The sequence below is a fragment of the Gastrolobium bilobum genome, unplaced genomic scaffold, assembly GCF_033153095.1.
Source record: "Gastrolobium bilobum isolate Gb01-03AN ecotype WA unplaced genomic scaffold, APGP_CSIRO_Gbil_v1 utg44656, whole genome shotgun sequence".
NCBI classification, from domain to species: domain Eukaryota; kingdom Viridiplantae; phylum Streptophyta; class Magnoliopsida; order Fabales; family Fabaceae; genus Gastrolobium; species Gastrolobium bilobum.
Window position 1 is genome coordinate 16,315 of NW_026895603.1, and position 144,179 is coordinate 160,493.

A 144,179-nucleotide genomic window follows, 5' to 3' on the forward strand; every position below is an offset into this window, starting at 1 on the left:
GGGATAGGGGATCGCCTTGATGGATTCCTCTTGCGGGGAAAAAATATTTTGTTTTCCCACTTTTCCAGAGCACATTCATCTGCGTAGAGATAATAGATTGCATCACAATCTCCTATAGCTTTGAAGGGAGATCGATCTCCTCTATGACTAGGTTGATAAAAATCCAATTTACTCTATTATAAGCCTCGTCACGATCAACTTTTAGTGCGATGTAGACTTTCTTTCCTTTCATTCTTCTCTTCGAGTGGACTATCTATTGGGCAATGATAATGTTATCCTGGATTTTCCTTCCCGGGACAAAACTTACTTGAAAAGGAGAAACTAGTTTGTTCATATTAAGCTTTAATATGTTAACAATAATTTTGTTAATACCCTTATACAAAACATTGCATAGCAAATTCAGTCTAAACTGAGAAAATGTTTCTGGTTTCTACACTTTTGGGATTAGCATTAGAAGGGTTTGATTAATCTGTCGAATATGCTGAAGGTGCTGCATGATCTGTCGGATGTCATCACACACTTGCTGGCCTATTATACTATAGTTTCTTTGGGAAAAAAGCAATCGTAAAGCCATCTTAACCCGGAGCTTTATTGGGATTCATCATGAAGAATGCACGACATATATCCCTATTATCAAGGAGGGGAGTCTAACATCTACCTATCATCATCCTCCAATTGCGGCCAAGAAGTGTGTGTTTTAACCAGGTTTGACAGCACAATCCTCATGGAAGAGACCATGGTAGAACAATTTAGCTCCACCCTCAATGTGTCATCGTCTTTCATCCAATGCCCTCTATTGTCCTTTAATGCCCGGATCTTGTTGCGATGCCTACGGGTTAATGTTTGGGTTTGATAGTATCTCGTGTTCCTATCTCTTTTTTGCGAACCACTTGGTTCTTGATTTTTGGAACCAAAGTTGCTCCTCCTGCTCCAAAACCTCCTCAAGCTCCAAAACCTCCTCAAGCTCCACTCGCAACTTTTTTTCAAGTTTTTCTAGCTTGTTGTTGCTTCTCCCTTTTATCTTTTCTTGCACACCACTGATATATATAACACCTCATAGATTTGAAAATATATTTAAAACTAAAATGAAGATTAAGGGGTAGGATTAGTGAAAATCCAAAGTTCTACATCAAAATACGTAAAAAGGATAAAACAGTAATTTAAAAAATACATAACCCTAAACAGTAAAATGATAGTATAAGGTCTCAAATGAGAAAAATAGCCCTGAAAATGGATTCATAACGAAACATTGAGTGGTTAGGCAAGTTTTTAGAAAATTGATGAATAGTATTTTTAACAGATAAAAATACTGTGGTATAGTTGCATCGAAAAACGTGCCAAGTGAAATTTGTGCTCTAGGTTTGAATATATGTTGAAAAAGGTACTTAGGACCAAGAAATATAATCGTTAATGAAATTTGATGAATTTTAGGATTTTTGGAAAAACTTGCCAACGATGCACATATCATACTAAAACAATGATTTCACCGAATAACCGGAAAATGCCATATTCATCTGTTCAAGTGTAATTAAAGGACTTTGGTGAATGTTAAATTTTGAATTTAATGGATAGTTTATGAATTAATAGGAGATTAGTGAGTTAAATGAGAGATTTGAAATAATTTGAAATGAGTGAGGTGGCAAGTGGGTCCCACCCCACTTAAAATATCACAAGACATATGTAAAATCACTATTCACTCTCTTCTTCCTCCCTTCTTCCCTCTCAAACCCAAGCTCACACCATAGGAAAGAGGGAGATTTTTGTTTCATCATTTCTCCACCAAAACCACACTTGTCTCCTACATGAAAATTTAAGTAAAACACTCAATGAACCTAACCCACATCTTCATTCCTCTTGAAAACCCCTAGATTTTGAGATATTCTCCACTCAAGCTTGCAAAAATTTGAAGGATTTGGCGCCATTGGAGCTTGATGTTTGTGTTGTTGCTTGAGAAACATTCTTAGGGGTCTTGGACCTTAATTATAGTTAAGTTTCACTACCTATTCATGGTTATTCTTTGAGATCAAATTTTGAAAACTATAACAGTCTGTTGTACACCGGTATTGTTAACATTGATTAAGATATTAAGCGCAATTACAATCACAGCAGTTCATTTAAAAATACGAGTAAACTTTTTCCTTTTCATTGTGTAAGCGTTTAAAAACAATAATAACATGTAATGACATAAGCTGTGATAATAACTGAATTCTAAACGCGAAATAAATAAAATAAAAGCCTAACTATCATACATTGCTTATTTTAAGTCACTAAGGGGTTCCCACAAACCTACTTAGCATAAATCTCGCTTTTACGGTTTTTCTATAACTGAACATGCTTCAGTATTTTGGACACTGTGCGAAATATCCATGCTACGAATCTCTCATATTTTAATATGTTATTCTAGACTCAATTAAATTTCCAACAAGGTATCACAAGCCTCATAAAGTTCTCATTTGCTCCGGTTATCACCGATTGAAGTTGGACGAGCAAAACTGTCAGCCAACCCCAAACAGGGCACCAAACATACCTCACCATTTCTGCGTTTCTGAACAAACCACTTAACAAATTGCTCTCAAATTTTTATACAGCATACTAGACACCATAAGATTTAATTTTACATATTATGAGCCTAATTTGAGTAATAATAAAGGGAGAAACAATTTATGCAAAACTGGAATCCGAACAGCCTCTTGTGCAGGGCCCTTTGGACAGTCTCCACTAAAACTCGTCTACAGGTCGCTACACAAGTTAAATTGGTGCCAAATTATGATACAACATAGCTGACATCTCAAGATTCAAAGTGATATATGGCACGTCCCTATTGGACCTCTGTGGAGGGAGATATGCTCTCCCAAAGTCAGCCTAAAAACTGCCATTTTAGTATAAATTTTGACGGCACCTCCTTTGTTTATTCAACCTATTCCACTTTATCAAAAGTGTGTTTTAAAACCTCAAGGGTACCTAATAGACAAGGGTGGCATACAAGGACCAACAATGTCTTGGTTCTCTTACAACCCATAACAATTTACGATATTCTCATCAATTTACAATCCATTACTTAACTTTATCAAAACTTAAACTCATTACAATCACATTATCTAATTGCATGCATTCTTAATAATAGACATATAAATCACAACCTAAAATAGGCCTATTGCCCTTTCATCACATACATGCTTTACAATATTACACAAGGTCCATAAGCATTATATTACAATTCTCCAAATGATAAATATAACTACAATGAAATCCTCCAAATACAACAAGATATATAATCAACTAGACTTAGCCAAAATGAAGCATGAACAAATATGACATGATACATATCCCTAATGCAATATACAATGTTCATACTCTAAGTCTAGCATATGCCAAATGTGGCCCCAAAATTCTAAATGCTCTCAAACTCCATATCTCAACCAATGGGCCTCTTGCCCGTAGCTCCTACCCCACTACAACAACCTGAAACAATGCCCCATAACGCGGGGTGCGATATACGAATATATCTCAGTAACCCAGAGGTTCTGGAGGATCACTCTGCTCAATGGCTCACTCAGATGTAAATGTACAACAATGAATCATAACAACGAAAAATGGATAAAATAAGGGATTTAGAGAAGTAGGGAGGTATACAAAAAAACATACGATGAAGCTGGAATGGTCATAGCCAAAACCACATAACATCCCACCTATTGGTCTCGGCATATAGCCTACGGTCTCTCATCAAAGAATATGTTCCCGGAACATCATTCAAGGCACCCTCTATCCGATACACCTGAGACATTCCTAAAGTGCTCCTCAACGGATAACAGCTCTATGACCCCAGGCCAACTGGAACTCCCTCACAGAGACTTATCAGTGGAAGTCCGTAACGCCATAAGGCAATCTATCTACTGGCCAGAGATACGGTACATCCTATGTAACCAATATACATATACATATGCATGAACATGTTATAAACACATCATTGACATACACCTCCAACTACTACCCCAATGGGCATGTTGGAGCACACACGAGGATTAACCCCAGTACCAAGAAATTATTTTACTGAAGCTCCCAAGCTAGGTAGCTTCAATGCAAGTTTTATCGTAACTTCGTCCACTCATAAATGCCTACACAAGGTCATTCTCACGTTCATTAGCATCACATAAAGACCACTCACTTGGTCATTTAAGCATTCATGCAATCGTGGCATAAATACTTACCACAATCATTTTGGTCAAGGACCAAAGACAATCCACCAAGCTCAATTCTCAAGGATCACATCTGTGCGAGGCAACCTACAACGATCACACATAGGATCATCAATTCAATTGTGCATCAAATTGAAATACAACACAATGAACTCCTACATACCCAATACCCCCATTTCGGCCATTAGGCCTAAAATACCAAATCATGTTGTTAATTTTATTTCAACGTTCCTATGGCTTCCTAAGTCCATGACAACACCATTTCAAGTCCTCAATTACATTCACTCCTTACTCAGGCTCATTTTTCTTAATTTCCTCTTTTAGGCCTAAATCCACACCTAGACACATCCAATGATTTTTCTTCCAATTCACATGCATTATACAATTACACAACCTATTTAAACTTGATTCAAACCATCACAACACCAATTACATGAATTTTACATCATCCTTTCTCATTTTCCCCCTTTATGGCCGAATCGTGCATGTCCAAATGCCAATGGACTTTCAACTCAATTCCACACTTCAAACTCACCATACAACATATAATTAACCAAAACAACTACTCCACAACTCAATTTTCCAATCACACAACAATCTCAATTCACAGAGTTTTACTCGTGAACCACAAAATTGCCCAAGTTAAATTATTTTTTCTCATTAAATTTTTTGAGCTCAATCATCATAAAACATCATTCTAAGATACATTTATCTAATATACAAATTCAATTTGAGGTCTCTAACCACATCAATTCACACACATATAACTTAGGGTTCTCATTTGTGAAGAGTGTATAGAGTGATAAGGGTTTTATAGATTTTTTTGCACCAATCACGTCCTTGGTAGGCATCATGTATGCATGTGTCACGCCCAATTTAGGCAGCATATGTCACGCCCTATATAGGCGTGACCCACGTGGGGGTGACACCTACATGAGGCGTGACATTATGCAATAAATGCGTAATTAATTTCAAAATAGTCATACATTCGTAATTTTTTATTTAAAATACAATAAATTAATTTTTTCGCCAAATATAAAACAAACAATTTTAAGAATCAATAATTGATTTAATCAAACACTATAAAACAAGCCTTGAAAGAAAATACACTTATTACAGTAAAAAAAATAGAAGCAAGTATCAACAAAAAATGTCCTAAAATTAGAGCAGAAATGAATTAGAATATACATTTATTCTTCAATGTTGTTGGCAGTTTTATATCATTCTTGAATTGTGCAACTGATAACTCTCTAAAAGAGAGTTATTTTTGGGCTTAATTGTGATGCATTATTTTTGGGCTTAATTGTGATGGATCCAAGCAGAAATGAATTAGAATATCCTTATTTCATACATTGAGCATTATCCAAGCCCAAATTGATGGAAGAAACTTCTGAACGTGTAATCAAAGACCTGATTTGGATACGCGCTCAAGGACATTCAAGAAATCACAATCAAATCTTCATCAGATCAACGATTACAAATCCAATTCAGATTTGAATCACAAATTTGGAAAGATTCATGGAAGATACGCAGCAGCATGCTCTATCAGCATTACAACAAAACAGAGTCATATTCTCTATTAATCACAAGGCAGATTTGAATGAGATTTGCATGGATATGAAGAGCTGACTGAAGCCCAGAATATCAAGATATAAAAAGAGAAGAAATCTACACACTGGAGATGCTTTTAGACACCCATTTTGAAGTCATATTTTAGAGAGAAAGTGAGGGGAAACACTTGGAAGGAGTTTGAGGTTTCGTTGAGAGACTTCCAGCGAATCAAAGGAAGTATCTAAGGTTCAACAGAGAGATCATTGACCCTAGCAACTTGTTGCATTACTCCGGCGGCTGAGGCAAGGTTGATGGTGGTGGAGCTCACGGTTGCTGCGAGAGCAGTGCTACAACAACGTCCCTGTTTTCTTTATTTTAGCTTTATGGAGTCTTATTCTTTCTTTGTTGTTTCTTTCCACCCAATTATGAGCTAAATTGTTAGGATTGGGTGATAGAGTACCCTTATTGTGATGTAATCAATATTGCCTAAACTTTGTTGCATGATTTCCCTTTCATTTCCTTAATAAAGTATTATATTGTCTCTAATCTTGTTGATTCATCGAGAGAGGGTTGCAAGGTACTTAGAATTTTTGCTATAGAGATATAGGTGAATCTTGAATTTTATTAAGCATTGTGGTTTAACTAAGTAAAATTAATTAATTGTGGTAGAGAGATCATTCACACCATAAAATCATATGGAACTTGATCTTAATAATTTATAACTTTGTTGGCCATAGAGATGTGGGACTTAGTATATATGTATTGTTGGTGAGAGCCCTTGCATGCATTAATGTTCTGATTACTGAGTGGATGATTGTTGTAGCATGGTTACCGTATTCTGGTGAAATTGCAATAATGGGGAAATTGATCCCAATCTATTCTTGAATACTTGGAAAACTTATTTGGTTGCTGCATTCATTTTAGTTAATCATTAGTCTTAGTTTATTGTATTTCTTCATTGTTAAATTAGTCACTAGCTACTTACAAATCATCTTTGTTACCTTGATTGCTTCACTTGGAGCTATAACTTTACTTAATCTCTGTGGGAACGATATCTGGACTCACACATCCACTTTATTACTTGTCGATGCGTGCACTTGCGTACTTGTGTGATTTATAATTGATTGCGAAATTGCAGAACAAGTTTTTGGCGTCGTTGCCGGGGATTATTATAAAGCTATTTTCTTTTTGTGAAGTAATATTTAATCTTTTCTTCTTTCTGACATATCAGGTATTCTAGCTAGTTTATGAACATCCTCCCTAACCTGCTAGAAGTTGCATTTGTTCCAGAGATTGAAAGAACTTTTCTAGCAAGGAGAAGGAGGCAGAGACAGAACGGAGCTGTAGCAATACCCACAACTGCAAACATGGAAGTAGAAGAATCTGTGAATGGGAATGAACGAGCTGAGATGCCTATTAGATCACATGGAGTCCCCACTCTGAACAATCTCCACTCGGGGATTGTACAACCTGATGTTGCAGCAGCAGACTTTAAGCTGAAACCAGTGATGTTCAGCATGCTGCAAACAATTAGCCAGTTCAATGGAATGCCAAGTGAAGATCCACATCTGCACTTAAAGAACTTCATGGACGTAGCAGATAGCTTCAAAATACAAGGAGTCACAACTGATGCATTAAAGTTGAAGCTATTTTCTTATTCACTAGCCAACAGAGCTAAGACCTGGTTGAGCACTTTAGCCCCTAATTCAATCAGAAGATGGGATGATTTGGCTGAGAAATTCTTAGTCAAGTTCTTCCCTCCAGTCAAGGCAGCTCAACTAAGAAATAGGATCACATCTTTCCAGTAGAGAGAAGGAGAATCATTATATGAAAGCTGGGATAGATTCAAAGAATTGCTTCGAAAATGCCCCAACCATGGCATACCTGAATGGCTTCAGATGGAAACCTTCTACAATGGGCTGAATGAGCAAATTCGTGGCATAGTAGATGCATAATCTGGAGGATCCCTCTTGGACAAAATATTTACATAAGCTTACCAGATTCTGGGGAGGATGGCAAATAACAATTATCAATAGCCATCCGAGAGGACAATTGCACAGCAGAAGGCTGCAGGAGTGCTGGAGCTGGATGCTATATCTTCACTATCAACACATATATCCTCTTTGACTTATATCTTCTTTGACTAACACTATTAAAACACTAAATCTGAACACTGATGCTAAAGCACAACCACATCAAGCATATGCAATTTCTAATACTTCTAATGTTGTAACATGTGTTTTGATTGCCCTCAAAACCCTCAATCTGTGTTTTTTGTAGGAAATTATAATAAGAGCAATCAATATTCAAATTCCTACAATCAAGGATGGAGGAATGATAATAACCTGTCTTATTCTCAAGGGCAATAACAAGGTTAAGGTATGCTCCAGCGCAACAGATGCAAAGGCCACCATTCCAGCAGCAGGAACAGCAATTCCAACAACCTAGACAGCAAGCTGACAACTCTAGCTCGTTGGAGAAAATGCTGAAGGACTTCATGGCAAGGAATGATGCCATTGTTCAGAGTCAATCAGCATCAATAAAGAACTTGGATAATCAAGTAGGGACGTTAGCTAATGCCAAGAGAAGTAGACTCATAGGCACACTGCCTAGCAACACTGAAAATCCAGGAAGAGAAGGGAGTGAGCAGATCAAGGCCGTAACATTAAGGAGTGGTAAAGCAGTAGATGAACCAGACCATATAAAAGACTACCACAAGATGAAGGAGCAAGAAGGACAAAATGCAGGAGAGAAGGTTACTGTTGAAGAAGACATTGAGCAATAGGTTGACACTCAGAATGCTGCAACAAAGAAGCTGAAAGTAAAATGGCCTTGAAGGCCGTAGCATGTGAGAGGGAAAAACAAAATTTTTTATATGCGAAATTACACATGCAATCAAGAATCATGCTTTATGGCATGTGATGTTACCTTTGTTTGTGAGTTCAAAACTCCAAGACGATCAATGTTAGGTTTGAAGGGTTCAAACCCTCTAACGTTGATCCACACCACCCACGTCAAGATGCAAGAACGCTTTCTTGAAAGCCACCAATTGACCACCACAGAGAGGCTTGCTATGCGCTCAATAGGTGAAGAAGGAGGCTAGGCATATGTGTTTAGAAGAGTAAAGTCTCCAGCATGAAAACTTCATAAGAGTGGGAATAGTATATAGAAGAATTGGCTAGGTTCTTTTGAAAAACCTTAAGGAGGAACTCACCAACTAGGCGCACAAGAGAGGGGGAGAATTAGTGTATCAAATCAGAATTTTTACTTTACTTATAATGAAAGTGGCGCACAAGTGAGTGAGACAAATGTGGAGTTGTTGCAATTCAAAAATCCCAACAACCTCTCCTTTGAATCCTCATAAGACCAGGTCTTTATCTAGTCAAAATTCTGAACCAATGGTCATCATATGACCACCAATTCATGCGCCCCTATTCAGCCCAAAAAGGGTCCAGATACATTTGAGCTGTTGCATTCAAGTTTGAACCAACTAGCTCACTGATTCTCTCAACAACCAAATCTGATTGGAGCTTGTTGGTTTGACAAGATGACAATCATCTCCCACCAAAATGGTGCCCCAAATCAGCCCTTGGAGATCTCCATAGATCTTCTCTTGATACAAGGGATTTGTTCCAACAAGATCTCATCTTATCCTTTTGTTATGAAACAACTTTTCATAGCCAATTCAAATTCGAATTCAAACATTTAAATTCAAACGTTCAAACATTTAAATTCTAAATTCAAATTTAAATTTCAAATTCAAAATTCAAAATTCAAAATTCAAATTCAAAATTCAAATTTCAAAATTCAAATTTCAAATTCAAAATTCAAATTCAAAATTCAAAATTCAAAATTCAAAATTCAAAATATAAATATTTGATAATTAATTTAACTAATTAAATTAATTAGTAATGTCTTGGACCATCCAAGCCCATTAACAATACCATGCGCCCTCTCCCTCTTAAGTGGGCTTCCAAACTTCATCTTGGGCTAACAACCATTATTAGGCCCAATACCTTTAATGCTATATCATCATGACATTAAGGTGTTAGTGTGTGACCCATTAGGTCCAACATAGCCACTGACATAAATGGGCTCGGGCCCAACAAGCTCACAACCAATTTAATGACAACACAGAGCACTAGCAATACTTTGTTGCCCCAGAGCTAGTTAGATTAATGACTTGATCATCCTATTACACATATTTGGTTGCCGTATGTATTTCTTTTCGTCTCGGTTACCTTCCCATAAAACCTAGGGTAAGGAAGCGTATCAACCCTTGCGGTTTAGGGTAAGCTTTATTCGAAATAGGAAATCTTCAATTTACTGACTCTAAAGACAGATCATCTCATGATCTCTTTTACTATGCTTAGATTTTCGAGTCCCTGTAAATGTCATCCCGATTTCTCTGATTTACAGATAACCTAATCTCTCACAGAGATTTGACAAATTCCTTCAGTTTATCACCCTAGCCCTGTGCTCTTTCAGGATAAGCCCAACAGTATACCTATGAGTCTCCATGTTTCAGGCAGACGAGGTATACAGTCAAAGCATGCCTTCTATAACACAGTCTAGGTAATAACTTCTGGTCCAAGGAAAGACATACCCAAATATAAAGAGACTACTCTAATGATACTCTCTGTGAGATTTCCTCATAGAGTCTCTTTTGTGGGTCTGTTCAGTGCGAGTTATACCCTTATAGATCCACCCACGACTTTAGCTAAGACATCTCTATATCTGTAGCTCATGAGGTCTTTACCTTGCATCCGAATACAAGTAGATAAGTCGTGCTAGTCTTACCCGAGATCACTGATCCCCATTCTCAGTGTCTCTAGACTAGGAACATAAAATTAGGAATAAATTTCCAGTATCCTTGAATCCTCATGATCGTGATCTCATCACAGATACTCAAGAGGTACCTATTTTATTCCAAGGGGTTTATCCAGTTACTTATATAAAATAGTAACAGTAATATTGAGACAAAATATGAAACAGGATAAATAGTGCTTTTATTTATTTGCGACAATACAAAGGTCCACATATGTCCTAATCTAATTAAAAGATTGTCTCTAGGACATCCATATACTAACAAGCAGCATAGTCAGCCTGCTGACAAAGCAAGTAGACCACCACCTCCTTTTCCTCAGCATAACCAGCAAGATGACAAGCAATTCAAAAGGTTCATGGATATGCTAAAACAATTGCATATCAATGTTCCATTGGTAGAGGCTCTTGAGCAAATGCCTAGCTATGCAAAGTTCATGAAAGACATCTTGTCAAGAAAAAGGGGAGTCAAAAAGTATGAGACAGTAGCCCTCACCCAAGAAAGTAACAGGTTCTTGAACAAGTTGCCACCTAATTTGAAAGATCTAGGGATTTTCACAATCCTTTGTTCTATTGGCAACACTTACGTTGGTCAAGCATTATGTGATCTTGGTGCATCCATCAATTTGATGCATAAGAGTATTTTCACCAAATTGGGAATCGGAGAAGCACGTCCAACCACTGTCACCCTACAACTTGCTAACAAATCTATCACTTACCCTGAAGGAAAGATTGAGAATGTATTGGTAAGGGTGGATAAGTTTATATTTCTTGCTGACTTTATTGTTCTTGACTTTGAAGCAGATAAGGAGGTACCCCTCCTCTTAGGTAGACCATTCCTAGCTACTAGAAGAACTCTTATTGATGTTAAAAAAGGAGATTTGATTATGAGAGTCAATGATAAGCAAATAACCTTTAATGTGTTAAATGCTATGAAGTATCCAAGTCAAATGGAAGAATGCTCTGCCATAGAAGATGCTGATGAACCACTGCTACAGCAACAGGAACCAGAAACTGAGAAATAGCCACTGGAGATTGCCATAGCAGAAGAAGGTGCAATTGACAAAGAAGAGGTGGAAGCATGTTTAGCTTGGATAGATGCTCAACCAATAATGCCATTCAAAGAGAGACACTTTGAGTCGCTAAATTTGCAAGAAAGAAAAGTACAATCACCAAAGCCTTCAATTGAAGAACCACCAGTGTTGGAGCTTAAGCCACTGCCTGATCACTTGATATATGCATATTTGGGGGAGAATGGTACTATGCCCGTGATAATTTCATCTCATTTGACCAAGTTGCAGGAGGAGCAGTTACTAAAAGTCTTGAAGAAACACAAGACAACATTGGGGTGGATCATTGCTGATATAAAAGGAATAAGTCCCTCACTGTGTATGCATAAAATTTTGTTGGAGGAAGGCTACAACAGCACTGTACAGCATCAGAGGAGGCTGAATCCTATGATGAAGGAGGTTGTGAAGAAAGAAGTTATAAAATGGCTAGATTGAGGAGTAATATACCCTATTTCAGATAGCCAATGGGTGAGTCCAGTCCAATGTGTTCCTAAAAAGGGAGGAATTACAGTGGTAGAGAATGAAAATAATGAGTTAATCTCTACAAGAACTGTAACAGGATGGAGAATCTGCATGGCCTATAGGAAGTTGAATGATGCAACAAGGAAAGATCACTTCCCCTTACCATTTATTGATCAAATGTTGGATAGACTTGCAGGCAAGGAGTTTTATTGCTTCTTAGATGGGTACTCGGGCTATAATCAGATTGCTATAGCACCTGAAGACCAAGACAAGACTACATTCATATGTCCTTATGGCACCTTTGAATTTTAGAAGGATACCATTTGGACTGTGCAATGCTCCAGCAACCTTCCAGCGTTGTATGATGGCTATATTCACAGATATGGTGGAAGACTTTGTGGAAATTTTCATGGATGATTTCTCAGTTTTTGGGGGATATTTGCTTCATGTCTTTTCAACCTATCAGATGTACTTCAAAGGTGTGAAGACACTAATCTCATACTCAATTGGGAGAAATGTCATTTCATGGTCAGAGAAGGCATAGTCTTGGGTCATAAGATATCAAAGGAAGGACTTGAAATGGATAAAGCCAAGGTTTCAGTGATTGAGAAGTTGCTCATGCCTATCAATGTGAAAGGAATAAGAAGCTTCTTGGGGCATGCTGGATTGTACAGAAGATTTATTAAGGAATTCTCAAAAATTTCAAGGCCACTTTGCAGATTGCTGGAGCAAAATACATCCTTCATTGTGGATGAGGATTGCAAAGCAACCTTTGAAGAATTGAAAAAGAGACTCGTCACAGCACCTATCATAGTTGCTCCTGACTGGAGTCTACCATTTGAAATGATGTGTGATGCTAGTAAACATGCTATTAGAGCAGTGCTAGGAGAAAGACACAACAAAGTGTTTCATCACATTTATTATGCTAGCAAAACACTCACTGAAACTCAATTTAATTATACAGTCACTGAAAAAGAATTATTAGCTGTTGTTTATGCTTTTGAAAAGTTTAGATGCTATTTATTTGGTGCTAAAAGGGAATTATTTTTGGGCTTAATTGTGATGTTTTGGTGCCATGATCTTGATTTTATATGATTAATGCATGAATTCTATGTTTTCATGATTTAATTGAGAATTATGTTAAATATGGATATTTGGATATAAATTGAGCATTGGAAACATTTAATGCATTTGATATAATACTGCAGGTCAATGCTGTAGCATCAGAAAGTAATGTTGTAGCAGTGTAGATGAGGTCAACAGTGTATATTGGTGACATCATCACCAGCAAGCTATGGATCCAAGCCCAAATTGATGGAAGAAGCTTCTGAACGTGTAATCAAAGACCTGATTTGGATACGCGCTCAAGAACATCCAAGAAATCACAATCAAATCTTCATCAGATCAACGATTACAAATCTAATTCAGATTTGAATCACAAATTTGGAAAGATTCATGGAAGATATGCAGCAGCATGCTCTATCAGCATTACAACAAAACAGAGTCATATTCTCTATTAATCACAAGGCAGATTTGAATGAGATTTGCATGGATATGAAGAGCTGATTGAAGCCCAGAATATCAAGATATAAAAAGAGAAGAAATCTACACACTGGAGATGCTTTTAGACACCCATTTTGAAGTCAGATTTTAGAGAGAAAGTGGGGGAAACTGTAACACCTTGTATATATATATCCGGCAATGTTATCATAATATCGTATTAAGCTGCGCTTAATTAAAAATGCGGAATTACTTTTTCTTTTCAATTATGATGCCATTAACATTACCAACTTGCTTAATAATCAATTAATAAAATATCGCCTGTATGTAATTGCACTAAAACAGCGAACTGAAAAACCTCATAACATAGGTAATAAAAGTGTGGCTCTAGTCGTAGAACTACAACAATGTAGACCAGACCATCTAACAGTTTATACAACTCCAATCTAAAAAGTACTAACAGAAAGTGTCATGGACAATCCCCATGCTCACTCAAATAAGGCAACATGCCCAACATCAGTCTCAACAACAACCTATCATAAATAGCAGAAAACATAAACAACATCCAAATCCAGTCATGCTAACATAAAGCAGTAAAACATAATCAGCTAAGCTCCGGCCTCCTGCCGCCTGAGGCATCAATACCCATACTACCTGATCCTGAAATAAGCATTCCCCAAACGTGGGGTAAGATCTCTAATCTAGAAATCTCAGTAAGTCAGTGAGTCCTCAAGGATCTTCCACCCCAAGCTCACTTACATATGCAATATAAGTTCAAAGGCAGTTTATCATTTATGATTTCTAAAACAATGCAATGCAGCAGATAATCATGCCATGTGTGTCAATACTAATCTACTGGCCAGAGACAGTGCAGGTATACGTCTATCACCTACACACCGTGCAAGTACCACTTGCATTCACCCCGGTACACCGTCTTGTATGGCGCTACATACTCAGGCTTCCCGTCAAGATGAAACAACACATGCATATTAAAAGCCATTACATGTAAAGTTCAATCAACATATCAAATATCCAAAAGCATGTACACAGCATGCATAAACCATACCCCCATGGGACATGGTGGAACCACAACATGGCTAAACCGAGGACACGAAAGCTTACCTTGCAAGCTAACTCCAAAAGCCAAGAGTCCACAGCTCAAAGTCCAAACACAGCAGATTCACAATCTGTTATGGACCAACAATACATCAACAACATGCACCACAAGCATACAATATTAAGACAACGCCTTTCCATACGTTTAACGTCTTAAGGCTCCATACCAAGCCATAAGTCCTTAATCACAACGATTCTGACTTAACTTAATTAAAACAGAAGTTCAACTTCATCAATCTAGGGTCCACAAACCCCCAATAGCCTACTGTCCTCACAGCACAGCTACTGTTCTTCGAAATCCCAGAATATCCGGATATTCCTCGGGACCATATCCGGATATTCAATATCCGGATATCCAGAATCCCATATCCGGATATCTAATATCCGGATACTCAAAACTCATATCCGGATATCACATATCTGGATATTCATCGGGCACATATCCGGATATTTCACGACAGAATGCAGAAAATGCATTTTGTGAAGATATCCTTCCAAGGTTGGATTTTTAACGATTTAAAGCACCTAAACATGCATTTCTAGGTGTGTTCAACATTACCCAACAACAAGTTATCATCTTTAAGCCTTAACATGCATCAAGCTTTCATTTTTAAACTTAAAGACTCAAGATCAAAGGTGATGAAGCTTACCAAAGCTCAACTCAGAAAAAGGGTGCTCTTGGAGCACACACAACAGCTCCAAGGTTCTGTCTCTCACTGTACACGAAAATAGTGCACAAAGGTGGTTCTTTTACACAACAAGGAAGCTCCTTGAAGCTTCAAATCACCTAAGGAAAGCTCCCTCCTTCCCAAAACGTGAAAACAGCAAGCTCACTCTCTCAAGACAGAAGCCAAACTCAGAAATGAAGTCTCTTTCTCACTCACAAGGATTGTTCACACTCACCCAATGTGTTTACAAGAGAAAAAGTGAAGAATCAAGGAAGAAAAGGCCTTGAACCTCAAGAAAAGGAAGGAGAAAACCCAAAGGTTGTGTTTCTATTCATCCACCAACACAACTCACGTAGCAAAATCTGGTATCTAGGGCAATGTGCCCTTAATAAGGGTATTTATAGCCCAAACGCACTTAAACACACAGTATTAACTTTAATTGCTACGCTTAGAATTTTAATCCCAAACTTTGGATTATGAAACTACATAATTTTCTAAGATTTATCATATTTTTCTTATACTTTTCCGAGCACCTTTCCGGTACGCGTTTTTCCACGCCAGTACCGGTTTCTAGCACCAGTTCTCATTATCTGGACTTGAAACTCGTTTTACAAGTCCTACATATCATTCTAGTAATTATCATGCACTTATTATAATTTTCCGGGATACTTTTTCGGCACACATTTATACTGACTAGCAGAACCGGTATCTGCACTTTTCTTCCGAAAAGCGACTTTCAACATTATTACTCACTTACTATAATTATTAAAGCCTCATAATAATTATTAGGGTCAATTATGGAAGCATTTCCCATTTTCTCATAATTTATTAATTAAATTCCTTAATTAACAGTGTTGGTTCTTACATTCTCCCCACCTTTTTAGGATTTTGACCTCAAAATCAGAAACATACCTGGTCGAAACTCGGGGTACTGCCGGAGAAGTTCTTCCTCACGCTCCCAAGTACACTCCTCAGGAGTCCTTCCGGTCCACTGCACCTTGACCATCGGAATGATCTTGCTCCTTAGCTGCTTCTCGCCACGATCGAGAATCTTTAGTGATCCGACGGGAGTCTTTAGGTTCTCCTGAACCTCCACATCATCCGTTTGCACCACATGCGACAGATCTGCTATGTACCTCCGAAGCTGAGACACGTGAAACACGTCGTGGATGTTGGCCAGGTTCGGAGGCAAGGCAAGCCGGTAGGCAACAGGTCCTACTCTACCAAGAATCTGGTATGGCCCAATAAACCGCGGGCTCAGCTTCCTCACTCCGAGTGCTCGTCCAACACCGGTGACAGGTGAAAGTCTCACAAACACGTGCTCACCCTCACTGAACTCCAGTGGTCGATGCTTGACATCGTAGTAGCTCTTCTGACGATTTTGCGTCTGCTTCAGCTTTTCCCTGATCATCTGGATCTGCAGGGTGGTATCTTGGACAAAGTCCAAGCCAAACAACTCACGATCCCCAACCTCCGACCAGCAGGTAGGTGTACGACACCTCCTACCGTAGAGCGCCTCGTAGGGTGCCATGCCCAGGCTAGCATGAAAACTGTTGTTATAAGAAAACTCTACCAATGGAAGGTACCTATCCCATGCCGAGCCCTGCTCCAACGTGCAAGCCCGCAACATGTCCTCCAAGGTCTGGATAGTCCGCTCAGTCTGTCCATCAGTCTGAGGGTGATAGGCTGTACTCAGTCTCAACTGCGTACCAAAAGCTCCCTGCAGCGCCTCCCAGAACCGAGATGTGAACTTTGGGTCCCTATCACTGATGATACTCACGGGCACCCCGTGAAGCCTCACAATCTCGCAAACATACAGTTTGGCCAACTGCTCTGTAGTGAAGCTCACCTTCACTGGAAGAAAATGGGCAGACTTCGTCAGTCTGTCCATAATGACCCATATCGAGTCACAGCCAACCTGAGTCTTCGGCAGACCCACAACGAAGTCCATGGAAATGCTCTCCCACTTCCACTCCAGAATCTCAAGAGGTTGAAGTTCACCAGACGGCTTCTGGTGTTCAATCTTTACTTTCTGGCAAACCAAACACTTGGACACAAAGATAGCAACATCTTTCTTCATGCCCGGCCACCAGAAGTTCTTCTTCAAGTCTTGATACATCTTAGTAGCACCAGGGTGGATAGAAAACTGACCCTTATGGCCTTCTGTCATAACCTCTTCTGTCAACGGACCTCGAGGAACCACAATCCTCCGCTGGAACAAAAGCAATCCATCATCATTCCAAGACACACCATCTTGGTTCTTCACATAATCCAGACACTCTCTCTGAACTTGTGCCTCTTTAATCTTTTCTAGCAGCTCGTTCACAACATCTGATGCTTCCAACCCGAGAAGTACGCTCGCACACGGAGCGGTCACTGCAAAGTGGCGGAACTTCTCAACCACATCGAAGTTACCAAGTAGCAAACTGGATGAACTACTGGATTTCCGACTCAAAGCATCAGCTACCACATTTGCCTTGCCAGGATGATACCTTAGCTCAAAGTCGTAGTCCTTTATGAACTCCATCCATCTCATCTGCCTCATGTTCAACTTATTCTAGTCGAAGAGATACTTCAAACTCTTGTGGTCACTGAACACCACAAACCTCAAACCAAAAAGATAATGCCTCCAAATCTTGAAAGCAAACACAATCGCAGCCAACTCCAAATCATGAGTTAGGTAGTTCTCCTCATTAGGCTTCAACTGCCTCGAAGCAAAAGCAACAGCTCTACCAGACTGCATCAGCACACAACCCAGCCCCTTTCCGGAAGCATCACAGTAAAGCTCAAACTGCTCTTCAGGATCAGCAAGGATCAACACAGGTGAAGAAGTCAATCACTCCTTCAATTCCTGAAAGCACGCCTCACACTCGTGAGTCCACACAAATGGAGTCTCCTTTCGGGTAAGGCGGGTCAAAGGGAGAACCATCGTGGAAAAACCCTTGATGAACCTCCGGTAGTAACCTGCCAAACCTAAGAAGCTCCTCACCTCCATAGTTGTCTTGGGTCTCTCCCAATCCAACACGGCCTCAATCTTGTTGGGATCCACTGCAACTCCATCTGCTGAAATCACATGCCCCAGAAACTTGACTGATTTGAGCCAAAACTCACACTTAGAAGGTTTAGCATAAAGCTTTTTCTCCTTCAACACTTGCAGAACTATCCTCAGATGCTCCGCATGCTCCTCCTCAGTCTTGGAGTAGATTAAAATATCATCAATGAAGACAATCACAAACTGATCCAGATACGGCTGGAAAATCCTGTTCATGTAATCCATGAACACTGCCGGTGCATTTGTGAGTCCAAACGGAATCACCAAATACTCAAAATGACCGTATCTCGAACGAAACGCGGTCTTCGGGACATCCTCCGGCTTCACCCGAATCTGATGGTATCCAGACCGGAGATCAATCTTGGAATACACACAAGCACCCCTGAGCTGATCTAACAGATCATCAATCCGAGGAAGGGGATACTTGTTCTTGATTGTCACCTTGTTCAACTGCCTGTAATCGGTGCACAATCGCATTGTCCCGTCCTTCTTCTTCACAAAGATAACCGGTGCTCGCCAAGGAGACACACTCGGTCTAATGAAATCTTTCGCCGAAAGATCCTCAATATGCTTCTTAAGCTCAGCCAACTCCGGTGGCGACAACCGGTAAGGAGCTAAAGAAATCGGCCCCACACCGAGCAACAACTCAATGGAGAAGTCTATCTCCCGCTGTGACGGAAACTCAGGAATCTCCTCAAGAAACACCTCAAGGAACTCCGCCACCACAGGAATGCCAGTGATATCCTCCTATGTCCCACTCACCAAACCACCCAACATAACATAACCCAATGCCCCTGCTCGCAACGCTCTCCTGGCCTGCAGTAGTGAAATGTATGGCGAGGAACTAGCTGTGGAATCACACGGAGACATCACCACGCGCTTTGCACAACAATCAATCAATGCACAGTTTCTAGACAACCAATCCATGCCCAGAATAATCTCAAGGTTGGCCATCGGCAATCCTATCAGATCTACCGAGAACTCACGGCCATCCCACTGAAACGCTACATCGCGATGTACAGTGGTAGAATCACAAATCTCTCCGGTGGCGGTGGTCACCCGCAACGGTGGAGAAAGCACAGCACTGGGCAACTCAAGCCTCAAAGCAATCGGGGTAGCAACAAACGAATGAATAGCCCCAGAATCAAAGATAGCATCAACAAAAGAATCACCAATAGACACAATACCTCTGACAAGGTTCGGAGCACGGTCCGACTGCTGCCTATCCAGTGTATACACTCTCCCAACAGAAGGTGGCACTGCAGGTGCCGAAGAAGATGCCATCGGAACCATCTGCAAAGGAACTGCCTGAACAGCTGCAGCCCTCGCCGTCGACGACGGACAATCTCTAGAGAAGTGGCCCTCCTTGCCACACTTGAAGCACAGCAACTGCCCCGTAGCACAGCGTCCCACATGCTCCTTCCCACATCCCGAACATCTCGGAGTGGTAGGAGGCCTAGCAGAACTCCCCTGATGTGAAAGAGCTCTCTTGAACTGACCAGGCGCCTGCCTAGTCGCTAACTGCTTTCCCTTTCCCTTATCAGCAAACCTCATGTCCTTCCAAGAAGTAGGAGCAGGAGTGGCACCACCTGTTCCCTTGCTCTCCTCAACCTTGGCCCTCTTGGCCTTGCTTGCCACGCAAACATCCTCAATGTCCTTACACTGCTGAACCAGTGTACCAAAGTCCCTCGAAGCAGCACCAACAAGACGATCAGCAATCACCTCACTAAGTCCCCTACGGAACTTAGCTGCCAGAAACAACGGAGTAGGAGGAACCATCCGGAAGTATGCAAACTTCACTAGCTCATTAAACTTAGCCAGGTACTCATCAATAGACATCGAGCCCTGTACCAAACGATCAAACACTCCATGTTTCCTCTCCTGCGCATCATAGGGAAAGTATCGGCCTAGAAAGCACTCCTCTAAGAATGGCCACGTCATGACACGGCCCTGCCTCTCAAAAGCACGAGAGGTGTGCGTCCACCACTCATGGGCATCGCCCTCCAGCATGTAGGTCGAGAACATCAGCTTCTGTGGGTCTGTACACTGCATGACCCGAAAAATCTTGTCCAGCGACTCTAACCATCTCGCAGCAGCAATAGGGTCCAAAGACCCCTCAAACACAGGTGGCTTATGCTTCCTGAAAGCATTCACCCGGCGATCGATCACATCACGATCCTCAGCAATCCCCACAAGGGGCTCCCCCATCTCAGCGGCATGAGTAGCACTGCCGATGTGACTATGGCTCTGCTCCTGAACACTAGGTGGAGGCGGTGGTGGCGGTGGTGGTGGAGCCTGGCCAATAGCAGGACCAGCTCTCATCTCCTCCAACATGACTCTCATCATCGTCATGTTCGCCATCCTGTTCGCCTCGAGGACTTCCTCAGTGGTCCTCCGGTTCGCTTCACGAACCTCAGCTGCGGCTATCCGGTTCGCCTCGCGAAAAGCTTCCATCATTGCCGTGTTGGCCAATCTAGTGGCCTCCTGATCGGCTAACCTAGCCGCCTGCATCTCAGCCAATGCAGTCAGGATAGGATCGGGTTGATCCTCAGAAGTCTCTCGTGTTCTCCCGGACCTTACCATGACTTTGCACAAGTTACACAAATTATGAGTTGACCAGGCCCACGCAATGTGATCACATATACAGCATCATAATAAAATTCGACGGAGTAAACACAAGGACAGACACAACCAAACAACCTAGCAATTGCAATACATACAGGCTTTTCCCTCGAACCATTGCTCTGATACTATAAATGTAACGCCCCGTATATATATATCCGGCAATGTTATCATAATATCGTATTAAGCTGCGCTTAATTAAAAATGCGGAATTACTTTTTCTTTTCAATTATGATGCCATTAACATTACCAACTTGCTTAATAATCAATTAATAAAACATCGCCTGTATGTAATTGCAATAAAACAGCTAACTGAAATACATCATAACATAGATAATAAAAGTGTGGCTCTAGTCGCGGAACTACAACAATGTAGATCGGACCATCTAACAGTTTATACAACTCCAATCTAAAAAGTACTAACAGAAAGTGTCATGGACAATCCCCATGCTCACTCAAATAAGGCAACATGCCCAACATCAGTCTCAACAACAACCTATCATAAATAGCGGAAAACATAAACAACATCCAAATCCAGTCATGCTAACATAAAGCAGTAAAACATAATCAGCTAAGCTCCGGCCTCCTGCCGCCTGAGGAATCAATACCCATACTACCTGATCCTGAAATAAGCATTCCCCAAACGTGGGGTAAGATCTCTAATCTAGAAATCTCAGTAAGTCAGTGAGTCCTCAAGGATCTTCCACCCCAAGCTCACTTACATATGCAATATAAGTTCAAAGGCAGTTTATCATTTATGATTTCTAAAACAATGCAATGCAGCAGATAATCATGCCATGTGTGTCAATACTAATCTACTGGCCAGAGACAGTGCAGGTATACGTCTATCACCTACACACCGTGCAAGTACCACTTGCATTCACCCCGGTACACCGTCTTGTATGGCGCTACATACTCAGGCTTCCCGTCAAGATGAAACAACACATGCATATTAAAAGCCATTACATGTAAAGTTCAATCAACATATCAAATATCCAAAAGCATGTACACAGCATGCATAAACCATACCCCCATGGGACATGGTGGAACCACAACATGGCTAAACCGAGGACACGAAAGCTTACCTTGCAAGCTAACTCCAAAAGCCAAGAGTCCACAGCTCAAAGTCCAAACACAGCAGATTCACAATCTGTTATGGACCAACAATACATCAACAACATGCACCACAAGCATACAATGTTAAGACAACGCCTTTCCATACGTTTAACGTCTTAAGGCTCCATACCAAGCCATAAGTCCTTAATCACAACGATTCTGACTTAACTTAATTAAAACAGAAGTTCAACTTCATCAATCTAGGGTCCACAAACCCCCAATAGCCTACTGTCATCACAGCACAGCTACTGTTCTTCGAAATCCCAGAATATCCGGATATTCCTCGGGACCATATCCGGATATTCAATATCTGGATATCCGGATATCTAATATCCAGATACTCAAAACCCATATCCGGATATCACATATCTGGATATACATCGGGCACATATCCGGATATTTCACGACAGAATGCAAAAAATGCATTTCGTGAAGATATCCTTCCAAGGTTGGGTTTTTAACGATTTAAAGCACCTAAACATGCATTTCTAGATGTGTTTAACATTACCCAACAACAAGTTATCATCTTTAAGCCTTAACATGCATCAAGCTTTCATTTTTAAACTTAAAGACTCAAGATCAAAGGTGATGAAGCTTACCAAAGCTCAAACTCAGAAAAAGGGTGCTCTTGGAGCTCACACAACAGCTCCAAGGTTTTGTCTCTCACTGTACACGAAAATAGTGCACAAAGGTGGTTCTTTTACACAACAAGGAAGCTCCTTGAAGCTTCAAAACACCTAAGGAAAGCTCCCTCCTTCCCAAAACTTGAAAACAACAAGCTCACTCTCTCAAGACAGAAGCCAAACTCAGAAATGAAGTCTCTTTCTCACTCACAAGGATTGTTCACACTCACCCAATGTGTTTACAAGAGAAAAAGTGAATGATCAAGGAAGAAAAGGCCTTGAACCTCAAGAAAAGGAAGGAGAAAACCCAAAGGATGTGTTTCTAGTCATCCACCAACACAACTCACGTAGCAAAATCTGGTATCTAGGGCAATGTGCCCTTAATAAGGGTATTTATAGCCCAAACGCACTTAAACACACAGTATTAACTTTAATTGCTACGCTTAGAATTTTAATCCCAAACTTTGGATTATGAAACTACATAATTTTCTAAGATTTATCATACTTTTCTGAGCACCTTTCCAGTACGCGTTTTTCCACGCCAGTACCGGTTTCTAGCATCAGTTCTCATTATCTGGACTTGAAACTCGTTTTACAAGTCCTACATATCATTCTAGTAATTATCATGCACTTATTATAATTTTCCGGGATACTTTTTCGGCACGCATTTATACTGACTAGCAGAACCGGTATCTGCACTTTTCTTCTGAAAAGCTACTTTCAACATTATTACTCACTTACTATAATTATTAAAGCCTCATAATAATTATTAGGGTCAATTATGGAATCATTTCCTATTTTCTCATAATTTATTAACTAAATTCCTTAATTAACGGTGCGGGTTCTTACAGAAAAACTTGGAAGGAGTTTAAGGGTTCGTTGAGAGACATCCAGCGAATCAAAGGAAGTATCTAAGGTTCAATAGAGAGATCATTGACCCTAGCAACTTGTTGCATTAATCCGACGGCTGAGGCAAGGTTGATGGTGGTGGAGCTCACAGTTGCTGCGAGAGCAGTGCTACAACAACGTCCCTGTTTTCTTTATTTTAGCTTTATGGAGTCTTATTCTTTCTTTGTTGTTTCTTTCCACCCAATTATGAGCTAAATTGTTAGGATTGTGTGATAGAGTATCCTTATTGTGATGTAATCAATATTGCCTAAACTTTGTTGCATGATTTTCCTTTCATTTGCTTAATAAAGTATTATATTGTCTCTAATCTTGTTGATTCATCGAGAGAGGGTTGCAAGGTACTTAGGATTTATGCTATAGAGATATAGGTGAATCTTGAATGTTATTAAGCATTGTGGTTTAACTAAGTAAAATTAGTTAATTGTGGTAGAGAGATCATTCACACCATAAAATCATATGGAACTTGATCTTAATAATTTATAACTTTGTTGGCCATAGAGATGTGGGACTTAGTATATATGTATTGTTGGTGAAAGCCCTTGCATGCATTAGTGTTCTGATTACTGAGTGGATGATTGCTGTAGCATAGTTACCGTATTCTGGTGAAATTGCAATAATGGGGAAATTGATCCCAATCTATTCTTGAATACTTGGAAAACTTATTTGGTTGCTGCATTCATTTTAGTTAATCATTAGTCTTAGTTTATTGTATTTCTTAATTGTTAAATTAGTCATTAGCTACTTACAAATCATCTTTGTTACGTTGATTGCTTCACTTGGAGCTATAACTTTACTTAATTTTCGTGGCAACGATATTTGGACACACACATCCACTTTATTACTTGTTGACACGTGCACTTGCGTACTTGTGTGATTTATAATTGATTGTGAAATTGCACAACAGCAACACTTCAAAAAGTAAAACAACACACAGACAGAGGCATATCCTTCTATATATTCAATCACACACAATAATATGAGTTACCAATGCAAGATTGAAGAGTTAACTAAGCAGTCACACAATTATTGCTAACACAAACAAGATAAATCTACCACCTCAACAACAAATAACTCAATCAACAACAGTCACACTATTAAGATAACACTTATTGCTAACACGGATTGAAGATATAACAAAGTTATAACAATAGCACTAAAATGACAATGATTCAACATACAAATTAAATTTCTTACAAGCTTCAAAGTCTCTAGCATGCCTCATCTTTCCACTATTATCACAATCTGTAGCATGCCATTTCATTATTGGATGGGAGGAAAAATGGTGCACCAAATGCAAAACAAAATGTCCTTATTTTGTTATTCAGTTAATTTAATAAAGTTCTTCTAAAATGGCAAAACGAGCAACGTCGGATCAGTGGTTAATTCATGACTTTAGTTACATTATGAACCTAGGTTCGACTTCTGTTGTCGAATATTTTGCAACTAGAAGCATATTTTTAATACAAACTTTAAGTAATGTAAATTCATCTTAATAATTTTGTTATTGCTTAATGTTAAATTCTCAATCAATTTTATAAATAATTGTTAGTTGGAGACAGTGGGTGATATTATATCACTAAGGTTTGAATCCATGTAAAGAACAAATGATCAGAATTATCAAACACATTGAAAAAGAAAATTAGAACAGACTTTCTTGATATCAGACAAAGGAACAGACAGATGAATGTATGCAGAATAGTGGAAAAAATCTGAGCCCACTGAATGTATCTCCTTAAGATAATTTGTCCTCTCACTAATGCCAAAGGTTGATGGACAAGTGTCTCCCAGGATAGAACAGATTTCGTTTAAGGAGTGGCGGCACTACTAGTCGACAACTCAAACGAACACAACAATATGCCAGAGAAAGGAGAATACAAACCGGAAGGAGGAAAAATTCCGGCAGGGTAACAGTACAGAAAATTGGATGATATTTCAGGGGGTCTATTTATAGATACTTACCGATCACGATGAACCGCCGCCGGCAGCGAACCGCGTGAATGACGCCCGCGAACGGGCACGACCGGTGACCTGTTCGGTGAACAGGTACAACCAGTTCGCGAAAGGTAAGAACCGGTTCGGTTCAAAACATTCAAAAAACCGGCGGGTAGAAACGTTTGGGTTTGGGCAAATTGGAGGGAAGCAACGGATAGTCACAGATGTATTTTGGACAAAAAATTAAAAAATTATTTAATAAAAATTTTTATTTAACACACACGTACGAACCGAACTGACGGCGGCGCACGCAAGTGTGTGGTGGACCTAGGCGCACCTAGCTCCTCTCCCCTCCACAAAATGTTAGTGACCCAAGGGCCAATTTAGGAGTGTGAGGTGGGAGCTTATAGACTCTCTCACCTACTAGTTGTCCAATATGAGACTTCTTAAACTCACACACCTCTTCAACTTCCCTTTTCTCTTTTCTTTCTTAACCGACTTCTTATTCATAACCAATAAATTGTCTATACAATTTCTATATAAATTCCAACAATAATAAGGTCTATCTCTTCATAAGTTATCCGTGTATTACACATTAATACTGAATTTTTGTTATTGCCACCCAAAGACTTAAGAACTAGGCACCTTACTGAAGCTGCCCATGTCCATGGACGCCACGCACCTTTGCACGCCTATAAGCTTGCTTGCCAACTACATCTTTATAGCCCGAGTCATGGTTTTCCCATGATCTCTCGTTCATCACTACACCACCCATGATTATCACACACTTGTTGAATAAATAAATAAACTTGATTTAATTAGTTTTTGGTCCATTGGGCTTAGTTATTATTTGGCCCAACTTCTAGAATAATCTTTAGGAGTAGTTTAGCCCAAATTCTAGAGTAATCCACTCTAGATTACTCCATGAAAATATCTAGAATAGTTCAACCTAGAAACTACCATAGAAATATCTAGGCTAGGAAAATTGTGGAGAATTCTAGAGAATGATTTGTAGCCATTAGATGAGAATAGTGTTGGCATAATCCTAGCCATTGGTTAAGGAGGTGCCACTAGTATAAATAGGTGTGTCCTCCATCATTTTGCATCAAGCCAAAAAGCCAAAAAAAAACAAAGAGAGTTGTGTAGTAATAAAAGTGTTCTCTTCCTCCAAGTCTTCCTAAACATTTCCTTTTCTCAAATATCCTCCTCCCAACAAAGTGGTATCAAGAGCCTTAAGATCCTTTCTAGAGAAATGGCAAGTAGCAACATGGTTCCTTTCCAAGTCCCTTTGCTCACCAAGAACAACTATGATAATTGGAGCATCAAGATGAAGGCCCTCCTTGGATCACAAGATGTGTGGGAAGTGGTAGAAAAAGGCTACGATGAGCCAAAAGAAGGAGTCACTCTATCCTAAACTCAAAGGGATAGCTTGAAGGATTCAAGTAAGAGAGACAAGAAAGCTCTCTATCTCATCTATCAAGGATTGGATGAAGATGCCTTTGAGAAGATTTCGGAGGCAGCCACCGCAAAGGAAGCATGGGAGAAGCTACAAACCTCTTACAAGGGTGCTGAGCCGGTCAAGAAGGTACATCTTCAAACTCTAAGAAGTGAGTTTGAAACTTTACACATGAAAGATGCCGAAAGTATCTCCGATTATTTTTCTAGAGTCTTGACGGTGACTAATCAATTAAAAAGAAATGGTGAAAAGATAGATGATGTAAAAATTATGGAGAAAATTTTGCGATCTTTAGATTCGAAATTCGATCATATTGTCACTATCATAGAAGAAACAAAAGATTTGGAAGCTATGACAATAGAGCAACTCTTGGGCTCCTTACAAGCATATGAGGAGAAGCGAAAGAAAAAGCAAGGGGTTGGTGAACAATTACTCAAGACACAACTCAACTTCAAAGGAAAGGAAGAAGACTTTGGCAACACAAGAGGACGAGGAAGATATCGTGATCGAGGAAGAGGTCGTGGACGTGAAAGTATAGGCTTCAACAACAACTATGCCCATAAAGATCGAGGAGAAAGCTGGTGGCTTCCAACCAAGGCATGACAAATCACAAATCAAGTGCTACAACTGTCAAAGGTTCGACCATTATGCTTCTGAATGTAGAGCCCCTACAAGGAGGATTGAGGAGAAGGCAAACTATGTGGAAGAGAAAAGTCAAGAAGATGGCACTCTGTTGATGGTACGCAACAACAATGTAGGAGAACATGAGAATACATGGTATCTAGACTCGGGGGCAAGCAATCACATATGTGGAAAAAGAAACATGTTCGTGAAACTTGACGAATCGGTGAATGGAAATATCTCATTTGAAGATGAATCAAAGACACCAGTGAAAGGCAAATGTAAGATTCTTATCCGATTAAAAGACGGGAGGCATGAATTCATTTCTAATGTGTACTATGTGCCCAACATGAAGAATAATATTTTGAGTCTAGGGCAACTCTTACAGAAAGGGTTTGATGTTCACTTGAGAAATAATACTCTTTCTTTAAGAGATAATCAAAATAACTTGATTGCTAAGGTACCTATGTCAAGAAATAGAATGTTTCTGTTGAACATTCAACAGGACATTGCAAAGTTTCTCAAAGCCTGCTACAAGAATGCATCTTGGCTGTGGCATCTACGATTCGGACACCTCAACTTTGATGGTCTTGAGTTACTATACAAGAAGGAGATGGTGAGAGGATTGCCTTCCATCAGTCAACCTGACTGATGTGCCTCTGGCAAATGTGGTTTTTCCATGTTAAAATTGATAAGAATTGGGTCATAAGAGAGCAATTTAAATACATATTTGCTAATTATATTGATTCTTTCTTTTCAATTATAGTTCTCACCTATTGGTTGTGTTTTTACAGGTAAAAGAAGTGAAAATTACAAAATTATAAAAAGCCTATTGACGCGATTCCACGAGGGTATTTTTGGAAGAAGAAAAAGAGTCTTATAAATAGGAGACTTTGCACATAAATTAGGTTAAAAGTCCTTGATTTGTGGAGTCACGAATTTGGCGCTGATCGTGCGGGCGTCATGAATGCAATCCTTGAATTGTGGAATTATGATCAGAATAAATTCAGGAATTATGACCGGATCGCGGATTTGGAGCTGATAGAGTGGGCGTCATAAATGTTGTCCTTGAATTGTGGAATTATGATCAAAATGAAAAATTAATGAAATTAAATTTAAAGATTATAACCTGATTGACCGGTTTCCTATTTAAAGGGTGGTCCTCCACCATTCCAAGACATTGGAGACGATTCCGACCGATTTTCTTCAGAAGGAGACCGACGGCAGAGCTCAGGAGGATTCTTCTACAGTTCTTCTTCTTCTATTTTCTCTGTAATTTTATGCTTTTGAATATTGGATTAGTTTTAGCCATGATTATGCTTGGCTAGTTCTCTTTTATTGTAGTTAGGGTCACGAGCCCTATGTGAACCCTTGTTACGATGGATTGATTTAGTTTTATTCATTTGTATAATTATCTTTGTCTCTACCTTGTGCGTATTTCCTATTCTCTTTATTAGAACTGATCAATCTGATAGTTGGGAATAGTTTGAGGGTTAGAACCCTAGATAGGAATATTGGGGTTTTCATCTTGAAAGGGGGTAGGACAACAATTGGTATGCATGCTAGGAATAGATGTGTATTTAATTGCGGATGCTTAAATTATTGCGTTCATTGCTTAATACCATGAGGAACATTGCAAGGAATTGGGGTTCCAATTGGGGATTAAAGGGTTAACCTTGCAAGGAATTGAGGGTTAACTAATAAATATTTTTAGATAATAATTTATCCGAGTAATTATATGAATAAATATTGTGAATCAATCCAAAGTAAGAAGTGGGGATCATAAGGTGAGTGCGCTCTAGCTACAATATTTCTCATATTTTTATCCAAATCATTTTGCATCATTCTCTTATTTTTAAAATCCAAAAATACGTCTTTGTCTTTAATTTCTATTGTTCTTCAAATCACTTGGGTTTTATATCTTGAAAGGACGTTTATAAGATATTCGCTCACAATCCCTGTGGAGACGATAACTTACTTATCACTTTAGTACTTGAACGATCGGTACACTTGCCGGATTGTATCACTGACCAACTATGCGAAGGATGTCTACTTGGGAAGCAATGTCGAAAGAGCTTTCCAAAGGAGTCTTTGTCAAGAGCCAACAAGCAGCTCGAGCTCATACATACAAATGTTTGTGGACCATTGAAGCCAAGCTCACTCGGTAAGAGTAATTACTTTCTTCTCTTCATAGATGATTTCTCAAGAAAGACATGGGTGTATTTCCTAAAGCAAAAATCAGAGGTGTTTGGGGTCTTCAAGAAGTTCAAGGCTAGTGTGGAGAAAGAAAGTGGATGCGAGAACAAAGCAATGAGATCCAATCGAGGTGGAGAGTTCACTTCTAAAGAATTCCTAGAATTTTGTGATGATAATGGAATCCGAAGGCCTTTAACCGTTCCAAGAAGCCCGCAGCAAAATGGAGTAGCTGAAAGGAAGAATAGAACCATCCTCAACATGGCGAGGAGCATGCTCAAGAGCAAAAAGATGCCAAAGGAGTTCTGGGCTGAAGCTGTTGCAACTGCAGTCTACCTTTTAAACCGCTCGCCAACAAGGAGCGTGTGGGGAAAGATACCACAAGAAGCATGGAGTGGAAGAAAGCCTGGGATCTCCCACCTGAGAGTGTTTGGAAGCATAGCCTATGCACATATTCATGATGAGAAGAGGTCCAAGCTTGATGACAAAAGTGAGAAGCTCATCTTCATAGGGTATGACTCTAACTCTTAAGGCTATAAACTTTACAATCCTAACAATGAAAAGACCATCATTAGCCGAGATGTGGAATTCAATGAAGAAGAAGAATGGAATTGGGGTCTACATGATGAAAACTACAACTTACTTCCCAATTTAATGGAAGATGAAGAGATGGAGCAACCAAGGATAGAGCAAGAAAGAGAAGAGACCATGACTCCCCCAACTTCACCAATCAGAAGTCAACAACAATAACCATTGTCATCTGGAAGTTCAAGCGAAAGAGCACCACGCTTCAAGAGCTTGCAAGAACTTTATGAGGTAACAGAAAATCAAGATAATCTCGCTTTGTTTTGCCTCTTTGCTGATTGTGAACCAATGAGTTTTCAAGAAGCCGTTCAAAGCAAGAAATGGAGAAATGCTATGGATGAAGAAATCAATGCGATTGAGAAGAACAAAACATGGGAGCTAGCCTCACTTCCAAAAGGGCACAAGGCGATTGGTGTGAAGTGGGTCTACAAAGCTAAAAGGAATGTCAAGGTTGAAGTTGAAAGATACAAAGCGCGATTGGTGGCAAAAGGCTATAGTCAACGAGCAGGAATCGATTATGATGAGGTATTTGCTCCTGTTGCTCGCTTAGAAACTATTAGACTAATTATTTCTTTGGCAGCTCAAAACAAGTGGAGCATACACCAAATGGATGTAAAGTCAGCATTTTTGAATGGAGTACTTGAAGGGTACGAAGTCAAAGGACATGAAGATAAGGTATTGAAGCTGAAGAAGGCACTTTATGGGCTAAAACAAGCACCAAGAGCTTGGAATAGTCAAATAGACGAGTACTACCAAGAGAATGGTTTCATCAAATGCCCTTACGAGCATGCACTTTATGTCAAGCTCAAAGATGGAGATATTTTGATCGTGTGCTTGTACGTGGATGATCTAGTCTTCACCGGAAACAATCCAAGGATGTTTGAAGAGTTTAAGAAAGTGATGAAGAAGGAGTTTGAGATGACTGACATTGGACAAATGGCATACTATCTCGGCATTGAAATCAAGCAGAAAGAAGAAGGTTTTTTCATCACTCAAGAAGGTTACGCAAGGGAGATACTGAAGAAATTCAAGATGGACGATTGCAAGCCTATCAACACTCCAATAGAATGTGGAGTTAAGTTGTCCGAGTATGGTGAAGGAGAAGATGTTGATCCTACTTTCTTCAAAAGCTTAGTTGGAAGTTTACGCTACTTGACATGCACCAGACCTGACATCCTCTTTGCTGTTGGATTCGTTAGTCGTTACATGGAGACTCTAACTACCACGCACTTGAAGGCTGCAAAGAGAATCCTCCGCTACATTAAAGGTACTATCGACTTTGGCTTATTTTACTCATCCTCTAATGAATATAAACTTGTTGGTTATAGTGATAGCGATTGGGCTGGAGACATGGATGATAGAAAAAGCACCCCTGGATTTGTGTTCTACATGGGAGATACTGCTTTCACATGGATGTCAAAGAAACAACCTATTGTCACTCTGTCTACATGTGAAGCCGAATATGTCGCAGCTACATCGTGTGTTTGCCACGCCATTTGGCTAAGGAACTTGCTGAAGGAGTTGAATATGCAACAAGAGGAGCCAACCAATATTTATGTTGACAACAAATCTGCCATTGCATTAGCAAAGAATCCAGTCTTCCATGATAGAAATAAGCACATTGACACACGCTATCACTTTATAAGGGAATGCATTGCAAGAAATGAGGTGCATATAAAATATGTCAAGTCTCAAGAACAAGCAGCAGATATCTTCACCAAGTCACTCAAGAATGAAGACTTTGTCAAGATGAGAAAATTGCTTGGAGTTACAAAATCAAGTTTAAGGGGGGGGTGTTGAATAAATAAATAAACTTGATTTAATTAGTTTTTGGTCCATTGGGCTTAGTTATTATTTGGCCCAACTTCTACAATAATCTTTAGGAGTAGTTTAGCCCAAATTCTAGAGTAATCCACTCTAGATTACTCCATGAAAATATCTAGAATAGTTCAACCTAGAAACTACCATAGAAATATCTAGGCTAGGAAAATTGTGGAGAATTCTAGAGAATGATTTGTAGCCATTAGATGATAATAGTGTTGGCATAATCCTAGCCATTGGTTAAGGAGGTGCCACTAGTATAAATAGGTGTGTCCTCCATCATTTTGCATCAAGCCAAAAAGCCAAAAAAAAAACAGAGAGTTGTGTAGTAATAAAAGTGTTCTCTTCCTCCAAGTCTTTCTAAACCTTTCCTTTTTTCAAATATCCTCCTCCCAACAACACTTGCATTATTTTAGCTATAGATCAACCAATACTCTCCCAATCGCTACAAATAAAAATGGTAGGATTAGTGTCACGGGGGGGCATTTTACGATTCCTTGAGCACTGTAGTGTTTTGACAGAATATATTTCCGTTGAAAACTTCATCAGAATATGTTCCATCAAAAATTTCCGTCAAAAATTTGGACTTTTCTAGTAGTGAGCTGATTCTCCCTTGCAAACCATAACATTTCTCATGTGTACTTACACACCCATTATTCTTTCCAGTAGCCAATTGCTTTGAAATTCTAATCCATCCTCTACAAGACATCTTTACCACCCCTTCGTATATACATACACCAACTTACATTAGCAGGATGTTTTCGGGTAAATCAAACTGAACAATAACTTTGCATATATTGAGATTTTTCACCTATATCCAATAAATTAGCAATTCAAAATCTCGAATAAAACTTGTAAAAGTCAATAATATGATTCTATCATTCATTTCACTATAAGTGGGGAACATGCATGCTAATGCATTGTATTACCAATTAAATACAAATTATTATTAAGTAAAATATAAATAGTAACCGCTGTAGATTAGCAAAAAAACGTCACAGTTCATCATAATAAACGCCGCAGATTTCTCATTTTTCCACAGTTTACTCGTGACCGCCATGAAATATGAACATTCTATGACATTTAGGTAAAAATTCTGTCCAAACTTCCTCAAAATGACTTAATTCTTCGGCGATTTAAGGTTAACCGCCAGACCGCCACCATATCTGCACACTACAACATTTATCAATAAATGCCATGCCTATCGCCTTAGAATGACACACAAACAAGGCAATTTAGGTGTTATGCCACATAAATAGCCGTTAAATATCAAGAATTTTCGACGATCATTTAGGATGCCTACAAAATCGATGGAAGATGTCCATTTCAGGCGGTTTTTTAAAAACCACCAAAGAATATCCGCTGGCATTTGCCACTCTTGTTAGTGTTTCTTAGTATCAGAAAGCCCTACATGCTAATATATAAAAATAGGGAAAAATATTTTTGCAGTTAATGCAGATAATTTATCTGTATTTGTTTCCAAAACGATGTCGTTTTGGTATTGAAATATTAAGAAATTATAAATATAAAGGTTATTTAACCGTGAAATAAATTAAAATTACAAAAACATCATGATTTTCGTCTCAAAACGATGTCGTATTAGACTTCCTATAAATAACTTATCTGCCGTAACTGCAAAAAAATACAAACTCATAATAAATATGGATTAAAAAACTAGAATCAATCTATCACACGTTACTAGAAAAATATCTATTAAATTAGGTCTTGTTAAACCATACATAATATTTAGAGCGATTTCTTCCACTCTTATAAGAGAAAATCATCTTTTGTCTTGTTTGACATGTTTGCATTACTTTTACCCTTAATATTTTCATGAGTTACTAGTTAAAGGCTTTATAATGTCTAGTTTATATTTCTCAATTCTTATTTGACAATCGACGCATCAACAAAAGTTTTATTAAATGAAATATCCAAAAAAAAAAAGTTTTATTAAATGAGTAACTTTTTTTAGTGGAAATTTAACTGGCCTATTCTTTTGAGCACTTTTTAATGTACATAAAATAATGTGCAAAAGGATAAATGCTTTTTTTTAATATCAAATTTGTTATTTTCTAGTGATTGAGAATAAGTGTAACTGGAAAATAGCTTTTAGGCGCATTAAAGGAAAATAAGTTATATAAGAAATGTTATTTTTTTTGTATTTAAGTAAATCTATTTTTTCTATTGTATTTCGTAGACCTATGAAAGTCAAATTGTAAGTATACACAGAAGAATTATAATTTTGCGAGATCCAATGAGCAGCATGGCGTGGCATACCAATGAGAGCAAAATCACGAATTTGATATTTAATGGACCCCACAAATAAGTTAGCTTAATTAGCAGCCGGGGGTTTGGTGGGACGCCTCTGGATCATCTTGTCTCATGGCTGCTGCGACAGGTCGTTCTCAGAGTTGGTGAATTGAATTATTTTCACCCAGAAAAAAATTAAATAATCATACGAGTATTTATTTGACGAAAGATGTTTTTATTATAAAAATATTTACTATTAATTTATTATCTATCTAGTCACTATTAGATTAAAGAGAGAAAATACTGAAAAATTTATAAAAAGAGAAAAAATAATAATCCAATAATAATTAGATAAATAGTGGATTAATAATAAAAATTTTGGTAATAAGAATAATATATCTCTCTATTTATTTACAATACGACGAAAAAGACAATGATATTAAAATTCGGTTGGTTGTTAGATTGATCATCAGAGTATTGGGTTACCCAGTGGTTCAGTCACTGAGTTGCTGATTTAATTTAATAAATTAAATTTATATAATTATATAATAAATATAAAATCAAAAGCATTATAACCGACAAATAAAATTGGTCCAATGATAAATCTTCTAGAGATATATTGGATTGAGATTTTAAAAAATTATAATGGATTATTTTTTGATAAAAAAATCCATTGGTATTCAATTATGATTTTAAAGGATTGAAAAGAAACGTCACGTTGTATTCGATTAGGATTTTAAAATATTATTTTAGAGTTCATTCAAATCCGTTGGCATTCAATCATAATTTTAACAAAAGAAAAAAAAAATCTTGTGGTATTCAAAAATCTGACGATTTTAATGAATTTTCTATTAGTGAGACTTCGTGAGATTTTTTTGTGAGAAATATAAATAGGATGTCTCTTGCACAATCTCATCCTAAACCCTAGGATTTCTTGAGATTTCTATATTGCAGTGTCTTCTTAAAATTTCCCCATAAACATTGGTGTATTGGATTAAGATTTTAAAGGATTTAAATGGATTATTTTTGGACAAAAAAATCCATTGGTATTCAATTAGGATTTTAAAAGATTGAAAAAAAAGTTATGCGGCGTTCAATTAGGATTTTGAAAAATTATTTTAGAGTCCGTCCAAATCCGATGGTATTCAATCAGGATTTTAAATAAGGGGTAGGATATATTTACCACCAAAAATATTTACCACCTTTACAACCAATCTAATCACCGTTGATTTCGGTCAATCTAACGGTTATAATTTATTGAAAATTATGGGTTGTACTTATTAATTCTGCATAAATTATAACCGTTAGATTAGCGGAAATCAACGGTGACTAGATTGGTTGTAAAGGTGGTAAATATTTTTGTGGTAAATATATCTTGCCCCATATATATATATATATAAAGAGAGAGAGTGCTTGCACCGAATTATTACGATTTTTAATATGTATCATGCCAAACACGAAGAATATTAGGATTTTATACTCATTATAATCCAAACAATATACAAAAGAAGAAGGTCGACGAAGAATGTATGTGGTAAGCTTATTAGTTCAATTTCAAATTGAAGACGTGAGCATATACATGTTTATCTCAACTCTATACAACTCTGGTAAAAAAGTAAAATAATGAAGCACATCATTAATCATGAAGCACATCATTAATCATGAAGGAGGAATACCAAAACCTGAGAAAATATATGAGAGTAAAAAAAGAACATACCTTGACTTTGAGAAAAGGCTAGAGTAGATTGTGAGACACTGCAATAGAGAAATCCCAAGAAATTATAGGGATTATGGTGAGATTTTAAGAGAGACATCCTATTTATATTTTCCACTAAAGAGTTTCACGAAATTCACATCAATAGAAAATCCATTAAAATTATCGGATTTTTGAATACCACAAGATTATTTTTTCTTATATTTAAAGGGGCAGGACATACTTACCACAAAAAATGTTTACCACCTTTACAACTAATCTAATATAGGGATTTACATTTCTGCAGCTGCTGTACGTGCAGCAATCAAATACTTGCCATATATATATATAGTCAAATAATTTCTGCAGCCGCTTTACGTACAGCAACGACAGGTGTATGGTTATGATTCCCCACATTTAATGCTTTCATCCTTTCTATAATTATGATTCCCCGCATTTAATGCTTTCAAGTATATATATAGCAAGTATTTGATTGTTGCACGTACAGCAGCTGCAGAAATATAAACCCCTATATATATATATATATATATATATATATATGTATATAGACACACACACACATACATATTTAATGAGCATCATCTTCAATTTGTATATGTATCTGATCTCAATTGGAGACAACAATATATGTGCTCTATTAAATAATAATTTTTTTTTTAGTTTTCATACTTATTTTATATGTATTGTATATATGATTAGAGATTTACATTTCTGCAGCTGCTGTACGTGCAGTAATCAAATACTTGCCATATATATATATATATATATATATATATAGTCAAATAACTTTTGCAGCCGCTTTACGTACAACAACGACAGGTGTATGTTTATGATTTCCCACATTTAATGCTTTCATCCTTTCTATTATTATGATTCCCCGCATTTAATACTTTCAAGTATATATATGGCAAGTATTTGATTGTTGCACGTACAACAGCTGCAGAAATATAAATCCATATATATATATAGACACACATACATATTTAATGGCATCGTCTTCAATTTGTATATGTATCTGATCTCAATTGGAGACAACAATATATGTGCTCTATTAAATAATAATTTTTTTTTCAGTTTTCTTACTTATTTTATATGTATTGTATATATGATTAGGTAAATATTTTAAAGTGGATTGTAAATTTTCCAATCGAAGCCAATTTTTAGCTCTATTTCAAGGTGTGCGATATCATTTGTAAGATTTTACATGTCATGGTAATGACTCTTAAAATGCAAATGAATTGTTCAATTTTCGTCATGCATCATTCAGAAATGTAATTGAAAGGATATTTGGCATTTTTAAATCAGGAGTCACAATTTTTAAGTTAGCACCTCCATTTCCATTTAAAACACAAGTCTTAGCATGTGTAGCACTAGACAACTTTCTTCGCAAAGAATATCGTTCAGATGAATTCCAATTGAATCAATGGATGACATCTTCATTTTCAGTGTCACCAGTTAATGAAGAAGCTAATTTTCAACCATTGGTCAAACTCAAGAGCAAGAACGAGAAGATGCTAATGCGTAAAAGACTAGTATAGTTTTAGATATGTGGAAAGTTGTTGCTTAGTAATTTTGAATGTTTGTTAAAAATTATATTATGTTTTACTGATTGAGAAAATTATATTAGGTTTTACTTTTTTTATTAATATCATTGCATTTCTTATTTTTTTTATTGACTCTTGTAATTTTGAATTTTTGTTAAAAATTTATATGGGTTTTTAAAATCTTATAAATTCATATTGTCCTTTCAAATCTTATAAATTCTATTAAAATCCTTTAAAATTCAATCTTATGAAATCTTGATTGTAAAAAAGATTTTTAAAAAAGTCTTTAAAGTCCTTCCAATTCTAAATAGTCTTTTAAAATCTATAAGATTTTTTATCTTAATTTTTTTTTTTTTAAAATCCTAATCCAATATACTCCCCTTAGTATTTGGACTGAACTTGTTAGAGGTTTGATTTCCGAGTCAACTGGTTGGACCAACTGATCCCATCAAGTTTTAACAATATTAAAAAAATATAAATTTAGAATAACTTCTTTATTAACTATAATTTTATATGTTTATAAAAAGTTTATATAATATAACAAAAACAAACACTCAAGCTAAATTATGGTAAAGCAAATTTTTTATTTTACTTTTGCTTTTATATCAAAATAAAATAAAATACAACCATGCCCATTATGTATGAAAATATTTTAGTGTTTTTATAATATTAAAAATTCATTGCATCTTTATTAAAATTGAAAAAAATAATTCAGTAATTGTATTTATTATTTTGGTAACATTAAAAATATTCTCACTATCCTCAAAGTAGTTAAGGGTCTTCCATAATCCTAGTAAGATATCGGTGTTTAACTCCACTAAAACTTTTATAGTAAAATAAAAAATAAAAAAAATCCTCACTATATTCCTCTCTTTATGTTTGGCGGTTTTTTTTGTTTAATTGTTTAACTTTCTTTTCCTGTCTTCTATATTGACGGAAATTTTACATTTGCGGAAATGATATGACATATTTCTGTATATAGATACTTCGCATATGGTATACCGTATACGTGAGCCCTTTGATGTAGAAAAATAAAAAAGGTCAATGATTATGATGAGATATTGTAAAGTATACGAATAACTTTATTTGTGTATACAACATTATTGTTATATTTACGGTGTTTAAGTTTATAAAAATTTTATATTGAATTATATTACTTCATAATATTTGGATTTTGACTTAACACGTTCCAATCATAAAACTATGAATTTTATTAATCTCATTTAACATAAGATAGTTATCTTATGTTGTAAAAAGAAAACATGTGAATTCCACTATTACAAAAAGAAAAAAAGGAAAAAAAAGAAAAAGATGGGGTACGAAAATCGAAGTGAGAGAACATGAGAAAAGATATCTTATATAAAAGAAAAGTAATATTTCTCTAAACTATACAGAGAATGATAATGAATTGTTAAAACTAAAAAAGAAACCTATATATAGAGTTATAAATAAATTACTTATAGGTATGAAATCTCTTAAGAAGACAAAAAGAAAAATATCATTACTAACCATTTTTCAAGATCTTGAGAAAAGAATTTATGAAATTGTTCTCACTTGATAGCTGATATATTTATAACACTTGTTCCGTTTTAAAACATCTGTCATTTAAAAAATTATTTTAATTTTTTATTACTTTTAATTTTGTTAATATATTCATTAGAATCTCTCTCTCTTTCTTTTTTTTGGTACGCCCAAGAATTTCTTATTTACTTTGACTTCATTATACTATTTCAACTAAAATATACTACTTTTTTTTTTTTTGGTAAACAAAATATACCACTTTATATATAAGGTACATTATATTATTTTCGTAAACATTATAATAGAATTTAAAGCGTTGAATGTGTTATTTTCGAATTCGTAATTTGCTTTACTTAAGGGTTGGTAATATTTTCCACACTGTCAAAAAAATGTCCTAGTTTGCAATTTCACACCGAAAAGGCAAAAACAGAAATTTACTGCAATTCTTTCGCGGTATGCTTTATCCGCACGGTCCAAATTAAGCAATATTGACGGTGCGAGCCAAACAACGACAAACATTTCGTAAAAACCGGGGCCTGAAAATAAATAAAGTAAAATAAAGGGATAAAAACATAAATAACCACAAAACCGAATCTGCGTCAGCAATGTGGACTCTGACCGATGTGGTGACACTAACAACCAATGACTGAGGAGGCAGTTGGTGAAGCTAGCTTAAAAGAAACTCTCGTCTGAAACAACTTTGAATCTTTGACATCGAAACCAGGTACCTGTTTCAGCTAACACTGCATCACTTGGTGGTGGTGCTCTTGAACTTGTTCCTTCCTTGCATGTGTTATGGATCATCCTTTTTTTGTTTTCTTGATTGTTTTGATCCATGTGCATGGGTAATCTCTTCTTGGATGTTCCTGCTTTTTTGCTTTGATTATTGGGTTAGCCTCTTTCTTTCTTTTCTTGTTCCACTTTCACTTTGTGTTTTCAGCTTTCAAGTTTGTTCTGTATGTACTTTGGCAAACTTGTGAAAGACTTTTCTTATTCATCTCACAACTAGCTCTCTTTTTTTTCTTTTTCTTTTCTGGGTTAATTTTACAAATGATTATTAGAAGGGTTGTTTTTTTTTCTTTGGGTTGTAATTTAGATTTGGTACACCATTCAATAAGGTATTTGTGTTTGGTAGGAATTGATGACAGTTAGTTTGATGTCCCAATTTGATGATGTTTCTCTGTTCTGGGGAATTAGTGTCATCCCTAATGCTTTCTGGGAACTTATAATCATCCTGTTTATTTTAATAAATGAAATCATTTTAGGTTATTTGCTTACTTCTTATTATTTGATACCAGATAGTAGATCACACCAATATATTGCAAAGTAGTTCTAGTGCTTTGGTGCTGCTAGAGAATGGGAACAAGTGAATGGCATATTGAACGAAGATCTAGCTTTGATACTGAATACCCCCTAGCAGGAAATGCACCTGAAACTGGATCACTCTCTGTTGTTGTGCTTGGTGCTTCTGGTGATCTTGCCAAGAAGAAGACATTTCCTGCACTTTTCAACCTATATCGGCAGGTTTGATGGCCTCCAATATATGTAACAATAAAGCAAAATCTTTGTGGATCATGCTAATTAGTGTGATATTGAACTGATGTGAAAAAAATGTATATAGATGTAGATCATCATTGAACTAATGATGGACTAAAGAAAATCCTTATCTGGATTTCTCTCGGAATGTTGTGATTATGATCAAGCACTGGTTCAATTTTATTTTATTTTTTTTAAGAAAAAATTTCTATTCATATATGTTCTACATGCTAATTTGACATTAAATGTCTATTCCTAATTCGTCCTTTTTGGGGAAGATTTCCTGCAAAATTTTCTAATAATTGTTTGTTTCCCTTAAAGGAACTATTTCTAACTTTGGATGTCTTTATTTGCAGGGATTCTTACCACCAGATGAAGTTCATATTTTTGGTTATGCAAGGACAAAAATCTCTGATGATGAATTGAGAAACCGATTGCGTGGGTGAGACTTCTTTTTTTTTTAAAAAAAAGAAAAAGAAAAAGAAAAATCCTATTCTATTTTCCCAAGATTTCTGAATTAAGTAAAAAAAAAATTCCTACAGATATCACTGACAACCTGCTATTCCAGAAATTTTTCATGTAAGTTATATGTAAATAGAATGTGTTTACAATTACAATTAAGTGAATTGAATTACATAAATAGTTAATGCAACATATTTTGTGGATCCTTATTTCCTTTTAGCCAAAAAAAATTTACTGTGAAGTTTGTTCTGTGAACAGTATGTCAGGAATTTTTGTTTGCTGCTTCTTTCACAAAATTGTTCTGTAGTAGGCTTCATCGTATCCTATTAGTTCATGTATTTCATTGTCGTGTTTGAACTGTTTATAAGCATAACAAATATGATTTGATGTGCAGCTATCTTGTTCCAGACAAAGGTGCTTCCCCCAAGCAGTTGGAGGATGTATCGGAGTTTTTACAACTGGTTAGCATTGGCTGTCTTGCACCATTTTATATATATATTATTTAATGGTCTCACAACAAAATACCCTTCTGATTGTCTAAAATGATCATTCTCTGTCTTCCTTTCTCTTCCTTTTAGATCACATATGTAAGTGGCTCTTATGATTCTGAGGATGGCTTTCGCTTGTTGGATAAAGAGATTCTAGAGCATGAATCTTTGAAAAACAGTGTAGAGGGTTCATCTCGGAGGCTTTTCTATCTTGCACTTCCCCCTTCAGTATATCCATCTGTTTCAAAGATGATCAAGACTTGTTGCATGAACAAATGTAAGTAATATAATCTGTTATTTCAAAAATTTACTTTTTTTGGATACAAATGTTTTAAAAGGACCAGTAGTTTTTTGTCTTTTTTGGGGGGGAGGGAAAGATTAGGAACTGTGTGCCGTAACTTAACAACTGCAGAGAGTAATGCTTAGTCAGGCATTAGTCTAGGTTGCATTTCAGAATCCACTTTAAGCTCTTCTCATTTCCTTTTACTAAAATGTAGGTTCTTTGTTTACTTTCTTCAAGATTTTTTACCTGATAATGCTGGACTAAATTGAGGTTACCGCTTAGACATATTGCTGCTTCCAGTTGTTGATATTAGATTTTGGCTTCACATGATAATTACAGGTGGTTGTGTTATATTTTTGGTGTTTAAAATAAAAAGAAATAATTATGAAATAAACTTGAATTTATGTTCGATAGCTAGCATCAGCACAACAGATCTTATGACTTGAAGTTTCTCCGCTGTCTCTTTTCTTCTAACAACTTATATTACAACATTTTGTGAAAATCATCCTTTACTAATTCCTTTTACATTTAATGGTTCTTGTATATTATCCAGAACATCTAATATTGTTTCTATTGATGGCTGCATTTGTTTCCTTTTCTTAGCTGATCTTGGTGGATGGACACGTGTTGTTGTTGAGAAACCTTTTGGTAAGGATCTAGAATCTGCAGAAGAACTCAGTAATCAGATTGGAGAGTTGTTTGAGGAACCACAGATTTATCGTATTGATCACTACCTGGGAAAGGAACTAGTGCAGAACTTGGTACTAAATATTATATAATGGCTTACTACTATATATCTCAACAGCTTGTTTGCTTCATGAATTCTACCTAACCCTTGTTCGTTTGACTTGTATTGACAGTTAGTACTTCGTTTTGCAAATCGGTTTTTCTTGCCTCTTTGGAACCGCGATAACATTGCTAATGTGCAGGTGAGAATTTTTGAATTATAACTTTGGGCTAAGAGTTACTTAAACTTCAGTTATACTGTTGAAGTTAGGGGAGGTACTATTATTTGAGCATTGACGATTCATAGTTTTTACTGTCATATCTGTCAACTTTTACCTTAATTGTCGTTTGTTGTCATGCCTAATCCAGCTGCATTACCAAAGTTTATATGTCAAATTTAAACTTGAGTTTGGCTGTTGATTCTGTGGCAGATAGTTTTCAGAGAGGACTTTGGAACTGAAGGTCGTGGTGGATACTTTGACCAGTATGGGTATGTGTATAAAGTTGTTTTAGCAAAGTTCTCAAATGTCTGCTGATGCAAATAGTAGGTTCTGAAATGAAGTGGTATTGAGAAAATGAGTTTTTGTGTACCAATTTTACTTCTTTTGCTGATATTGAAAGTAAAACTTATAATTTTCATTCCTAAGTATCTGCCATTATTGAAAATTCATTATGTATTTTGTAATTTTTTTTAATAGAAGTAATATTATCTATTATTATGATTAGAAAACCATAAATCCTTAATGTACTGCTTTTTATTTGGCAGAATCATTCGAGATATTATTCAAAACCATCTGCTGCAGGTTAGGCCTTGATTTTATAATGAAATTGATGTCATATATTTGGACATTGTAATTATTATTTTGTATTGTCAAGATTACTTGAATTCACGTCCCTCTGAAGTTGAAATCTTATTAAGGGTGTGTTTGATAGAACTAAAATATTTAGCACAAAAACTTCATTGCTAAGTTTTCAGTGCTGAAATTAAGCATTGTATTAGCAATGTTTGAAAATAAAATCATTGACTTCTGAAGGGGCTTTAGAGGAAACTATTATTAGTATTTTAATAAAATAAATAAGGATACACTAAAGGAAACTACTCTAATTAGTAGATTTAAGTAAGGAAAGCCTTGTTACTGAATGCATTTGGTGACCTCCCATGTGCTGAATACTTTATCACTTAAAATTCATTTTTAGTATGTATTTAACAAACACCAAATGCATAATGTTACCTATTCAATAACCCGTTATGACTTTATAGTCTATCAGTCATTTATCCTCCTAATGCCTTGATGCATAATTTGTTTTCATTATTTTCTACCAACTCAGGTTTTTTGTTTGGTTGCAATGGAAAAACCAGTTTCTCTTAAGCCTGAGCACATTCGGGATGAGAAAGTGAAGGTGTGCCTCTTTCCATTCAAATTATGTGGAAATTATTATTTTCTCCTGTCATTTTATTCTGCCTCTCTAATCCTGATACAAAGCAATCAATATCAGTACCAACTCCTTGCACTTCTTTTAAATTTGATTTTGCATGCTTGCAACTGCATCGAAGGGGGATACTTTTATAACGCATACCTTGAAACTTCCAATATTGCACTTTTTATGTTTACCTAGTTTTTGAGAAGGGTCACAGCATGCCTCTGTAGACTAATAACACTTTATGGTTGCTATGAAAAATGCAGGTTCTTGAATCAGTACTCCCTATTAGAGATGATGAGGTTGTTCTTGGACAATACGAAGGCTATAGAGATGACCCAACTGTACCTGACCATTCAAATACTCCAACTTTTGCGACTGTTATTCTGAGAATACACAATGAAAGATGGGAAGGTATGATAAAATCTCCAGCATTTCCTTCCTAAAAGAAATATACTGAACCTTCCTTTAGTTTCTTTTGTGCTAAACAATTTGGAAAATAAAGTAGTCCTTTTTTTATTTTTATTTTTGTCAAAATTCTCTGTTGTGCATTTTACCAGTTTGTTTTATCTATCAGGTGTTCCTTTCATACTTAAAGCAGGGAAGGCCCTAAATTCTAGAAAGGCAGAGATACGGGTTCAATTCAAAGATGTTCCTGGTGATATTTTCAAATGTATGGCACTACACTTTTTGACATCTGGGTTTTCTCTCTTTAACATGATTTTGCTATGCATCTTTTGTCGTCTAATCTCTATATCAATCTTGAAAGTGAAAGTGGAGTCAGATATAATAAACACGTCATCACTGTGATAGATAAGATGATAGACACCCTGTAATTACTAGAGCCTATGAGGAGAAATAAATGGAAAGTTAGTGGATTAAAGACCCACATGAGCAAGAGAGGTGAGGTAAAAGAGAATGGAATAAACTCCTCTAAAGTGAGTTTGTCTATATAGTGAACAAGTAAAGATATATCCAACCCTTAATTTTTTAGTGGTTTAACGTTGCGATAATGCGATGTACTTTAAGTTAAACCAAGGGTAGATATATCCTTACTTGTTCATTTTAGAGGAGCCTTGTCCAAAGAAAATATGCATAGGGGATTTTCTTGTGACTGCATAGACATGTGGCAGCACGGTAGAGGAAGTGGCGGTCGCATTCTATTAGAGCATAATGGGGATAAATGTGAGGAGAAAGTAGGGGAGAGGGATAGGCATGGATTGAGTAAGGTTTTGGGGCCTTTGGATAGGGAGGCTTGCAGACCCTCGAAGTCTACTTCTATTATTTCTCATTTCGTTTTCTTTTCTAGTTTTCTCTATAATGTGAAGACGATGTAGGGATACACTTGTGTACAGAAGCTTCTCCTGGAACTGACACCATATCTGTCTCAGCACAGAGAAGAATTTCCAGAGTTTTTCAATAAAACACTGCATTTTGTGGCTCCTATCATAAGTTTTGCATTCTGGTGTCTTTGTCTATTGTTCGTATTGCAAAAATTATTTCTTGTTCCTTCTATTTGAAGTACTAAGCACTAATAGAAACATTTTCTATTGATGAGTATTGCAAGAATCACTCATAAAAATATCTCATACTCAAAAATTATTATATTACAGTAGAAAGTAAAAAAAAAAGAAGAAGTTGAGCTGTGAGTCATGTTATCTCTATAATCCACTATCACAAGGGAGACAAACAGAGGAATCTGTTCTTTATTTATTGGCACAGTATGAATGCCCGTACAATTAATATCAATATTAGCTAGCCTATGCATATTTTTCATTGTCTTCATAGCAGATGCCTCAGTTTCGTCAAAATATCAATTTATGCATAAACCTTACTTTTAACTTATTCATGTTTAGGTAAAAGGCAGGGGAGAAATGAGTTTGTTATCCGCCTACAGCCTTTAGAAGCTATGTACATGAAGCTTACGGTATGCCAATCATTCTGATGACCCATACTGAGAACAATCATGCCGCTTATTTAACCAAATTACCACTTACAGTTTTCTATATATGTTATATGCATTTATTGAGTATCTGAAGTAGCAATGAATAAAGGAATTTGCTATATATATATAGAAAATTCCTTTATTCATTGCTACTTATATATATATATAGAGAGAGAAAAACTACTCTTATGCTACATGTGATAACTTTCTCTCCTACACACCCTTCAATAACTGTGCCACTTTTTCTTTTTATTTTTCAGATGATGGAGCCCATAAATTTATCTCTATGACATGAGATAACTTATTTCATTTAACATGAGATTAATAAAACCCATATATATATATGGAAAAAATATTTCTCAAACTGCTTGAGATAAGTTTATCTCCGGTCACCCCCAAAACTACGTCGTTTTAATTATTTATTTCCTTATAATTATTGATTAACCTTTGAATTGTTATGATTCCTTTTTTTTCTCTCTCTTCTTTTATTACCATTGATCCATCTTTGTACGGTTATGATTTAGTAGCCGGAGATAAAGTTATCTCCGGTAGCTTGAGAAATGATAAGCCGTATATATATATATATATATATATATATATATATATATATATATATATATATATATATATATATATATATATATATGAACTAAGATATTCTTACTACCAATTTTTCTACTACCACTCTAATCACCATTGGATTAGAGTGGTAGTAGAAAAATTGATAGTAAGAATATCCTACCTATTTTTTCTAATACCACCCAATTACCACTCTAATTACCATTGGATTCAAAAATTGTTTTTCTTTTCTCATTCTTCTTTCAACTTTTCCTCTAATCCAATAGTGATTAGAGTGGTAGTAGAAAAAATTGATAGTAAGAATATCTTACCCCCCTCTCTCTATATATATATATATATATATATATATATATTTCCCAATACATTGTTTCGAATCAATTTTCTTGAAATGTAAATGGAAAATTTGCTAGTTAAACGTGGTTAACATCTGAAAACACTGTATCTCCATCTGATGCTTGTCTTCTTCTGATGATTGGGCTAAATCTATTTGCCAAACTACTGAAGAAGTTCACCCATCTGTTGCAAATACCATGTGAAAGAAAATCATGATTGATTAGCAGAAATATTTTTTTTCAAGTGTTTGTGCTATTATTTAATAATCTTTTTAAGTGGGTTTGGAAACAATTATATATTTGATTATACAAATGGTATTCAGACTTGAGTTTCTGCAAATTATTCTTGCTAGAGGTTTGTAATGGAATTACGGCTAGTGAAATTCTTTAAGCTATCTACATAGAATGCTAAAACTAATTAATTATATTTCTAGAGTGCACTGACTAGTTCAATGTTTTGTCATGAAGGTCAAGCAGCCTGGACTGGAAATGCACACAGTTCAAAGCGAACTAGACTTGTCATATGGGCAACGGTATAATGGGGTAACCATTCCGGAGGCTTATGAGCGTCTAATTCTCGACACGTACGTTCCTTTTCCGAGTTCATATCTATGGCTAGTCAATTGTCAATGGTTTATAGGAGTTACACAGATGTATAAGACTTATGTTACAAAGGACTCGGGTTCATAATTGACTCTATAAGGGACAATAACTATAGAATAAATTTTGTAATACTTACTATTTATTATTTTAAATTATTACACATGTTGTCACGTATAGGGTCAATCATATACTCAAGTCCACATAAACATTGAGTTGATGTATAAAAGTCCACCAAGCTGAAATGAAAAGAAGAATTAGGATTGCATGCATTACTTAGCAATCAGTTGAGTTCTCTGAAAGGGATAAATTTTGTAGTAAATAACAATGGGAATTGGAATATGTTCTGCAGAATTAGAGGTGATCAGCAACATTTTGTCCGCAGGGATGAGTTGAAGGTAAGAAGATCATTACATGCTTGATAGATTATAGCAACAGGGTCTTTCTTGACAAACTTTAATGGCTATGTATTTTTGTGTATTATAGGCATCCTGGGAGATCTTCACCCCACTTCTGCACAGAATTGATGAAGGGGAGTTCAAGCCAATGCCTTACCGACCAGGAAGCAGAGGTCCTGAAGAAGCAGATCAGTTACTGGAAAAAGCTGGCTATGTTCAAACACACGGTTATATATGGATCCCTCCTACCTTGTAGAATGATCAAATGTAATAACACGAGGATTTTTAGTTGCTTATAATGCGCAATAAGCTTGAGGAGTTTCCCTTAGAACAGGACTCTCTCCTTATGGGTGTGTATCAAACATCTGAACATGCGAGTGTTTGACAAAGTTTGAGTAGCATGCATTTGCCTCTGAATGCAAAATAAATGGAAAATGAAGTTCTTCTATTGATATTTGTCATGCATCATCCAATAATTCGAGACTCTAAAGCATAGTTATTAAAACCGGACGGACCGGCTCGGTCGACTCGGGAACCGGTAAACCGGTTATATAACCGGTCCGATTGAAGTAATAGACCGGCCATGCATCAGAACCGGTGCGATCCGGTCCGACCCGGCCGATTTTCATGAAAACCGATGACCCGGTTGGTTAACCGGCGACCCGGCCCAGTCCTAAAAAAATATATGTATATTCCAAATGATTTTTTTCAAAAAAAAAATCATAATGGACATATTTGAATAATTTTTTGCTTATTGACTTACATAAGTTATGTACCTACAACACTAATATTATCTCAATTGTGCATTATGCAGAAAATTTTGATTTGATTTATAGTTAGAGATGTCACTTTCTGAATTTAAAATTCCGTATCACGATCATTATATTTTTATTTGATCCTTTATTGGATAATAATATGTGATTAATTATTTTTTATATTAAAATATATGAAATTTTTATTATTATTTTTAGATATTTGAGTATATTTATAATTTTTTAATATAAATTATAAAATTATATATAATTACCGGGTCATGCGGTTAAACTAGTGACTCACTGATTGAATCAGTGACCCACTGACCCAATACATCAACCGAGTTAATGACCGAGCTGGTTTTAACATCGTAATTTGATTGGACCATATTGAGACTCGAAGGCCTGAACTTGGGGCTAAAGCTACCCGGTCCTGCCCTTTGTCAAAACAAATAAAATACGATCAAGTGAGTATGCTAAAGGACAAGAAGGCTAGGCGCCTTGCCCTCATTGGTTGGGAAAATAACCATAAATCATTACTACTGATGAGGTTGATTCCAAGGCCCTAGTAAAATGCTAGGACCGAACAAGCACACACATAATCACAAATCAAAAAGAAAGAAATGTAAGAAAAGTGGAGATATAGATTTACCTTGGTTTATGCAATGTGGATTATATTCATTAATATGCACTGTATTCTAACACCCGTTACACTCTGTTGGCTAATATATTAACAACTCTCAATATGAAATCTTGAAATTTTGTAATAAACATAAGATTGGTTACTAGTTTACACAAGTTTTTAATAAGTAAATTTTAATGCAAAATTTATTAAGTAAATGAATGAATTAGCATGAGAATTAATGTGACAATACAATTCATGTTAAGTAAAGTAAATTAGACCCAAATGGGAATATTAATTAAGTTTATGGGTCAAAGAATAAATAGGTGAAAGTTTAGGGACTAAAGTGCAAATAAATAAAGTAATGGCCTAAACTTTAAATTGGTTGTGTAATTAAATTCTCCATGGATTTTTAAAGACTAAAAGTGGTCTTAGATTTTTCTAATGATGGTTAGATAAAATTTTAAAATTAGGTCAAAGTTTGATTAAATATAGGTCAAAGGTGTGTGAAATTACATGTAAAGTTAATATAATTAAGTGAAATTGATTAGTTTGATAATCTAGTCATATTTTCAACTCAATGATGGATTGAATGTTTATTATTAGTCCATTATAAATCTGAAGATATATGTTTTATAAGGTACTAATTATGATTAATTAAAAAGAAAGTTAGTAAACAACTAACTAAGATAATTGGTTGAATTATTTCCATGTGTGATTTAATTCTTCTCCTTGATACATGTCACGCCTCATTCTCTTTTCCTTCATCCATGTGGGCTGAACCATGTTGAAAAGATTATAAAAAGAACCAATGAGAATTGATTGTGTGTTAGTTGAAAAAGTCCAAAATTGTAGGCTACCGATAAAGTAAGCTATCAAATGATTTTGCATGGTCTCTTATGTGTCAAAACCGGTTGTGTATCTTTGTAGCCTACTGATAAGGGTTTGTTTGGAAGTTTGGGGGAGAAAAAATGTAAGGGGAAGGGAGAGGAAGGAAGAGAAGGTAATTGAAGGATATTTTCTTTTTTTGTTTGGGAGTAAAAAAAATAGTAAAGGAAAAAATAGAGGGATAAAGAGATATTTTTACTTTTTTACCCCATTTTTTAAATTAATATACTTATTATATTTTAAAAATTAAATTAAATTTAAAATTTTTAATAAAATTATTTATGTACTTTTCAAAATACTAAAAAAAATTATATAATCGACGAAAGTTCTACTTTGCAAACGATGAAAATTTCGTCATAAAATTATTTTTTCGTTGGAATAATTTTCGTCGAAAAGCGAACGAATTTTTTCTACGATGAAAATTTTTACAAAAAAAAAATTTCTATCAAAATTTTCGACGTAATTTAGTTTTTGTCAAAAAATTTGATGAAAATGATTTCTTCCATCAAATGTTTTAAACGAAAAAAGAATTCCGTAAAAAATTTTGACGAAATGATTTCCATCCAAAATTTTAATGGAAATGCTTTTTGACAAAAAAATTTGACAGAAATTGTTTTATCAAAAAATTTGACAGAAATTGTTTTATCAAAAATTTTGAGAGAAATGTTTCATTCGAAACTTTCGACGAAATTTATATTCTGTAAATAATTTTGACAGAATATTTTTTTCGTCAAAATTTTTCATCGAAATATTTTTCATCAAAATTTTTTGATAGAAATATGTTCTGTTGAAATTTTTCATGGAAATATTTTTTATCAAAAAACTTGACATAAATATTTTCCGTCGAAAATTTTCAATGGAAATGTGTTTCGTTAAAAATTTTGACATAAATTTATTTTGTCAAAAAGTTTAACTAAAATGTTTCCGTCCAAAACTTTTGACGAAATTTAAATTCTGTAAAGAACTTTGATGAAATTTTTTTCCGTCAAAAATTTTCGATGGAAATGTGTTGCATTGAAAATTTTGATGGAAATATTTTTCGTCAAAAATTTCGATGAATATGTTTTTTTTGTGAGATATTTTGAGGGAAATGTTTTGACGAAATTTAGATTCCATAAAGAATTTTGACAAAAAAAGTTTTTCAACAAAATATTTTACATAAATATTTTTAGTCACAAATTTTGATGGAAATATTTTTCGTAAAAAATTTGGACGTAATTGTTTTATGTCTAAACTTTTAGATGGAAATGTGTTTCGTCAAAATTTTGGACAGAAATATTTTCGTGGTATTACTTGGCTGTTTGATTGATGCTTGGACACACAAGGTAAGTGTTTGGTGGTATTACCTAATGTGACTATTAGCTAGCGTATAGAATTGTGAATTGTTGCTCACGTGTGCTTTGGATTAATGTGTTGTCATATGCTATATGTATGCTGCCTATGAATGTGACAAGATGGAAAATCATGAATGAGAAGTAATTGTTATGTGGCAGCTTGGTACGAAAAGTACATGAAAGATATGCTATTATGATGATGATCAAGTCATGCATATACACCTCATAATTCATTTGTTTCTTGTTTGTGTGTGAAGCATATCATGACATACATGCACGAATTTCATGTTGTTCATGGATTAGAATATTTATATAAATATGCATACGTTGGAGCACGCATCATATAGGCATCCCTCCGGTACCAGGGTATGGGACACTTGGCTTCAGTTCGCATAGGCTACAGTTGGAATTCACCTTTGATGGGAGCCATTATGGAATATTCACTGTGTATGTTAGTACGCGCACGACGGTGCTATGAGCGTAATGATGGCGTTATATCCGCACTATGATATGTTAAGTACGCGCACGATGGTGCTATGAGCGTAATGATGGCGTTATATACGCACTATGATATGTTAATACATCTCTGGAAAATGAAATGTTGATGTGACTGTTTATAATTTTGTGCCTAGTTTAATATTGTTCTATTATTGGTTTTGCTATCACACTACTGGGATTTTTCTCACCCCTTTGGGGCTGCAATTTTTATAAAAATTGCAGGAGGACGAAAGAGCATATGAGGACGTGGTTATATGGATATTGGTTGTTAATTGCTACTGTTTGGATTTTTGTTGTTACTGTTTGCTTGACGGATGACTGTATTATTTTGGAAAATTTAGATTACTGTGGAACTATGACTTAGCTACTGTTTTAAGACTTTTATGATCAGTTATTACTTTGGAAAAATTCTGAAAACGATTTGCGAAAATAATTTCTGAACGTTTTATTAAGTGCTGATTTATGAACAGTTTTGCGAGCACTTTGCGAGTTAAGTTTCAAGGGGCAAACGACCACCGATTTACTAATAATTTATATGCACGCGAAGCCCCAGATGTACTCTTTCTATATAACAAGGAATATTCTTTTGAATCGTTGAACTTGATTTTATACGAATTTTACAAGACCGCAAGGTCTGTCAGAAAAGTTAGGAAATTCAGCAAGCTGTGTATTTGATTTTTATGAACAACCAGATATCGACTCAAGTTTTTAATTAGCAACAGAGAAATGATTTTTCAGTATTTAAGTAATGACATTAGAACTCTAATCCGCTTAGCAAACAACTCTCTTGGATGCATACAAGGGAGGGTATTACAATTTTTATCGAAATATTTTTCGTCAAAATTTTTTACAAATTTGTCAAAAAATTGTGACAGAAATGTGTTTCGTTAAAAATTTGACGGAAATTTTTTTGTCAAAAAGTTTAACGAAAATGTTTCCATCGAAAACTTTTGACGAAATTTGAATTCTATAAGAATTTTGATGAAATTTTTTTTCTTCACAAATTTTTGATGGAAATATTTTTCGTCAAAAATTTCGAAGAATATTTTTTTTGTGAAATATTTTGACGTAATTTAGATTTCGTAAAAAATTTTGTCAAAAAAAAATTTTCGTCAAAACTTTTTACTAAAATGTTTTTAGTCAAAAAATTTGATGGAAATGTTTTCTGTAAAAAAATTTGATGGAAATGTTTTCTGTGAAAAAATTTGACGTAATTATTTGACGTCGAAACTTTTTAATGGAAATGTGTTTCGTCAAATATTTGGACGAAATTTTTTTTTTTTGAAAGTTTAGACGGAATTTAGATTTTATCTACAATTTTGATTGAATTTTTTTTCCGTAAAAAATTTATGTCATTGATTATGGAAAAATCTGGTTTCATCTTTAATTTTGACGAATTTTTTTTGACTTATATGATTTTCATCAAAAAATTAATCACTATTTTTGACGAAATATTTTTCGTCATTAAATTCTGTCTATATTTGAAACTTTTCTAATAATGTCACATTTAAAAGTGATTCATATTTATGTAATTTTCATATTTTAATGCTAAGGGTAGATAAGTAATTTTCAATTTTTCCCCCCTTAAATCCCCTAAATTGGGGGACTTTAATTTTAAGAAGAAGGAGGGTTTTGGAGGGTTTAGCAAAATTCCCCAATACTCTTTCCCCATTTTTTTTTTAAACTCACAAAATAGGGAAGGGCTTACTAAAACCCTCTCCTTCCCTTCTTTCCCCTCCGAAAACCAACTCCCAAACAAAGCCATAGGAGTTGTTTTGTTTGAGAGTTTGGAGGGAGGCAAAGAAGGGGATCCAATGGGGAGAGAGGGGAAGGAAATTGAAGAGTATTCTCTTCCCTTGTTTGGAAGTTAAAAAAATGGTAAAGGAGGAAAATTGAGAGTTAATGAGATATTTTTACCATTTTACCCTTTTTTAAATTAATATAATTATTTTGTTTTACAAATTAAATAAAATGCTAAATATTATGTATGTACTTTTCACAACACAAAAAAAGATCACATTTTCGAGAAATTACGTTACAAACGATGAAAATTTCATCACAAAATTATTTTTTTCGTCGGAAGACTTTTCGTCGAAAAGCGACGAAATTTTTCAACTGATGAAAATTTTTACAAAAATAAATGTTCTATCGAAATTTTCGACGTAATTTATTTTCCATCAAATGTTTTAAGCGAAAAAATAAATTCTGTCAAAAATTTTGACGGAACGTTTACTATTCAAAATTTCGATGGAAATGTGTTCTAATGAAAATTTCGACAGAAATTGTTTTGATAGAAATTTTGAGGGAAATGTTTCATTCTAAACTTTCGACGAAATTTAGATTCTGTAAAGATTTTTGACAGAATATTTTTTCTGTTAAAATTTTTTGTCGAAATATATTTCGTCACAAATTTTTACGAAAATATTTTCTGTCGAATTTTTTTGAAAGAAATGCGTTCCGTTGAAAATTTTGATGGAAATGTTTTTTTATCAAAAACTTGACGGAATTATTTTCCGTCGAAAATTTTCGAGGGAAATGTTTTCTTTAAAAATTTCGACATTTTTTTGCCAAAAAGTTTAACGAAAATATTCCCGTCGAAAACTTTTGGCGGAATTTAAATCTGTTAAAAATTTTGACGAAATTTTTTTTGGTCAACAATTTTCGGTAGAAATGTTTTTCGTTGAAAATTTTGATGGAAATATTTTTCGTCAAAAATTTCGATGAATATGTTTTTTTGTTAAATATTTTGGCAAAATTTATATTCCGTAAAGAATTTTGACAAAAAAAAAATTTCGTCAAAATTTTGATGTAAATATTTTTTGTAAAAAATTTTGACGTAATTGTTTTACCTCGAAACTTTTCGATGAAAATGTGTTTCATCAAAATTTTGAACGGAAATATTTTTGTTAAAAGTTTCGATGCAATTTAGATTATATCAATAATTTTGACTGGATTTTTTTTTCCTGTACAAAATTTATGTTACTGATTTTGGCAAAATCTGGTTTCGTCTCTAATTTTGTCTTTAGATTAGACGGAAATTTTTTAACGTATATGATTTTCATCAAAAATTTCATCTCTATTTTTGACGAAATATTTTTCGTCGATAAATTCTTTCGATATTTGAGACTTTTCTAATAATATCGTGTTTAAAAATGATTCACAATTATGTAGTTTTAACATGTTAATGCTAAGGGTAAATAAGTAATTTTTAATATTTTTCCCTCAAACCCTCGAAATTGGAGGAACTTTAATTTTAAGAAGAAGGAAGGTTTTGGAGGGTTTAGTAAAAAACCATAAACTTTTTCCCTCCATTGTTTAAACTCACAAACAAGAGAAGGGCTTACTAAAAGCTTCCATTCCCCTTTCCTTCCCCTCCTAAAATCTTCTCCCAACTAAAGTAGTCGACAATAATATCCTCTATTGTACCGGAACAAAATGTTTCCGTACAAAAAATTCTCTCAGAAGGCGGAGCAGGTCAATGGAACTAGAAGGGAACTTGAACGTGAGGAGGAAGATTTGCTGGAGAGAAGTGTGAAGAAAGCAAAAGAGAACGCTCTGGATGACTCCACGATGGATGAAGAGATGAATGAAAATAGGATTGAGGAGAGGAACACAGAGGAGATTAGGTCAAACCCAGGGAAGGTGGAGGTTGGTGGGTCATCAGCAAGACAGAAAGTGGTAACTTATAAAGATGTTGTTCTCCAACTCAATGGAGACAAATATGAAGTAGAGAACGATGAGGAGAACTGGATGGAGACCCAGAGGAGGGAGGAAGAAGAAGAAGATGAGGACATGGGTGAGGAAGAGAAGGGCCACCAGGATGATCCTTTGTGCCCAGTTTACAGAATTTCTAAGAAGCAACACAAGGAAGATTGTAAGAAATGGAGAAATGCACTCATAATTAAGCTATTGGGGAAGAAGATCAACAATAGCTTCTTAATGGCAAGACTATTAAGGCAGTGGTGCCTCATTGGCAAGTTTGAGGTGATAGACTTAGACAATGGGTATATCTTGGTCAACCTACATGAAACCAAAGACTATTTTCATGTACTCCATGAAGGTCCTTGGATTGTTGTTGAGCATTATGTGACAGTCCAAAGGTGGAGACCAATGTTCGATCCTAATGATGATTAATTCAAGAAACTGGCGGTATGGATTCGAATCCCAGGTCTTCCCATGGAGCTTTACACATCTCAACATCTATGAGAATTGGAAATATCTTTGGGAGAAGTCTGAAAGTAAACAGTAACTCATTAAGGAAGTCTGATGGGGGAGATGGTGAGTACACAGACAAGGCAAAGTATGCAAGAATTTGCGTGGAGATCGATTTGAGAAAAAGCTTCGTGTCCAAGTTTGAGGTGCTAGAGAAGGTGTTCCCAGTAGCTTACGAAGGACTTCATCTTATATGCTTTGGCTGCGGGAGGTATGGCCATCGGGTAGAGAACTGTAATGGAGGGGTGAATTCTGGTAACGAGATGCATGAGGGAAGACAGGAGGGTGTTAAGCTTGGTAAAGATACGGTGAACCCAGCTTCAATCAAAGACTCAAAGGAAGCCTTTGGGGCTTGGATGGTGGTCAAGAGAAAGGAGAAAGGAAGGAACGCTGAAAGGACCACCTTCTTGCCGGCGAGGGAGAAAGTTAGCCCGACGGTGGTCGGAGAAAGGATGAAGACGGCGAACTCTGAATGTCCGAGCCCCAAAGGAAAGGCGGACGCACCAGAGAGCTTGGGAACCAAGGAGGATTTGGGGGAAAGTGCTACAGAGCCTAGTATGATTAAAAGGGATATCAAGGTTCCGAACACTAGAACCAATGCAAAAGAGAGAGAGAGGGGGGGAAAGTCAACAGCTAAAGGGAACAAAGTAACCCATCAGAGGAAAGCAACTACTCACGCGACTGAAGGAGGTTCTGTCAAGGGGCCCCAGAAAGATAACAAAGCCAAATCCATCGCTGGCGGTGACAGAAGTAGTAACAGGTTCTTCCTTCTCGAGGGAACCAATCAGCATAAGGACGCGAATCAAGAGAACAGAGAGCCCAATCTGAGTTCTGACAGCAACCTCCACAAAGAGGTGAAAGAAAGCAGAGAAAGAGACATTCTTTAGATGATGAGGGGCATGTCTAAAGAACAAGAAGAAACTGCATTAAATGAGGTGGTGGTAGCCTCTAACCTAGTTAGCAAAGGTAGGGCTAAAAATCAAAAGAAGTTAACCCCTAGGATCCTGAAGAAAGGGGATCCTGATGAAGACAAAATAATAAAGAATGGAGGAGTTGTTCCTGTAAAGCCAAAAGATACGGGTACGGTTATGAGGCCTGATGGGGAGCATGGAAGTAATATGGGGGAATCCCTAGGGGAAGTGAAAGAAAGCGACGTCGGTGACCTGAAGGGATGCAAAATTGAAAGATGTTATTTATGAATATCTTAATTTGGAATTGCAGGGGCGCAGGGAAGGTGAGGCTTAGAAGTATCTTGGCAACTTATGTCAGAAAGAATAGGGTGGACATGGTCATTCTGGTTGAAACCAGAATCAGTGGGCTTAAGGCCCAAAAAGCCATCAAGAGACTGGGCTTTACTAACTCATTGGTGGAGGAAGCTAGAAGATATGCAGGCGGTATATGGGCCTGTTGGAATCAGCCCACTTTTAAGGTGGAGCTGATTAATCAAAGCACTCAGGTGATGCATCTGAGGATTTCGTGGAAAAATAAGGACCCATTTGTTTTTTCAGCGGTTTATGCGAGCCCCCATGTTGATAAGAGGCGTGAGCTTTGGGAGGACCTCCGAGGTTTCAGCAGGGATTTACAGGAGCCTTGGTTAGTGGCTGGAGACTTCAACGAGATAACCGGCGCTCATGAGAAGAGAGGGGGTGCACCATTGGATCAGTCTAGATGCAATTCATTTTCGGAAACCATATACGACTGTAAGCTTATTGATCTGGGGGCTGCGGGGCCGTTTTTCACGTGGAAGGGCCCAAAATTTGCTCACCTGGACAGAGTTTTCAAAAGATTAGGCAGGGCCCTGGCTAATGGTGAATGGAAAACAAGATTCGATGAGGCTAGAGTCAGGACTCTTCCCAGGGTTTATTCAGACCACAATCCTATCCTTATCAATCTGTTTGCGGATCCTGGAGGCTGGGATGATCGCCCTTTTCATTTCTTTCCTCCATGGATGGATCATCCTTCGTTTAAGGACGTCGTTGTGGATAATTGGAGTAATGACGTGAAGACCTCGGTTAATCTCCAACAGCTGGTACCGGTCCTGCGTCAATGGAATATTAACACGTTTGGGATTATTGGTCAAAGGAAGGACAAAATTCTGCGTAGGCTCAAGGGGATCCAAAGCAGCCTTGAGTGTAACCCGAGTGATTTCCTGGAAGATCTAGAATCGACTCTTCGCAAGGAATTAGAGGAAGTCCTCAATCTGGAGGAACAACTCTGGTTTCAAAAAGCAAGAACCGATTGGATCAAAGGTGGGGACAGAAACACAAAATACTATCACTCTTTAGCTATCACCAAAAGGAAAAGGAACAAAATAGAGGCATTGAGGAATGAAGCGGGGATTTGGATCAAGGAAGAAGAGGTTCTTGAAGATATGGCCCTAAACTTCTATAAAAGGCTTTTTGCTGAGGAGTTAGGTCAAAGACAGTGGAGGAGCACGTTAGTTACGTGGCCGAAGCTTGAGGATTCTGAGGTAGATCTCCTAAATAAGGCTTTGTCCAAAGAGGAAGTTAAAGCCGCTTTCTTCCAGATGAAAGGAAATAAGGCCCCTGAACCCGACGGGTTCCCAGCAGCATTCTATCAGAAGAATTGGGAAACGTTGGGGAATGGCATTTTTGAAGACATGAGAGTTTGGTTCGCTGACCCAGAAGGGATAAAGGACATAAATGGAACTCTATTAGTGCTTGTTCCCAAAGTGGAGGCTCCTGAAAATCTAGGGCAATTCAGGCCCATCTCCCTTTGTAATGTGTTGTACAAGGCAGTGACCAAAGTGATTGTTAATAGATTAAAAACAGTTGTGGGCAAGCTGGTGTCCCCGTTTCAATCGAGTTTTGTCCCAGGAAGGAATATACAAGATAACATCATTATTGCCCAGGAGCTAACTCACTCGATGAACAGAAAAAAAGGGAATAGAACTGCTATGTCCATTAAGATTGACTTGGTCAAGGCTTATGATAGATTAAACTGGAGCTTCATCGAGAAGGTGCTAACTGAGATAGGAATTCCAAGTAATATGGTGGCTGTGATCAAAGCGTGTATTTCAACCTCGAATTTCAGGGTTCTTTGGAATGGTCACAAAACGAATAACTTCTACCCGTCAAGAGGAGTGAGACAGGGAGACCCAATCTCCCCATATCTATTCGTGTTGTGCATGGATAAGCTGACGCACCTGATTGCTGAGCAGATTCGATTGAAAAGATGGAAGCCAGTCAAAGTGGGGAGGAGAGGACCAAGCATATCCCATCTTATGTTTGCAGATGATCTGGTGCTTTTCGGGGAGGCTAGCCTAGATCAGCTGGATGTCATGCTGGGATGTTTACAGGAGTTTAGTATAATGTCGGGTCAGGAAGTGAGTATTGACAAAGCAGTGGTTTATTTCTCCAGGAACACGAGTAAGGAGATAAAGGAATCAGTGGCAATTAATAGTGGGTTCAGAGTAGCTGAGTCTTTGGGGAAGTATCTGGGGACAATACTCCATAATGGGAAAGGAAGACGGAAGAAATTTGAGGGGGCGGTCCAAAGAGTGAAACAAAAGCTAGCAGGGTGGAAGTGCAACATGTTATCTTTCGCCGGCAGAACAACTCTAGCTAACTCTGTGCTGAGCACTATTCCAGCCTTCCACATGCAGCATGAGACTCTTCCAAGCTCGGTGTGCAAAGAATTGGAACAACTCCAAAGAGCTTTCATTTAGGGAGATTCTAGTCAAAAAAAGAAAACCTCATTTAATTGCTCGGGATATCCTTTACAGACCTAAGGAGGCAGGGGGGCTGGGAGTCCGTAATCTTCAAGCTCACAATGAAGCGTTTCTATTTAAAGTGGCTTGGAATATTCTGAATAATGAAGATGGAATGTGGGTCCAAGTTTTGAGAGGTAAGTATGGCAGGAACTTGGATTGGAGAAGGCAAGTTAAAGCTCAGAACTATGATTCCAGTCTCTGGAAAGGATTGTGCCGAGTTTGGAATAAATTTCTTCATGGGTTACAATGGGACATAGGAGATGGGAGAGATACCCTCTTCTGGCAGGATGTATGGACGGACTTGGAGACCCCCCCTGAAGTTCCTTGCTTACAGGCAGGTGGAAGAAGACGCACTTATGATGAAGTGTGAAGACATGATCGACAACGTGTCTGGGGAGTGGGATATCAATCGTATTGGATCCTTTCTTCAAGATGAGGTTGTTCAAGAGATTCGGGCCATTCCCTCTCCCAATGTTGACAGAGGGCAAGACAAGCTAAGGTGGAGAAATGAAAAAGGAGATGGAAAAATAGTGCAGAAGGCGTACCATAATATCATGGATTTCAAGTTTCTTGCGAAGGATGCTAAGTGGAAGTTGATATGGAAATGGCATGGCCCATTGAGGATGAAATCATTCGCATGGATGGTTGCGCACAACAAAATTCTTACTAAGGAAAAATCGGCAGTTTGGGGTGGGGATGCTATCTGCCATAAATGCGTGGATAAAACTGAAGATACTCTTCATATGCTGAGAGATTGCCCATAGCCCTTCAAGTGTGGCATGAATGGTTTAGCAATAACATCCCTGGAGAATTCCTTTCCCAAAACTTGGAGGACTGGCTATTGAAGAACTTGGAGGGTGGGTGGAAGTGCAAGCACAATTTTGAGTGGGAAGATGTATTTCTAACTACCATTTGGCACTTGTGGCAGTGGAGGAATCTAGAAATCCATAACCCTCGGGAGAGCCGGCCAACCAACCCTATTCTTGTAATCTCAAGGTATATTAGTGATATTCTTGTTGCCTTGAACCAAAATTTACTCTCTAATTCTCTGAGCAATGAGGGGACTACGGTGGCAGAAGGATGGAGCCTCCCTCGACCAGGATGGTGGAAGCTAAATGTGGATGGGTCTGTGAAGAAGGATTGGAGGGAAGCGGCCTGTGGTGGAGTTGTGAGGACAGAGAACGGATCATGGGTGATGGGGTTTTCATACAGGATAGAGAGATGCTCCCCATTGATGGCGGAGCTGTGGGCGATCCTGAAAGGTCTACAGATAACGTGGGAAATAGGAGGAGCTCATAATTTGATCGTGGAAAGCGATTCGGCCTTAGCAGTGGAGGCCATAAATGCAGAGGATGGAGAAGGCAACATCCCGCACCTAGTGAACTCCATCAGGGAGTGGACAAGAAAGAATTGGCTGGTGAGATTTGCCAAAATTGCCAGAAGTAAGAACCGGTGTGCGGACAAGCTTGCGAAAGTTACATTCAAGAGGGATGAAAATATGATCATTCACCAGAGCCCTCCTCTGGAGATTAGGCCGTTAATGGCTTTAGAGGCTAGTTTTTAGTTCTGTTTCTTGGGGCTTAGCCCCTAACTGTATTAAAAAAAAAAAAAAAAAAACCTACTCCCAAACAAAGCCTAAGGCTTTGTTTTGGGAGTTTGGAGGGGAGGGGAAGGAAGGGGATCCAAGGGGGAGGGAGGGGAAGGAAGGGAATGAAATTGGAGGGTATTTTTATCCCTTGTTTGGGAGTTAAAAAAATGGTAAGGGAGAAATTAGAGGGTCAATAAGAAATTTTTACAATTTTACCCGTTTTCAAAAATTAATATAATTATTATATTTCACAAATAAAATAAAATTTAAAATTTGTTAAAAAAATTTATTTATGTATTTTTCAGACTACAAAAAAGATCATATTTTCAAAAAAAATCCTACGTTGAAAACGACAAAAATTCTGTCAAAAAATATTTTTTCGTCGGAATACTTTTCATCGAAGACGATGGAATTTTTATCCGATGAAATATTTTACAAAAATAAAATTTCAGTCAAAATTTTCCACGGAATTTAGTTTTCATCAAAAGTTTTGACGAAAATGATTTGTTAAATATTTTCGACAAAAAAATTTCCATCAAAAGTTTTGATGGAAAAAAGAATTCCTTCAGAAATTTTGACGAAAAATTTTCAGTCCAAAATCTTCGAAGAAAATGTGTCACAATGAAAATTTCAACGAAAATATTTTTTAAACAATTTTGAGGGAAATGTTACTGTGAAACTTTAGACAGAATTTAGATTCTCTAAAGAATTTTGATGAAATATTTTTTTTTCGACATTTTTTACAAAAATGTTTTTCGTTGAATTTTTTTACGAAAATAATTTCCGTTGAATTTTTTTACGAAAATAATTTTCGTTGAAATTTTTTTACGAAAATGTGTTCCATTGAAAATTTCGATAGAAATGTTTTTAACCGAAAATATGTTTTTAACATTGTCCCTCCACTTTTTTCCCTTACCATTTTTTAGCTCCCAAACAAGAGAAGGGAATACCCTTCAATTTTCTCTCCTTCCTTGCCCTCCCTCCCCCTTGGATCCCATCCCTTCCCTTCCCCTCCAAACTCCTAAACAAAGCCTTAGGCTTTGTTTGAGAGTTGGTTTTGGGAGGAGAAGGGAATGGAAGAGAGGGTTTTAGTAAGTCCTTCCCTTGTTTGTGAGTTTAAAAAAAGGAGGGGAAGAGTTTGGAGATTTTTACTAAACCCTCCAAAACTCTCCTTTTTCTTAAAATTAAAGTTTCCCCAATTTGAAGAGTTTGAGGGAAAAAATATTTAAAATTACTTATCTACCCTTAGCATTAAAATGTTAAAACTACATAATTGTGAATCATTTTTAAACACGATATTATTAGAAAAGTCTCAAATACCGACAGAATTTATTGACGAAAAATATTTTGTCAAAATAGTGATGAAATTCTTTATGAAAATCATATACGTCAAAATAATTCCATCAAAACGAAAGACAAAATTAGAGACGGAACCAGATTTTGCCATAATCACTAACGTAAATTTTGTACGAAAAAAAAATTCAGTCAAATTTTTTGAGAGAATCTAAATTGCATCGAAACTTTTAACGAAAATATTTTCATCCAAAATTTTGATGAAACACATTTCCATCGAAAGTTTCGATGTAAAACAATTACGTCAAAATTTTTTACGAAAAATATTTCTATCAAAATTTTGACAAAAAATATTTCTGTAAAAATTTTTGACGAATTTTTTATTTTTTCAAAATTCTTTACGGAATCTAAATTTTGCCAAAATATTTCACAAAAAAACATATTCATTCAAATTTTTGACGAAAAATTTCAACGAAACACATTTCTATCAAAAATTGTTGACGAAAAAAAATTTCATCAAAATTTTTAACAGAATTTAAATTCCGCCGAAAGTTTTAGACGGAAATATTTTCGTTAAAATTTTTGGTAAAAAAATGTCGAAATTTTTAACGAAACACATTTTCATCGAAAATTTTCGACGGAAAATATTTTCGTCAAGTTTTTTGATAATGTCTCATTAACCCTCAATTTTCCTCCTTTACCATTTTTTAACTCCCAAACAAGGGAAGGGAATACCCTCCAATTTCCTTCCCTTCCTTCCCCTCCCTCCCCCTTGGATCCCCTTCCTTCCCCTCCCCTCCAAACTCCCAAACAAAGCCTTAAGGTTCAAGGGAGTGTTCTTCAAGTCTTTGATGACCCAAAACCGCTACCAACCACCCTCTTGAAAATCAAAACTGTCACCCTCTTCCAAGAATGATCTCTTCACACAATAACCCCAGTCAAAAATAAGGGTAGCAATGTGTTCCTCTTAAGATTTTATACAAGTTTGGCTTTGGAATCACTCAATTTGGTGGCCTAAAACTTAAGTCATAGTCGATTGAATTTTTTTAGCTTTTCTTTTTCACCAACCATGGAGGGGCTGTGTTTTGAGCTTGAAAGAGGGAGGAAGATGACTTGACAATCAGATTTTGCATGTGTTATAAGTCACTTAAGTGGTGTAGGTTCCACAGGTCAATTTATTCACTTAAACCTATTCATTTAACACACTAATCTCCAATTAAATCTCAAATCATCCATTAAATAAAAAATTTAACATTTACCAAAGCCTATTAAATATTTAATAACAAATGAATCTGAAACTTTTCGCTAATAGAATAAACTTACCATTTTACCCCAAGTTATGTACTATTGGTAATGGTACGTTTCCCCAAAAACTATCAAAATTCACTAAAGAATTTCGATAATCATTTTTCTTAATTCTAAATACCTCTTTCAAAATATATCTATTCTTAGAATAGTAATCTCACTTTTGGGTTTCCCGGTAAGATTATACCGCAATATTTTATCCGATAAAAATCACTATTCATCAATTTTCTCAAAATGTACCTATTCACTCCAAATTTCATTTTGAATCTATTTCTGGTATTATTTTCATCAAATTATGCAAAGATTTATCATTTCACTGTTTAGGGTGACGTATTTGTCTAATTATCGTTTTACCCTTCTTGTGTATTTTTACCCGAATTCCAGGATTTTCACTAAATAAACCCTCTGAGCATGATTAGACTCTCAATCAACTTAAAATCTCACAATTCACAGGTTTCACTCTTCCTCTATCTCAATCTCTTATTTGTCAGTATACGTTTTCCATTACCACTATAGCAGGGTATAACTACACTACAACGCGTTTTACTGTTTATCAACATTATATAGATAGGGGTTGTTATAATGTTTATCAATAGATTTTTGTAATTCCATTAGTATAGCTCAGTTACTGTAATTTGTCTTTGTAATTGTCTTTTGTTTCCCTACACTTTGTATTCAACATTATCTTTAGTTAAATATTAGAAAATACAGATTTATTTGGGCCATATTCGCTGGTTTCCTTTCTTTTACTGTTATTATCCGATCCAATCCTAACAATATCCTTCTACAATGGTTGTTGAGGAGATCTAAGAATTATGTGCTGTCATTGTTGCAACTTTCTATCTGCGGGATGACATGTACACAGGATGAATGCGTTTCCTTACCTTTTAAGTCTTCACTATTTGGGCCTATTGGGCTGTAAAATAGGTTGGACCATTTATTCCTTTTGGTATAGGTCCAGCTCATTATATAAAAATTTAAACAACAAATATTTTAGGATAAAAATAATAGAAAATAGTTTTAAGACATTCAAACATATTGTTTGTATTGTATGCCAAAAATGTGGACTTACTAAACAAATTACCTGAGAAGAAGCAAATGGAATACATAAACAATATGCTTACAGTAAAATTTTAATTTATTTACTTATTTTAAAATAGAAAAAATATATTTAAAAACATATAAAAATGGCCAGACAAATGTAGTGTTTTAAAATCACGCCCCACCCTAGGGTCGACTCCGCAGGATCACTGACCCCATTTCTCTGAGGGTTTGGGTAGTAGTTAGACCCTACTTTCATATTGACCCCTTTAACTCTCGAAACCCCCTGGTTGAACCCGTGACTCCAGGGTTAGAGAGGTCAAAGGGGTCACTGCATTTTTTTTAAAAAATTATACACAAAATGACGTCGTTTGATGTGTAAAAATAAAATAAAAAACAAAATAAAACAAAAACTCGTTGCTGCCTAGATTTAGAACTATATCTGAAATTTGAATCATTTTTCTTCTTCTCTTCCGATCTTCTCTCCCAGACCCAGATCCAGCCCCACTCTTCCTGATCCTCCACCGTGTTGGTTCTTCCCTCCTCACCATTAATTAGTCATGTCGCCGCCTCTCCTCCGCTATTCTCTATTGGGTAAGGGATCTCCTTTTACATACTGTTGTAGGTGCATGAGAAGGACAAGAAGGGCCTGAGTTTGATGATATAACTTTTCATTAACTCCATTGGAATATGTGTTTTATACTTTGATTATTTGATCCTTTGATTAGCTTGTGAATATTAACTTGTGGATGTATTTGGTTGAATTATGTTAAGTATTTTTTGAATCTTTAATGATTGGTGATTTGATTTTTTTGAATTTTTTATATAGGATATATATATTTAATTTTTTTAATGTATAAAATCAGGTTACCGAAGTGATTCTATGACCCCTGATTGAACCTATGACCCCATAATCCCTAACATTGGCCGAGTCGATGGCCAGGCCGAGTTTTTAAGCACCGGACAAATGTCCAGTCATCAATTACTAGTTAGTTCTAGGCTAAAAATTACTAAACTGTTAATATGATTTAGGGTTATATATGTATCAAGTTATAGGAAAAAATTCAACTTTATATAAGAAGTGAGGTCCGCATGTTTTATTTTTTCTTTCCTTATTTTATACTCTCTCTCCATTTTCTTCTCTCCACAGGAAGAGAGAGAACTTATATAAGTTATTCTCCCTATGATTTAAGAGAAAAACAAGTATCATGTTATAGAAAAATAGTATCACTTTCCTACAAACATACAAAAACATGTGTCCCACTTTTTTCTCTCTCCTCTCTATGTTTGTGTGTAGGAAAGATGTACTATTTTTCTACAACAGAGAGGAAAACAAACCTCTTCGTTATATGTTTAAAGTTTAAGGGAAAAACTATTCTAATGCTATATGATATAAATTTTTTCTCCTATATATTTTTCGATGATTATGTTTTTTTTTTTTTTTTTCATACGATGGAGGTTACAAATTTATTCTGTGTAATTTGAGATAACTAATAAAATACAAATTTAATTTTAAAACAATTGGAGTGAAATAGATTGAATGAGTTTAAAGTTTAATGTCATCGTCGCGTTGCAGGAATTTTAGACAGAAGCGTCAACTCCGTTAGATGGTTCTCGTTCCAACTCCCATTCCTCAACAACGACACTATAACTAAATATAAAATAAATTCAGTTGCACCACTCCGTCTCCGCTATTCACACGCCATTTTTTTTTTCTTCATCTTCATCTTCACACTCTCTTTTTCCCTATTTGGTAACACTTCTCCCCCTTCAGCTTCTCCTTCGTTTGCGCCGCCGCCGCCACCGGAGCTTCCGCGCCGGATTTGTTTCAGATCTATACACCGAGATTAAACTTTTCTCTTCTTCTTTTACTTTGATTTCTTGCTTCAACCGCTTTCGTTTCAGTGTTCGTAGATTTTTCTTTTGTTCTTCATTTGCGTTTTGAATTTTTTTTTTTGTTTTAATTAGAATTGTAGATCTCCTTTTAACTCTGGAACTTTGATCTGTTTTAGCAACTGGAGCAGTTCGATCGATGCCTGTTTGAATATTAAGTTGAAACGAGAGTTCAATCGAACGATAAGCTCGCGATCTGGTTCCCGCGGAGGAAGAGATTCTATTTTAGTGCGTGGTTTAAGCTTCGGTGTTCGTGGACTTGAAGCTCTGTTTCAACCAGCGGCACTTGCTGTTGTTTGATTTCGAGCAAGTTGGTTGAGGTGCAATTCTTGGTGTAAGCGTGCATAAGAGCAAGCTAAGTTCGCAGTGATCTGAATTCTTAGGAGTAGAAGTATCGTTCGAGAATGTCGGGTTTTAAAGCGAAAATTAGGGTTGGAATTTTGATTATTGTGGTCGTAGGGATTTGTCTTGCTGCTTTGTATGGTTTGTTGAAGCCTATTTCGAATGGATGTGTTATGACCTACATGTATCCAACGTACATTCCTATTTCATCGTCGGAAAGCGTTTCACCGGTGAAGTATGGCTTGTACTTGTATCATGAGGGATGGAAAAAGATAGATTTTAAGGAGCATCTCAAGAAGCTTAGTGGTGTGCCGGTGCTTTTCATCCCAGGGAATGGTGGTAGCTTCAAACAGGCAAGGTCCTCTTTCTTCTCGTTCGAGTTTAGTTGAAGTTGGTTTGGTTTTACAGTTACTTATTTAGTTCCTGGTGAAACTGTTTCAAAATGACAAGGAAATAATGCATTGTTTGGTATTCGTGGTAGTGATAAAAGCAGAAAACTGCGAAAATATTATTGGTTGATTTGAGTCATTTTGACGATCTAAAGATTTTGCCTAGAAATATGAGGTTGTTATTATTTGTTTTAAAATTTCTCTGGGAGTATGTTGGTTTAGTTTTTCAAGATTGGTTAATTTGTCAGATAGTATGATGACATGTAGACAAAAATCTGTAAGTGTAGCTAGCTATTTTCAAAGCTTGAGGTTTACTCTTTATGGCGATGGTCTTTAATTTGAATCTACCGTTACTTGACTCTGAATTTATTCTTGAATGGATTTGTATCTGGAATTTGTGAAATTCCTTCTGGTAGGGGAATGTGACTTCCTTTTTATTAACAAAATTGAAAAACCAAGAAAAGAAGAAAATGCAAATAAAGATGGCTGAAAATGGAGAAATATGATATAGATCCCTTACGATTTATGAAACTAACCTTAATGCAACACTCTTGGTATTATTGTTGCCCAAAATGGAGAAATATGATATAGATCCTATACAATTTATGATATAAATGATTTTTGATTCAGTTGTTTGTATCATTGTATTCTTTTATTAATGTAACACTCTTGGTATTATTGTTACCCAAAATTTTATATTTCTGTTAACATTTTCTTCTGCTTTTGTCCACATAATAGGTACGGTCTTTGGCTGCAGAATCTGATAGGGCATATCAAAATGGCCCCCTTGAGCGTACATTTTACCAAGAAGCTTCTGTAAGACCTGAAGAAGGAAATGCAGATATAAATTTATCCGGTTTCCAATTACCCAACCAGTATACTAGCAGGCTAGACTGGTTTGCTGTTGATCTTGAAGGTGAACATTCTGCCATGGATGGTGCTATTCTTGAAGAACACACTGAATATGTTATATATGCTATACACAAGGTATCGCCTATATCATTTATAGATTACGTCCATGGGATGCAAATGAATATTGGATAAATATGACCAGGTCATGATCTTGAGATTGTCTATTTGTAGTGTGTAGATGACTGAATTGTTTTGAATTGAACTTGTTATTATTGTGGTGCAATCAGCCTGTTCACACTAATGGCATAAACATTTTCCACATACTGAAAACTGTGATGCTTATTATTGATTATCAACTTGATTAAAATCCAATGAATTCTATGTCTTGGTAGAATGATTTTGGTTAAAATCTCAAATCTGAAAATGTTCCTTAGTCTTTCTATGTTTTAGTGCAAGGAAACTTCATTTATTGATTCTAGTTTTAGACCGCCTTGTGGTAGGAAATAAGCCCTTTGGCTTTGTTGATGCTTTGACCAACATTCGTCTCTGTTTTCAAGTTGTTCAGCTGACCGTATATTCTTATTTTATGTACTCCTTTCTTTCCTCAGTCGGTCCTATCTCTGAAGATTTTACTTATCTGACTATCTGGCCTTACTTTGCTTGAGGCAGGTAATTCGTGAAGTTTGTCTCTTTGTTCAGTGCTTATGATGTGACCTTGCTTGCAGATATTGGACCAATATAAAGTGTCTTATGAGGCTCGAACAAGAGAAGGTGTTGCAGTTTCTGGGAGTTTGCCAAAAAGTGTGATATTGGTTGGTCACTCTATGGGTGGTTTTGTTGCTAGAGCTGCTGTTATCCACCCTCGTCTTAGGAAATCAGCAGTTGAAACTGTTCTTACACTTTCAACCCCACATCAGTAGGTTTTTTTCCTCCCTGTTATGATTTTGCTTACTCTTATTGTTTTTGTATGCTCTGCTTAAATGTTTGATTGGATACATGTGTTTTATTCAGATCACCTCCTGTGGCATTGCAGCCTTCCTTGGGTCAGTACTTTGCACGTGTAAATTCAGAATGGAGTGAGGGATATAAGGTTCAGACCACTAACACAGGGCGTTACGTGTCTGATCCGGTACTCTCTCATGTTGTTGTTGTTTCTATTTCTGGTGCATATAACGATTACCAGGTATTGTTTATGTGTTTTTATCTTCCCCTCTATATGTAGTATATTTATCAGCAATGATATTTGGTACAAGACGCATTATCTGTCTGCACTTGACAGACAAATATGAAACTTAGCATAGTTTTTTTTATTTCTTTCTTTGCTTTAGGTTCGATCAAAATTAACTTCCCTTGATAATATTGTGCCCCCAACACATGGCTTCATGATCAGCAGTACAGCCATGAAAAATGTGTGGTTGTCAATGGAACATCAAGCTATTTTATGGTGTAATCAACTGGTTGTACAAGTAAGTGCACTTTTTCTTTGTCAAAAACTAGACTCAGATCTCCTTAATGTGGTCCTTATCATTTACATTCTTATCTAGGTATCACACACACTTCTTAGTTTGATAGATGCCAGAACAGGCCAACCTTTTCCTGATACTCAAAAGAGACTTGCAGTTTTTGCAAGAATGCTGCGTAGTGGAATATCACATAATTTCAACTGGATGATGCAGTTACCCTCTTCTAAACAGTCAATAAATATTCCTGTACAGAATACAAAAGATGCCACTGGTATTATATGCTGCCGTTTCTAATTTTATTATCACTTAGCTTAAGCTTTCTTATTTGTAGTCTACTTTTGGATTCTTCTACCTCACTTTGCTGAAAATTCCTTTGACGAGCTTTCTTGAATCATCTCATAATCATTCTGGCTATGTTGCACCGACACGGGACACGAGACATGACACAATACGACACTCCAACACATTAATTCTAAAAAATGTTAGATTTTGACACGTTAGGACACGTTTTGATATTAAATAATATTTTTAATTTATGTAGTGTATATTATATTTAATATTCAATAATTTAACAAAAAAAATGAAGCTAAACTTATAATACCCATCTATTTTGCAAAGAAATATAAGATATCACAAATATTTATATTAAACTCAATAAAATGGTAATAGTAATCCAATGAATCTAATAGCTGGAACTAAAAACATACTCAACGCAATTTTTGAACCCTTTTTTGAGTCTATGTAATGCGTGTTGAAGTGTCGGGGAGTGTTAGGAAGTGTCAGACATGACATGTCAAGGTTTTTGAAGTGTCGGTGCATCATAGCACTTTGGTACCATTATATGCATATATACTGGTAGTGGGTACTGGGTAAATTATACTTTATCTGTGGATATTGGGTAAAGAAGACAGCTTTCCGTTATTTCCTTGCCCTTTCTTGTGTAGCAAATCAGCTTTGTTTATATTGGTGTAACACTTATGAATGTTTACCATTTCAATGTTCTCTTAAGTAAAGGTTGCAATGTTCAAACATTCTGAAATATTATATTCCATATGAAAGTTATTAATTTTATCACTTGGTGGTTTGTTTGGCTAAATTTCAGCAATGTCAATCTTTGACATAGCTTGTTAATTTGGATTGCATCCTTCCACATTTGTGTAAAATTTTATATTTAAATTATGCCATGGCTGCAGGATCTCAAGTGCATAAGTCGGTTGCTTGCCCTCCCAATGTTCATTGGAATGACGGGGGCCTTGATAGAGACCTATTCATTCAGATAAATGTGGTGACTGTATTAGCCATGGATGGTCGAAGGCGGTGGTTGGACATACAAAAATTGGTATTCTTTTTCTCTTAAATACAATATCTAAAATACCAACATATAAAGAGGTAAAGTATTTGTACCCAAAAAAAGAAGAGGAAAAGTCTTTTTGGAACAATAAGGAATTAGGTAGAGAATGCGGGAGAGAGAACAAACTATGAATGATATATAATATTGACATATGGTTTGTAATAATGTGTTACAAAATACAATACGCTCACCCCAATTTATACCAATACTAAACTCCTCATTCTAATTAAACAAGGAAATAATTAAATATTATGAAATATAAAAATTGCTTTTAAAAAATCATATGATACTCTAAATATTCTAAAATGCAATAATTATGATAAACACTTGAATAGAAAAGTGTTTAATATTATTTTACATGGTTTCATTACAATATCCTGGTTAAATAGTTATTTGTCTATAATAAAGCCTAATATATGGTAACTCATAATCTAATCTTTCCTAATAACATAATTTAATATGGTTACATGGAATATCACGTCTTAGGGGATGTGGGACTCTTACAATTCTCACTCTTAAGCTGATGAATAGATATCTATTATTCCTATCTTACCCATAAGATCCTAAAAACTCTTAGTGGGTATTATCTAAGTTAATATATCTTTAATTGATACCGTGATGTAATATATGTTGTGATTATTAGCCCACTATCCAATTTCTTAGATGAGTTGCTGGTCTATTTCAATGTGCTTTATCTTGTCATGTTGAATCGGATTATGTGCAATGCTAATGGTTGATTTGTTATCACAAAATAGGAGCTTCATACTTTAGGATAATCTAATTTGACCTTCATCCATAATTAGTGACAAACTCCTATCCTGTGTCATTGCTAGAAACTCAGTCTCATGCTTTACTCTAAAGTTATCTAATATGAGCTTCATCCATAATAAGTCACAAAACTCCTATACTATGTCAAAGCTCGAAACATAGTCTCTGCACTTGTTTGAGCGACCATGTTTGTTTCTTACTTCTCCATATTACTAGGTTTCTACCTAGAGACATACAATAACCAGATGTTAACCTTCTATCAGTAACCTACTATGGATAGATTTTCACCCCTTCTAAATAATAGTCTTATTGAGGTATGATTTATCAATTGAGTCATCACGTGGTATAATGATGTCATCAACATACACAAGTAGGACATGTATCCCAAGGACATCATTGTCGTTGTGAATCTTTCAAAACAAGCACGAGAAGCTTGCATTAACCCGTATAAAGCCCTTTTTAATTTGCAAACCTTATTTGTTGCATGAGTGGAATCATATTTTGAGTGAAGCTCCATATACACTTCCTTCTCCAAGTCTCAATGGAGAAAGACATTTTTTACATCGTACTAGTGTAATTCTCACGGTGATATTTTCATTCGATATGCATAATCAATCTCTATCTTTTCATTGATGTACTCCTTTTAGTAAGTCAATTACAAACTAATCAAAATTAAATCCGCCCGCAAAAAAAGAATTTTTTTAAAAATAATAGATTATAACCTAATCAACATTAAACACTTCTAAAAAGAAAAAAAGAAGTTTCCAAAAGTAAAATAATAGATTACAAATTGTTTGATCCTAGAGGATTAGTGATGTCCAATATGATGATTGGTATATTTCTATAGGATCTAGATGCGCTCTCTCAGGTACCTATAGGAGAGGTACCTTAAAGAATAGCAGATCACTGTTCACTATAATAACGGCATAGCCAAACGGTGGGGTGTGTGCACACTGACAGCTAAGAGAGAGAGAGGGTTCAGAAGGTGTGTACTTGATTGTCTTAACCCTTTATTTATAGATGGGTTACCTGGCAAGAGTGGACTTGTGGGCTTCATAGGAATATTGAGGGATTAGTTCTTGATCCATTGCTGTCGCACTAGGATTAGTATAATTGAGGAATCTTTCTTTAATTTTCCTTTTAGTTGTTTGCCCTTCTTGGGCCTTCGAGAATGAAATCTATAAACTCCTTTGTGCATAAATGTTCTTTTATCTTTTTCGTCAATTCTCTTCTTTTTTCTCTTTCTGGACTGCCATTTTGGTTTCGTCCCTGGTTAGGGTTTGGGCTGCCATCCCCCCAAGTCAGTTTGAGGATGGATAAGATTGCGAAGCCCGTTAGATCTCGACCTTCAACGAGACATGAACCCTCAATAGTTGTTAATTGACCTTTGCTCAGATGGAACAAGGACCAATACACAGAGCTATGTTGAACCAAGCTCACAACTTAATTTACTGTTTCAACCTGGTGGAGCCAGTAAGTGGGCAATATTACTTGAATAAGAAAAGAACTAGATGTGTATGGTCCTTGGTAAATGTAGCCAGGATGAATAGTAAATTTATCTCCTTGCGAATAGGATTGTAGAACTCATCAAAAAAAGAAAAAAAAGGTTCTATGCCTTTACAGGTTCAAACGGTGCCTATAAGTGAACAGACAAATCCGTTGACAGTTGTGGCTTTGTTAAAAAGCGAAGAAGAAGATATAACAGTGGATGTACTAAAAACACAGGTAGCAGAAATATTGGATTATCAAAAGGAGATATATTAGCTGTTAAAAGAACAAGAAGAGAAAGAAGATGAAGATATATCTAGCCCAATTTCTGGAGACAATTTAAATACGATTGGGAGACATAATAGAGATGATAAAGTATAAAATAATCTCCTGTGTACGAAAAAGACTTTTAGAAAAATAGTGGCAGCAGAATAGTGAAGACCTTATTTTCAGTATTATGCAATACAGACATGTAAAGTAAATTGTCGTTTTGTGTCGGCAAGGCTTGATATCCGGTGTCAGTGGGGCAGCTTCTTTGTAAAAGTAGAAAAGTATGTAATCTCCTGCCTTGATTTGGATCACTTCGGTTGAAATTAAGCTTGGTGTTGCTAGGAGAGATTTTTATGAGAGACAATTTGGTACAAGACTTTTTCCCTTTTCTCCAATGCAATCTGTAAGTCATTTGGGTAAGTATGAAGTTCAAGAACATATAAGAAATAGTATATCATTAGTAATTACTGTAAGTTTGGACTGTCTGAAGTTGTTATTGGGCTAGTTTCGGTTTTCCCTTCCTCTAATAAAGCAATTTTGGAGTGTCTTGGCCTTTGTTGGCTTAGGTAAGGTATTAGTAGAATTTGATAATTCTTGTGCATTAGAAGACAAGAGGAGGAGTCTTGATAGTAGGACGGACTCAAGAGAGAAGTTCTTAGGTTTGAAATGATTTTCTCTCCTTGAAGTTAAGGACAAGTAAAGAAGGATTCATTTTAATGAAACATGACATCCATGGAAATAAAGAAATGATGACTAAGAGAGTGAAAGTGATAGCATTTGTATCCCTTTTTGTTAGAACATAACCCAGAAAACATAAGAAATTTGTTATGATGCTGACAATGTATATGAATAAATGCAGCACAACCAAGGACACGAGATTTTAAAATCTACATAGTAGGAATTAAGGGAAGGAAATATGTCATGAGATGAACAGGGCTTAGACCACCATGAACACAGTAGGGTAATTAATTCATCAAATAAGGAGGAGTTACAACTTCCTCATAATATGAGCTAGGAGCGTACGATTGAAATAGTCATGCTTTGATGATTTCATGTACGTGACAATTTTTCTCTCTGACAACATTATTTTGTTGAGTATCAATATGTGAGTTCATGAACAATGCCGCGCTCTTTAAAAAAAAAATTAGAGAGATTTTGGTTGACGTACTCTCAAACATGATCAGCATTGCAAATGCTTAATAGATTTACTAGATTATGTCTAAATCATATGACAAAATTGAATAAGTAGTTGGGACACTTCTAATTTGTTTTTCATGAGAAATTAATGAGTTAACCTAGTGTAATCATCACCCAATGAAAGAAACCATTCGGTGATAGATACATTTGAAAGGGATGCAAAAGTCGAAATATAAGAATTAATAAGGGCGAAAGGCTCACTTTTTATTAGACTAGGAGTTTAGGAGATAAAGTTACTTGATGGTGTTAAGCAAACTCACAAACATCCCATTGAAGAGACTCAACAAACTCTTTGGAAAATAGTGAAAAAAAATATTTTTAAGTGGAGGATGTCTAAGAAGCTTTTGTTTTTGTCAAATTTGAGAAGCAAGTGTCTTAAAACTAGGCCATGACAGTAAAGTAGCAACTAGACTGACGCATCTTCAACACTTTGTTCCCTAGCAACTCCAATTGTCATTCCTATGACAAGATTCTGAAAGACATGATGAGAATGGAAAAAGTTTATCGTGTAAGTTTGTCTTTGGTAAGCTAATGAATGAAATAAGATTATTTGAAAGTTTAGGAACATGGAATGATGGAATACATTGTTGAAGTATATGGAGTGGTGAAGTTTAATAATACCACAGCCTGTAAAAGATAAAACAAAGAAGTATATGGAATGATGGAATATATGGTATGAGAGCCATTAACTACGGTTATATGATACTTACCCAAAGAAGGTTGATAAAACAAAAAAATGTGGGGAATGAAAGGTCATATATTTAGCAGAACCAGAGTCAATAATCCACAAATCCACAGAAACAATACTACAAGAATTAAAAGATTGAGGACATAAGTTTTTCCATTCATCGCTAGACAACAAGAGCCAGAAGGTCATATGATTAATAGTGCCAAAGTTAATAATCCACAAATCCTCAGAAATAATCCTCCAAACATTGAAGGTTACAGTGAGTCGAATAAGACCAATGCTAGATTGAACATCAGATGGACACATTGCCACACATTGCTTACATGTTAACGGGTGCATAAAGGGAATCATCGGCACATGAGTGGGTTCTCGGAGGTGGGTTTTTGTTGGTTGGCCATATGGAAGGTGACAAATTGTTTAGTGAGGTTGTCGATAAAAAAGGTGGTTGCGATAGGCTTGGTGGCCAAAAAGAGAATGTCCACGAATAAGGTGCGAAAAAAGGGAGACCAGTTGTGATGTAGGTGAAACATATAGATTTCATTGTTTGCCTCTTGGGTTATGATATTTAACTAATATCTAGAGCCTACGAGAGGAACGCTAATCCGTGCCTTTTAGGTGGGTCCACCATCCACGGAGTAAATATTTTTCCTGAAACAACCACGTCTGTCAGTTTACGTCCTCAATCCTTCTTCGATAGCTGTCCAAGAGCCTTTGATCGGCGTTGACAATCGTTGACCGACAACTTTTTCGACGATTACCATCCACTTTTTGGTGTTGACCATTGACCTTTCTGGAGTTGACTGATGACTTTCCTAGTGACTTTTTAGGCATTTATTGACGAATTTTCCAATATTGATCGAAGTCTTTTCTAGCTAGTGTTTGTCTCTCTAGTATGCCCAATAGCCAGATTTGGCCCTTTTTCCCCTTATGGGTTTGTTTTGACACCTATGGCTTTCGGTATCACTATTTTTGTTGCACATATGGGGAATAATTTTAATGGTTTGACTCTAAGTCCATCTTTTGGTCATTGGGTTCTTAATTCTGGTGCTTCTGATCACATATTTTGTAATAAGTCTTTATTCTCTTATCTTTCTACCTCTGGTTACTTGTCTACAATCACTATGGCTCACGGTTCCCAAGTGCAGTCTCATGGGGTTAGAACTGTCCATCTCTTTCCCTCACATTCTATTGATAATGTGCTTTATGTCTCTGGTTCTCATTTAATCTTATATCCATTAGTCGATTAACTCATTCTCTTGGCTGTCTCATCTCTTTTACCAAAAACTATGTTGTTTTACAGGATCGGGGTTCGGGGAGGATGATTGGTGCCGGCTATGAGTGTAATGGGCTTTATCAACTTTCCAGCTCTTCTTGTGTTTGCTTTGTCCAGCTTTCTAGCCGCTCACGACATTCGTCACTAAACGTGTTGTGCTCATACCCCGCAACAAAATGGGGTTGCTGAACGAAAGAACACTTCTCATTGAAATAAATTGTTTTTCCATGGGCATATCCTTTATCAATTTTGTGGTAATGCTGTTCTCACTGCATTTTATCTAATCAATTGGATGCCCTCCTATGTCCTTTATAACCAAGTACCTCATTCTGTGTTATTTCCCCTTCAACCTTTGCATTCCTTGGCTTTCGTGTGTTTGGTTCTACTTATTTTGTTCATAACCTTAGTCCTAACCTTGATAAATTGGCTGCTCAGTCCCACAAGTGTCTTTCTTGGTTACAATCAGCTCTAGAAGGGTTACATGTGTTACTCTCCCACTCTTCGTGTTATCTAATCTCGACTGATGTTACCTTCTTCGAGTCAGACTCCTACTTTTGGTCCTCTTTATTCACCCCTGCCCTGAGTCAGTCTTTACTACCTTACTGCTTCCACTGGTCTCAGTTGAGTTCACACCACCTCTGAGGCACAGACATGCATTTTTCGAACACGTGTCGGACACCGACATGTTTCGACACGCGTCCGACACGCGGTCAACGCTCCTACACGCGGTCAGCATTTTCCAACACGCTTCCGACACACGGTCAACGATTTCCGACACGTTTTTTTTTTGATATCCAATTTTTTTTATTTTATCTTTTTAATTAAAAATGAAAAATTAATTTATAAATCAAATATTTTCTGTTATGAAATTTGACCTGAAAAATTAACAAGGTATGAATTTTTTTTCTTTATATTTATATTATGAAATTTGAATATTTAATTGACTATATAACTTATTATGAGCTGTTATATGTATTAAATGTAAATTATATTATATATATTAAAAATATTATTTAATATCAAAATGTCTCCTAATGTGTCTAAATCTAACATTTTTTAAAATTAACATGTCGGCGTGTCGTGTCGTGTCGTATCCCGTGTCGGTTCAACATAGCATACCGCCACCACAGTTTCCTTCCGCTCAAGATGACGCCCCTTATAGGTCTATCATCGTCGACCACCTCCACCTGAGATTGCACCTTTTCTGCCTCTAGCTCCGACGGTGCCTCCTGACGGTGCCCTACATACTACTTATAATCCCTCTCCCATTATGTTACTTTGAGTTATCATCGGCTTTCAACTTCACATTTTTCTTGTCTTTCTTTCTTGTCTTTTGTGACTATTTCCAAGACTGTAGCTGAAGTTTTATCTCATTCAGGATGAAGACAGTCTTGATTGACGAAATGTGTGTCCTTCAGAGTAGTGGTACTTGGGATCTGGTTCCCCTTCCTTCTTGGAATTCTGTTGTTGGTTGCTGATGGAAATACACTGTCAAAGTTGGTTCTGATGGTCAGGTGGACCATCTCAAGGATTTTGCACTGCCCAGGTGGATCGTCCTTATGGAAGATTTTGCACTATCGTACAACAGTTTGGCATGACTCGAGATAAGGCTGGTCACTCAGTATTTTATTGCCACTCTATGTCAGGATCATTTTATTTGGGGTGTATGTTGATTACATTGTTATTACGGATGATGGCAATGCAACATCTCTGCCATCATTTTCAGACAAAAGACCTTGGAAGATTCCAATATTTCTTAAGGATGGTATTGTGATATGTCAATGGAAATATGCCATGGACATTCTTGTGCAAACAACTCTGTTAAATGCTAAGCTAGTTAACACTCCTATGGATTCAAATGTCATGCTTCTGCCAAATCCGGAAGAGCCATTCTCAGATCCAGAAAGGTATAGAAGATTAGTTGGGAAGTTAAACTACTTCACAGTCACTTGACCAGACATCTTGTTTGCTGTCAGTGTTGTAAGCCATTTCCTGAATTCTCCTTTGTTAAGATCACTGGAATGCAATGATTCATATTCTCAAGTACATCAAGACAACTCCGAGAAAAGGTCTCTTCTACTTAGACAATGGTCATACCCAAGTTATGGGATACTCAAGTGTTGATTGGGCAAGTTGCCTCATTGAAAGGTGATCCATTTATGGGCATTGTGTATTTGTTGGAGATAATTTAGTATCCCTAAAAAGTAAGAAACAGAGTATAGTTGCCTAATCGACTACTGAAATAGAGTATCATTCCATTGTGAACTCATATGGCTAAAACAACTGCTTAAGGAGCTCAAGTTTTGAGACACTGGACCAGCTACTCTCATTTGCGATAATCAAGCCATGTTGCATATTACTTCTAATTCAGTGTTTTAATGAATTAAACACATTGAGATAGATTGTCATTTCGGTAGAAAAAAGATTACCTGGGACATATCATCACCAATTTTGTTAACTCAAATGATCAATTGGTTAATGTGTTCATTAAGTCTTTGAGAGGTCTTCAAATAAATTATTTGTAACAAGTTTGGTGCTTATGATCTACATGCTTAAACTTGAGGGGAAGTGTTGTAAATATATACAGTAGTTTAGTGTGAGGGATGAAGTCTCACATCATGTATATCTCTTTGTAATTTTTTCATTCAGTTATATAATAGAGCCTCTGCTGTGTAGTTGAAACACACAGATTCTAGTATATGCCTCTCAGGTCCTGATATTTAATAAAGTACTTTAGAGATTTTCAAACAATTCCCGTGAAATTTAAAGCTTGCTAAGCTTTGAGCTTTATAATTAAGCATCAACATTAAAATGTAATGCAATGGCAGGATTGGGGAAATATTGCATCTAGGGTGAAGATAAGGCTAGTGTGAGTCAAAGCCAACATAACTCAATATTAGTCTGTATCATTTGTGGGAAAGAGGTCGCCATTGGAATGATTGTAGGTGGGAGGACAAGTCACCACTGATATGGTTAATTATTGCAGAAGGATAACATGACGTACACCTTGCAACTTTCGTCCCCTTAATGCTATGATAGCATTGGAAAAGAGCTATATCAAAACAATAACAGAACAGAGATAACCACCACAAAGAATGCCAAGTTACCATTGGCTTGAATGGTTTTCTACTACACTTTTTATTTTTGGTTTTCGATCAAGCATGATCCTTCTGAATTTGTTCTTCACACTGCATTTACATTATGGTTTATGTGGATGATATCATCATAACAGGTAGTTCAGTCAGCTCATTACAAAGCTTAATTCTACCTTTGCTTTGAAACTACTTGGTAACCTAGACTGCTTGGGGATTGAGGTCAAGCACCCTCCAAATGGTGCTGCTCTACTTTCAATGAGGAAGCCTTTTAGAAATGCATTGTTAACATCAAGTTGCTGAATTTTCCATTTGTGGCAATACTTTTCTTGTCCATGTTTATTTCCAATTATCAATTTTCTACATTCAGGTTCTTAGTGTTTATTCATAGATAATCATGCCATGTTGTATTTGCTCAACCATGTAATCTGTATGTTTAGGGATCAAATGGAAAAAGTCATTTTGTGTTTGTGACAAACCTTGAGCCATGTTCTGGAATTAGACTTCATTTGTGGCCTGAAAAGGGGAAATCTGCTTCAAGTTTGCCTCTCAATGATAGGGTTATCGAAGTAACATCAAAGATGATGCGCATCCCCTCTGGTCCAGCACCACGACAGGTATGTTATATCTCCTTCAAATGTTTTCTTCTTTCTTGTTTGAATCATCTGTATAGTACATTACAATGATGGAGGTCAGTATTTTTCTTCAGACAGTCGGAGGAAGAAGTTTAATTAATTTGATATGGTTACTTATAATTTTGAATTTGCAATACTGTTACAGCTTGAACCTGGCAGTCAGACCGAGCAAGCTCCTCCATCTGCTGTATTTTGGTTGGGACCTGAAGATATGCATGGCTTCAGATTTCTTACTATCTCAGTTGCACCTCGTCCGGTACAATTTTGAGTTTTGAATGATCTCCTTTTAAATATTAAGAAATGCATAATCACATATCATTTGTTAAGAAATGCATAATCACATATCATGTGAGAGGTTTATATAACTATTTAAGTTTGTTTATGATTCTTTTTTCCCCGGTGCCTTTTTGGTTTGCTTGATAAAGAGTTTTGAGACTTGAAGCTTGTATGTTACTTTACTTTTTGGCATGCAAGTACCTTACATGTGTAGTGACAATGTAGTGCTCAGACTGTTTCAGGAAGACCACCACCAGCAGCATCCATGGCAGTTGGACAGTTCTTTAACCCAGAGGAAGGAAATCAAAATTTATCTCCATGGTTTATGTTTCAATCCATCTATTCTCAAAAGGTTGTTATTTTGGTGAAGTGTTGACTGACCTTAGACTGTATTGGAGTTTTATTCACTTCCTTTAATTTGTTTGTGTTTTTCATATTAGGCTCAATGTATTATATCAGCAATTGTTCTAATTTCTAAACGGTTGGTAGGGTATATACCTTATATAGCTTAGGCCTTCTACTATTGCTCATAAGCAGAATTGCAGAATTACAACAGTTGTACTATTATCAGAGCTAACCATGTATTCTGCTTTCTGGCTTGTTAAGTTTCAACCAAAATAAAGATTACTAGTATGACAAATTTAATTACAAATTGATGTTAAAATTTGTTCCTAAATCTTGAGCGTGTTGCTTGCAAATGGATATACTATTTTTTTAAAATTTACTTTTGATATGTTATGCAGGAGTTGTTAATTGAGGAAGCTCATCCTCTGGCTGTCAAGTTATCATTTGCCATCAGCTTGGGTCTTCTTCCTGTTACTTTGTCTTTGAAAACTGCTAGCTGTGGAATTAGAAACTCTGGACTTCCAGAAGAGGAAGCTGGGGACCTTGAAAGTAGTAGTAAGAATTCTAATTCACTTCCAGCTGGGCCATTTATTTAGAATTTTATTTTCCGTGATGATGTTATCTTCCATGTGCTGTTTTAAAAAGTTAACATATTGGTGCATTCACTATAGACAATGCTCCAACCTGTATGCTAGAAATCACCGTAAACACCATTTTGTTGGTCATTGAGATGTTATGTTGTGTGAAAATGTTTAGTTAGTAATTCGAAATGACGTATGGAAAGTAGATGAATGGTGTAATCCAAAGGGATTGTTTTAATTTAATCCACTTGTGCACAGCATAGATACATTTGTTGATTGCTTATACCATCGGGCAAGTGGACACTATTTATAAACTAGTTTGACCAAGCATTGATCTCATTTTTCCATTCAGATTAACATATCTGGATGCTCATCAATCAACATAACAGATCCTCAAATTAGCATACACCATATGCGTCTTACTTCTCTACTATTAGAATATTTGGGTTATTAGGTCGTTATTCTTATTGTATTAGCAGGCTTGGACCTGTATCAGTTGCAGTACACTAGTACTATACCTAATTATTAGTATAAATAGGAGCATTAGGTTAGTGATTTACTAACATTACCCCTCACTTATCCTGACCTTTTCCCATTATACCCTAAATGACACTCAAATTTACAAAACGCTGCCACCCGTGCTTTCAACGTTTCGTTTTCTCCCTAAATGTTTGTAACTCCTCTTCCTTTCCCTGTAGCGGTGCGATATCGCGCCACAACAGCTGCCGTCCGCCACCGCTGCTACCGGAAACCGTCGCGTTGTGGTGCGGAAGTAGCAGCTGGGTGCCGCAACGTGTAACTGAAGCGCAATAGCACGCTAAAGTGGCGCTATTTTAATCATAGCATCAAAGAATCAATTTCATATTATATTGTTCAGACTCGGTCTTTTTCTCTTTTCCTCCCTTTCCATTGAAACCATATAATTTCAACACATCTACAATGCTATAACCTGTTACAAGTGAGGTTCATTTATCACATGTGCTTCCTTGGCATTCTCCTGTATTTGATTGTCTTAAATCTCAGAGAAACTAATAAGGTTGTAAATGGATTATTAGTTATTTTATAGATAATGCCATTATGTTATGTGATTCATGTCATCAGTGAAGGTTTATAAGCTGATTAAAAGTGAGGTGCTTAATACAGATTCTCATTATAAAATACAATTACAAGAAAAAGAGTGGTTCTGAGGTAAAGTGTATGGATTGCACTGTCACTGAACATATATTTATATACATCTTACAATTAATGAACATGACTCGTGTATGACTAGGCAATAACTAACATCTGACTAAGCTACATACATAGAGCCTGTATATATTCTAATACTATCCCTCAAACCGGAGCATAGAGATTACATGCACCAAGCTTGTTACAAATGTAACTTATTCGAGGATCCCCAAGTGATTTCATGAAGACAACAACTAATTTTTCATTTGAATTGACAAAACCAGTAATGATCCCCCTGTGAGTATCTTGTCTCTTATGAAATGGTAGTCAATCTTAATATGTTGTCCTCATGAAAAATTGGGTTCGAGGAAATACACACTGCTTCCTGCTTATGAGGGTCATCTGCATCACTACTCTAAACTAAAGTTCCTCGAGGAATTGTTTCACCCAGATGATTCCATATGTTGCTGAAGATAGTGCTGGGTACTATACTTCTATACTGGATTGAGTGTCCACAATCTGTTTCTTTTCTATGATATCAAATTTCCTCCAATAGATACACAATACCCTAAATTCTAATGTTGATCAATTGGCAAGCCATCCCTGTTTGCATCTGAGTGGCCTAATTCCAGAGTGTTATTTATCTTCATTCAGATGTTCTTTGCCTGGGTTAGCTTTCATGTATCTTAAGATACGAACCATGGCATCCCAATGGCTATCCTGTGTTGAATTTTAAAATTGGCTAACTACACTTACTCTAAATGAGATGTTAGGGTGAGTATCAATTAAGATTCTCCAAGGAGGAACATGGCTACGGAGAAGAAGAGTGTGTGCGGTTTCAATTAAGTATTTGTTATTTTTCTCGGCAACATTGTTCTATTGTGGGTTTGAGCGCAAGATTTTTTGTGAATAATGATATGAAATGTTATTAAAGATTGTGTTAGAGAAACAAAATCAACATCAACATCAACAACACCTTTATCCCAAATTAATTGGGGTCGGTGGTAGATGAACCCACATGAAAGATACAAAACGGTTAAAAAAAAGTTAAAATAAAATAAAAAAAATAAAAAAAAAGTAAAAAAGTAAAAAAGCCAAAAATAAATAAATAAAAATAAACAAATAAAATAAAAATATAAAATAAGATAAAATAAAATAACAATATATGTATATATAAATAAATAAAAGTAAAAAAGAAAGGGACAAGAAGAAGTGGGGGAAATGAAGGGGAAAAGGACTAAAAAGGGACCATCTGGAACATAGGAATAACAGCGGGTCTAACCCTCCACCATACTTATAGCTTTTCTCCATTCCGTTCTAAGACATACTGTCCGCCAATCTATATCCCACTCCATTAAATCTTGTTTTACTACTTTCCCCCAAGTAAGCTTCGGCCTACCTCTGCCTCTTTTTGTGTTGAGCTCTTGGTAACAAACTTCTGTTCTTACAGGAGCATCCATGGGTCTTCTCATCACGTGCCCAAACCACCTCAATCTATGTTCTCTCATCTTCTCGGCTACCGGTACTACTCCGACCTTTCGTCGAATATCTTCATTTCTTATCTTATCCATCCTTGTGTAACTACACATCCACCTTAACATCCTCATCTCTGCTACTCCCATCTTATGCTCATGTTGCCTATGTGCTGGCCAGCATTCTGCTCCATATAGCATTGCCGGTTTTACTGCCGTTTTATAGAATTTTCCTTTTAACTTCAGGGGGATTTTGCGGTTAGAGAAATAAAATATAAAATTGTTATTTTGGCATTCACCTAACACTTTAAATTTTTAGGTTGAAATGATTCTTTACGTAGTATCGACTAAGTAGTTACGAATTGATCCTAATTTCTCTTTATCTATCAATAAATAATTAAAAATTATGGAGTTTCTTAGCATAGGTAGGTGGACCTGTGCATTGTTCACTCTTCAAGTCTAATGGGCTCTTGTGTGTGTGAACAAATATAATATAAAACCATTAAAGGGGTCTTCACCTAACAACTTAAGCTTTTTGGGTTGAAATAGTTCTTTATAGATTGAAGTTGATTTCATTTGCGTTATCATTGCATAAAAATTAAAATACGGGAATGCCAAACTGTGTTTTAAATTCAAGACAAAAAGTTTGATAGATCAAAAACATCTCAGATCTGTTTTTCATTAAGACCAATCAAGTAGTACGAGAAAAATTATCAATAAAGATGACAAAGTACTGAAGTCCCAAAGTAGAGTTAACTTGACTTGGACCCATATATATCATAATGAATTAAAACAAAGGACACTTTGCTCCTGTATTAGCGCTATTTAGAAAGGAACTGTGGCCATGTTTGCAAAATTGACATGACTCAGGATCCAGGTAAGTCAACTTTTGACAGAATAGATACCATATTTTGAAGTTTGGCCAGACTTGGTTGTCCTTGTTAGAGAAATATAAAAACCATTAATATAGCCTTACTCAAAAGTTTAAGTTTCTGGGTTGAATTGATTCGTTACATGGTATCAAAGCCTTCGTGACCAACGAGTTCGATCCTCACCGCCCCCCATTTAATTAATAACTAATTAAGTATTGTGGAGTTTCTTAGCACAGGTTGGTGGGTCTGTACATTGTCCATCTTCATGCTTATTAGACTCTCGTGTGAGAGGACATGTTAGAGAAATATAAAAACCATTAATATAGCCTCTCCTAAAGGCTTAAGCTTTTGGATAGAATTGGTTTTTTATAGTCCTAGCTGAGCATAGATGAGCTGAGGAGACTCTATGGCTGAACAAATGTGGGAATTGTTGCATAGTTGATAGAGACCTAGCGATTCACACCCTGTGCCAATCAGTTTTCCCAAAGTCAGGTCCCGCAGAATAACAATATATTTGGTGAAAATAATGGAACACTGAAGATGTTTGGTTAAACAACTGACAAAGAATAAATTAAAGACTACCAGAAACATACAAGACAGAATCAACAGGCATAGAAGGAATTGGGTTGGCAGTGCCAGCATTTGTAGGTTGCCTAAGAACCATTATTAGTTACAGTGACAACGGGAAAATAACAAGAATTAGTGATTTTAGAAAATAAAGTTTATTAGCAGATATGCGCACTCAAGGTCCAAGAGATGGATACTGAGATATATAGTGTCTGCAATGGAATCAAAAGACTGTCACTATTCAAAGTTTAAACTGTCACTATTCAAAGTTTAAACCATTCAAGAAAATCCTCATAGTCTTCGGGTGATGGTTTGGAATCCAAAGTTTGAATAGTGGACATAGAGTATTCAGGTAGAGTGGTTTGTGCGTCATTGATAGGTGAGCTTGCCATGTCAGAGCTAATAATTATCAATGTATGACCCAGTTGGTTACAATGGTCATACTTGGGTCTAGGCTTGGAACCAGAAAGTCCTCAAGTGTGATTTAGAATGCAAAAGCTCAGAATTGAAATTAATCATGGAAGGAGTTTGAGCCTGTTGCAATTTCTAAGGTTTTGGTATTTGGTTTACCGATACAACTAATAAATGCCTGAATCTAGTTCTAAGTTCTTTGAAGGTTGTGGTTATAGGTTTTTGCTTCTCTAAATGCTTAAAATTGGAATTTAAGCATCTCAAGTAGATGGGCCATTCTTTTTGTCTTCTGTTGCACCAATCATCTTCTGCTTATGTATTTAATCTCAGCAATTCAAGTACTAAAGCAATTCAAGATCTATTCAAGCTTTATACTTGATCTTGGATTTTAATTTTGAGATCAAACCTTATCTTATTATCATGTCTTAAGGATGGTGCTAATTGAAATTTATTAATTATGCTCCAAAACCTTGATCAGAGGTCTTTTATCTCAACCTGTTTATTTTTGATAGACATTAACTTGCCACCATAGTCAGGAGAATCCAAGGTCATGCGTATGTGCATTTTGGGAATAAAAAAGGAGGGGGAATAAAGGAGAAAGAGAGTGAGAGGAATGAGAAATTTCAGTAGGGCTTTTGTTATAATTGATCTAATTCTTCTTTAATGATATAAGCAAAGAAGTTTGACGACGGGAGAAATTATCTCCAACAATTTACTAAATGTTACCAAAAGATATAATTTATCTTTGATGCTAAGAATTGGGCTATTAAGATGAACATATGGTTCAATGCGTTTATGTATTTGTGATTATACTTTTTCTGCAGTGCGTTTGTTGTTTTTCTTTCAGCTGAGATAACTATAGCTGGGTATTTCAGGGCTCTGCAAATTGCGCTGTTTCCCACCTGTTGCACTTGCTTGGGATGATACATCTGGTCTTCATATATATCCTAATTTGAACAGTGAGACAATTTTTGTTGATTCCTCACCGGCTCAGTGGAGTTCGACTCAGCAATCTGAAAAAACTATTGTTCTTTTGCTGGTATAATTCTTAATACATGAAAATGAACTCTTTTTCCCTTTAATTTGTAGAGAAAGCAAAGGGTTACTTGTCATGTATCACACTTTGTGAAAGGATGACAAACTACCAAATTTCTATGACTAGTATTTTGCCCGGGATTATGTTAAATTCTCCACTATTCTACAGGTTGACCCTCATTGTTCTTATAAAGGTAGCATGTCAATTTCTGTCAGTGCTGCTGCAAGTAGGTTTCTGCTATTGTATAGTCCAAAGGTAATGGATTTCTGTATGCTTGATTTTCATAATTGCTTATAATCTGCATTCTATTTATTTATTTGGACTTCCGATTTTCTGATGCCTTTCTATTACATGTATACTTATATTTCCATAGGCAATTCTTTATTATTTATTTTCTTTGTGAGTTAGGTGTTTTTGAATGATTTACAAAGGTAAATTGTTTGTTCATGCATCTAGTCCCGGCTTACATAATATTTGCTTGTTTCATTCTCTATCCAGTCTCTCCCCTTACATTTATGGATGCTAATTAACATTAAGTAATTTTGTTTATCGGGTGTTGTTCATGCAGATAGTTGGTTTCTCTATTGCCATTGTTTTCTTCGCTCTAATGCGGCAAGCATATTCATGGGATCTTGATCTGCGAATACCATCAATGCTGACTGCTGTGGAATCCAATTTGACTCTGCTAACAAACATGTTTCCCCTAGCCATTCTACCCATTTTCTTTTCCCTATTCCTTTCCTTCTTGATGTCTCAGCCATTTCCTCCATTTGCTAGCTTCATCGGCATCTCTCTAATTTGTTATATCTTTGCAAATGGGTTTATAGCTATTCTGATTTTGATATCACACTTGGTATTCTTTGTGGCTGCTGTTACACATATTTTTATCAAGACAAGGTATATTAGACTGATTACCACCCTAAATTGTGCTATTACTGATATATGTCTTCTAATATAAAGCAAGGTAGCCTTGATCTCAATAGCAATCTGGCTTAGTGAATTGCACTTCCCGTGAATATCTAGATTTATTCTCTTACCTCTATGAGGAGAGTTTTATAAGCTTGCTAATCTACCAAAAAATTGCTAACCGCGTTGCTACATTGTTAATAATTGACGGATAAATATTTTGCAGGTGGCAAATGTGGGAACAAAATGTTTGCTTTACATTTCTTCATTGGTTTGTTCATCGTTTCTCTAGCTTCTTTTCTCTAAAGGTAAAGTACGACTTTATGTGTGCATGTAATTGTTAGATCAAATATGTTGGAGTTGGGTTTCTTATCAGCATTTTGTAGGCATAGTTTATTTCTAGATTTAATTTTTGATTTGCTTATCTTTTTCTGAGAAGGGATAGGGGAATGGAGGTGGAAAGTTAAAGAGGCAGAGTGCTTATGCTCATAGTAGTTTTTATGACATCCTTCTGGCCCCCCTTCTGTTTTATTTTGTTATTCAAGTTCAGCTCATTGAACATTGAATTTGAATACTTACCCTAAACAGGTGGTTAGGGTTGTAAGAGCAAATCCAGTACTTGTTACGGCGCTTACTGCAATGGTCTTGGCATGCTTGGTTCATCCATCCTTCGGTCTCCTTATACTCCTCTTCTCTCATTTTTTGTGCTGCCACAATGCACTATGCAGGTAAAATTTATTGCATTTCTTTATAGCCCTTACTTCAAGTTCAAAGGGTGTTATTACTTTTGATCATTTGATACTCTCCTTATACTTTTAAATGGCTGTCAATGTTCTCTGACATACAACTGACTGATGTCAGCAACTTTAATATTCTTTCCTTCAGTGCAAGTTTTAACAAATCCAGTGTCAGTTTGTAATAATCTCTCTTTTCTCTGTGTTACTTGCATGCGTATACCTTAAACCAGTATATGCGACCGTGCAGCAAACTAGAGAGCTACTGATTGGTCTTTTATTTCAAAATCCATATAAGCCCTACATTAGTCACCCATATAACCAATGTGGGACTCCAAGTCCCATACCTTGGAATAGGATCGTAACATTTCACCACACTTCGCAGCCCCGGCACCTACGCAGTTTGGCTTTGTGCTAGTCTTTTACTAGCCCTGGGCTAACATTGCAATGCCAGCGTCACCACCCGCGCCGCTCGATTGCAACTGGGAGACATAGTGGAAGGCTCTGATACCAATTGATACGAACCTCACCCCAAAAGCTAGCTCAAGAGGTAGGGTAGCCCAAAGTCCATATAAACTCCATATTGGTCACCCATATAACCAATGTGGAACTCCAAATCCCGTATCTTGGAGTAGGATCGTAACATTTCCCTTTTAAGCACTCAAATAATTAAGTCAATAAGTGTGTGCTTATTAACCACTCAAATGGTTGGGTCTCGTAGACCTATGTCCATGATCCCTAAGAAGGGTAAATTAAAATACTGCACTACTAAAATATTAAATTACAACTTTTGATTAGCCAAATAAAAAATACCCTCGATAAATTGACCTTCCGATAGCCATGAGGTACATTCTTTGGAGGTGATTTTTATCACAATACACCAAGGCATATTTATCATTGAGCTTCTCTAACTTCAGCAATGTGGGACTTGGCTCAATTACTCAACACTTTGAACATCGTTAACTAGTTGGGTGGTTCATAATTTCATATTCTTAAACCGAATAATTTTACAAGAATTCCTTTTCTGTAATTCTTCCAAAAGAAAATAGGATTCTGTCAAGTGGGAACCATTTTAAAAGTAGAGGTCTTCAGCGAGAGAAATTTGGCATGAAAATTGTGTATTCTTTTGAAGATGGCAGTATTGGAAATCACCAGTACTAAAAGGCTTCCCGGGCTTATGAATAGTGGCTAAAGCAGAGGATATGATTGATCTATTCATCTACAATCGGAGGGATTAAATACCAAGAACAATACATTGTGAAAGATTTTCGGTGTGGGGAAGACACACGATAACTGGGAAACTGAAACAATTAGCCTTATAAGATAAATCATCTTATATACAGGTGAAGGTGTTGAGCTTATACAATTAGATAATACAAGTGAAAGTTTTGGAAGAAGTAACGAGGGAACTTGAATGGACATCATGTCTTTCATAATCCATAGTATGGTATGAACGAATATAGGAAGTATTTTATCCAGTCTATTAGTTGATGTAAATGGATAGGTTCATGTGCATTTCATTGTATTTGTATGATTATTATGACTAAAATTTTCGTTTTGTTTTTGTAGCAGTTTCCTGACAGCATCATGTCGCAGTCACGAACAAAATAATGAAAATTTTGATTGTAACAGTGAAGGTTACAATGGATCTGAAAGGCTGAAGTTCAAATTGGATGGTAGTTTTAACCGGACTTTCCCTTCAGAAGACAACTCCAACAGTCCAGACTCATCAACAAGTTTTGGTGACACACAGTTAGATGTTTTCCACCATTGCCATGGCTTGTTGATATTGCATCTTGTTGCAACAATGATGTTTGCCCCTTCTGTTGTAGCTTGGTTCCAGGTACAAGATATATATCAATTATTTTCATGTTAACATTCTAAACATATGATTCTGTTCTGCGACCTTTGTTTTTGGGGTATGTTCTTGGGAGGCCCTATTGGACCTAAGGGAGAATGGGAAAAGGGAATGTGGGGAATTGAATCCCCGCAACATAACCATAGTCTCCTGGTAAAGACTAAATAAGTTGTAATCTCCACTGCAAATGCATTGCAGTTGTTAATATGAAATGGAAGTTATAAAGATATACAGTTAGGACATCAATGTTATTATTTTAATATATAAGTACATTATTACGAATCCAATCTCCAGAATTTCACGTATGATTTTGTTTCTGCTTTCATAGTTAGATACTTAGATACCAACACTCTTAAAGAAATTCGTTTTAATTTGTTTCTATCCTGGTGTATTTCAACGACTTTGTTTCCCTTTCGTAATCTTTCTCTTTGGGCCTTTTTGTTTCAAAAGGATGATCTGTGTTCTGTTGAAGATGATGTGCATGGAATTTTCATCATTTTGGGTATGAATAAGAAATTAATCAATGCAGTTGATGTTGGAGTTGAACTTAAGTAGTATGTGAAAAATTTAAGCTCTATTTTAAAAAATAAAAAATAAAAATGGTTGGATGGCATGACAATTTATTACTGTAAAGAAAGTATACTTTAATGATTGCAATATCCAGATTGCCTTCATGCTGGATATATTCTCACTTATTAATTTTACTTTTGTAGAGAATGGCGATGGGTGAGAGCCTCCCGTGGCTCCTGGATTCAGTACTTTGCATTGGCGTCATACTTCATGGCATCTGCAACTCAAAACCTGAGTTCAATTCCTTCTTCTTGTCCTTAACTGGGGTCCCCATCCGCAAAATCAGGCTTTATTTTATTTATCTCGTAGCTGGATACTGGTCCTATTTTTCTGGTTTGGCTTTGGCTCCGTACAGAGCGTTTTATGCTATGGCTGCTGTTGGGGGAATTTCCTTTGCTTTAAGGATGTTGCATAGAAGGAACAGAGAAAAGAATGAGATTACTTATGGCAGCCGAAAGCATTCTCACAGACACTAAAGATTTCAGAAACCACTTTTGTAGAACCAGATAATAGGATGCCACGTGTATTTATATACGTATTTGTTTTGATGGTGAGTGACATGTGCCATTGAGATGGTGCACCTGTAAAACTAGCAGTGTTAGAAATTTGATGTTTCATGTAAAACTAGCAGTGTTAGAAATTTGATATTTCATGTAAAACTAGCAGTGTTTACCACTGAAATGTGTGTTACGCCGGAGTTACTCAGAGAACATTAGATGGTTAGGCTTAGCGTGTTTCTCTTGTGCCGAGTCCTTTTTGCTGCTGTATCATTGTATGAAGATATTCTGTAACATAGCAATTTTGCCTGAATATGAGGGAAGTTTTTCTTACTGGTTGGTGGGAACATCTCTGTAACATAGCAATTTTGCCTGAATATAAGTCTAAATTTTTCACTACAATGGCCATGGCCATATATTTTGGGAGAAGATTTTACTCCATCAAATCGGCTCCATTTTGAAAATTTTGTTGGTTTGACGTAAACTGTTGATGAAGTGTTACAGTAACATGGTATTAACTGATTTACGCTCTTTGGTTGTATAATTTGATTAGTACGTGACTACCAAAACAATGAGACAGTCAGTAAGTTTGATTACCAAAAATGTCATTAATAATAAAAGGAGGTTTACTAATATGCTGTATGGGACCAGCAATCTCCTCAAAGCAAATTATCTATGGAGCATCACTTTTTTCCGCAGGCTAAACGCACACATGTGCCCTTGTCTATCTTCGATCTCTAATACGAAGGTTCATGGCTCTAGATGCCATGGCCCTCAAATTTGCTCTTGCTAATGATGAGGAGTGTATGCTGGACGGCTCCTGGCTACCGCTAAAAGCTTGCATAAACTCTTCTCTCTGCAACCTTAGAGCCAAAGCAGCATCCTCATCTTGGGTAGGAATCCCTCTCCTTGTCCTTACTCTGACAACAGATGATGATGGAATTTGGTTCCTCCTGTTGTTACTGTGAACCTGAGTTGTTTCCCGGCTTTGTCCATCAATTTCTCTCTGTAACCTTGTAGCCAATTCAGCATCCTCACCCTCTTGCGTTGTGGTTGCCCTACTTCTCCTTGAACTCATGCCTCTGCTTGATGCCCCAGTTGCTTGTGTGTACATGTGCTGTGGATTCCTTAGGTTATTATAAAATGCTGTTTGTGGACTCAGACACTGAGCTTGTCGACTGATTAAGGCATCACCCGCTTTCCTTACTTCAACTTCCTTGGGAAACAGGAGCTGTATTGTGTTCCACAAAACTGTGTTCACATTGCATGATCGTCCATTGCTACAATATCATGAAGAATTTATAAGCAACCAATGGAATATTTGTGGAACATAAACCATTAATAATATGTGAGATTTTGTAAAGTCAAAAACTTTATAAACAACACCTTATTAATTGCCTGCATTTTGGGCACCTTTTGCCACACTTGTCTGCAGCAGATCGTAGACATTTTCTACAAAAGCTGCAAAATTGTAGACCCTGAATCAGAAATCTAGAAATTGATACATCAAAAATTAAATTGGGTACCCTAAGGAAAATTTTCTAACATAGTTTCAAGTGTCTTTTTTATTTTGATATATATACCTGTGACCACAAGGAGTGGTACTTGGCTCAAAGCATATCTCCAAACAAATCTACAGAAGTAAATCAAATATCATCGTCATGTCCCAATAAAGAAGATATGTATGAAACTAAAGCGAGATCAACATGAAACATCACAAGGCTCTTACTGCGCAAGAAAGCTCCTCCCTGAGTTTATCAATGCAAGGAAGACCAGAAATTTCCTGGCTCAATTCATTCCCAATCACTCCTTCTTTACTTCCTTCATTGACACAAGTTTTCTTTTCTTTCTTCTTTTTCCCGCTATCTGTTCATTAATTGGCATCAAATCAATGAATAGGAAACACATGAAATCAAAATACCCAGAAAAATTAACAAAAATCGAAACAAGATAATGACCCTTTTTGGGATCTTCTTCTTCATCAAGATCAAGAACAGCTACCGAGATTGATTCTGGACTCCTCTGAGCTCTGCGTTTCCTAAACGCAAAGAGTATTATTATAGCATACCCAATCAAATAATTCCAATACCAAAACTATTGGGATAAACAACGTTGGAAGAAAAGAACCAACCTTTAATAACAAAAAAGAAAAAAACACATGGGGTTGGTTGAAGAAGGAGGCATTACCTTCTTGAACTGTTGGGTGAGGTCTTAGAGTTGAAAACAGAGCGCTTCTTGTGCTTGGAATCTCTATCAGGCGTGTCTTCGACGATGAGGCTAGCCAGTAACAGCGCCTCTTCATCCCAACCGGCCATAGCAGCCACAGATTTGAACCTTGGGCTTATAAGGGTAATGCCCGAGTTTTGGCCATTTGCATCTGTTAAAGGGTTCTTTTGGCTTATGGGGCTGCGTTTTTGTTCTTCGCTCACAACCATTTTTTTGTTCTCGAATAGTTTGGACTTCGCAGATTGTAGAACAGAGAGGTAAAAAGGGTTAACGAAGCAGTAGTCACTAGTCAGGGGTATAACATTTCCCAACGGTCGAATTGTTTTGAAATTAATATCGCAGTGATGGCATTGTAACGGCTATATTTTTTAGGCCAATAATGTGACGTAGTCAATTCGGATTCTACTACTTGTAAACGTCCAAACAGCGTTCATTTTTTTTTAAAAAAAATTAAATTAAATTGTGAAAAAGATAAATTTTTAAGAGGCAGGTTAAATTCTAATCCTCGTATAATCTATGATGCACTGACACATTAAAAAATTTGATGAGTCGTTTCCGACACTTTTCGATACTCTGACACTTCCTGACACTCCAACACATATTATAAAAACTCAAAAAGGTTCGAAGGTTGCTTTGCATTTCGTTTTTAATTCAACTATTAGATTCGCTGGATTACTATTATCATTTTATTGAGTTTAATATAAATATTTGTGATATTCTATGTTTCTTTACAAAATTGATGGGTGTTATAAATTTAGCTTCATTTTTTTTGTTAAATTATTGAATATTAAATATAATATACACTATATAAATTAAAAATGATATTTAATATCAAAATGTATCCTAACGTGTTGAAATCTTATATTTTTTGAAATTAATGTGTCGGAGTGTCGTATCTCGTGTCTCGAATCAGTGTCAATGCAGCATAGCATGTAATATTCTGTAAAACACATTTTTAAAATAGAAAAATTCAAAAACCCTCTTGTGATTTATGCTAAAATCAGTTAATCCTCTCTTAATTTTTTTTTTATCACTTGTATTTTCCTGTGATTTTTTTATCCAAATTTATCTTTATTGCCATTAAAAGTTTGGATAAAAAAAAATCATAAAGAAGATAAGTGATTAAAATAAAAAAAGAGAGAGTAAATGACTATAGAAGAAACTATAAGGGGTTTGGAATTTAAAAAAAAAAAAAAAAACTTTATCCTTTTTTTTTCTTCTACAGGGAGAGAATATTGTAATAAGCAATTAGTGTTACTACTAATCAATTTCACCGTTAGATCAATTATGTTGATCCAACGGTTATATTTATTTCCATCTTTGTATGATTATGATTCATCATGTTTAATGTGAAAGCATTAAATATGAGAAATCATAACCACACAAAGGTGGAAATAAATATAAAGTATTAAATATGGAAAATCGTAACTATACAAAGATGAAAATAAATATAATCATTGAATCAACATAATCGATTTAATGATAAAATTAATTGATAATAACATTGATAATAACACTAATTAGTTGTTATATTATCCTTCCCCTTTCTATAGATGCTAACAAAAAATAAATTGCAGAGCGACGGCAATAAAATTCCAAGCATTTTTCTGCTTTAAAAAGAAAGCTCCAATCTTTCAGTGATAAATAATTCCAAAAAATTCAACTCCAATTCAACCATCCACTTTTGCCTCGGTTAGGTTTTGAGATTTTCTTTGATACATTTTTCCCTTTTGATATCACGCCAAATGAAGAAAAGAAAAACATCAATGTGTTAACATGAAGTTACTCCATCAAATTTCTCTCCCAACAACATCTATTGGAGGCAAAAAATGAAAAGTATATCTCAAAAAAAAAAAAAACAGCAGCTAAAAATGAAAAATATATTTACTTTTATTGTAGAAAATATTTCTTTGTCACACCGCACTCATATAAAAGTGAGTGAATCTCATTATAAAGAGAAGAGATAGAAGATTAGTTGGACATCCATTCACTTTTATGTGAGTATTGCAGAAATTTTATTTTTGCAACAAAAACAAAAATATTAAATCATAAAAAATTATTGCTACCTTATCAGATTAGCCCATGACAATGCCAAATTATTTTTTAGGAATATATTTATCTCATTTTGCATGAGATAACTAATTTTTCTACATATAAAAAAGATGGGTGGGTCCCACTTCTTTTTCTCTCTCTTTTCTTTCTTAATGGTCCCACTTGCAATCTTGTTTTTACAACATAAGATAATTATTTTTCTACAACATAAGATAATTATTTTTCTACAACATAAGAAAATTATTTTCCTATTTTTTTATGGAAAAATGTGTGTCACTTGAAAGGATGTAAAATTGTGTCATATTAAGAGAGAGAAAGAAATAGATAAAAGAGGAGAGAGAGTTGACAAAAAAATAAAGGTGTGGATCCCACCTTTTTGTGAGAGTGAAATGACACAAGTTGTTTCATTTAAAAGGATAAACACTTTTCTTTTTTTATTTATTTACAAAAGCAAAACTATGAACAAACTTCAGTGTTCTGTGGTATTGTTTGGGTAATCTATAAATCTTGCAAACTCTAAGTTTCTAACAGGATCAAGTAAAAGAATGAAGGCAAGTTCATAGTTGTTTTTTAATTAGGGCAAAATGGACACAATAGATCTATTGCTAATGGGGTTAACGATGTACTTGGATGAAAAGAATCAAAAAAGAGCTAAGTGATAAAAGAAAATACAAAGGGTGAAATGACTTTGACATGAACCATAGGGGTTTATGAATTTTTTCCTTTTTCAAACTTCTTCATTTTTTCTTATCCCCATATGTATATGTATTACAACTGAATACTAGAAATTTATCCGTGAAACTGCTGTAAACGTGGAATAGAGTGTTAATAATTTTTTAAAACTACTTTTACTATTTTATCCCTATGTCTGAAATGTGTGTGAATTATGCACATTAATGTGAGAATGACAAAATAGTAAACTAAAAAAATTTGAGATTATGTTAGAATTATATTGTAATTAGAGTTTCCTTATTTCATTAGACTTTTTGTATTAGGTCTAATTATATTAGGTTTGGGATTAGCCCATTAGTTTGTCTATATATTGTACATCTCTCATCAGATTAATACACACAAATTATTTCAATGTTCCTCTATTTTCTTGTTATTTAACATGGTATCAAGAGCCTAAGGAACTTTGAATTTTTTTTTTCCGGTGAACCTACTGTTCATCGTCTTTTAATTTTATTTTTTTCGGAACTGTCTCGATGTCAGTTTCCGGTACGCTTTTTCTTCCACTTTCACGTTCAGGCTGCTGTCTTCGTCAACCACCACCGTCCGGTGGAGTTTTTCGGCAAACCATATACCGGCGTGCTCGTCTTGGAAGCGCGATCCCAACCGCACCAACCGCATCTCCATCGGAGCCCTCACGCGCCCACACGCGCGCGTGCAAGCTCCGGTCATCCTCTCCCCAAGGCGGCGCGTGGGACCTCCTCTCCGGCCGCGGCTGGTGGCGTTCTCCTCATCTCCCTGTGACGGTTCTGGATCTGGTCCTGGTTCTGTGTTTGGACTTCGTTTTGTGTTGACGTCAGATCCCTCTTCTACCGGTTAGTTGTGTGATATGTCCTTTTTTGATTATTTTTTCTCTTAATTATGGACCCTCCTGTCTCCAATGACTCTGAAACTCCGGTTGAGAAAAAGTCGGACTCTGCTATTTTTTCAAATTATATCCTTGCTCCGTTGAGTGTGGATAAATTGGATGGGTCCAACTATGACACTTGATCTTCTGATCTGCGACTTTGGTTGAATGGGCAGAATTATACATCCCATCTCACCACTAAGGCTGAATCTGTGGCGGAAAAGGAGCGCACACGGTGGAAGATGATTGATGCTTAGTTGTGTAGTCTCATTAAAGCTACTCTTCATCCGTCTATCAAGCAGATTTTTCGACATGCTCTTACTTGTGAAGCTATTTGGAGTCAGGCAAAAGCTTTTGTCACTTGGTGGTCTGAGAAGCAAACATCAGGTCCTACTGCATCCATTGCTCCCACTGGTAATTCTGGTAATTCTTTTGCTGGCATATCTCAGTTGCACTCTATTGGCCCTTGGACTATAGATTCTGGTGCTTCTGATCACATTTCTGGTAATAAGTCCTTATTCACTTCCCTTTGTACTACTGGTTCTTTTCCCACTTTTACTATGGCCAATGGGTCTCTGGTCCAATCAAGGGGGATTGGCACGGTTCTTCTTTTACCTAATTTATCTTTGGATCATGTTCTATATGTTCCTGATTCTCCTTTTAACTTACTTTCTGTTAGTCGGTTGACCAAATCCATTGACTGTGTTGTTTCTTTTACTAAAACCTCTGTCATATTTCAGGATTGGAGTTCGGGGAAGGAGACTATCAAAGGATGTGAGTCTCAGGGCCTCTATCAACTAGTTCCCTCTTCTTCAGCCTGCTCCACTATGGATTCTCCTCTTACTATCCATGCTCGTCTGGGCCATCCTAGTCTTGCAAATCTTCAGAAGATGGTTCCCCATTTATCGTCTCTTTCTACTTTAAATTGTGAGTCTTGTCATTTTGGGAAACATACTCGTAGTACGTTTCCGAGTCGTCTTAGTCGTCAAGCTGTTTCTCCTTTTTCTGTGGTCCACTCTGATGTTTGGGGACCAAGTCGTCATTCTTCTACTTTGGGTTTTAAGTACTTTGTTACTTTTATTGATGATTATTCCAGATGTACTTGGTTATTTTTAATGAAAAAGCGGTCTGAGTTGTTTTCTATTTTTCAGTTATTTTATAATGAAATAAAAACTCAATTTGGTATTCTTATTCGTACTTTTCATAATGATAATGCATGTGAGTACTTATCTCATCAATTTCAACAATTCTTTTCATCTCATGGCATTCTTCATCAAACATCTTGCCCTCATACACCTCAACAAAATGGTGTAGCCGAGCGCAAGAATCGCCATCTGGTTGAAACCACTCGTGCCTTGTTAATTGATGGTAATGTTCCATACACTTTCTGGGGTGATGCTATACTTACTGCATGCTATCTCATTAATCGCATGCCATCATCTGTTCTCAATCATAAGGTACCTCACTCTATTTTATTTCCTCATCAAGCTTTATATCCTTTAACTCCACATGTGTTTGGTTCTACGTGTTTTGTTCATCATCTTGGTCCAGGTTTGGATAAATTAGCTTCCAAGTCTCATAAATGTGTTTTTCTGGGTTATCCTCGGTCTTAGAAGGGTTACCGTTGCTATCCCACTTTACGTCGATACTTTATCTCGGCGGATGTCTCCTTTTTTGAATCAGTTCCCTTTTTTGGAACCTCTACTACTCCTGTGGATACTGATTCTGTACAGTCGTCCTTCCCAGGTGACCTTCTTTACCTTCTGTCTTTACCCGTCCATGTTTCTGACTCTCCTTCTATCACCTCTTATGCTGATGAGATCGAGCATAGTTCGTCAAATGTATCTGTGGACTCACATTCAACTGCATCTTCTCCCACGGCTTCGGTCCTACCTTCGGATAATGACCTTCCCATTGCTCTTCGTAAGGGTACTCGTGATACTCGCCCTCTGGCCAGGTATACAGTCAATATTAGTTATCATCGTCTTTCTCCATCATATTTTGCTTACCTTTCCTCTTTGTCCTCTGTATCTGTTCCTAAGACCACAGGTGATGCACTTTCACATTCGGGATGGAGACAAGCTATGATTGATGAAATGAGTGCTCTTCATCATAATGGCACATGGGACCTGGTGCCTCTTCCTTCTGGAAAATCTGTGGTTGGTTGCAGATGGATTTATGCTGTTAAGGTTGGACCTGATGGTCAAGTGGATCGTCTTAAAGCTCGCTTGGTGGCGAAGGGTTTCACTCATGTCTTTGGCTTGGATTTTATTGATACTTTTTCTCCTGTGGTGAAAATGTCTACTGTTCGCCTTTTTATTGCCATGGCTGCTATTAGCCATTGGCCTCTCTATCAACTAGATATCAAGAATGCTTTTCTTCATGGTGGTCTTGAGGAAGAAATTTATATGGAGCAACCTCCTGGATTTGTTGCTCAGGGGGAGTCAGGTCTTGTTTGTCATCTTCGTAAGTCTCTCTATAGCCTCAAACAATCTCCAAGAGCTTGGTTTGGTAAATTTAGCAGTGTTGTTCAACAATTTGGCATGACTCGGAGTGCAGCTGATCATTCTCTCTTTTATCGTCATTCTGCTTCCGGATCTATTTATCTGGTGGTATATGTGGATGATATTGTCATCACAGGCAGTGATCGACATGTGATCACTCGATTGAAACAACATTTATGTCATCATTTTCAGACTAAGGATCTTGGGAAACTTCGATACTTCTTGGGAATCGAGGTGGCCCAGTCTAAAGCTGGTGTTGTGATATCTCAGAGGAAATATGCTTTGGATATTCTTGAAGAAACTGCTCTGTTGAATTCAAAGTCTGTTGATACTCCTATGGATCCAAGTATCAAGCTTCTACCAAATCAGGGGGAGCCTTTTTCAGATCCTGAGCAGTATAGAAGATTGGTTGGAAAATTGAACTACCTCACAGTCACTCGGCCTGATATTTCCTTTGCAGTGAGTGTTATCAGTCAATTTCTCAATTCTCCATGTCAAGAATATTGGAATGCAGTCATTCGTATTCTTAAGTATATCAAGGCATCTCCAGGAAAAGGCCTTGAATATGAAGATAAAGGTCATGATAAAGTTGTTGGGTACTGAGATGCTGATTGGGCTGGTTGTACAGCTGATAGGAGATCTACTTCTGGGTATTGTGTCTTTGTTGGAGGCAACTTGATTTCCTGGAAAAGCAAGAAACAAAGTGTGGTTGCCAGATCAAGTGCTGAAGCAGAATACCGCTCTATGGCGACTACTACTTGCGAGCTCATCTGGGTTAAACAGCTTCTCAAAGAGCTTAAGTTTGGAGACACTGGACATGCGACTCTCATTTGTGATAATCAAGCAGCTCTACACATTTCATCAAATCCAGTGTTTCATGAAAGAACCAAGTATATAGAAATAGATTGTCACTTTGTTCGAGAAAAAGTTCTTGCTGGTGAAATTAAAACTAGTTTTGTACCCTCTAATGAGCAATTAGCAGATGTGTTTACAAAATCTTTGAGGGGCCCTCAAATATAGTTTATATGTAACAAGCTTGGTGCATATGACCTATACGCTCCAGCTTGAGGGGGAGTGTTAGAATTATATTGTAATTAGGGTTTCCTTATTTCATTAGACTTTTTGTATTAGGTCTAATTATATTATGTTTGGGCTTAGCCCATTAGTTTATCTATATATTGTACATCTCTCACCAGATTAATACACAGATTATTTCAATGTTCCTCTCTTTTCTTGTTATTTAACAGATTAAAATACAAAAATCCATTTATTAAGAAGTATAAGTAATTAGATTCTGCGTTGTAAAAAGTAGGGAAAAGAAAATTTTTAAGAATTTTTTGTTATATATATATAGGGGAAGGATCCGTTTACAAACTTTTTTTTTACAAATTACACTAAGTCTGACCGGTCATACACTCTTGATTGAAGTATGACGGTCAACCATAGTGTAGTTTGTAAACAAAAAGTTTGTAAATATAATCTTTTGTAAAAAGTAAGAAAAAGAAAAATTTTAAGAATTTTTTGTTATATATATATATGGTTTAGCGATGTACAGTGACTGCACCTAAGGATTGGTGCAGTCATGTAAAACTACGTCGTTTTATAGTGTGAAAGCATTAAATATGGGGAATCATAACCATACAAAGACGGAAATAAATATAAAACAATAATATGAGGAATCATAACCATACAAAGGTGGAAATAAATATAATATTTCTATTTTCTATAATTAATTTTGAACGCGAACTTCTTTTATCCCAACCAAAACGACGTAGTTTTTAGGTGACTGCACCAATACTTATATACAGTCACATTACAAATCATTTTTCCATATATATATTTGGAGGGAAGAAGCACAAAAGCAAATTACACAGTCATAACATTATACAACGATAATCCTACACTTTATCTAGAGAGAAGATCTATGAGGTCAGTGAGAGCAATACTAAGAACATGAAAACCTAATATAGTATTAATACCTTGTGTCACAACCTGAATCTAAGCCATAACCGGCACACAGATAAGGTAACTCACACATCATTAACCTCACACGTTTATTTTCACTTAAAACTCGTAAAACAAAAGGAAATTCTAGCATATTCATATTCCAAATTTTACTGAAATTTTGATAGAGTTTCCTTTATATTTTTGACATCCGAAAAGAAATTAAACACTTGATATGCATTGTATACAACATCAAAAATAAAATACATAATTCAGACTATAGAAACTTAATAGTATACAAAAGATATCATTGACAAACTTCTCATAGCTCCAGAATGCTTAAAGTTCCAAAATAAACAAAAAGAAGAACTCTTATCCAAAAAGAAGACTACCAAAATATGCTACATAATGATCTACAACTCCTAGCAAGCTCCTTCTTAGTTGCTTGGTGATTTGGATGGTAAAATAAAAGAAGGGTGAGTTACACAAACTCAATGAGAACATAATAATTATAATGAACAGAAAGGAGAAACAAGATATGCACGAACACTTTATTCTTTTCTAAACTTAGCCACAAACATATTGGAACAATGAAAATAAATAATGTAAATAAAATCAACAAGATATATGTTGAATAAGAAATAAAGAATTTTTTGGAATCATGAAATGAGAATTTACAAAGCATAAATATGATGGGGATCAAACATGAGACAATCAGGCAATGGTGGCTCCAATCGCTGATAGTCCTCTCCTTCTAAGGATGGCTTTTACCCTCAGGGTGACTCCATCTAAAAGGGCATCCCTTTCCTTTCTCAAGTTAAATCATATCGTATAATCTCATCGGGGCGACATTATCTCAATCATAGCCCTCTCCTCCAAAGAGGTGGCCTCTCTCTTGGAATGACTCAATCTAACGAATAGCCTTCTCCTCTCGGAATAAATATCCGCATACAAAACTAGGGTCACCTAAATCGTTACCCTTGCTAATGGTTACAGGATTCTAACATGGATCCTATTCTGTCCAAGAGACAGAGATGTCCAGTCCAATGGACTGGTATCTTGATCTTGGATCTAGTGCCCTCTCCAAGGTATTTATGAAGAAGATACCCTTGAGTCAAGCAGATCACTATGCACAATAAAGAGTAACGGCTTTGCCAATGGGTGCGTGTGCGTCCGCACAGTGACATCATAACAGTAAGAGAGAGAGCGTAACGTACCTTCAGGTTTTATCTCTTATTTATAGGATTTACTTGTGGGAAGTAGAATATGGACCTTTAGTGCATCTGATAAGGGCCCAAGCCCATCTTTCATTTTTTCGTATTAGGATTAGTATCCTTGATGGATACCTTTTCATAGGCATGCTTGATTTAAATCTTAGATTTCCCCTTGTTGAGCCTATCGGTCAATGGGCCCCTTATACGGGTCCATAATAATTGCCTCTCAGCCAGGCTACCTGGGTGTCCGGATTGTCGGGGTGAACTCCTTTGTACTTTGGTTTAGATTTTCTGCTGAGAGCGTTTGAGTTTTTGTGAAGTCTTTGCATATATGCTCCTTGCATCTTAGGAATTTTCAACCGGGGCCCTCATTGCCCCTTATCTCGGCGGGTTGATCATGAACCTGGGAAGATATCTCTCATATTACCTACACTTGAGTTAGGAATGAGCTTGAGTTGTTGGGATCCAACTGGCGAGTTGCCCCCAAGCATTATTCCTTAAGCACATGTTTTCACATATGTTCTGAGCTTGTAGATTTCTCCTGGAACTGGGAATGATTTCTCTCGGACCGGGTTATGCATGAATTCAGCGAGATATTGTACGTGGGTAACTGAGTAATGAATGAGCTTAAGTTGTTGGGATCCAACTGGCGAGTTGCGCCAAAGCATCATCCCTGTAACTCGGCTAAACATTATTGTGTACGCGTGTTTTGAGCTTTACATGGCGACTTATCATCAGTAATCATTTTATTCTGACACGTGCTGCTAGTCACATGTGTTAGCGTGCTGCAGTCGTTTTGTGACATTTTTCTTTTCGTGCGCATTTATTAAGTGCGTCATTTCAGGCGTCTAATCCTTAATTTTTGGGTGTAATGACATTAGTGCCCCTAACCCTTGCCATATGTAATCGTTGCGGTTACCATTATGGCTATATAAGCATGTGTCTTTCCCTTTTTTGTTCTTTACTTTGTTTATTCTGCGGAAGTTGTTATTTGCTTAAATTTCTTAAGCATTAAGATCTTCCAGCATTTTTCTGCATATTCCTACAAGTTCACCTTCTTCATTCAGGTATTCTTGTTTTCCTTCGAATTTCTCTTATTTCCTTGTTTAGTAGTCTGCATTTGACTATTTGATTTTTGGTCATTCATCATTTCTGCTTTGGATTTGTTGTTCTTCACATGTCATTCTAGAAAATCGTTTGCTGATTGCTTTCCCTTTTGCTATGTCAGTATATTGTATTACTATGTCACCCTCCATTGTCATTTTTCCTTTATTATTTTAAACTTAGTGTCGTTTGAGCGTTTACTAAAATGAGGGGGAAAAACCCTCCTTCCTTAGTTTTGCACTGTGAGGGAAAGAAAGAGGAAGATTCTGATTTCCTGAAGAAGGTTCCTCCTAGTGTTCATTTTTGGCTGTGGGGGTTTTCGAGGACTGAAGAAGAGGAAAGTGAAGCTATGCTTTGCGGTTATCGTGGTGTTAGGTCAAAAAGGAGATTCGGGTTGTCGAGTCAGGATTTAGGTCAGAGCCGAGGTAGCAGTTCTTCCACACGGGGTAGGAGTCGTCTTTCAGTAAGCAGACATATTCCCCAATTTTTCTCCCAGACCGATTTAAACCATTCTGGTCTATCTTCTAACCCAGATCCTGACATTTCATCAGTCACCCAAGCTCTTCCAAAGTTCCCCCCATCTAGGCAAGTCGGGCCCTGTTACTCCTGCGTCTTTCTAAGCTCTAATCTCATTGAGAAAGGAAGTGACTCTTTAGCCGAGTCTACTTTAGCTAGCTCCCGACATGGAGATGTTCCGGGATCCACTTCGGATTCTGGCAAGGCAGATGACCCGATCACGATCTCGGACAAACTTACTTCTTCATCTTCTAGTGATTCTTCATCTAGCAGCTTTTTTGATTCAGGTATGCCCATTCTGATAAGCTTTTTTTCCTCCTTGTTTCGGTATTTATGGCATCATCTCCACCAGAGATTGTAGATGAGTCTCACTCTGCTGAGTCGAATTCTGAGTCTCCTCCTGCCGCCATAGTAGCCCAATTTCCTTGGGTAACTTACGAAGTGTTAAACCCTACATCCGAGATGAATGCGTACGACGTGTCTGGGCTACCTGTTGAGAAGTTAGAGAACTATGATATAGCTCCCCCACGTGAAGACTACCAGTTTGTTATGGGGGAAGTCCAGATGAACCTTGTTTCTTTTTTATAAAACCTCACATTTCTAAATTGTATATTAAATATATTAAACATGGATTAAAGGGAAGGATTACTGAAAATCCTGAAAATTAGGTGAAAATACAAAGGAAGGGTAAACCAGTAATTAGCAAAACATGTAACCCTAGGAAGGTAAAATTGAGTAGGAGGTCTCAAATGATAAAAATAACCCTGGAAAAGGATTCAGAACGAAAAATTGAGTGGTTAGGCAAGTTTCCGAAAATTCGGTGAATAATGTTTTTACCGGGTAAAAATACCGCGGTACAGTTGCACCGTAAAGCGTGCCGATTGAATTTTGAGCTCTAGGTTTGGATATAAGTCATAAATGGTATATAAGACTAGGAAATATGATTTCAGATGAAATTGACATAAATTAGTGAGTTTGGGGAAGTGTGCCTACGGTGCGCGTAACAGCTTAAAATTGCAATTTCTCCGAACGACCGTAAAACTTCGGATTCATCTGATCAAGGGTAATTAAAATACAATGGTTAATGTTAAAAATTAGAGTTTCTAAATAGGTTATGAAATTATGGACGTTTAGTGGAATTGGAGGGAGTTTTGAATTAGTTTGAAATCGCGTGAGGTGGCGGTGAGGCCCACCTCACTTAAGTCACTTAAGCCACATGGCTTGTCACTATTCATCATCAACAACACCCCCCTCTCTCTAAAACCTGCGACCGTCTCTCTCTCCCCACACCCATTTTCTTTCTTCCATTACTCACTCAAAACACAACAAAATCAAGGAAAGTTTGTCTTGAAACTTGTTGGAAATCACCTCTTAAACACAACCATGGTAGTCTTGTGCCATGAAAATCCCTAGATTTTGAGAAAAACCCTCCCCAAAACCGCGGCCCTTTTGTGTAGATTTGCACACATGGAGTTGTTTGGTCCTCTAATGCTTGGGTATGTCTTGGAGGAGTCTTAGGCCTTGATTGTGGGTAAGTTTCCACACTTTTTATTGGTTGATTTGTTGGATTGAAATTCATGAGCCCTAGACTTTATTGTGTGATTGATGTTGTTAGAGAGCTCAAATCGAAATTGTGTATTAGATGAAAGTGACTTAGAATGATGTGTTGGAGTGATAAATGCAATAAAAATTATTGGTGAAAATTGAATTATAACTTAGTGAAATTTGAGCATGATTCCATGACTTTGTGAATTGGATGTGTTGTAGGATTGTGTAATTGAATTGTGGAATATGTGTATGAGTTAATAATAGGATTGTAGGATGTGTGGAGTAGTTGAATTAAATGGAATAACCCTTGGTGGGTGGCTAGGGAGATTTCGGCCATGAGAGGAAAAATGGGGATTTGATGTTGTGAAATTGTATGATTGATATGTTGTGTTGTTAGATGGTAATTAGAAGGGTTGTGTGATGATTGGATGCTTTGAAAATCAAAGGAAAATGGTGGGATTATGTAGAAATGGAAATTGTACCTAGGGTGAAATAATAGGAAAAATGGTGTTTTGGTGGTATAGGATGGAAGGTGGGACCTAAAATGGTGTTGTAGTAACCAAAGGACGATAAAGAAAAATGAAAAGAAAATAAAGAAAAATAAATTGTAAATTTGCACTATTATGGCCGAACCTCGCTTGGTGGGGGGGAAATTGACGTTTTGTGACTTTTGTGGGTTTACCGTGTTTTGATGATCCGTATATGATCATTGTAGGTTGCCTTCCGCGGATTTGAACCCTGAACCGTGAGCTCGGTGGGTTGCCCTTGGTCCCGGACCAAAAGGGATTGTGGTAAGTATTTTGGAACCATGCATATGTGTTTGATAATTTGCATGTGTTGGTGAATGGAAAGTAAATTGGGAATGTCCTTTGTGTAGGCATTTCTGTTGTACCTAGCTCGGGGATTTATTGCATTGGAGCTGAGAGAAGGTGATTATTCAGGTAATCCCTTGGTACTGGGGTTTGATCCCCTTGTGTGTTCCACCATGCTCGTTGAGGGTAATGGTATGAAATGTATATGAATAATATAGGATAACATGTTCATGCATATTATGTGTGTTGTGGTATATAGGATGTACCGTGTCTCTGGCCAGTAGACTGTTGCCTTCGGGCGTTACGGACTTCCACTGGATAGGTCTTCGTGAGGGAGTTCCAGTTGACCTGGGGTCGTGGTGTGTGATCCGGATAGGAGCACACTAGGAAGTCTCGGGTGGTTATGGATGGAAGGTGCCTTGGTTGATGTTCTGGGAACACTCCTTGGTTTGAAACCCGTAGGCTATATGCCGAAGCCAATAGTCTGGACGTTGCGTGGTTTTGGCATTGACCATTCCAGCTTCGTCGTATTTTGTATCCCTATGCTCCCCCATTTCACTAAATCCCTTGCTTTATCCCATTTTCAGATGTTATGTTATATTATTTGTATGCATCGAAGTGAGCCATTAGGCAGAGTATTCTCCAAAACCTCTGGGTTACTGAGATATATTCATATATCTCAGCCCGCTTTGGGGGCTTTATTTCAGGAGGTAGCAGTGGTGTCGGGGCGGCGGGCAAAAACAAGTAGGTTGAGCAGGAGGACTTCTATTATTTTGCATTTTGGTGGCCAGTGGGCCTAGGCTAGACTTAGGGCATGAACATTGTATATGGATTTAGGGTGATGTATATTGTCATATTTGTTCATGCCATCTTTTGCCTAAGTCTAGTTGCATATTTATTATGTTTCATTTTGAGGTTTATTTCATTATGTTGTATTTGGAGAATTTATGGCCTTATGATTTACATTGAGAATTGTAATTGTAATATTTGGATCTTGTGTAATAGAAGTATGTAATATGATGAAAGGGCAATAGGCCTATTCTAGGATGTGAATGATGATTTATGATTCAAAGAATGCATGCAATTGGACCTTTGTGATTGAAATTAGTTAACTTGAAAAAGTAAGCCTTGATTATGTATTTTGAGCAAATTGGATATAAACTGTGAAGGGTTGTAAGAGCACCAAGGCATTGCTGGTCCTTGTGTGCCACCCAATGATTATTAGGTACAAATTGAGGTTAGAGAACACATTTGCAAATATGGGATTTACTCGAAAAACAAAGGAAACTCTGGCGAAATTTCTAGAAATTGACAGAATTTAGGTGAACTTTGGGAGAGCATATCTCCCTCCACAAAAGTCCGAAAGAGACGTTCCATACACCGTTTGAAGCCTGAGATGTCCTCTATCTTGTGTTAAAATTTGAGAAAATTATGTGTTGAACGTAGGCCTGTAGAAGGCAGAGAGAACGGACTGCTCAATTGGCCACTGCACTTGTGGCTGATCTGTAACGAGTTTGAGAAATTTATTCCTGCTTCGTTTCTTAGTAAAATTAGGTGTATGATATGTCAAATTGAAACTTGAGGAGTTTAGTTTACTTTATAAAATTTTTAGAGCAATTGGTTGAGTGGATTTTCCAGAATAATTGATTGAGTGAAGGCTATTTGGAGCCGGTTTGAGATTGGCTGGCAGAATTGCTAGTCCAACTTCAAACGGCGATATCCGGAGAAAACGAGAACTTTATGACTCGTATGATAGCTTCCTAGAAAGGTAATTAAGTCTAGAATAACATACTAAAATATGAGAGGCTTGTAGAATGCGGTTTGTCCGTAGAAAATAAAAGACCGAACCATGATCGGATAAGTAGAAAACATAAAAGTGAGATTTTAGCTAAGTGGGTTTATGGGAACCCCTTAGTGACTTGAGAGAAGTAATATATGATATAAAAGTAGTTAAAATAATTATTCTGCAAAGAGTTTTACAGTTACGGTCACAACTTTTATTTATTACGCTTTATTATTGTTTTAAATGCTCGCGTAATAAAACGGAAAAAGTTTACTCGCATTTTTATAAATGAATTACTGTGATTGTAATTGTGCTTAATATCATAATTAATGTTAACAATACCGGTGTACAACAGGGTGTTACATTTTTCTTCTATCGAGATGTTAATATTCAACTCGACATTAAGTTTCCCTTTACCGAGTTCCAGATTGATATCTTAAATCACCTTCACATAGCTCCTACCCAACTTCATCCTAATGGTTGGGGTTTTGCCAAGGCATTCGAGCATTTTTGTGCATACCTCGGTCTTCTGCCTTCTGTCTGTGTTTTCTTTTTCTTTTTTCAAGCTCTTACTCCTCGAATTGGCTGTGAACCGCTAGAACAAAAAGGTTGGGTCACCATCCGAGGTTTCCCTGGTTGTAAACTTTTCCATATCTACACTGAATCTTTCAAGAACTTCAAAGAGAAGTTTTTCAAGGTTTCTGCACATCCCGGCAAGGAAGTGTGGTTTCTCAATGGTTGTGACTTCGAGGATGTAGAGGGAAAATTTCCCTTGTATTGGTCATCTGACCATTATCACTTTCTTTCTTCAAGCTATCATTTCAAAGAGACCCAATTGATCTCCACTGATGTCAATAGTGTGATTGCCATGCGTGCATATAACGATTCACGTACTCATGCTAGTGTTGTGTCTCTTATTTACAAGTCCAAAGAAGAACTTGATGCTAAAATAAGTATAGTTTATTTTTACACTTATATGCATATTTGTTATACCGCATCTTATAACTGTCTTCATTGCTTTTGATTTGCAGTTCCCGACATGTAAAACCAGCAACAAGACCAGCAGGACGATGAACCGAGCTTCCTATCAGCTCTTAGCCGTGGTAAAAATGAACAGTGTATGGATGATTGTGTTTTTGCATTTATCTTCTAGCATTATCAAGAATGAGTTGCAACACACACTCACTCTAAGGTTTTGGTGCTTTGAACCAAGGATTTTATAAATCAGGTCTTACATAGGAATGTATAAGGTAAGGTTCTAAGAAAGCACATTAAGTGTTAGAGGAATCTGCACTTATATGATTGAAATCTGGAGTAGCAGAACATTGTTGTATGCAATTTTGGATAGCAGTGGTGCTGTAGTGTGGTAAAGAAAATGTGATCTTGAACCAGTTTTCCTATACTAGATGTCTAGATATCTTTACCATTCTATGTGTTATTCACAACTTTGAAAGATAGAAATTCTACATTCTATGCTTTATGTAACAGCCCGTTACGTACCGGTATTGTTAACATTAATTATGATATTAAGCGCAGTTACAATCACAGCAGTTCATTTATAAAACGCGAATAAATTTTTTTCCGATTATTACGCGAGCATTTAAAACATAAAAAGGCGTAATAATTAAAAGCTGTGACCGTAACCGTAAACTCTTGCGGAAGACTTATTTAAACTATTTTTATCACTTACGTTACTTATTATAAGTTACTAAGGAGTTCCCATAAACTCACTTAGCCAATTTCCAACTTTACGTTTTTTACCAATTCGAACATGTTTCACTCTAAGTTTTTCTGCGACCAAACCGATCGCAACCAACCCTTCTTCTCAGATTATATCTTTGTGTTACTTAATTCCCTTTTTAACAAGCTAACATACGCTCAATTCGGAGCTCATTTGCTCCGGTTATCGCCGTTTGAAGTTGGATAAGCAATTAGCCCAAACAACCCCAAAAACAGCTCCAAACCACTCACATTGCTCGAATTACTGCACTCAATCCCCTCAACCAAGTACTCTAAAATTTTTATCCTACAAACTAGACATCTCAAACTTCATTTTGATATATCACACACTCAATTTGACTGAGAAACGAAGCGGGAATTAATTTTCCAAATCCGGTCCAGAATCTGCCTCAGGTGCAGGGGCACATGAGCAGTCCGCGTTTCTCTATTTATTTCAGGCCGAAGATCAACCCAGATTTTCCTTAAATTTTGACAAAAGGTAGAGGACATCTCAACCTTCAAAATGGCATATGGCACGTCCCTAGGGGACCTCTATGGAGGGAGATATGCTCTCCCGAAGTTTGCCTAAAATCTGCCAATTCTACAGAAAATTCGCCAGAGTTTCCTTTGTTTTTTCAATAATCCCAAATTTGTAAAAGATCATTTAAACCTCAAATGTACCTAATAAACACATGATAATACAGTAATAATCCAATGGGTGGCACACACAAGGACCAACAACGCCTTGGGGCACTTACAACCCAATCCAGTTTATAGTTATTAAACATAGAGTCCATATTAATCATTCTTAAGTAGTTGCAATCACTAACACCTTTTTCATGCATATTTCCATCATACATATTATCATAACCTAAAATAGGCCTAAGGCCCTTCCATCATAATTAGACATGCATCAATACTATTACAATATGGCTTTACAAATTACAACTTGAAACTAAAACTTCAAATTACATTCTTCTAAAATTTCAACTTAATTTAAAAGACAACATAACCAAATACATCACTACTAGACTTAGGCAAAATGGCATGAACAAGATGCTAATGAAGCTACTAATAAATACAAATGACATGTTCATGCCCTAAGTCTAGCCTAGGCCACACGGCCAACAAAATGCAAAATAAGAAACGCTCCATCGCTCACTCTGCGGGCCTCTTGCCCGAGGCTCCTGCTCCACTGCTACCTCCTGAAATAAATGCCCCGAGACGGGGTGAGATATACGAATATATCTCAGTAACCAAGAGGTTCTGGAGAAAACTCCACCCAATGGTTCACTTCGATGCATATCAATAGAATAAAACAACCACTTTGAAAACGGGATATAGCAAGGGATTTAGAGAATGGGGAATATAAAGAAAACAAAATACGACGATACGGGATGGTAACCCCAATTCCACGTACGCCCTCGGCATATATAAGCCTATGGGTATCATCCAAGGTGTGTTCACAGAAACCACAACCATGATGCCCAAACCAACCAAAACGCCAAAGACATTCCTAGTGTGCTCCTACCCGGATCACACACCATGACCGCAGTCAACTGGAACTCCCTCTTGGAGACCTATCCAGCGGAAGTCCGAAAATGCCCGAAGGCTAATAAAACTGTCTACTGGCCAGAGACTCGGTACTGCAGTACCCATAGCAATAATGCATGCATGCTCATGTGTTCTATACTATTCATACACACTTCCTACCGTTGCCATCAACTGGCAAGGTGGAACAGAAAAGGGGAACAAGCCACAGTACCAAGAGGTTACCTGAAATATTGTTTCCACAAGCTCCGCAGCAGCTTATCCCTCAACTCGGTACACAACGGAATGCCTACACAGAGGACATTCCCAATCACTCTCAGTTCAACCCATACATGTTAATTTATAATTACACATGCAATGAACCAATTTCTTACCTCAATCCACTTGGTCCCGGACCAAGGGCAATTCACTGATTCAAGATTCGGGATTCAGGTCGACGTACGACAACCTATACAATAACGTACATCCATCAGTACTCGTCAAATAGTATCAAAACGCAAAAACACAAAAATCCTCCCCATCCTCCCTTGATGGTTCGGCCATTGTAGGTGTAAATTTGAGATTTATTTTCCTAAATTTTCTTTCTCATTTTATAACACTCCCTTAGGTTGTTTAGAGGCTAGTTCAATCGTCGTTTTTCCGTTTTCCGACATTTACGCATCGTTTTGCGAAATATTTCATTCTAGGCTCATTTAGGTCTCTAACACAATTCATTTTTTCCATTGATTCAAACACTCTCCAAGCACAACACAACCCATCTAAGCACCATATAACTACACAAATCATCATCCAAATCATTTTTCAACATCAATTCCTCAATCTTTCCTCAAAGAATTGAATTTTACCCTATGGCATTCCAAGGAATTTCCATACAACTTTAATCATTCCACACCTCATACAATCCTATTATATCAACATACAATCATACAACAACTCATCAATCCAACCCTAACACATTTTCAAAACTCAAAGTCATGACAACCTCAAAATTTTCTAAGTTAAAAATTCACATTTTTCATCAATAATTTTTATTGCATTTATGGCTACTACACATCATTCTAAGACACATTCATGTACAAACATTTTTCAATTGAGCTCTCTAAACACATCAATCCAACAAGCCCTCTTTAGGGTTCATAAATTCAACCACAAAATTAAACCATTGGAACACAAGGAAACTCACCCAAAAGCTTGGCACAAGGCTCCTCCTAAACATACTCCACCATTGGAGCATCAATCAACACCATTTTCACAAATCTAAAGGAAAGGGCCGCAGCTTTGGGGAGGGTTTTTCTCAAAATCTAGTGGCTTTCAAGGCTTGGGAGTACCACCAATGGATTTAGAAGGCCATTTCCATCAAATTTCAAGACAAGAATCAATGGATTTGGTGAAGAAATGGCTAAGTTATGGTGAAATAAAATCTTGGAGGGGAAGGACTATGGTGGCTGCGGGTTTGAGCAAGAAGAGGGAGGAAAGTGATGCATGAATAGTGCCAAGCACATGTGGCTTAAGTCACTTAAGTGGGGTGGGTCCCACCGCCACCTCACTCGATTTAAAACTAATCCGAATTTTCCTCCGATTCCACTAAACGTCCGTAAATTCACAACCTATTTAGAAACTCAAATTTTTAACATTAACTATTCCCCTTTAATTAGGCTTGATCAGATGAATTAAGAGTCCTCCATTCGTTCGGAGAAAACACTGTTTTAAGCTATTATGCGCGCCATTGGCACGCTTCCCCAAACTGTCTTAATTTCATCGAATATTATAAGAAATCATATTTCCTAACTCATTAGACCATTTTTAACTCATATTTGAAACCTAGAGCTCAAAACTCAATCGGCACGTTTTACGGTGCAATCGTACCGCGGTATTTTTACCCGCGAAATACACTATTCACTGATTTTTCTGAAACTTGCCTGTCCACTCAATTTTTCGTTCTGAACCCATTTCCAGGGTTATTTTTACCATCTGAGACCTTCTACTCAATTTTTATCTTCCTAGGGTTGCGTGTTGGCTAATTACCGTTTTGCCCTTTCTTTGTATTTTGACCTAATCTTTTGGATTTTCACTAATCCATCACTTGATTGCTCACTTAATATTTTAATTACTTGATTTAAAATTGTGAGGTGTTATACTTTACAACATTTAGTTATCTTTGATATAGTAGCTTAAACAAGCATGTTAATGTTCCTAATTGATATTTATTTATTATCTTTGATAATTATAGTTCTTAATTACTTCCCTGAGCTACGATGATTTATGTAACACTCCCAAATTTGTAACAATTTTACAAATATTCTTATAATAACAGAATTGTCAAAAATCATATTTAATCATTTATTATGATCACATAAATATTACGGAAGCTAAACTAAAGCCAACTTGGGGAAATGTTACACCACACCTATAATAAGGACAAGTACAAGGCTATATTTATCATACTCTCATTCCTAAAATATATTCAATGTAAATATTAAAACTTCAAAACGTAAAACCAAAGTTTAAGGTTTAACTTAAAATATGTCTTATACAATTATTAAATCTCATGCATAAATTTTTTAATGTTTAGGCCTAACTTGAAATGACTGAGACATTATCCTCACTTCCCATTGCTAGCCCCAATCTTTGAAACTCATTTCAACGATAGTCTATGCTCCCTCGAAGGATTATTACAGCACATAAACACCGATAATAAGCAAAAATCTGGTAATCCCAATCCAAAATATAGTATGATAATCATAACCCAATCAATCATCATAATCTACTCAAGCATCAATCGAAATATGTCATTTCCATTATTAATTTTGTTTAGTTTCATTTAGTTCATTTACTGGAAAAAAAACCATGGTAGTCTCGGGAAACCTTATTGCCAGCCTACCCATATGATCTGGAAAATCTTGTTGCCAGCCATGTATAATCGAATTTGGTCATCATCAAAACATTAAATCCTTAGAGTGCACACCTCTACTCTAAAGTTGCTACTAGTACTCCGGGAATCTCTGTTTCCAGGTATCACTTTGGGATGAATGGATAAACATAATTTTCACATCATATAACATTATAAGCTTAAAACAATAACTGATCATCACTTTTAGGAGGTACTATCCCAAAGGTTATATTTTCACTATTATCTTATCATACACAAATTAGGGAAATCCAATCTTGTCACAAAGAATATACTTAAAAATTCTCTCAATGAATTCAAAGGTAAAATTCATATCACACAATTAATTATCCAGCATCTATCACAAGTAACATTCATATGACATATAATCAACTATGCAATATCTATCAGAGGTAAGATTCAAACCACACATAATTAATTATCCAACATCTATCAGAGGTAAGATTTATATCACACATAATCAATTAACACCTCAACCTACTATTATTAAGGAATTAGGATTATACCCAAGAAAATTCATATATAATAAACTTGTGATTTTATAGAGATTGAGATTAAACCCAACAAAATTTCCAATAATATTAATATGGGATTTATTACTCTCCTTTTAGATAAGATAGTTATCTTATGTTGTAGAGATAAAATGGGTGGGTCCCATCGTTGCATATAAAAAAGAAAAAGAAAAAGAAAAAGGTGAGGTGCGAAAATCGAAGTGAGATAACACGAGAGAAATTATCTTATGTGAAAGGAGAGTAATATTTCCCTATTAATATATAATTAACTTATGATTTCCTAAAGATTAAGATTACTGCCAATAAAATTCCCAACATAATTGATATATAACCAACCTATGATTTTCTAGGGATTAATATTACGCTATCCAGATCCATATAAAACTAACCTACAAATTAGGATTACACTATCAAAATTCATATAAAATTAACCAACGAATTAGGATTACATTATCAAGATTCATATAAAAATTAACCTACGAATTAGGATTACCCATAATAAATTCATATATAAAGAACCTAGGATTTCCTAAAAATTAGGATTACGTATAACAAATTTCATATAAAACTAACCTATTATACTCCAAGGATCAAGTTACCCTGAACTTCATGTTTGACGGCTTCCTCGGGAGAAGATTAAATCACGAGGGAAAGCGTAGTTGGCAGTTAAGAGAAAAAAATAGTTGTACCAAAATTTGAAAGGGTTAGGAGAAGGGAAGAAAAAGGAAAAGGGAAATAGAGAGATGTAGGGAAATAGAGAGATGTAGGGAATTAGAGAGAATATAAAAATGATTTTATTTGTTAGGTTAAGCTCCTATTTATAGCTGAGGTTTGTAACAAAAAAAAACAATAATTGCAAGTAATATTAATGTTAATCATAATTACTTTAATTATTATTAATCCATATCTTAACGGTTACAAAATTAAATAATAAAAATAACTGCCGAACGTTACAAATTAAATGATAACCAAAAATAAATGTCGAACGTTACAAACTAAAATCACCACCTATTTACGTTAAAATTTTATAATCAAATAATGACACACCGGTAACAATTGATGACAACTAATCTTAACATATAAATATATCAATGCTTATTCCCATAACACTACTTTATGCTAAAGTTAATATGTCTAACATCATATAATGATATACATAAGGGTATACATTAATAATTTAGGACTCATAAGATTCCTATATTACTTGTGACGCATGCTCTTGCGCAACAGTTGCTGCAAATTTATTCTTTTCCTTTCTTATGGTAGCATGAAACAAATAAGTTTTTGGCGTCGTTGTTGGGAAATGAAATTTACGAATAGAATTTCTTAGAGATCTGCTCATTATTTTTTGTAAATTTTGTGTTATACTATTGTGAGTTAATTGTATGCTGCATATAGCAACCCTCATTGTTTGAGTAGGTGATAATGAATCAATTAAGTGTTTAAGTGAATTAAACACATCTTTAAGAAAATGGTGAATGGTAAATCCTGTAATTGACATGATAACTTAGTGAAGAGTACATTTCATTCCAAACAAGTCTAATAGGACCCAGTATAAGTATGGAATATATTTGAGGACATAGATGTCGTTATGATAAAAGTTAGGGTTAGTTCGGTAATTGACCAAGATTAGGTCAAAGCTTGAATTACGTGGTCTAATTAAATTGTATGGTTAATTTCATGGGTTTAAAGTGACCTTATTTTGATCAAATGATATTTAGATTAATTTCTAAAATTAAGTCAAAGTAAGATTAATTAAAAACTAATAAGAAATGGTTAAAGTCAAATATGCATGTAAAGCTAACAAGTTAGTAATGTAACTTAAATTTGTGAATTCTTTACATGATATGCGATGCATAAGTGATTCTATGTATCCTTGGATGTTTTAAATTCAAGAAGGTCAAAGTTAGAATGAAACAACCAATTAGAATTAAGATTGATAAGTCGTGAAAGAATGGACCAATATAATTGAAGTTTGAATATTCAAAAGTGACAAGTAAGCAACTAAGTAAATTTGAAGAATTCCTTACATATAAGTCAGTTACTTAGCTTGGAAGGAGTTTACACGACTTCCTTTCTCTATAAGCATGATAAGAAGACAATTTAATGACCAATAGGAATTAAGTGACCAATATTTCTGACAGAAACCACGGGCAGCAAAATGGCTGTAAACTGAACGTTTTTAGGGATTACAATCCCACTTAATTCAAAGCACTTAGTAGACAACAATCTCAATACAATCTTAATTTATAAATAGACATCAACTGATGGCTCCGTGCCATTTCATTAACCTATCATATATTGTCTTCTAGTTATATATTGACTTATATATTTAACTCTTTCAATTGTTGGGTTTTTAACTCTTTCTTAGGTTTAGGGTGCTGCATATATTGACTTATAGTTATATATACATAGCGACTTTAACTACACATAAGCCTCTCAAGATGTTTACACGACGACATATGTACAGATGGTCTCAAACAAGCATATTCTAGTCTAACTACTCCACGCAATACTCTAATCCCCATGCGCCGGTTCCTTGCCTAAGGATCCTTCTCCAACGTCTATTATACCTGAAATATGTCCCCATAACGCAGGGTGAGAATGAATCTCAACAAGCTTGGTGTAACAACCCGTAGTACTCCGATTGTTACCATCATGATATTATAGCGTACACAGCGAAATATTTTATTGAATGATTAATAAAACGTCTTGTAAAAATACGAATAAACTTTTTCGAAAACCTTTTTGAAGCTTAAAAGACATATTAATCATCCGTTGACAGCTTGACTCTGCCATGGGAAGTCATAGCAGTGCTAACTCTAGTCTTAAATTCCAAACACATATTCTTAAAAAATTGTTTGTAAGAACTATAAGAAAAGCCTCTCCGATTAATCCTTAAAGAATCAAAGTCATCCTTCTAACTGAATGCAACAAAGGATTTTGAAAATGGGCATTGCTCGTTACTAGGAATTTGGAAATCCAGAGTTACGGAAACATGACCAATTCCAATACAAGGAAACAACTTACGCGCAAAAAAAAAAGTTGCCAAAACAAGGAATCAACTTATCAAATACTGCTGTTTTAACATTCTTAAATGGTGAAAGATGATGTTCCACATTCAACTTTCTAAAGTTATAATTTCTATGTGTCCAAAAAAGAGAGTTATAATTCCTAATATTTAGAAAACGAAAATTCAAAATGCAATGCAGAGGGCATGATTCTAACAAGACAAACTAACTAACAATGCTATGACGATATATAATTTTTGTTTAATTTTTTCTTCTTTTTTATTTTTTTACAAATAAAAATAAAGGGAAATCATGTCATTAATTCCCTTTGATTTAGTAGAGGGTCTGGAACCAAACTACATGAAACAAATTGGCGACAGAACTCATTTCCCCTTTGAAGCGAAACAAGGCTTTCCATGTATCTTGCAGCTCTTAATGAATCATGCTTTCCATAAACCCCAAGATCCTTTCTTTGTTGCGAGTCACTGTCATATAACACTAATCCTTCATTTCCGTCGTTCCAAAGAAATTGATTCCTTCCATAAAACCCCACAAGCTTGTAAATTACTTCTGTGGGTCCAACTGTGTATTGCTTAATCCAAGACCCTTCGTCCCAATAATCTTTCATCACCCACACATCATAGCGTTTCTCTTTTCCACTAACAGGGGACACTATGACACCAATGGTAGCAGATTCGTCAAAGGGTGCAAGCGTTGCTAATGATGCTTCTGAAGACTCACGTATTCTTGGTACTTTGATCTTTCTGAAGACTTCATGAACCATATCAAACACTACAACAACATCTTCTTTTCTACCAGAGTCATCAACAAAGCCCCACCAGTGGCAACAATTGTTCACATAAGTATAAACACGAGAAGAACCCCAAATTTCAAAGGGAAGTGGGAGATCAGAAGCATCAAGTTTTCTCCAAGAATTGGAACTAAGGCTATATAACTCAGCAGTCCAATAACCATGTTGTCGTTCATCAGTTTCCTTTAACCAAAGATCCTTAATGACAACAACTTTATAGTCATTAGTATTGGAGTCAAAGCCAAAACCAGCATAATCAGTGAAAGAGTAAGTCCCAATGGGACAAATAAAATGGGATTGAGGCAAAGCCTTCAACTGTGTCAAAGAAGGGTTCATAATGACATTTGGATTACCTTCAAGGAAATATATGCCATTGCAAGGACCCATTATTTCAGTCCAGTATTTGTGGTCAGAATTGAACTCACATGGAGGGTTTAAAACAAGCCCTTTGGGCTCGTTGACATTAGAAGAGAGCAGAGAAATGTAAGTTTTAAGGCCAGAGAGAAAGGGTCTGCGAATGACCAAGAGACGCTCCTCTTGGCTTTGAGAGTGCATGAGATTGTTGTAGAAAACATAGTAATTGGTAATAAAATGAGGATCAGTTATGAGATCGAACCAGGGCTTGCAAACTAACTTGCATTTCATCAAGTCTTTCGCTGGCAACCTTGAGAGGATGTTTGACACCAATTCTAGGGGCAAATCCTCTATACTTCTTACCATCTCTTTTTTTGGTCTTTGAAATCTGAACAATGCTATCTTTGAAATGCAAACTTTCTTGCTTTTGTTGAGGATGACAAAAAATAAAAGAAAGAAAAGGAAGAAAAAGGGAAGCATGGTTATGGTTGGCCTTTTAATTTGCTGTTTGGTATAATCCAACGAATATGAGTATGTGAGGGTGAAATAAAGGTTATCTTGTCTGGTATAAATAGTAGATAAGGATTGGATTATTTCGATTTCTCCCACCAAACTCCGTGTAGTGACTTCGTCGTAGTAATCCATTTGGTTTTTATTTATTTATTTTTTATTATTATTTATATTAACTTGATATTTTAACTTAAATCGGAGGTTAGTAATCAGGTATGTGCAAAATAACTAAAAAAATTAAACCAAACCATGAATAGAACCGAACCGGACCATCCATAAAATAATTAATTTTTAAAAATCAGTTCATGAACCGAACCGGTTTTTAAAGAACCAGTTCATGAACCGAACCGGTTTAAGAACCGAACCATTTTGAACCGAACAGTTTTCGAACCGAACTGAACCGTTTTCAAACCAAACAAAATTGATTTTTATAACTTTATTTTTTAAATTTTTAAATTTTTTTCTTTTCAAAAGAGAGTCAATCCGAACTAGTTCCGAATCGGTTCCGAACTGAACCGAACCGAACTGAATCACTTCCGAACCGAATTATTTTTGAACCAAACCGAACTATTTTTAAACCGAATCATTTAAACCAATTCGGTTCGGTTTTTTAAAAATTCGATTCGATTCGATTCATGCACGTCCCTATTAGTACCAGCAAGTGTTTTAATTTTAATATTTTAGTTTAATATTCATACGCAGTTCGGAGATTTAAAAATGTTTCCAAGTTGGCCAACCTGTATGGACGTTTACTGCTAAAAGATTCTTTGCGCGTTAAAATGTTTTCATTTTCCAAGCTATTATTTTAGGTGAAACAAATGGGTTGTTACTTAGGTGTGCATGTGCATCGACTTTTTAGATTTTGGGCTTAACGTTATGGATATTACGAAGCACCGAGGTAAAGGGGTTAGTTTTTTACCAACATATTGAATATGAAAAAACAAGAATTTTTCGTATCATGTTCGTGTGTTTCAGCAGGTCGTGTTGGACATCGCTACCTCTCAGTACACCTGGTCAAATCTTCTGTTCACGCTCTCCGTGTTTTGAGTTTAATTTTTATCTTACATAAATATTATATTTCCCCCTAATTTAAACCTTACCTACTAAAATAACTTTTCACAACAATCGAACTTCAAAATTAAATTCTATATGAAAGAGTTTATGTTAAGTTCATTCGACAATTCAAAAAGTCAGTCAAAAGCTTAATTTCTGATTTCCCTAAAAGGTGCATATGGGGAGAATATTCTTCTTAGCAAGTGATTGGTTTTATGATTTATTATCCCTCTTGTATTATTTTATTTTACTTTTTCTGTGATATGTACTAGATATTTCAATTATTGGGTTTTTAACTCTTTCTTAGGTTTAGGGTGCTGCTTATGTTTGAATAATATTAGGTACACGCTTGTATATTATATATTATCTGTATAATATTTATTTAATTATTTGATAAATTTTGATTTTATCACTTTACACAAATACGAGAGGTAAGGTGTTTTTTAATTATTTTTACCAAACTATTACTTATATTCAGTGGCGGACTCGGAAAATTATATGACGAGGGGCAAAAATTTATATTACTATTATTAAAAGACAATGCCAGTTTTAGTTGGATAATCTCACTAATAATACAAAAATACTTGTTAAGAAGAACCTAATAAAATTACATAATTTTTTGCCAATTTTTTGGTTGTAATGTCAATTTTTTTCTTCCGGTGACAAAGGTTCAATACATCCTCTATTTCAATGAGAAACTAGTCTTAAGATCCTATATTTTGTTTATAAGATCAATTTTTTATTGTTTACCTTCATGCTTTCTAGTGTTATAATTGCACTTTCTTTGATTTCTTCAGAATCTTATTTTCTCACTTAGCTGTTATTTAGCAGAAGACACAGTAAATTAATTAATGTGTTATTTATCTTTAGCATTTAGTCCCAACTAATAATTAATAACTATTATTGACCTTTTTTCTTTGCCAACAAAGTCAAAACTTAAATATTCTTCTCTTGAGTTTTGACATTACAATATGTACAAATTTTTAATGATTATAAAAAGAAAATTAGATAGTCAATCAATATAAAATCAAATTCTAGACAAATTTGATAGGTAGAGTGAATATTCATTACTAACTGAACTCTTCTTTGTATACAACGAAAAAACAAGCTTTCAACAATGTTATCTCTAATTGGATGCAATGGAACACCTTTTTTATGAATAACATCGCTTCTCTTTAGCCCCCCATGTAGGTCCGCCCCTGCTTATATTCAACAATGTTATCTATCCTTTCCAATGAAGGGAGAAGAAAGGGATGAAAAGAAAAGAAAAACTATTGTTTTATGGGTTTATTGTTTCTCCTCGAGATAGAATTATCTCTAGTAACTTTAAAACTACGTCATTTTGAAGGTTGAGAGCAAAATTATTGAATCGTAATATCAAATATGTATCGTGTATCGTTTGACCAGTTTTTTGTATCGTGTATAGTGAATCGTATCGAATCGTAAGATACAGAAATATAATTAAAAATAATTTAAAAATATATAATATAATTAAAATCATATAAATTCAAATTCCAAAATGAACCCAATAAGCAAAATACATAAGTAATTAAAGTGCAAACTAGTTATTCTCCTACTTATTAATTATTAAGACTAATATTATCACTACTATCACTATCATCATCTATTAATGACATAACTAATCCATTATCCTCTTCCAAAAAGAATCATTTTAGATTTCTTTAATTTAAATCGCAAATCAAATTTTTATTTCCTTTTTATATTAAAAATTATAAATTTTGATTTAATATTCATATCGTATGATACACATATCGTAACGTTCGATATAAATCCCTTTCTGATACATCCCATGACATGTATCGTTGGGCTTGTGAATCGTATCGTGTATCATAAGATACTGATAACTATGATTAAGAGTACTAATATATGGTATTTTAATAAAATTCATATAACAAAGAAACAAATAAAATTATTAAAATATCCTTCATTAATTCTCTCCATCCTCAAAACGATATAACTTTTAGGTTGCTAGAGTTAGTTTAATCTCTTGTAATACGGGGACTTGAAAAAGGGTATTCTAATATATTATAGAATTGTAAATAATCTGTACAAAGGGTTCTCTATTTATAGAGAATATTTGACCTACTTTTAACCTAATGGGCTTGGCCCAATACAACAAAGGGTTTGACCCAATACAACAATAAATGACTAAATAAAAACTAAATAATAACTAAATCAATATTATTTACAACACTCCCCCTCAAGCTGAGGAATAAATGTTTATCATTCCCAGCTTGCTAGTAAGTTCTTGAAATCTGTCTGAAGGAAGCCCCTTTGTTAATAGATCAGCCAATTGACGCCCAGTGGGAATGTATGGAGTGGTAATCAACCCGCTATCAAGTTTCTCTTTGATGAAATGGCGGTCAACCTCAATATGTTTAGTCCGATCACGTTGAACTGGATTATGAGCTATACAAATAGCGGACTTATTATCACATAGCAGCTTCATAGGTCCCTCACATTTTATTTTGAGATCATCAAGAACAATTTTCAACCACAGTAACTCACAAATGCCTTAGCCATAGCTCGAAATTCAGCTTCTGCACTTGATCTGGCAACCACATCTTGTTTCTTACTTCTCCATGTCACCAAGTTACCGCAAAGAAACATGCAATAACCAGTGGTAGAACGACGGTCAGTCACAGATCCAGCATAATCAGCATCTGTGTAGACTTCTAAAGATAGATTGCCATCACGTCGGAATAACAATCCTTTACCAGGAGTACCTTTAAGATACTGAAGAATTCTCTCTACTGCCTGCATGTGTTTTTCTTTTGGATCGTGCATAAACTGACTGACAACACTAACAGCATAAGCTAGGTCTGGTCTAGTATGGGCCAGATATATCAATTTCCCAACTAGCCGTTGATATTGTCCTTTATCAACTGGAGGACTCTCTTCTTCATAGCCCATCTTGTGATTCTGCTCAATAGGAGTATTAGAGGGTTTACACCCGAGCTTTCCTGCTTCTTTGAGAAGATCAAGAACATATTTCCTCTGGCTGATAAAAATTCCTTTGCTTGAATGAGCTACTTCTATCCCTAGGAAATATCTCAGTTTCCCAAGGTCTTTGATTTCAAACTCAGAGGCAAGCCGTGTTTGCAGAATCTGTCTCCACAAAATCATCACCTGTGATAATAATATCATCAACATATACAAGGAGCACAGTAAGCTTCCCATTTTGGGAGTGCTTGAAGAAAAGAGTGTGATCTCCTTGGCTCTGTCTGTATCCTAAGGTCATCATAACCTTAGTAAATCTTCCAAACCAAGCACGAGGTGACTGCTTCAATCCATACAAGGCCTTTTTTAATCTACAAACTTTATTTTCCCCCTTCACAGAATCAAAACCAGGCGGGATTTCCATGTAGACTTCTTCTTCTAACTCACCATTGAGGAAAGCATTTTTCACATCAAATTGATTTATATCCCAATTGTAATGGGCAGCAAGGGATAACAAGATTCTCACTGTATTCATCTTTGCAACTGGAGCAAAGGTTTCTTCATAATCAATGCCATAGGTTTGAGTGTAACCTTTGGCCACTAATCGAGCCTTATATCTCTCAAGAGTGCCATCAGAATTATATTTCAGGGCATAAACCCATCTGCACCCTACTGCTTTCTTTCCGTTGGGTCTATCAATAACCTCCCATGTTTTATTTTTCTCCAAAGCATTCATCTCCTCTTGCATGGCTTGAGCCCAATTCCTATCTTTCAAGGCTTCATGTACTGATTTTGGGATTGCAATAGAATCTAGTGCTGAAACAAAGCTTTTGTGCTGCACAGAAAGATTAGCAGAGGAAACAAAGTGGGAGATAGGGTATTGAGTACAAGAGGGACAGGAGGAACAAGTTTTCTTGTGACAAGATCTTTTTCCTTTTCTAAGAGCAATAGGTAAGTCATCAGAAGTAGAAGCAATGGGTAAGTCATTAGAGATATCAGAAGAAATAGACAAATCATGAGAGGAAATAATATTAGAATCAGAAACAGGAGATTCAGGAGACTCAGAAGAAATAGGAGATTCAGGACTTACCAGTGGTTCAGACGATTGAGGTTGCTGGTGAGACAGTATGGGTTGTATCTCAGGTGTATTTGAAGGTTCTGACACACCAGGAGCAGACACACTAGGAAGAGAGAAGATTGATCCAGACTCAAAGAAGGAAGGGGACGAGTCTTCTGAAGAACTATTCTCCCCCTGACGATGAGGACCCAGGAAATAAGATTCAGATTCTTGAAAGGTGACATCCATAGAAACAAAAAATTTCCGACTTGGTGGATGATAACACTTGTACCCTTTTTTATAAGGGTTATAACCAAGGAAGACACACTTAAGAGCCCTAGGATCCAACTTACTCCGATGTTGTTTATGAACATGGACAAAGGCAACACATCCAAACACTCTTGGTGGAAGGCTCTGCAATATGGGAACAGAAGGAAAGAAGGAAGTCATGGAATGAATAGGACTGATATTGTTAAGGACCCGTGAAGGTAAACGGTTGATCAAAAAAGTTGCAGCTAATACTGCTTCTCCCCAATAAGAACTAGGAACAGATGTCTGAAAAAGTAGTGCTCTAGCAACTTCAAGAAGGTGACGATTTTTCCTTTCAGCAACCCCGTTTTGTTGAGGGGTATCAACACATGTGAGCTCATGAATCATACCTCTGTCTGAAATGAATTGTGACAGGCGTTGATTGACGTACTCAGTACCATTATCAGATCTGAGTCTTTTAATACCCTTACCAAACTGAGTCTCAACCATGTGATGAAACCGAATAAATATCTCTGGTACTTCAGACTTGTCTTTCATCAAGTATATCCATGTTATCCGAGTACAATCGTCAATAAAAGAAACAAACCACCTTGCACCTGAAACACTGTGCACTTTAGAAGGGCCCCAAACATCAGAATGGATAAGAGAAAAAGGTTCCCTGCTTTTAATAGTGCTAGAAGGAAATGACACTCGATGGTGTTTTGCAAATTCACAAACATCACAATGAAAGGTCTCAACCGACTTATTGAGAAACAGAGAGGGGAACATAGACTTCAAAAGACTAAATGGTGGATGCCCGAGACGCTTGTGATGGAGCCAAATCATAGACTCTGCAGTAGAAGAAGGATGACGTGTCATTAATAACTGATTTTTGCTAGCATGGTCTGGAAGGAGATGATACAACCCATCCTGTTCATTAGCAACTCCAATTGTCTTCTTCGTGGTAAGATCCTGAATAAGACAATGAGAAGGAAAAAATGTGATAGAACAATTCAAATCAGTTGTAAGTTTTTGAGTGGAGATAAGATTAGTAGAAAGCTGAGGAACATAAAGAACATTTTTAAGAAACAAGGAAGGTTGAATTTGAATGTTACCAGAACCAATAACTGATTTATGGGATCCATCAGCTACGGATATAGTATGACTACCAACAGTAGGATGATAAGAACAAAACAACTCAGTACGACAAGCCATATGATCAGTTGCACCAGAATCCAAAATCCATGAGGTTTTAAAATCAGTGCAAGAAGCAAGAAGAGATATAGAACGTGTGCTCTTACCAGATAAGATCGAAGAACTATCATGCTCGGCCATTCTTTAACAAAAAAAGTTAACAACCAGCGATAAAATCAACCAAACAGAATATCAAATGACCTCTGATCAGAAAAATAATTACAGATCCAGACAGAAGACAAGAAGACGAGAAGAATGGTGGTGGTCCGGTCCAAAAACACGGCCGCACGCGCCTCCACGCGCCGGAGAAAGGAGCTGCGCGTGGGATTCACTCGCCGGGAAAGGGGCGGCGCGTGAGAGCGCGTGGATGGGCTTCGCCGGCTGAGATTTTTCTGGTGTGGTCGTCCGGTGAGCGCGCACCTGTCTGTGGGTGGTCGCGGTTGAAAAGTCGCCGGAAAGTGGTCCAAACGGTGAAGACAGATCTGATTGGAGGCGGTCGGAGGTGTTTCGGTCGTTTGTGGCGGAGGAACACTGCGTAGAATGATAGATCGGAGGTATGTGCGGAAGCAAAGCCCTCAGATCGAGAGCTCTGATACCAACTTGAAAAAGGGTATTAAAAATAGTCCTTTCTATGTACTAAAAAAAAGAGAGTCTCTTTCAACTCCTTTTCATCATAATTTTTTTTTTTTTTTAATCTTATCCAATTTTTTCTTTTATTCTTGGAGGCAAGCTGGAACTATCATCGTTATTTTGGGAATAATTAAGGACTAGTAGGTTTAAAATCTTGTTTCCCTTACTTTTTGTAAATAAAATAATATAATTTATGAGGATTCTAAAATTTTACGAAAAGTATTTAATTATAAAAGAAAAAAAGGAAGCAAAAGGGAAGCATGCGCTATTTATGCATGGTTGGCCTTTTTTTGTACGTCGTTGTGGTATTCTATGGAATGTGTAATGGCTATATGTGATATAAATAGTGGATAATGATGGCACCGCTTACGATTTCTCTTACCAAATCTGGTTCTTAGTTATTATTTATGACTTAGGCTGGTTCTTAGTTATTATTTATGACTTAGGCTGGTTCTTAGTTATTATTTTTGTCCGCACGTTTGTAATAAGAGTTTCTTGCGGTGAAATGCTTTGATTTGTCAAAAGTTATTATTTTTTATATTTTTATGTTAAACAAATGGGCCATAAAATCAAAATAAATCTAAGAATAAAATGAAATAATAATTAAATAACAGATATACAATTCAAATAATACATACAAGGGTGTAACTAATATTGTTCAAATGTAAGCAAAACCCAAAACCAAAGAAAGAGGAAAAGCCTAACAATTCAAATAATTTTTTGTATATCAAGCAGGCCTGGCTCAGAAAAGAAAGATTAAACAAGAAAAGTATAAGGGAAATTTAACACGCCAGCTAAATCTAAAGAATAGAGGTAGTGCATATCAATAGGCATTATGTGGCGAATCAAACTCCATTGTCAATGTTTAGTTGCAATATTTGTTTAGTAGTCTTAGCAATCAAGGAAAACTCATTCGTTTCCAAGATGATGATCAATTATGCAAGTGTACGCATCAAGTAATAAGTGAGATTATAATGTCCCGGATTATCGTCCCTGCGGAGAAAGGATTGCTAATATGAATCTTAAGTTGTATTCAAGAATTAAAAAGAATGGGTTAATAGTATTGAACTGTTCTGGCAATCGTTCCCAATTATCACAGAGTTGTTCCCACTATGATAAAAGGTGCAGATCAGCTTCAAACAATTTCTCGTGTCGTTATATATTTCAAGTTCTTCCTAATTCAAGAGAAACGACAATTCATTAGAAGATATAGTTGAATTGTGGTGTGAAATAAACAATGAAATAAACATAAATTAAAATGAGCAATAACAAGGAGTAATAACAAACAACATAGTGAAATGATAAGAGGAACGAAAGTTAAAAGAAAAGGAATGGAGTCACTGGTCCACTATTAAACCAGCTATAATCTAGGCTCAAGACCGCGTCCAATGGACTTGTTCAGGTCTCTTTTATTACCAATGTTGATTCCTTAAGCTATTAGACTTAAATGGTGTACTAAATCCCATATTTCTATTGCAATTTTGTTCCCAATAATTACTCAGTACAGAACCTATAATGGACGAAGTGGTCCCTTATTCCTAGGCAACCAGTTAAAGTGTTTTCATACTTTTCACCTTCCTCCTATTGTTCAGCAGTTTGAAATCCCTTCCTTAAGGAATTTCCTTTCTCAATCATATTCAATTTTCATTGATACAAGATATTAAAACACATAAACAACAGAAATCCAATGGATTAAATCACAGAGATTCAATTACAGAAGTTTAACATCTTCCCAACTTTTCCATTCCAAAAGAAAATTAGCTCATGCTCAAAGTCGTGGCAGAAAATACATACAAAATCTTAATAACTTGAAATCCTATAGACCCGTGATACAAATTAATGAAGACGAAGCAAGAAGATAATAAATTATAAACTCAAAGTAATATCAGAAAAATAAAGACTTAATGTAATAGTGGAAGAATAAAAATGTAGACTTGGTGAATTCCTTACTCGTGAGGAGGGAGAAAAGGAGAAGACTAGGGTGTTGTTCTAGTAGTTAAAACTCGCTTGCCAAAGCTATTGTTGTCTTTGTTTGATCTTCTATTTTTAAGATGGGGAAGACAATGACATTCTTGTGATTACTTCAAGTCATTACCTGCACCATTGGATTGAGGACGCCTATTCCTTTCTTTGATCAAACGATGGGCTTTGATTTAAGGTGGATAATATTAGGGCTGAGATGTCTCCTCTACACTCAGACGCATCTAGCAACATTCTCTGCTTTGTTGTGTATGTTCTCTACACTACTGTGTGCGTTTGTCATTTATGTTTGCTTTTTAGTGCGGTACCTACAAAATAGCAAACACCAGATGTTAATGGAATCAAGAAAAAAAATTAAGGGACAACTCATACACACTAATCTCTCTTTCTTTTCTCACTTTTCCACGTTGGCATTCGTTCCCTCATACAAGTTAACATTTATTATAAACATACTAATATTCATAACATAAACGTACTAACAGGGCGGAACAACCGGTCATTTTTTAGTAAAAATATTGCAAATAGGAACGAATTTTCGCCCCATCAATATTCACAAGCCAGTCCACACAATTATTTTCACCCCTAGAAGTATATGTAGTTTGGATCTCGTAATCTCTATAGCACTAAGCAAGAATTTTGACCAACAAATGTTGTTGTATGGTATCATGACTATAAATGGTGAGCATATAAAATAATTCAAGAGAAATTTTCATAGAACCCAAGATCAAGCCGATTCAAGACCACTTGAACGAGCTAAATTGCAGGAGAAGAGACCCCATAAAAGAGCCACACATCAATAGCAAATGAAGAAAAGAACAAAGGAACACTTAGATGCGAGAAATGATAACCTGGAAGAGAGAAAAGACAGTTAGAGTGGAATGATTGCTGAAGAAGTGAGGAGAAAATGGAAATGGGTGAGAAAGAGACATACAAAAGGGGACCACTTGAAGGAGAATAATCATGATGATAAACCCCTAGTTCATCAGGTTTTTCAGCATGAATTTGTATTAAGTTGTGTGATTAATTAGATGAAAAAGAGGTTAATGTCCTGGAAACCCCTCAAGTGTAAGTTCTGAAAGCTTTGTTGAAAATCTACACTGTCTTGTAGGGAAATAAAGCTCAAGGAGCAGCAGAGAGAAGAAGAAGATTCTGGAGAAAGGGAAAATGCTTAAGTGTTGAGCGCTAAAACGTCCACACAGACCGTTTTAGTGCGCTGCTGCAAACTAAGGACGAAAGTTGATGGTCTTAGGCACTAAAACTCCCTGACCAAACGTTTTAGCGCCCTTCTGCTGCAAAAAGACTCTGGTCTCGAACGCTAAAACGTCCAAGCCAAGCGTTTTAGTGTTGGAGTTGGTTGGAAGCAGTTGAGCATTCACCAGACATGGACGCTAAAACGTTCAACATCTCACATTTTAGCGCCCATGTTAGTTGAAAGCAGTTGGACATTCGTCAAACATGGACGCTAAACGCCCATATAGAACGTTTTAGAGCCCATGTTAGTTTTTAGTTGTAATTTGTAACACTATAAAAGGCAAGGGCCTTCACATTTCTGAAAAATCCATCACATCTCTCTATCATATATCAGATCCTCTGATCTGACTTCTCTCTCTTACTTTCAAAATTCTTAGGAGTAGTGTTGTATTAGTTAGTGTTTCATATGTAATTGCACTTGAAGATTGCAGACTTACTATCATGACAATGGAGTTTGATCTTTCTTCTTCCTTTGTTTGTATTTCAATTATGTCTGAGTAGAGTCCTTTGTAGTCTGATTCAATGGAACTCGAGTTTGAATTTATGAATGGTTAATTAGATGTTTTGTTTATCTATAATGTGATTGTATGAAGTTGTCTTGATTATTTCTTCATGTTGATAAATAGTGTAGAACAGACATGTTTACATTGTTTCTCTATTTTTGACAAATTCATCATTAGTGTTCTAGTAGTCAAGACATTGATGCTAGGATTCTGATGTGGTCTTAAGACCTTAGTGATTAATGCATGTATTAAGAAAGGAATCACCAAGACATTGGGGTTTCTGATTAATGTATCTATCAGGGTAGTAAGATATTACATCTTGAGATGATAAGAAAAAGGTTGATCAACATCACATAGTAGATAATTCATAATGGAAATTGGTTCATCCATAAATTCATGCTTGAGGGAAATTGACATCTGACTACTTGTTAAGTTATATTCACATCTTATTGTTTATCAATTCTTTAATTTTATGCAATTTCAATATCGAGTGACAAGAAATCATTGTAATTTAGAATTTTTCAGTTGATTCAACTTGGTAACATTTGGTTAGTTAGTGCTTGACACAAATCCTCGTGGGAACGATCTTTACTTATCATTTTATTACTTGTTTGACTAGTGCACTTGCTAAATTTGACAACAAGTTTTTGGCATCGTTGTCGGGGAATTGTGTTTCAACATTGACAGATACCATTGGTTGTTGAGATTGAATCTTTTATTTTCTTCAACACTTTATATTTTTTTGTATAAATTTTTGTTCTCTTGTAATTCTGGTGTATGCAAGGTACTATTGATCAAAACTCTTTGTTGTTTGACCCAGAATTAGAAAGGACAATCAGAAGGAACAGGAGGGCAGCCAGAAGAAGGGGATTACAAGAAAGGGGTGAACCAAGTGGTGAACCAAGTATTACAGTACAGGAACAGATCATGGCATAAAATAATGTGCAACCACCACAGAGGACATGGGAGATTACATGACTCATGTTGTCATTCCACCCATTGGAAGTGTGGTTCGACCTACAGTAGAGCCCAATAATTTCGAATTGAAGCCTGCATTAGTACAGTTGGTGCAGAAAGAACAGTTTGCTGGAACAAGTGCAGAGGATCCATACCTGCATATTGAGAACTTTTTGCTGTTAAGTGACACTGTGAAAATCAATGGAATGACCAGAGATGCCATTCTGTTGAGGCTCTTTACTCATTCACTGAAGGATGATGCCAGGAGATGGCTACAGTCATTACCACAAGGGAGCATTACAACTTGGGATGATCTGCAAACTAAGTTCTTGGCCAGATTCTTTTCAGCATCCAAGAGGGCAAAGTTGAAGGATGAGATCACAGGATTCAAGCAAAAGGAGTCAGAGTCTATCTATGAGGCCTGAGAGAGGTTCAAGACACTCTTGAGGAAATGTCCACAACATGGAATAGAAGTGTGGAATCAAGCAGCAATATTCCTCCAAGGGTTGACAACCAACACCAGGACATTGGTGAATGTCACAGCAGGTGGTTCATTGACAACCAAGACCCCTCAGGAAGCCCTTGACATCTTTGAGTCTCTAGCATCTCAGGAGTTTGACAATGCTCCGGTGAGTGACAGAAGGACATGAATTATCAAACTTGATGGCTATGATGCTTTATTAGCCATGAATGACCAGTTGCAGCAAGTTCAGAAACAACAACAATAACAACTAGATACTCTCACCAAGCAGCTTTCTTCTCAGAAGGTTGCTTCTGTGGACACTAATTCTGTGTGTGCCATTTGTGGGAAAAGCCATGTTACTGATGATTGTGACTATGGAGGGTCCGCTGAACAAGCAGAAGTAAATGGAGTATAGTATGACCACAACAACCAGAGGAACCTTAACAACCAGGGGCGAAATGTCTATGTGCCACCATGGAAGAACAAGAATCAACACCCGGGGTTCAGTTACAGTTCCAACCATCAGTTGAATCCTCCACTACATCCTCCACCACCACATTCATCACATCAAGGTGATGCTTCTGCATGGGAGAAAGCTTTTGCCCAGTTATCAAAGACTACTCAAGATTACATTCAGGGGTCAAATTCTTTCAGGGAAGAAACTTCTGCTTTCATGCAAGAGACCAAGACTGCATTCAGAAACCAGGAAGCATCTATCCAGAATTTGGAAACACAAATTGGCCAGTTGTCTAGACAGATAGCTGAGAGGCCACAGGGCAAGTTCCCTGGTGATACTATAGTGAATCCAAAGGAGCATTGCAAGTCCATAATAACAAGAAGTGGGCTTGTGCTTCAACCGGTGAACAAGAAAGTGGATGAGAAGAAAGTGGAAGAAAAGAAAAGTGAGGAGGAAGTTGTTGTTGAGAATTTTGTAGTTGAAGATAATGATAAAAAAGAGAAAGTTGAGGAAAAGAAGAAAGAAGAAGAGGTAGTGGTTGACAAGAGTTCTTCACCCCAGAAGTTGATGAAGTGGGAGAAGAAGAAGATGGCTAACAAGCAGGACCAGCCAATCAACCTATCTCCATATGCTAAAGTGCCTTACCCTCAACGGTTGAAGCAGGAAATCCAGAAGCAGCACTATGTAAGGTTTCTGGATATTTTCAAGAAGTTACAGATTAACATTCCATTTGCTGAGGCCTTGGAGAATATGTGTAAGAACCCGCACCGTTAATTAAGGAATTTAATTAATAAATTATGAGAAGATAGGAAATGATTTCATAATTGACCCTAATAATTATTATGAGGCTCTAATAATTATAGTAAGAGTAATAATGCTGAAAGTCGCTTTTCAGAAGAAAAGTGTAGATACCAGTTCTGCTAGTCGGTATAAATGCGTACCGAAAAAGTATCCCAGAAAATTATAATAAGTGCATGATAATTACTAGAATAATATGTAGAACTTGTAAAACGAGTTTCAAGTCCAAATAATGAGAACTGGTGCTAGAAACCGGTACTGGCTTTGAAAAGCGCGTACCGGAAATGTGCTCCGAAAATTATAAGAAAAATATGGTAATTCTTGGAAAATTAAGTAGGTTAAGAATCCAAAGTTTGGGATTAAAATGCTAAGCATAGCATTTAAAGCTAATACTGTGTGTTTTCCTTTAAATGGACTATAAATACAACTTTTGCACACTAACCTAGGCTGATACTCAGCCATTTGAACGTGACAGTTGGTGCCTTGGAGCTGCTGACCAGCCTCCTTCATGGCTTGCCTTGTTTCCTTTGAAACTCAACCAAGTTGTCACCTTTTCCTTTAGTTTCTTCACCAAAACACCTTGGGTGAATGGGAAATACTTGAGTGAGTGTGTTGTGAGCTTCATTCTGAGTTTGTGGCCTTGTGGTAAGGTGAAATTGCTGACCTTGGGGCTGTCTTGTGGAGTTTGGGCTTGTGTGACCTTGTTCTTGGCTTCTTGAGCTTCTAGAAGCCACCTTTTGGCACAAAGAACCTTGCTTGTATTGTCATTTTCGTGGTTGAGGAAAGTCAGAACCTTGGAGGCATATTGGAGAGCTCCAAGAGCCTTTACTTCTCTGTTTTGAGCCTTTGGTGAGTTGTACCAACCTTGATCATGTGTTTGATGAGTAAAAGAGGTGTCTTGGCATGTTTAATGAATTAAACAAGTAACCAACTGTCATATGAACCTAAGTCGACCTTAAGATGCATGTTTAAGCTTCTGGAAATGTTAAAAATGGAACCTTGGAAGGATATCTTCGCGAAATGCAGAAACTGCATTCTGTCGCGAAATATCCGGATATTTGACGTGGAATATCCAGATATTGATATCCGGATATGGGGATCTGGATATCCGGATATTGATATCCGGATATCACTCTGGTGATATCCGGATATTGGATATCCGGATATTTCCTGTGAGATATCCGAATATTGGATATCCGGATATGTCCCCGAGGAATATCCGAATATTCTGGGTTTGCGAGGAACAGTAGCGTACTGTTCATCCAGAACTGATCTATGGGTTTGTGGACCCTAGTTGAGGAAGTTGAACTTCTGTAATTATTTAATGCAAGTCAGAATCATATGATTAAGGGCTTATGGCTTGGTAAGAAGCCTTAAGACGTAAAACGTAATGGAAAGGCATTGTCTTAATATTGTATGCTTGCGGTGCATGTTATTGATATATTGTTGGTCCATAACAGATTGTGAATCTGCTGTGTTTGGACTTTGAGCTGTGGACTCTTGGCTTTGGGTGTTAGCTTGCAAGGTAAGCTTTCGTGTCCTCGGTTTAGCCATGTTGTGGTTTCACTATGTCCCATGGGGGTGTGGTTATATGCATGCTGTGTCACATGCTTTGAATATTTGAAATGCCGTTGAGCTTTATGTGTAATGGCTTGTAATATGCATGTGTTGTTTCATCTCGACGGTAAGCCTGAGTATGTGGCGTCATACGATATGGTGATCCGAGGTGAATGCAAGTGGCGTCTTACACTAATTGTGGGTAATAGACGTATACTTTTTCCTGCATTTCTCTGGCCAGTAAAATAAAATTGACACACATGACATGATTATCTGCTACATTGCACTGTTTTAGAAATGATATTGATGAACTCTTTTAAACTTATATTGCACATGTAAGTGAGCTTGGGGTGGAAGATCCTTGAGGACCCCTTGTCTTATTGAGATTTCTGGTTTAGAGATCTCACCCCACATTTGGAGAATGCCTATTTCAGGTTCAGGTAGTATGATGACTGATGCCTCTGGCGGCAGGAGGCCAGAGCTTAGCTGATTATGATATTTATGTTGTATTGCTGCCATGACTGGATTTGGATGTTGTTTATGTTTTCCGCTATTTATGATTATGTTGTTGTTGAGACTGATGTTGGGCTTGTTGCCTTATTTGAGTGAGCATGGGGATTGTCCATGACACTTTCTGTTAGTACTTTTAGATTGGAGTTGTATAACCTGCTAGTTGGTCCGGCCTACTTGTGGTAGTCCTGTGATTTCTAGAGACACACTTATATTATCTATGTTATGAGGTATTTCAGTTAGTTGTTTTATTGCAATTACATATAGGCGATGTTTTATTAATTGATTAATAAGCAAGTTGGTAATGTCTATGACTTCATAATTGAAAAGAAAAAGATATTCCGCATTTTAATTAAGCGCTCTTAATACGATAGTATGATAACATTACCGGATATATACGGGGTGTTACAATATGCCTCACTATGCCAAATTCATGAAAGATCTTCTGTCTAAGAAGAGGAAATTGAAGGATGGTGAGACAGTGGCCTTAACAGAAGAGTGTAGTGCCCTGATCCAGAAGAAGCTTCCACCAAAATTAAAAGATCCAGGAAGTTCCAGCATCCCTATTGCCATTGGAGATGTGGAAGTAGGGAAGGCACTCTGTGATTTGGGGGCCAGCATTAACTTGATGCCATTGATTGTATGTAGAGCTTTGGGAATCAACACCTTGAAGGATTACCAATCTTATTCTGCATCTTGCAGACAGATCTATCAAGAGACCGGAAGGTGTGGTTGAAGATGTTCTGGTTAAGGTGGATAAGTTCATTTTTCCAGTGGACTTTGTGATTCTAGATATGGAGGAAGAAGATACTGAAAGCCCTCTACTTTTAGGGAGGCCATTCTTAGCAACTGCTAGATCCCTGATTGATGTTGAACAAGGGAAGCTAATGCTAAGGGTGAATGAAGAGACAGTTACAATTGATGTGTTTGAATCCATTAAACATCCTGTTGATGTGGAGGATTGTTTCAGGATAGATATCATACAGGGGGTTGTGGAGGAAGTGAAAAGAGAAGAGGACCTGTTGTTAGAGGAAGACAAAAGTAAGGATGAGATGAGAGGGGAATTTTATCAGGAGGGACCAGTAGTTGAAGAGCTTGAAAAGAAGGTGGATGACATTCCTAAGGGAGCACCTAAGGTGGAACTGAAAGAACTACCTTCTAATCTGAAGTATGTGTTCCTTGAGGATGATCAAACATACCCAGCCATTATAAATGCACTCTTGTCTGAAGGGGAGGAAGTGAAGTTGGTTGAGGTACTCAAGAAGAACAAGACAGCTATGGGCTGGTCATTTTCAGATCTTAAGGGTATCAACCCTTCCTTCTGCACTCACAAGATATTGATGGAGGAAGAAGTCAAACCAGTAAGGCAACCACAAAGAAGACTTAATCCCACTCTGAAGGAGGTAGTAAGGAAAGAGGTGGTGAAGTTGCTTGATGCTGGGATGATTTATCCTATTTCAGATAGTGCATGGGTGAGTCCAGTTCAGACAGTGCCCAAGAAAGGAGGGATGACTGTGGTTAGGAATGAGAACAATGAACTGATCCCTACAAGAACAGTCACTGGCTGGAGGATGTGTGTTGACTACAGGAGACTCAATAAAGCAACCAGGAAGGACCATTTCCCTATTCCATTCCTGGACCAGATGCTGGAAAGATTGGCAGGACATGCTTTCTACTGTTTTCTGGATGGATACTCGGGCTACAACCAGATAGTTGTGGCTCCGGAAGATCAGGAGAAGACTGCATTCACTTGCCCCTATGGAATCTTTGCATACCGGAGGATGCCTTTTGGCCTATGCAATGCACCAGCAACTTTTCAAAGGTGCATGCTTTCCATATTCTCTGACATGGTAGAAAGGTGTATTGAGATTTTCATGGATGATTTTTCTGTGTTTGGTCCTACTTTTGATGCATGTTTAGAAAACTTGGACAATGTTTTGAAAAGATGCCAAGATTGCAATCTTGTGCTAAATTGGGAGAAATGTCACTTCATGGTGACAGAGGGTATTGTTTTGGGACACAAAGTGTCCAACAGAGGGATTGAAGTAGATAAGGCCAAGATCTCTGTTATTGAGAAACTACCCCCTCCCATAAATGTTAAAGGTGTGAGGAGTTTTCTAGGACATGCTGGTTTTTACCGTCGTTTTATTAAAGATTTTTCAAAAATTGCAAAACCATTGTGCAAGCTGTTAGGAAAAGATCAAGAATTTCTGTTTACTGATGACTGCTTGCATGCATTTAATGTGTTGAAAGACAAGTTGATCACTGCACCTATAATCATGGCACCTGATTTTTCATTACCATTTGAACTTATGTGTGATGCCAGTGATTATGCTGTGGGGGCAGTCTTAGGCCAAAAGGAAGGATAAACTATTGCATGTCATCTACTATGCCAGTAAAATTCTTAATAAAGCACAAAAGAATTATGCTACTACAGAGAAAGAGTTATTGGCAATAGTGTATGCATTTGACAAATTCAGGTCATATCTGCTAGGGTCCAAGGTTATTGTTTACACTGACCATGCAGCTTTGAAGTATTTGTTAACAAAGCAGGATGCTAAGCCCAGGTTACTCCGATGGATGTTACTTCTGCAAGAGTTTGAAGTAGAGATCAAAGACAAAAAGGGAGTGGAGAACTTGGTGGCTGATCACTTATCCAGGATCACAGAGACACATTTACAAGAGGGTCCAGAGGTGGTGATCAAGGAAGAGTTCCCTGATGAGAAAATACTGGCCATAAGCACTGTTTCCCAATTGGTGCATGATCAAGTCTTGTCTGTTGACACCCCACCATGGTTTGCTGATTTTTCTAACTACAGAGCTGCTGGAGCCATGCCAAAGGATTTCACTTACCAGCAGCGGAAGAAATTTCTGCATGATGTGAGGAGATACATCTGGGATGAACCATACCTCTTCTATAGATGTTCAGATGGAGTAATCAGAAGATGCATTCCAGAAGAGGAGCAAAAGAGTGTCTTATGGCACTGTCATGGTTCAGCCTATGGTGGCCACTTTGCAGGTGAGAGAACAGCAGCCAAGGTTTTGATGAGTGGTTTTTACTGGCCCACATTGTACAAGGATGCCAGAAAGTATGTGGAAGCATGTGACAACTGCCAGAGAACTGGGAACATCTCCAGGAGACATGAGATGCCTTTGAATAATATACTGGAGGTGGAGATCTTTGATGTCTGGGGTATGGATTTCATGGGACCTTTTCCCTCTTCCTACTCTAACAAGTATATCCTGGTGGCAGTTGATTATGTGTCGAAGTGGGTTGAAGCCATAGCCACACAAACAAATGATGCTCGGGTTGTGATAGCATTCCTAAAGAAGAACATATTTGTGAGATTTGGAGTTCCAAGAGCCATAATAAGTGATGGGGGAACCCATTTTGATAACAGGTTTGTTGAAGCTGTTCTTGCCAAGTATGGAGTGAGGCACAAAATAAGTACTCCGTACCACCCTCAGACTTGTGGTCAGGTTGAGATTTCCAACAGGGAACTTAAAAGAATATTGGAGAAAACTGTTGGGAATGCTAGGACTCAATGGTCCAAGAAACTTGATGACACCTTGTGGGCATATAGGACAGCATTCAAGACTCCTATTGGAATGTCTCCATTTCAGTTGTTGTTTGGGAAAGCATGTCATTTGCCTGTTGGATTGGAGCATAGAGCATTATGGGCTGTCAAGTTCTTAAACTTTGACTCCAAGGCAGCAGGTGAGAAAAGACTACTGCAATTGGATGAACTGGATGAATTCTGTCTGTCTGCTTATGAGAGTGCCAGCCTATACAAGGAGAAGACCAAGCTATGGCATGACAGGAAGATCACACCCAGGGATTTCAAGGTGGGAGATCAAGTGTTGTTATTCAACTCCAGGTTGAAATTGTTTCCAGGGAAGCTGAAGTCCAGATGGTCTGGACCATTTGTAGTTAAGAGCATGAAGCCTTATGGAGCGGTGGAGATTTGTGCTTAGGATTTTGACCAGAGTTTTACTGTAAATGGTCAGAGATTGAAACTTTACATAGGATGTGCTGTGGACAGGCAACTGATTTCAGTTGCCCTGTTAGAGGTAAACTAGATCATACCCGTCAGGCTCGCGACGTTAAACACGCGCTGAGTGGGAGGCAACCCACTGTATCAGGTATGTAACATTCATGTTAATACCAATTAAAAAAAAAAAAAAAAAAAAAGAGAAGGGGGAAGAATTTTGATAAGTGATGGGCGCTAAAACATCCATTATGGACGTTTTAGCGTTCTAAGAGTTGCATCACGATGAAACTCTCTGGCCATGAGCGCTAAAACATTCATACTGACCGTTTTAGCGTTCACCCAATGCATCAGTTGCAAGCACTCTGGCCCAGAGCGCTAAAACGTCCTTTGTGACCGTTTTAGCGCGGTGCTGCACACAACGTGTGCACATTTTTCTGGTCCTGGGCGCTAAAATGTTGGTTTTACACGTTTTAGCGCCCCGTCACTTATGCAGATATACACGGTTTCCCTCACTTCTCCCTCACTCTCTTTTAGCAGTCTAGTCAACATATTTTCTTTTCTCCTCACACTTGCGAATTTTCCTGGATTTGCATCTTACATTCCCTTCTTCTCATTACAATCACGGTATGTATTTCATCTCTTCTCTTTTCATCGTTTTGTAATTCTTTTCATTTCTTTTTTTTTATCATTTAGGTTCTATATATATTGATTCATGAACAACATCTGTCATTATATGTTTTTTCTTTGTTAAATGTATGTGGATATTTGTGGGATGCTGCTGAATGTTTATTGTTTTGGGGATGAGGGAGCTCCCCAATACGTATGACACACACACACACACACACACACACACACACACACACATACACACACACACAAGGTGTTCGACAGAATGCCTGACCCAGAAAAGCCAGGACGCTAAAACGCTGGTCACCCAACGTTTTAGCGCTAGGCCAGTTTCATATACGTTTAAGGCCAGGACGCTAAAACGTTCAGTGTTGCGCCCAGGCCCTGATGCATAGATGTTTTTGATTGCTGAAGTTTAGCATTGTAGAGGTGTTTACTAACATGATTTTGGATCCAATTCCATCATTACTTCAATTCTAAATCTGGGAATTGGATCCCCTACTTTTCCATGCTATACTGACTTATCTCTTTTGATTTTTCAGGATCATGTCTACACCTCCACCTAAGAAGACCGGAAAGAAGAGGTCTAGGGTGTCTCAGGCATCTGAGCCTACACCACCTCCACCTACATATGATGCCCATTTCTGGAAGAGTGCGGAGCATGAGGCCCGTTACACTGCCAAGACCTCTTCCAGGCCATTTGTCCGGGAAAGGAAGTTTGTCCTGGACAAGGATGAGTACCCAGAGTTCCAGTCCCAGCTGCAAACTAGGGAATGGGTGACCTTTGGTGATATCCTCGTCGACAGCAGCCCGACCATAGCACGAGAATTCTATGCCAATGCCTACAATGGTGATGAGGGTAGTAAGAGGACTTTTGTTAGTTGAGTGAGAGGCAAGCAAGTCAAATATGATGCCCACACTATTCAGAAGCTTCTGAAGATCCGGCATTGTGATTACCTTCACAACCAATGCTGCCAGTTCAAGAGAAATTGGCAGAAAATTGACATTCCACCCAGGAGACGGGACCCAGAATTTGAGACTTGGACCAAAATGGGGGAAGCTGAGCCTGTATTGCACACCATAGCCAAGCCCAGTGAGAAATGGGAAACGACCAAGGATAAGGTGAATCATAAATTGCTTTGGTTGAGGCAGCTGAATGGGGAAGCTAGAGTCTGGTTCCATTTTGTAGTCTCAAATGTTATGCCCTCCTCCAACCAAGCGGAGGTAATTCTGATGAGAGTTGTCTTGATTCACACTATTATGACCAAAGGGAAAGTGGAGCTTCCCATCCTTCTTCAGGACAACATATATGATATGGCTCACTCTGATAGCAGTTCTGCTGCTTTGGGTCACTGTTCTCTGATCCAGCTTCTGTGCCAGAAAGTTGGTGTGGATGTTACTGATAATGGGGTGCCAGTCAAATTGCAACCCACAATTGATGCCAAGATGATCAAACAACAGTTGAAGATTGGAGGAGATGGACCCACAGGGCTGACACCTGGCAGGAAATCCATGGCTGAGGCAGATTCTGAGCTTGAAAAGAGGATAAGATCAGGGGAGCAGTGGCTGATCAACACTGACATTCGTATGGGGCATTTACGCCGTCGTCTCAAGTTTATGCAGACGAGTCAGCAATCATTTCAGACTCACATGATTAAGATGCTGACCGCTATCTGTGAGGCCCAGGGCTTAGAGACAGCTGCATTCCAGCCTGCTGTTTACCCTCATTCCGACGAGGAGGATGCATTTGAGGCAGCTGTCCGAACCCATTATGACGATCATGCTGATACGAGTGAGACTGCTGATGCTGCTACTTCTGCCCATGCTACTCAGGCCACTGAGGGAGAGACTCCTGCTGCCCAGACTGCTACTGATGCTATTGCTGCTGATGATCTGATTGCTGGTGATGCTTCCGCTATGGATGAAGACCAGGCCGCTGATAATGAGTACAACCCGTTGCCTGCTACTGATCCAGGATCAAATCTTCTCTTCACTGATGAGGAGGAGTCAGAGACTGACTAGTCTCCTGATGTTTTTACATTTTTTGTTATATGGTTTTATTGTGGTTTACTTTAACTACATTTTGTTATTGGTTTTATTTTGTACATTGGTTAAGAACATTGAGATTCACTGTTTTGATTGATACACATTGCGATAGTACTGATGCTATTGAATGATATATGAATGTGTTTCAGTGATCCACTGCTGTTTAGATTTAAATTAGTTGCTAGGGACAACAACGTTTAAATCTGGGAATTGGGGGTGTGATTGAATGGCATGCGAACTTCATGGAGATGTCACACGAGTGGATGAGCCAAAACAGGGAAATATCTCAATCTCCTTTCTTTAGTTTTTCTTTGTGAATAAATTTTTAGTGTAGTTTAGATGTTAGTTTAGTTCAGAAGTTGGATTTCAGTTTTTTTTATATAATCTTATGTCTTGCATGCTGAGGATTTGACTGTTCAGAAGTTGGATTCTATGAGGATTTGACTGATCAGAATTTTAGATGATTGATCAAATTAAGGATACAATCTTATGTCTTGCATGTTGAGAAATGAAATGATTGCAGGACTCATTCAATGTGTAAGAGTAGAGAGATTATTTTTGATGCATAGAGAGAAAGTCAAGCATGCACTCTAAACTGTGAGGAAATTAAGCCTATACAGGAAAAAAAATTTGTTCAGAGAGCACTTCATTGCATGAGTAACTCTAGAACTTGCCCTGTTTCTTGCTTGAAATGGTTGATGATGTGTAGGGTAGAGGCATTTCCTTCTTGAACCAGAAAGTCAAATGGCCAACTTTTAAGTTCCCATTGCATGAAACACTTGAGCCTAGCCTGTTGTCTATCAAGCCAAGAACCACATTTATTCCAATCCTTCAGATTAAAAGTTTCAGATAAGTGATAAGGGATG

The 144,179-nt window shown here is 36.6% G+C and overlaps 5 protein-coding genes and 1 non-coding gene across 11 annotated transcripts; 4 read left to right on the forward strand and 2 right to left on the reverse strand.

Annotated features, from left to right (window-relative positions):
- The first annotated feature begins 10,930 nt into the window (after nucleotides 1–10,930).
- LOC133283758 (uncharacterized) lies at nucleotides 10,931–11,596 on the forward strand. The gene has a single exon (XM_061480674.1). It carries the CDS (start codon nucleotides 10,931–10,933, stop codon nucleotides 11,594–11,596), a length of 666 nt encoding a protein of 221 aa, XP_061336658.1.
- A 16,054-nt stretch (nucleotides 11,597–27,650) lies between these two features.
- LOC133283767 (uncharacterized) lies at nucleotides 27,651–28,370 on the forward strand. The gene has a single exon (XM_061480682.1). The coding sequence runs from the start codon at nucleotides 27,651–27,653 to the stop codon at nucleotides 28,368–28,370; it is 720 nt and encodes a 239-aa protein (XP_061336666.1).
- Nucleotides 28,371–40,089: 11,719 nt separating this feature from the next.
- On the forward strand, nucleotides 40,090–48,540 carry LOC133283798 (glucose-6-phosphate 1-dehydrogenase 6, cytoplasmic). Of its 2 annotated transcripts, XM_061480709.1 has the most exons (16): nucleotides 40,090–40,236; nucleotides 40,645–40,870; nucleotides 41,239–41,324; nucleotides 41,739–41,805; nucleotides 41,923–42,109; nucleotides 42,719–42,876; nucleotides 42,976–43,044; nucleotides 43,273–43,331; nucleotides 43,608–43,644; nucleotides 44,171–44,242; nucleotides 44,527–44,674; nucleotides 44,838–44,933; nucleotides 46,117–46,187; nucleotides 47,585–47,700; nucleotides 48,069–48,114; nucleotides 48,203–48,540. In XM_061480709.1, exons 2-16 carry the CDS (start codon nucleotides 40,703–40,705, stop codon nucleotides 48,368–48,370), a joined length of 1,548 nt encoding a protein of 515 aa, XP_061336693.1. In that variant the 5' UTR covers nucleotides 40,090–40,236; nucleotides 40,645–40,702; the 3' UTR covers nucleotides 48,371–48,540. The 2 variants fall into 2 exon arrangements, with proteins under 2 accessions (XP_061336693.1, XP_061336696.1); XM_061480712.1 differs by lacking the exons at nucleotides 40,090–40,236; nucleotides 40,645–40,870; nucleotides 41,239–41,324 and adding an exon at nucleotides 41,434–41,461.
- Nucleotides 48,541–67,076: 18,536 nt separating this feature from the next.
- On the forward strand, nucleotides 67,077–92,750 carry LOC133283730 (GPI inositol-deacylase). 5 transcript variants are annotated; one of them, XM_061480637.1, is made up of 19 exons: nucleotides 67,077–67,286; nucleotides 67,393–67,968; nucleotides 68,743–68,991; nucleotides 69,582–69,772; nucleotides 69,868–70,039; nucleotides 70,185–70,322; nucleotides 70,401–70,590; nucleotides 71,513–71,658; nucleotides 80,887–81,063; nucleotides 81,227–81,337; nucleotides 81,590–81,709; nucleotides 82,101–82,257; nucleotides 87,648–87,811; nucleotides 87,977–88,063; nucleotides 88,377–88,705; nucleotides 88,941–89,022; nucleotides 89,303–89,442; nucleotides 91,018–91,291; nucleotides 92,020–92,750. In XM_061480637.1, exons 2-19 carry the CDS (start codon nucleotides 67,678–67,680, stop codon nucleotides 92,350–92,352), a joined length of 3,351 nt encoding a protein of 1,116 aa, XP_061336621.1. In that variant the 5' UTR covers nucleotides 67,077–67,286; nucleotides 67,393–67,677; the 3' UTR covers nucleotides 92,353–92,750. The 5 variants fall into 5 exon arrangements, with proteins under 5 accessions (XP_061336621.1, XP_061336628.1, XP_061336637.1 ...); XM_061480644.1 differs by having other exon boundaries at nucleotides 91,021–91,291; XM_061480653.1 differs by having other exon boundaries at nucleotides 91,081–91,291.
- Nucleotides 92,751–119,663: 26,913 nt separating this feature from the next.
- On the reverse strand, nucleotides 119,664–120,884 carry LOC133283791 (F-box protein CPR1-like). Its single transcript, XM_061480703.1, has one exon. The coding sequence runs from the start codon at nucleotides 120,882–120,884 to the stop codon at nucleotides 119,664–119,666; it is 1,221 nt and encodes a 406-aa protein (XP_061336687.1).
- Nucleotides 120,885–133,225: 12,341 nt separating this feature from the next.
- LOC133283807 (small nucleolar RNA R71) lies at nucleotides 133,226–133,332 on the reverse strand. The gene has a single exon (XR_009747829.1). It is a non-coding gene; the product is annotated as a small nucleolar RNA R71 (small nucleolar RNA).
- Nucleotides 133,333–144,179: the final 10,847 nt, after the last annotated feature.

Excerpts from the sequence above, each read along its gene's own strand:
- LOC133283730 (XM_061480637.1), top strand. The coding sequence starts at position 67,678 with ATGTCGGGTTTTAAAGCGAAAATTAGGGTTGGAATTTTGATTATTGTG. Across the intron at positions 68,992-69,581 it reads TTATATATGCTATACACAAG|ATATTGGACCAATATAAAGT; the intron begins GTATCGCCTATA and ends CCTTGCTTGCAG. Across the intron at positions 81,338-81,589 it reads TCTCAGTTGCACCTCGTCCG|ACTGTTTCAGGAAGACCACC; the intron begins GTACAATTTTGA and ends TGTAGTGCTCAG.
- LOC133283767 (XM_061480682.1), top strand. The coding sequence starts at position 27,651 with ATGCCCATAAAGATCGAGGAGAAAGCTGGTGGCTTCCAACCAAGGCAT.
- LOC133283798 (XM_061480709.1), top strand. The coding sequence starts at position 40,703 with ATGGGAACAAGTGAATGGCATATTGAACGAAGATCTAGCTTTGATACT. Across the intron at positions 42,110-42,718 it reads GACTTGTTGCATGAACAAAT|CTGATCTTGGTGGATGGACA; the intron begins GTAAGTAATATA and ends TCCTTTTCTTAG. Across the intron at positions 47,701-48,068 it reads GAGCGTCTAATTCTCGACAC|AATTAGAGGTGATCAGCAAC; the intron begins GTACGTTCCTTT and ends TATGTTCTGCAG.
- LOC133283758 (XM_061480674.1), top strand. The coding sequence starts at position 10,931 with ATGGATATGCTAAAACAATTGCATATCAATGTTCCATTGGTAGAGGCT.
- LOC133283791 (XM_061480703.1), bottom strand. The coding sequence starts at position 120,884 with ATGGTAAGAAGTATAGAGGATTTGCCCCTAGAATTGGTGTCAAACATC.